Raw genomic sequence first — 131,602 nt, 5'->3', positions numbered from 1 at the left:
AGAGGAAAGTTAACAAAGGCTGATGACACAAACCATTTTCTAATGCTTTGTCAAGAAATCAGTATCATGTTTGAAACAAACCAACAAACATTTTATACCTTATTGTTTTAAAGGAAGAGGCTAAATGGAAAGAAGCAGGTGGCCAACAGAAGCAGCTGAGGTGAATATTCCCTTCTAAGTTATTAAGGTATCTTTAACATTTCCCCTAGTTTTAACTCCTGGATGGTCAAGCTGAACCTAAATGTTCTTAGGAGATCAGATGCTTTCAGGCATGCAAGATATAAATAATACTTCCATAGCATTTTCAAAAATACTTGACAAGCTCAGTAAAGTGACATTTCCAAAAGTCCTGTTAGGTTAGGAGACAGACTGTATTTTTATTTTTCACTTTTATTTATGCTAGTAATTGTGTTGACAAGGACTTGCCTTAAATCTTGATGGGTATCTCTGATAGGGTAAGAAATGTCAGTGTTGCAATAAATCACCCTCTGAAGACTTTTACTCCTCTCCCCTAAGGGAAGGCTGAAGAGACTGGCTTCATCTAAACTTTTAACTGTCTCAGTTGAGATATCAGTAGTTTGGATATCAGCTGTAGCTCGACTGCATGATGGAGGGATTGCTCCTGAATTTAGACCTATTTAAAGGAGACTAGACAACTAGACTAGATGTAGATGTCTACAGAGTTTCCAGGAGATGAGTTTTCCCAAGTTGTCTACACTGATTAACTTTCATGCGTGAAATCATGTTTTGTTACCTTGCAGTCCTCTGACACAGTGGATGTCAAGTCCTTAGTTTATCATGGCCAGGTCTACAAATTACTAATCCAGCCAAGCTACCTAAGAGTGAGTCTGATTTGTGAAACGCTACCAGATGTACCTTGGTGCATATGTTTCCACAGGGACAACTTACCGCCTACATTATCCTAGACTCTGGGTCATAAATCACCTCTGTCCAACAATTCCAGAAACACTGTTTCCAGCAGCGTAGTTTGATCTTTACCTCTTAAAAAACTCGGTGCTAACAGCAGAAATCAGCACTCCCAGAAGCCTAGAGGGGAAAGCAGTAACTTCTCCAGGAAGCAAGCAAACCAAACATTTGTATGCAGAGTTCTGTTTCATTAGAAAGTATGAACGAATTATTTTGGGTTGGATGTTAACAGAAAACAAAATGTGGGCAGCTTGTGCTTCTACAGCAGTACCAACAGTCTGCTGCTGCTGCGCTTAGCACAGATGCCGGGGTTCTCTGCGACACCTCTGCAGGGCTGACATGTGGCACATGCTGCAGAGCTGGGCTCTCTGGAGCAGCAGCTGGAGGCCAACAGATGCCCTGGAACGTGCATAGCAGCATGGATACCTCTGCATAGGTAACTGAGCCCCGCTGCAAGCTTTCACTGGACAGAACCTCCCGAAATGTAAGAGGGGGACAGAGGGAAATAAGAAAGAAAAGAGCCTGAACCAGAAGGTGGAGGCTATGGGATGTGCTATCCGTGAGAAGTCCCCTTCTGTGAAGCCTAGCTCTCCCCGTGTACTGTACAGGGCACAGAGTGTTCCATTGGGGAACTTCCTAAAAGACAAGACATTGCAGTGGTGACTGTTTTGATGTCTTGTCCTTCTCTGGTTCTAGCTTTAAATAAATGATCAAGCTTATTTTATTGTCAAACGGGGAGCACATTGATCTAACAGGTACCAGTGGTGGAGCCAAATGGGATGAGGATCATTTTCAGCTACATAGCAGCAAAGTCAGTCTACAGGAAGAACCTGAAGGAGAGAGCCCCCACGTACTGTAACAACTAAATTTTTTGTTTGATAGACATAAGTTCATACAATCTCCCTGTACAATACCAGAAGAGTATGCCAGCTCACAGTTACATAGCTCAGGATGATTCAGCAGATTTTAATATAGGACATTAACCTTGCCAGTAGATAATGTCTGCAACAGTATTAACCAGCTAGATTAGACAGGCAGGATAGTGCATGAGAGTTCATGCTGTATTGGCTCTGTGAAGTCAACAGAGTTATCAGAAGAAAGCAGTCAGGAGTACAGAGAGCAGTTTGCTTTCTGATGCCACTCTTCATTCATTGTCTCCTACAGTTGTCCTTGGCATGCATTTTCACTAGGTCAAATTTAGGGAAAAAGTTTTGGCAGAAACAGAAAAAAAGCTTCTATGTTCGTGAATGAAATTCAGCAGAAAAAATGTCCTAAAGTATTATCCCCCATCATTAAGGAAAGGAAGGAAACCTATGAAGGACTCAAACTGAATTAGTTGGTGTGACTTATGTAAAGTTTCAGTCCTTGAAAAAAAAGTAAAGTTAAAACCCATAAAATATTACAATAAAATTTTGATTGCCATCACAGCATGTTTTTAAATCATGGGAGCTTTTCAGCTGTTCAGATTATTTTTAACTGGTAGGTTGCCAAACAATGAAAATAGGAAGCATACAATTTTCTGCTGTCAGAGATGTCCCAATGATCATGACCTCTTGTGAACCTTACATTTGTACATAGTAATCATTAGTCAGGGATTTATTTTCTGTAGGTGAGAAGGGACTAAACAGACCTAACTGATTTTATTTGTTTAAGAAATAGGAGTTTCCCATCAGCAGAGGGCTGTTTGCACTCCTCTTTGTAGGAGGGACTACAGACCTATATAATCTCAAGGCACAGCTACTGTGAGCTTAGAGTGATTTACACTGTGCAGAAGGTAAGCTTTTTGCGGTTTGGACATGCATAGGGAATTAGTTACTTGAAACTAAGTGAACAGGTTTTATGGATTAAATACTTGTATGTACTTTCTTTACTAACATGGTTATGTGCGTCAAATGTTGAATTATTAATCAACGGCTTTCTAGGTGTACAAATTTAAGAAAAAGCAATGTAGATCTCAGAAATGTGGGGTGCTTCCTCTCACTCCCTTATTCCTACTGTAGAGAAGATGACATGTTATTTACAAAGGCAGTAATATAGTGGGTTTTCAGTAATTTTATTTTTGCTGCTCTTAATGCTTCAGCTTTATTGTTGACATGGTGTTAATAACTGTGAAGCTAGTAGAAACCAGGCACTGTCTACATGTTTGCCGCTGATGTCAGTGCATTGGTTCTTAATAGGGTGGTTGTCAGTCTGGCTAGAAAATATTGTTGCTTTAAATTCTGGCAGAGTTGGAACTGGACCAAGCAGGTATTGCACTTTGGCTCTGCCTGTGATAAAGGCAAATCTAATGTTACCAGAGATTAATTAAGTTCCACATCTTCAGGTGCTTCCCTAAAGATAAGAGAGAAGTGTCGTAAATGAGATTGAACGTTTACAAAGGGAAAAAAAGATCTTTCCTGTCACTTTATTATGGAGAAGCTGCTGAAGAAAGCACAGCAATTGCTGAGCTTATATTGTACATCTGATTAAATAGTAAACTGTATCCTGAGATAATGCCAAAGTAAACAGAACAGTGTGTCTCCCACAACCTTCTTTTTGGTCAGAGCAGAACACTTTGGGATGCAAATGGATTTTGATTTGCTCGTTCTCCAACATGGGCCAATTGGTCTCAGTACAGAGTTCTGTTTAACTAACCTGCACATATAAAAGACATTTTAAGGCAAAATGACACAATGTACTCAATATAGTTTAACTGTTACCTTCTCTATGAATCTGATGAGAGTCTTGGACCATAAATCATTGGTTTCAAGCAAGACAACTTTGAACAATACTTGAGAACCAGTTAGAGACTCAAAATCAGTATTCTGAATCTTAATTTTGCAAAACTTGCTTCTTTATTCCAGAGAGCAGGCACGTGGAAATATGTCTGGGAAGCCCAAGCTGCACTACTTCAATGGACGAGGCCGAATGGAATCAATACGGTGGCTACTAGCAGCAGCTGGGGTTGAGGTTTGCCTCTGTTTTTTATACTAAAAGCATGTGACAAATACATATTTTTACTGTTCCTTATAAAAAAGGTGACAGACTAGCAGCTGCAAGCTCTGCATTTAGTGCATTGCTGACCAAGCCAACAATGACCACTAGCTTACCCTAAGCAGCGGGGCAAGTTCCTGTTTCACTTCCCAGTATCATGTGCCAAGCCTACTGGTAGCACTACAAACTCCTCCCCCCCCCCCCTCCCCCCCCCGTAGCTAGTGAAAGACAAAAAATTAAACTACAGCAGCAGAAACTGGCTTCATATTTTCTGATCACAGGGGTTGAGCACTTTCAATTCTGAAGACCTTCAGTTAAATTCCAATGTCCAAAACAGCAAAAAATTATGCCTACTACAATGTAGCTTACTCCTGAAGGTACTGTATGCTACTGGCCAGCCCTGACAACAGAAGTGGCGTGGTCATTGTTTGCTCAGCGGACAGGGTTTTGTGCCTTTCAGTCACCTCAGATTACCTATGCTAAAACATGAATCACATGTGAGAGGGAGGAGGAGAGGATTCAACAGAGGCAAAATACATTTTTAAAGATGTCACTTCCGAATCTGATTTATTTTTTTAAAAATAAAGTTCTCCAAAATACAGCTTTTTGTGCTCTCATTGTCTCATGCAAAGCTAAAACATGCGGTGACAACACAACTTTTCTTCTGTATTTCCTGCAGTTTGAAGAGTGTTTTCTGGAAACAAAGGATGATCTGATAAAGTTACAGAAGGGTAAGTTTCCTTTGCTTTTTAATAATTAGTTGATAATAGTAATGATAATGATAATCATAATTAGAAGAAGAATTGTTTGTCTTAGAATACCTAAGAAGTCTTACGTCTCTTAAAAAGAAAATCTAGACTGGATTGTACATGAGGTATCACAGATGCACTCATCAGCGTGTTAGATGGTATCATCCACCCAGTTGCTTCAGTCTTCATTGAATCACGGAAGGGTTGATGTCAAAAGGGACCTCTTGAGATCATCTGCTCCACCCCCCTTCTTCAAGCAAGGCCACCTAGAGCCAGTTGCCCAGGACAGTGTCCAGCTGGGTTTTGAATATCTCCAAGGTTGGAGATTCCACAGCCTCTCTGGGCAATCCATGCCAGTGTTCAGTAATTCTCTCAGTAAAAAGCCTTTCCTTAAGTTCACATGATTTACTGTCCTTTGTTTCAGTCTGTGCCCATTGCCTCCTGCCCTATGACAATACAGGTTTTTGTCATCAGATCATCTTGAAATTCAGTAGCATTTTAGCCTACAAAGTTGTTGCTTTATAATCCATATGAAATCAGAGTTTCAGATTTCTGATGCCTTCCTGTTTCCCAAGGCAACTATTCACCTTTCTATGTTTAGCTTCCATCTTTGTGAACATGATATTCACATTTCCTACAAACCTAATTACGCATGTGCTCTTCTAGTTCACTTGGCTTTTCAAAGAACTCTGAGCTAGGGTTGGCATTTGCAGTCCTGCTCTCCTTTAGGAACAATAACTTGATCCCCCTGCCACCTTTCAAAAAGCATTTTGAGATGCGAGCGTAAACGAAAATGTGCCTTTAATAGCAGACAAGTTTCTCTGCGTGATTGCCTTACAGTGGATACAAAGGCAGACGTAGCTGATCAGTTATCTGAGTTGAGAAATATGATTCCATAAAGCAAATACTCTGACTTGTTTCTCCGATCAGTTCCTGGAGGTATTTTGACTTCTTCCTTGCTGGAATAAAACTCCTGCAGATCAGTAAGGGATTTACACGGCTACAGTCTCAGACCAAGTGGTATTTGGCTCTTGCAGGAAACTCATGAAACCCACCCATTATCTCCTGCTTCATGCCTGTAAAGATGTATGCCATTGTATAAAGTCAATATAGTAGTCACAAAGTTATTATATGCATGTATGTTCACATTATAAGTTGGCAAGCCCTTAAATAGTCTAGATTTCTGTAATACTTGCCAAAGCATGACAGAAACGGGCTGGGTCAGATCCTTCAGTCCTTCTCATCTGTACTAACCTCCATGAGAATCATCGGAGTTAGGGCCATGCAGCACAGGACTTGTCTTTTTCAGTGTATGACTGCTGAAAGTCCTGCATTTGGGTGCTTCCTCAGATCTGAAGAAAATTCAAGAAGCTAAGTGCTATAATATTATTAACAAGTCATTAAGAAATGGTTCTTGTTTTCATGGTACTTTGCCGTGAGAATGAGGAAGACTGCCACCTAAAGGGTTGTCAAGCATTGGAGCAGGCTGCCCAGGGAATTGGTTGAGTCACCACCCCTGGAAGCATGTAGACATAGTGCTCAGGGACATGGTTTAGTGGTGGACTTGGCTGTGTTTGCAGTTGGACTCGATGATCTTAATGGTCTTTTCCAACCTAAATGATTCAATGATTCTAAATAAAAAATAATATGTGTGGCTACTTTGCCAAACACCCACCAATGGTTCTCATTCAGAGACTGAATGTCTCTTTGTCTTGTCCCCTTTTCCCTAGACGGATCCCTGCTGTTTCAGCAAGTGCCAATGGTGGAGATCGATGGAATGAAGATGGCACAGAGCAGAGCCATTGGCAACTACATAGCAGCGAAGTACAACCTCTATGGGAAGGACCTGAAGGAGAGAGCCCTGTACTGTAACAGTACCATCTTTGTTTGTTAGACTGCAGTTCACACTACCTCTCTGTGTAACACAAGAATGCTCCAGCTCACAGATTCAGCGTGATACAGCAGCTTTTCATGCAGCACGTGTGGACCATGGCTGTGGGTTATATCTATAACAGGAATAACCAACTAGATTAGATAGGCATCATGGCGCAAGGGAGTTCATGAAGATCAAAGGTCAATACAGTTATCAGAAGAAAGTAGTCAGGAGCACAGAGTGCAGACTGTCTTACTGATGCTGCTTTTCATTTTCTCCTGCAGTTGTCAGCAGCAGGCATTTTCACCACATCAAAGATGGAAAGAAAATATTTCTCTCATTTAACCAAGAATTAGAATTAATAACTGGTTATTAAAGGACAGGGCTCTTAGGGCACATGTTTTGACCTGAAATATTTTTAAATTCTTCAAGTTAATTAGTACTAGTAAATACGTCAAGATATTTGTTAGGAATTGTATAGATCCACTGTTTAATTTACCACACCTGACCAGATTTTTAACACAAGTTTGGATGGTACACATGCCAATTTTGTACTCAGGTTCAGAAAAACTTAATACAAAGAAGTATCATCCCTCCTTAGTGAAAAATGGAAGGGGCACAGTCTTTTAGTTTTTGGCTAGGCACTTGGCACTTGTCTTTCACCCTGCTCCCCCCTGAAGCTGCTGCACTCTGGGGGGCACCGCTCCAAGCTATGCATGCTGGATAGAAGAGGCAGAGAGTTCCCAACATCTCAGTGGGGTTGTGCAGGTAGCTAACATGCTATTCAGACCTACTGTGTTTGACTTTTCCAGCTGTATCTGTTCTTTTCAGAATTGATATGTATGTGGAAGCAATAATAGATCTGAACGAGTTGCTCATGACCCATCCTTTCCAACCGGCAGATAAAAAGGAGCAACATTTTGCTACTATTGTGGACAAGGCCACAAACAGATACTTCCCGGTCTATGAGAAGGTATGTGGCAAAGATGCAGTAACTTAATTAATATTGTTTTCCTGAAACTCCATCCTGGCTCTACACAAAAACATTTTATTGAGCAAAATGGAGAAGAAAAGTTACGACTTCGATACAAATGTTATGGTTTTGGTGTTGCTAGGATGAGGATGGAGACAGGACATTACAGAGGGGACAGAAGACACTACAAATCTGGGAGAGATGCAGTGCTGCAAAAACCCAGGACACACCGAGCTCCCCAAATGTCCATGTTCTAGCCTATATGTTGTTTCAGACAAAAGACACTATAGCATCAGCTTTTATATAAAGTTTCCTCACAAATGCACAACCCCCTCTACCATCCATGCTATGTAAAAGCATTTCAGCTCCTTCTGGAGCAAGAGAGGATGGATTAGCTGGGTGTCAGGACTGGAGAGCTCTCAATGCACATTCCCAAAGTTGAAGAGGAAAGCCGGTGAGAAGTAAAGGAGAAAGAGTCCAAGATACTCTTAATATGCCCTGGGCTGAAGAGCCTTAAGCCTCTTGTAAATTTTGTATAGGCATTTGCAGTGGTGGCTGTATCCCGTAAAGTTCAGCCTTCAACACAACAGCACTGACTACATGAGCTAGAGAAGTGAAGGCAAGAGGAGTACAACTGAGCTGCCAGAAAGAAATGCAGAAGAGAAAGGACTGATGGATTATGCCTAGGATGACAGTGTGGTCAGATAATTTGTTTGTACTACAGATACTCTTACTGCATTTCCTTCTTTCAAGGACAACTCCATGCAGTGTATGACCTTGCTTTGAAGATATCATGTTAAGTCACGCAGAGAAAAAAAAAATCACATCTGCTTCTGGTTCTGTTTTTAGGTTTTGAAAGACCATGGACAAGACTTTCTTGTTGGCAACCGGTTTAGCAGGGCAGATGTGCAATTACTTGAAACCATTTTAATGGCAGAAGAGTGCAAGCCTGATATACTTGCCAAATTTCCTCTCTTGCAGGTAATAGAATGGACAGTTTTAATGGACAATGAATCAAAGCAGGACCCCTGATTTACACTGGCTGAGAAATACAGGAGAGTGGGAGGGTGAGGAAAGAAGTGAAAAACAAAATCAAACTCAAATGTCCTAAATAGTTTTAGCTGGCCTTGAATACTAATGGTTATTGCTGCCTTCTGTCACTATAGCCACAAAAGCATAATAGGATGGAGTATAAAGATTCTTCTGCAGGATTAACCCATAACATTACTTAAAGAGCATAGATAACATCTAAATGCCTGACAGTTACCATGGTTCTTAACAGCACAGTGCTATTTTGTTTTTGTTTTGTAGAGTTTTAAAGCAAGAATAAGCAATATCCCCACAATAAAGAAATTCCTCCAGCCTGGCAGCCAGAGGAAACCACCGCTACAAGAAAAAGACGTACCAAAACTGATGAAAATTTTCCACTGAGCAGCAACCTAAACCCACAGAAACTCTATTTCATTGTCTTGGTGTTTGCTGATAGTGACAAAGTGAAATTAATGAAAATAGTAAAAAGGTTTTTGATCTCTCTCTCCTTAGCTACAGGACTGGTTTTAGCCTATTGCAAACATCTCCAAGGTGAGCATACCAGCAAATGAAATAGTTCACTGAATTAGGGGGTACACTGGACAACACAGTATGTCTTAAATTACTTAAGAGAACATCTAAAATAAAGTCTTACTATTGACACTCAAAACCAGGGTGTTCAATGGCTTCTTGCTGCTACATACCTAAGGACTCTCTGGTTCTGTCTTTCCAGCATTCCCAAGAGTTGCTGGAAAATGAAGAGAGCTTAGCCCAAACAGCAGTCAATATATCTGTTCTGGGAAACGCCAGGAAAAGCCTGCAGGTTGTGGTTTGATGGGGGTGGTGGGTTTGGATTCAGCTTTCCTCCAAAATTAACTTGGGAGTATGCTGGGATCAGAGATCCTACCGCACCTCTGTTTTGTTGTTAAAACTCCGGTACCATGGCTTCGCCAGTATTTCCTTTAACAAAAGGTCTACTGTAGCAGTAAGAGCACTTTACAGGCTCAGCTGAGAAATGAATGTTTGTCACCAACTGTAAAGTTGAAAATTAATTGTTTGAGGAAGGAGTCATCACATTGGAGCCATGCACTAGTGGACCTTGAAACGTTGGACCTCATGTTGACTTACATTATATCAAACTTAAGTTAAATATAAGTTGTACCTAAGTTGAACAGTATAATCACTCAGGTCAAGCTCTACTACTGATGCCTAGCAAGGCAGTTGAACACGTAAATGTGTATGTTAATTAAACACCAAATCAACCAAGTATGTAAATGCAACAGCCAGTGCCCTAAAACCAACCAATGCTCTAGTGCTGGAAGTTTTAAGCTGGGCAGAGTCAGGGCACTAAAACTCTTGCTAACACAGATAGTTCCATTGTAAGAGCTGTCGTGCAGCTGGAACCAGTTTTTAGCATCAAGAAAGGAAAAAACACAATGTTTTTCCGCAGCAGAGTGTACATTTGGAGCTGTTTCAAGAGCCGCGTCCCTCCCGCCCCACGGAGGCACTCCCGCAGCCCCTGCAGCTGACGAGCGCTGTCAGAAACCTGGGCTGCAAACCCTGGCCGCGGCTGCCGACCCCCCGCCACGGGAGCCCCCCGGGCGGCTGCCGACCCCCGCCTTCAGCCACGCAGGGCCAGAGCCCCCGCACGCCGGCGGCCCGGCACCTCGCCCGGGGGCCGCGGGCCCCGCCTCTCGCCCCCTCCCGCCGCCGCCGGGCCTGAGGCGGGGCGGGGGCAGCCCGTCAGCCCGCCCCGGCCGCTGAGGGGAGGAGCGGCCCCGTCGCGGCGGGCCGGGAGGCGGGGGCAGTCGGAGCGGAGCTGGCCGGGTCGGGGCACCTGTTGGCGGTGCGGCGGGTACTGGCGGCGGCGGCCCGGGGGGCTGCGGCGGCGGTCGGCGGCCCCGCAGGCGTGCGGGGTGGGGTAGGGCGAGGGGCGGCCCGGCGCGGGGTGTGAGTTTGGCCGCGGGGCGCAGGGGCTGTCAGCGGCTCCCGGGCAGAGCTCCGGCCCGCCGGCCGCGGGGCTCTGTGCCACCCCTTGCGGCCCTCTCTGCCGCCCGGCGCCGGTCGCTCGGCGCGCTACCCGCCGCGGCTAGGTGCGGGGAGGGCAGGGCAGCCGGCCCCGGGAAGGAGCCCCCTGCGGGGCTAGGGGCGGCCAGCCGCGGCCGCTGCCGGGAGGGCGGTGGGCCAGGTGCGTGACAGCCGGTGTTGGCTCCAGGGATAGCCCGAGCGCCCGGCCGCTGCCGGGGGTGTTCGGCCGGCGTTACCCAGCCCGCTGCCTTGCGGGGGACCCGTCCGCGCCGGGTGGGAGCGCAGGGAGGGAGCGTGTGTCTGGCTCTGCGTGCGGTCAGCAGGGAACCCGAGGAGGAATTGCTGTTTGGAGTTAAAGTTTTAAAATCTCTTGGGGTAATTTGCCTTTCACCTTGTTCAAACGCTCCTCCTGGCTCGGGTGGTGGAAGAAAGGTTTATGCATCAGGACTTGGCCGGGGTCCCAGCGGCAGCCACGCCACGGGCTGGCCAGCAGTAACGGCCTTAAGGTGGCCTGGGGCCGGGCCGGGCCGTGCGGCGCAGGCCTGTGTGTAAGGGCGTTCTGCTCGGGCCGCCCTGTTGGGCTGTGTTGGAGGAACAGCGCGGTGCAGGGAACTGCTTTGGGGTCCGCATTCAGCTGAGAAGAAGGATTAAGATCTTGCATCAGGATACGAGCTTGCTGTTAAATTCACTTGCTTGTTTCTCACTGTGAGGACAGTGCTGAGGTCTGAGGAAGGTCTGATGCCCTAGAACATCAAGGAAGTTTGTGATTTATTTTCAGGTCTGTTACTGCTATTCAAGAAAGATAATTTACCAATTTTGCTACTCTTTAATGGCTCACTGCTTTACCAAGGGCTATTCATCGCAGAGCAGCAGCAGTTACCCAAGTACTTTGCAACCCTATATAAGCATTCAGCTGAAACCCCCAAGTCAGTCCTTAAGCGCAGTTCCAGGAAAATGTGAGCTTTTTCTTACTTGCGCAAAAATCCTCAACCCTTGGCCAGTCCCTGTAAGGAACTGTGATGAACAAGTACAGGTTGTGTTGGTACCTGGAATTTTTTCCACGGACGCTTGCTCTGCTCCTCAGCTTTCCCGGCTGTTTGGAGTGGGGCACTGAGCTGATGCTAGCAAGCAGGGCTCTGGCTGGGCTGGTTTTTATCAGCTCTGCCTCTCATTTGGGGAGAGGTCAGGGAGGTTTGTTCTTTCTGCTCAACGCTACCCTGTCCTTGTAGTGTGTTTCCCAGCTTTGATCCTACGTGCTAGAGGTGTGCTTGTCCATTCTGTGAGCACGGCCCAAGCACAGTTCTTTGGTGGAACTATCGTCTACTTGCTGAGTGCCAGGGAATTAAGTATTTTTGAAGTACGGAAGGTTGAGAGCTCTTTCACTTGGTATAAAGCAGCTCACGCTTATGGGAACTAGGTCGTGGAGCACAGGTCATGGCCTTCTGTGTGTAGGGCCTGGTAAGGTAGATAAGGCATTTCTCTAAATGCCTTCTTTATGCGCCCTTTTGCTATTCAGGTATTAGGAATCTAGCTCAGCATCCAGCAGCTCTGGACTAGATGCCAACTCTAAACTGTCAAGATATAATAAAGTCTTTATTATCAAGCATATATTTATGTATAATGAGAACTTTGTTGCAAAAGACTGAGGTGTCTGGGGATATAGGCATTGTCAGGCCTAGGTGGAATCTGAGCAGCGGTTTTGAAGACCTGTATATTAGACTGGGGCACCAGGTTTCTTCTGTGAGTCCAGCCCGTAGTACAGCAGTGGCTGCCTATTGAAAATACCACCCAACACAAAGGACTTCAGTGGAGAAGGCCGGGGATATAGTCTCCTCTCTCACTGTTGTACTTTCTGTTTGTGCCTCTTCATTGATGCCGTTGGGATTATGGCCAAAGTTTCCGCTTTGTGACTCAATTACATACCGTGAAGTCTGTGCAAGAATAAATAAGCCTGCCTGTAAACAGATAAAACCTTAGCTTAATGGTGAGGCACTCTTGTTAGTCTGTGACTCTGTCGTCTTATTAAATCTGCTTCGTTCTTCTGGGATCCATTAGTGATGAGGACAGTGTTAGCTTTGTTTTCAGCACCAAGCAAGCTCACATCAGCTGCTGAGTTCATACATGCTGAGTTCAAGTGCATGTGACTACACTTGTTAGTGAAATTTGAAAGGATTAAGTGTTTCATCCCAGTGCCATGATTCGATGGGCTGACTTCAGTCCCCTGCTGCTGGGGACATTGACCAGGCAGTATCTGCCCAACAGAGGTCATGGGCTCGTTTGTTTGGGTTTGATTTTAAAGTTGAATTTTCAGGGCAAATAGGATATAAAGCCCTGTTACAGTTTAACTGTTGGTTGTAAAATTGGAGTGGGTTTTAAGTCGGTCCACATTCTCTACAATGGATGTATTGCGATTTGGTTAATGGTCAAAACAGAACTAGCTAAATATGGAAGTCAGCAGGCCTGGTGAAATACATGCTGGAATATATATTGCTGTTATAAGCTTGTGTTTGTAAAGTTACAGTACCATGGGGCTCTGAAATGTCATAATGAGACAGGTGAAAATAGTGCTGCTGTCTCTGGGTTGATGTTCTTATGAAGCAATTCATTCGACATAAATGTTTTCAAGTCTGGTATGACACGGATGCTGTCACAAAACCCAATGCCAACTAAAGAGGTTGCATCACTACAGGGTTAAAAATGTATTTATTCAGGAATACCATACAGTGCTGCTTTGGATGTAAAACTCTTGTGAGCTCTTAAAGCTATGTTAATATTTTAAAAGATATGTATAGGATTTAGTAGATGCTTTTTACATTCTGTCATGATTCGTTTTTGAATTGCTGCATATGCTGGTAGTGTGTACTTCTTGGTTATTTCCACTGATCCACAGGAAACTTGGTTGCATCAAACCCAAGTATCTAGGCTTTGACTGCACTTCTGCTTTCACATTCATCTAACTGTAGTAATTTGGATGGGAACATTTTAAATGCTAAGTTAAATGATGCTTCCTATAAGATCATAATCTTGAATTTATCAGGAAACAAGAACTCTGAAATCATGGCAGGGAAACCCAAGCTGCACTACACCAATGGAAGGGGGAAGATGGAGTCAATCCGATGGCTGTTAGCAGCAGCTGGGGTTGAGGTTTGTACTTTTTTATAAAGTGATCAGATTAATCTGTGATTAAAATAGGTAATCTTTGGAAAGGTTTCCCAGTTGCGTCTATGCTTAGAGATACGCATAACATTGCATATTATGATGCAGAATGCTTAGCTTCAGCGATACACTCTCCTGTGTTGTGTTTAATGTGTGCCTTGGGCAATGGCTGCACAGTAGAAGGATTTTAACATGCAAAGAGAATTGAACATTTTTTAAACATACTTTAAGCTGAGATCAAAAATTGTTGCTACAGACCAAACCTGTGTATCTCTGACTTTTTCTGAACACTCATTACTTCCCTGTGCCTCATGATTGTTCTTTACTGCAAGACCATGGTACCACATGAAACACTTTAGAATGTTATCTCCAAACAAGGTGCTTTTCATTCTTTGGGTCAGGATCTCAGTGGTACAAATCAACAGAGCTGCCCTGAAGGCAGTAGGGGAGCTATCTAGATTCACAGGTGAAAACCATCCTGTCTTTAATCTTAATTTCTACATTCATTTTTTGTTTGATTATAGTGCTTTGAAACTATTTTCTCAAACTATTTAGACTTCATTGGAAATAAAAGGCTTTTTTAATAGTGCTTACTTGTGAATGTTGCTGACAGAGAAGCTGCAGAGCACGAGTGCTGAGGAAGCAAAGATCTTGCTGTCATTTGAATGTCCTTCTCATTAAAAAATAAAAATGCCAGAGGGGGAAAGAGGGAGATAAATGCTGTCTGACAGAGGCATTAGATATTTTAAATTTCTCAATTATTTCATGTGGCATCAGCTGCTTTTAAGTGAGTGATTTGGTGTCTGTTAATCGTTCATGCAGGCAAATAGACTGGTCTTTATAATGAGGGAAACTTACTATGGGGCTGGGGACACTGTAGTCCTGGGTTATTTGCTGTAGCAAAGAGATGAATAGGAGTAGGGGGTCAACACAATCATGAGAAGTATGGGGGATAGTGTGGAGACGTAGAGTCCAACTTCCATACTTCTTTCCACTTCTCAATTGCCTTTGGAGTGAAACAGTGTTGTTTTCTATTGTTGCCTTTCAGTTTGAGGAAGAATTCATAGAAACAAAGGAAGACCTAGAAAAATTACGCAATGGTGAGTTTGTAAACTGTACCCTAAACATAAATTCACACCAGTATAACAGAAGGACAACAGGTGATATTTTTGTAAGACCTCCAATACAATGTGACCTGTAAAGAAAAGATTTGAAACTCCCGCTTGCTTGTGGATGCTTTCATTGGAAATGTCTTGGTGTGTTACCAGGTCTCTTTCTCATATTCAGTGTGCTATTGCAGCAGTCTGAGTAGTTTGCTCCTCTTTCTTCCCAAGATGGATCCCTGCTATTCCAGCAAGTGCCCATGGTGGAGATCGATGGGATGAAGATGGTGCAGACTAGAGCCATCCTCAGCTACATAGCAGCGAAGTACAACCTCTATGGAAAAGACCTGAAGGAGAGAGCCTGGTACGGTAACAGTGCATACTATCCTTACTAATACTCTTCCATGATTTTTAATATTTATGAGAAGAATATTACTGTGAAATAGCTGCCTGTAAGGGTGCATATACATCTGCCAGTGCTTTGACTCCTCAGATCCAGGGATTAGGTGAATGGTCCTTGTGATTGATGAATGACTGTTAATTGTCAACATAGTGAGAATGTTGTAGCAGAGACCATAAGTGCATTAAGTTCCTGGGCAACTGCAGGACCTTAAAACAATAATAAAGGCTAAGTATGCCCTTTTTCCCCTCTCTCTTTAAATGGGAAAGCAGTAGGGAAAAACTACAGCTACCTGCAAAAAATATGAAGTGTCTTTAAGTGTTCTAATTTCCTTTTTTCAAAATGAAAAGAATCTTTCACAGCTGATTTAAAAAAAGACATCCAGTGGCTTAATGCTACTGAAAGATAAACCACTATTTTGCTAATATCACTTTACTGTGTAAGCTGTGGATACTTTCTGTGCTCATAATTAAAGGGCTAATGCAAAAGCAAAATCCTTATTTACTCTTTTCTTTAAAAAAAGTCACCCAAAAGTTCAGTTAAGTCCTTAACTTAACTGACTGCCACTTACTGTAAAGGGTTTATTCTGTGATAATGGAGGGAAAACTGCAGAGACTGTGGGGATTATTATGGACTGGCATGTCTGAACTGACAGTTGGTAGCTGTGGGATCCTTTCATGATTAGACCTCAAAAATATTTTTTTTCCCTCTAGCATGGTTTGCATATGGGATCTTTCCTCCCATGGCATAGATGAATAGATTATCAATGGAAAACAGTGTGAACTTTGCTTCAGATACATTAGTTGCAGACTGTTTTTTATACCTTGCCTTGTTGCAGACACTGTAAGCCTGTTTATAAAGATAGGTACTTTGAAAAAAATCAAAGTGGAAGAACAAGTTGGAAACAAACTAGTGTCTTATGTTACATTCACTTGTAAGCATTTTACTCAGTGATCACTTCAGCATTGTATTTCAGGAAAATAACCAAAATGGAATGTTCAAACGGTAAATGTAAAATAGAAGTATTTGTTTCAGGATTGATATGTATGTGGAGGGAACAACAGACCTGATGGGAATGATCATGTATCTCCCTTTTCAACCAGCTGACACAAAAGAAAAGAATCTTGCCTTAATCACTGAACGAGCTTCAAGCAGGTACTTCCCTGTTTATGAAAAGGTAAGTGGTAAATCACCAGTAGTCCACAAAGACAGTAAAGTGGGGCAACTCTGGAACTTTATGATGGAGCCAGTATGCAGCAGTGTGAAGAGGGCCACAAAGTAGTTTCTGGGTGGTTTCAGTTCTGAGTATCTTTGATTCTTTTTAAGACTCCTCAAAGAGCAGATCCTACTTTTTAAACCTAGCTTAGTGACTGATAGCTTCTAGCATTTTGCATAAATGCACCATTTAAATGCGTGTGCCAGCCTTCAGAACTTGTTGCCTGAGAATGTAATATACTCTTGTCCTGGTTTTGGCTGGGATTATTTTCGTCTTAGTAGCTGGTGCAGTGCTGTGTTTGGGGGTTGGTGTGAGAACAGTGTTGACAGCACATGGATGGTTTTGGTTGTTGCTTGGGTATGTTTATACTAAGTCAAGGACTTTTCAGTTTCTCAGGCCCTGCCAGAGAGAGGGCTGGAGGGGCATGGGGAATGGGGGGAGGGCACAGCCAGGACAGCTGATCCAAACTAGCCAGAGGGGTATGCCATGCCAGAGAAAGTCATGCTGAGTATATAAACTGGGGGGAGTTGGCTGGGACCTTCCGATCACTGCTTGGGGACTGGCTGGGCATTGGTTGGTGAGTGATGAACAACTGTATTGTGCATCCCTTGGGTTTTTTTCCCTCTTCCCATTGGATTTAATTCCTCTCCCTTTTTCTCTCCTTTTCATTACAATTGCTGCTGATGTTGTTTATTATTTTTATTTTATTTCAGTTACTAAATTATTCTTACCTCAACTCTTTGAGTTTTACTTTTTTCCTGATTCTCCTCCCCATCCTGCTGGCAGGGGCAGGGAGTGAGTGAGCAAGCGGCTGCGTGGTACTTACTTGCTGGCTGGGGTTAAACCACGACAACTCTTGCGGTTCAAAGTTAAATATAATTGCGCTTTATAATTAAGGACCTGATTCTGCGGACTTTCTAAACCCCATTGCTTACATATTTTATACTTAGACTATTACTGTCTTTTTCTGAATTGCTATTTGGACATCCTTAGGTGTGCACAAAGAGGCTCTGCAAACAGGATGTATTTAGCTTAAAAGCATAAACCATTTATTTACTGGCTAGCGTGCCTCAAAGAGTTAGCCTACAACGAGCTACGAGGTAAGGCATTGCCACCCCTGTAGAGCACATGAAGAGTCTTTCTTAGCTAGGCAGGAGTTGGTCTGGAGGGGACCAGTTCTTTTCTTCTCCCTGGAACATAAGCTGGATGTTACTGAGTTGCCATTTTCTACCAGCTTGCTGTTTGTTCTGTTGTTTTGGTTTGGTTTTCCCTTTACGATATTTTTTTTTTTTTTTTGGTGTTAACATTTTCCTGTTCAAATTGAGCCAGCTGTGATCCTTATCTCACTAGTGTACTTCTGTTTGTAACTTTATCTTTTGTACTTTGTATGCTTGTACTATACAGACTTCCTCACAGTGCTTTTTCAGAGCGTGGCAGTTGTCTCAGAAGTCTCTGCCAAGGGTACAGAGCCGTGTTGTTTGAGAGCTGAGCCAGGTTTCTAGCTTGCATCCTTAGTTCACAGGCAGCTGAAGCCCATTCAGAAAGTACAGGTCTTGATGCAATTTCATGTGCCTCTATTAGTCTTAAACTGCAGAAGCGAAACCCACAGAGGCTGCCCTGTGAAAAAAAATTTGCACATGAACAACATAAGCCAGCACTCCTGTAATATGAGTTCATACGGATCCACTGCCATAGCAATGGAAGGCTGTGCTGAGAGACATTGATTGCACACATTAATCTTCCAGAGATTTGAAGATTATATTATATGAATATAACATAAATATTTATAAATAACCAAAAAAGCAAATTTATGTACATACATACTCTCTGAACCTGTGCCTAGGCGGCAGAAATTACTGTTACGTTTCAGTGTGTATACTCACTGCAGGGAAGTCTTCAAGATAACCCTTGTTTACTTACAGTGAAGACACAACTAAACTTTTCCGTGATTTTTAGCCTAATTGATTTTGTTAGAATGATGAACAATTTTCCTCCTATACCAGCTGTTTAAGTTGACCATTGATTCGGTTTAGCAGGGTTTGTAGTCCATGTGTTACGCCAGCCTGACAGAAAATAGCACTAGCTGTGAGTGTTCACTTTAAACAGTCAGCAGCCAGGCAGAGCGGCAAAAGGGACTGTAGGGCACTGCAGGCTGTCTGGTTCTGATGCTCAGTTTGGGAGTTCCCATATGGCTTTGACAGACGAGCTGGGCTGGATGTTGTTAGAGCAGTGTAAGAAATAACTACATGTAGTTATCATCTTTGTCTGTGTCAGAGTTTACTGCCTCTGTTACAGTGAAATTGGCAGGTGGACTGGAGAAGGAATCAGCTTCCAAAGTCATAGACTGTTGTCATACTTCTAGCGCACATTTGGTCGTTGTGTCTGTGCCTAAGCTACTCTAATGCTGCACTAAAACATTTCCTTCTCTTGCTCCTGCTCTAAGTGTCACAGCCTTCAAGAAAAAGGTAGGCTGGAGCGCTGGTAACTGCTCTGAACATTCAGCACAACTTGTTTGTTACAGCTCTTAGTAGCCTTGGAAGACTGTGATTCTTGCATCAGCAGTTTGCCATGAAAGAATCCTTCCATACAGGATGAAGGATGGAAAGGCTGTGTTCCTTCATTCCTGACCTATTTCAACTATAATCAGCAATCTCAAATTTGGCTGAAACATCTGGGAATTCACTTGACTTTTTTTACAAAAATCAAAGCATGCTACAGGTAAACTGTCCTTGCTACCTCTTCCAATTACTATATCCTCTCTATCCTGTTTCTTTTGTATGATTTAAGTATTTCTTATGATAGTGGACTTGCTACAGTTACCTGGTGCAGTAGGTTAGAGTGAGTGATAGGTCTGTGCACACTGAAACATGAGCTCTGGTTTGATTTTTTGTTGTGAGAGTATCTATCACTTCCTGACTTTATAGGTTCTTGCATGGATTTGCTGTGCTGTGTGTTTTTGTAGAAATCTGTCTGTAATTAAATATCTAGATCAAATTGTTACATCCTATATGACTTCTGTTATTTGTTTGTATTTTGTAGGCCTTAAAAGACCATGGGCATGATTATCTTGTTGGCAACAAATTAAGCTGGGCAGACATACATCTGCTGGAAGCCATTTTAATGGCAGAAGAATGCAAGCCTGATATACTGTCTGCGTTCCCTCTGCTGCAGGTTGGTAATCATCTGATCTCAACATGGCATATAACATACAAATTTCACTGCCCAGTTTTAAAAGCTAGCTGATGGTTAAATCTTTTGAACCATTGTACTGTTACTGACAGTTCTCTGGTCCACTTCTGTGGGCTACAACCACCTGAAAACAGGTGCACTGCCTTGCTCCCAGAGCTGCTGGGGGCTCACCTTTCTCCAGCTCTGCTTTTCCCAGCTGTTCTCAGCTGGCAGGAATTCACTTACAGGACCAAACTGGTAGCGTTAGTAAACTGCTGCTTCTATGTCTTCAAACACACAGTGAGCATCAGGAGGGGAAGCCTGCAGCCTGCTGTGTCTGCAGTTCTTGTTATTCTCTTTTTGCTAGCAAAATTATATTTTGAAGAAATCATACACAAAACTTGTTAAATTTCTTATGTCTTGTCTTCCATTGTGCTTTGCACTGAAGTATTGCTGCTTTTGCCGCTTTTTTTGTCCAAATGTATCTTTTTTTGCTTTTTTTTTCCTTATTTCTTCCACTTTTTCTAGATGAACCTTAACTCTTCAATATTAAACTCTCCCATCCCCATCTGGGAAACCAAGCTAAACTTCATAGCACCAGCATTGCCAATCAGAATATTCACACCTGAATTTTCCAATTCAGTAGTATGTTGGGGTTTTGTGGTTTGGTTTTTTTTTTTTTTTTTTAAATGGAAAATGCTGAGGGCTGAGCTGGCTATAAGGAGCTGCTACCTTTCTCAGTTTAATAAATAGGAATGACAAGTAAATATCCAGGTCACCTGATTTTTAAGTTATAAAGGATGGAATTACAATTTCCTTACTGTCATTGGCTTTACTGCTGCCCCTTACAGGCTTTTAAAGGAAGAACAAGCAACATTCCAACAATCAAAAAATTCCTGCAGCCTGGCAGCCAGAGGAAGCCACCAGCAGATGAGAAGTTTATTGCCAATGTGAGGAAGATATTCAATATCTAATCATTTGGCTGCCGAAGATCATACAACTGTAGTTAGTATATTGCCAGAGCTGTGCCTTGTAAGTGTAAACTGCATACATGTATTCTGTAGCTTGCATGATAATTGTTGAAACATAATACACTTTTAAATTAGCGTAAAAGGCTGATTTGGACCTGTTGAGTCCAGAAAGTGATATTTCATGGAGCAGTTACATGAAATAAAATATGCTGATACTTTGTGTTTAATTACAGTACATGCCTGGTAGGGTAAAATGTTTCAGCTATAGCTTGCAGAGTACTGTAGAAAGCCCCCACCACTTCATAGAGTGCAGGAGAGAAGAGCCACTCCATAAAAATGGGGAAGTTATTTAAATTCAGGCCTAGATCTTTTTGTTTTCTCTCTAGGTGGTCTCCTCAATCAAAGTTCACTGCCCCCCTGCTGTATTTCACTGCTGTCTCTGTACTTTCAGAGCAGCAGTTTAATAAATAAATAAATAAACCCTAAAACTCACAAGCCTGGTGAGTTTATGGCAAAAGTAAGAAACTTTTTTAATCACCACATGAATCTTTTGGAAGTGGTTTTGTTCACTGAAAGATCAAAGTACTTGTGTTTAATTAGCCTGATGGTGTTTCCATCTACTGAAAGCGCTTATTCCCTTGCTCTTCTTGCTGCTTGGCTAGATGGTAACAGTGAGGAAAATAACCACTTGACTGTTTTTTTTTTTTTAATAAGGTTTTACATTCTCCAGCCCCTTCCCAAGTAGTTGTCAAGAGAACTGCACTGGCTGTTTACCTTTTCATTAAAAGGGTTAGGTTTATCTCAACAGTGATTAAAGCATTCACTACTCTTTCAGATTCTTTACCCTAATTTCATGGGAACCATCACTGTTCCCTTTAAGAACAGTGCCATAAACTATTCTTTCTTTCAGTTAGGTGTTTTTCTCAGCAGGACTTGAACTGATTGGGCAGAGAAAACGGTCAGCCAGTGTATATACAGAATTGTTGCCTAGTAAAGTTAATTCTAACTTGAGCCACAGAACACATCTGAGAGGTACAAACTGAAAACACCCCAATTGCCTAGGCACTCCCCAGATGAGGTCCTAAAAGTCTTACATTAAAATTACCAAGGTAGCAGTATTTGCTATGTCCACTATAGTACTCCGCTGTCATTGAGCTTTACCTCTGCTCCAAACAAGTGCTGATTGCTGAACCATGACAGAAACTGGCACAGGACATCACTTTACATTTTGTGAGTCTTCAGGCCCACAGGGATATGTTGGACTTGCTAACAATGCTACTTGTTTGGGCAGCTCAGGAATTTCTGCAAAAGCGTCTGGATAACAGTTGGACTGGGAAGCTAGTCCCAGCCCCCCAACCAAGGGCTAATTCAGAGAATGCCCCAAAGGCTCAGCTCTGGATGTGCTCAAAAATAACATCTTGTTGCATTTAGGATACGGGGTAGCCGCAACTGCAGGATGGCTTCTGCATTTCAGTGCTAGCTTGCCTAAACTTTTCATTGGAGCTTAATCTATAAGGCAGGATTCACCTTGTCTGCAGTACAGATATGCAAATTGGCACTGGTTACTCAAGCCTGTTAGAGTACATGGCAGTTAATTCCTCTGGTGTGCCTTGAAGTTCTGCCTCAGGATGAAATGAACCACATCTTCTGTGTCCAGCTGTCATCCCAACCAGCTCAGTCACTGGCAATACCTGTGTGTGACTGATACCAACATGGTTAGCAAAAGATTCCAGAGCTGGAGGCTGTGGTTTGGGGCTGGTGGGTTTTGGTTTGGTTTTTTTTTGGGGGGGGGGGAGGGGGGGTGCCCTTTTTCTTCGTCGGTTATACTTAGACACCTGAGTTGCTCACAACACCTTGTGACCACCTAAGCCCCTGCCAAGAATAATCTTGGTATTCTGTGGATGGATTTGCGCAGCATTAAGATCTGATACATGATAGCCTTTATAAGCAAGCTCTGTATGAAAAAAATGAAAAGAAATAAAATTTCTCTTTGTCTTCAGTAGTGCACTCACCCATATTCAGTTTCCTAATGATTAGGGCTGCACAGTCCTGTGCACCAGAAGATAGTTTTAGCCAAGCTTTGAGACCCAGGGAGTATTTCAATTATTTTCTAAGCAAACCAAAGCAACTTCAGTCCCTGAATAGTTTGTCTGAATAGTCTCTTTTGCGGATGGGGAGGACTTCAGGAAGATAATCTGTGTAAGACCACAACAGCAAACCTGTTAAAAAGAATATTAAGACTGAGAGTTCAGAACCTATTTGTGCAAGATGGTGAACCTTGCTCAGTTGTCTCATGTCAGTGGGAAATTACAGCACGGTGCACGTTTTAAACCAGTACCAAGTACAATGCAGATCACCAGACTCTTCATTGACAAACGGCTCGCTAGTCTGCATAAAATAGTGAGAAGCTTCAAACTTTTTCCATTTTATTTGATCACTGAAAACAGTTTTTACATTTAGAAGCAGCAGAACAAGAACGTATGTTTCAAAGGAAGGTGGGTTTTCTAGTGCAACCCAGTACAGGCCTGAGCCTTTGGTTAGTAATTGACACCATGATTAGAATTGATTACTTAATCTCAGAAGCTACAAAATTATGGTCCAATACAATATATCTTTTTAGCATAAACATGTATTTATATATATTCTCTCAGTGATACAGTGCAAGACTAACTCAATTTCTTGGGGTGCTCAGCACCCCTAAAAGATAGCAAACAGAAAAGATCCCTTGAGTTAACACACTGCTTAGCAGAAGTAGATCAAAATAGATCACCAACAAAACACTTGTTTTAGTTTAAAAAAAAAAGCCTGCAAAATATCAGTAAATGTCAATAATCAAATAACAGGTACAGATCTTTTACAGAAAAGATAAATGCAATGTAAGACTTGTGTTCGAACTTGTCTTTCAGGTATGGAGAGCTTGCCTGTTCGGTGGGCATGGCAGTCATGCTTTGGTTAAGTTGCTGAATTCTCCTACAGCAGCATAAAAACAAGCCTCAAAATCATCAAAAGGCTGCAAAAAAAAAAATCCAGAAAAAAACCCCATAAATATGGTTGTGCATGAATAAAACCAGTGAAAGTCATCATTAAATAACAGTGCAATCATAAATACCTGACGCTAGAGCCTCTAGTAAGCAATCTTTTTAAAATTCTAAATCTACAGCCTCAGTGTCTGTTGAAACACGCAGTCCACCGAGGCTTGAAAAGAGATCCACAATGGAAAATAACATTTTCCAGTTTAAGTCCTGCATCTTGACTACTTGCATATAATTTTTTCCTCCCTGTATGTAACTGCAGTAAAACACTTAATGGTGTTATATTAAATCTGGTAACAACGAAGCAACAGTTACTATTCCTTCAGAAGATGGAGATTATGACTTACAGTTGAAAAATGTTTTGAGTTGCAGACTCACTGGAAAAGAAGTTTTTACTTACTTCATAATTCAATTCCAAAATAATAAGTACAGAAAATAATGTTTTCCAGAATGCCAAAATAAACAGCAGCAATAAAGCAGTCAGAATGGTTAGAAACATCATAATTTGCAGTAATAATAATGAAAGTTCTTAGGTCAGGTCAAAAACATCCTAGTTTTCAAAGGTGCTGTGTTTCCAGTAGTTCTGAATGCAGCACTTCTAAACCAAAACATTGTTCTTTTTTAAGATGACTGTGTTACATGAAATTAGATGACTACTTTTACACGTATGTGTTTGAAAACACTGAGGCTTACCTCAGGTTCTTCCAAGAGCCTTATCAATATGCATTAATATTTAATTGCAGATCTTTCCTTTCTGTGCTGAGAAAGTCAGTCCATATCAGATGTATCCGCCTAGTGAGATGAAAAAGCTGTTCACTGGAAACAGGACTGTGACCTCCAAACTAATTTCATTTAAACCATACAGTTGTTGGATGATGGTAACTTCCACTGATACTGGCTTGAATCAGATGTCAAATAGCAACTATTTGAAAACCAGTGAAATCTTTAAAAGATCCTCAATATAGGTTTACCTCAGGCATGCTACTAGTCCGGCTGGCATTAATTTCTTGGACCTCTTGAACCTCATTCCCATTATAATGGTCAAAAGAAAAGCTGAAACTGTAAGAGACAATTTAATATATTTATTTTCTCACTTCTCCCAGTGGACCATTCAGGAACATGGAGAGTTATCAAAGGTCACTGCTAGTTTTGCTATGAACTGTAGTTTAATAAAACATTAGATCAGAGATAAGGTCTATAAAAACATTCTTGCTTTTCCAAAATACACTGCTATGATTTCTTTCAGCTACAAATAAGGTTTCCACATGCAGCAGAATGCTAAACCCTATTCCACAGATCCTAAATAAGTTTGTCAGACAGTGACTTCTACTCCCCTGTATCTACATTCCTGGGAATACAAATAAAGTAGGAAGACTCTTCATCATAACAGTAACATGTTTGCTGAATTACAGGAATAGTGTCTCATAAATCCCACCGCCCTAGATCACTGCAGCTGTTTTCTAACTAGTCAAGGAGCTAGAGTATCCAACTTTATCTGTTTTCTTTTTAGAATGCTAGCTCTTTATTTGCTAAGCCTTAAAAACTAGATTGGAAGGTTTGCCACTTGTTTCAACTACAGAATATGGCTATCAGCATCTCCTTCACCATGACCAGAAGTCCCTGTGTTTCCTTTTGCTACGAGGGAACCGTCCTTGTCTGTGGCACAAGGTGGGCAGCCCAAGAGGGCAACAAATGCAGCGCAAGCAGCAGAAAACAAACATCATGAAAGGAACTGCGTCTTCTTCCTGGAGCAGTTTAACCTAAAAACGGAGGTAGCAATGAACTGGTCAGGCTTGGGGATCTCATATCGAACTATGGCTGCAGAGCACTACATAAATGAGAAGACTGATGAGAATACATAAAAGTGCAAATACAGCTAGCTTCGGTAAAGAACTGTCACCTGAAATGCTTCCTAGAAGTGGGCAGAAGGCAGGACCTCTCGTGGGCAGCTAGGCTTTATCACTCTTGCAGCCAAAGTAATGGCAGTTACACAAATCTTTTCCTTTTTTATGAAGCGGTTAAACCATCTGGCTGATTATCTTCAAACTCCATTGTCTCCTCCTGTGGACAGTCCTGTGCTCACAACTGTCAAGAATTAGTCATAAACTCACTCCAGCATTAACAAGCAAGCTCTGACAGTTACCAGCATCTTACAAAACTCTACTAGCTATGCATGTGCACTCATTAAAGACACCCTGCAAAAAAACTGTTATGCTCCATTATCCATTGCTCTTATTTTTCTGGTCCCATAGCCTTGATCCTCTCGGGAATGTCTGAAGAATGGACTGTTCCACAGTATGCATCTTGCCAGAGCCCCGAGTATATTTACAATTAATTACAAGCTACAAAGCATGTTCACTCTGGAATGCCAGTTACTAGTATCTGGCTTTTTGCATGTGTCAGCAAGTTTTTAAGATGTTCAACTTTTAGACCTGATTTTCAAAAGTGCTAGATAGTCACTATTTCACCTTGAATCAAAGAAATTCAATAAATCAAGCCAAATTCAATTCAATAAACCAGGCTCAAATCAGAAATTCAATAGACAGGTGCATCAACTTGCACTCTGAACAGCACTAACTTGCATAATTGAAGTCTGAATTTCTACTCCTACTCCAAACATAAAATTGCATTAAAGTATTTAAGAAAGCGATATTTAATTTCAGGGGGAGTGCAAGAATGCCTGAAAGAAGAATTTCTACAACAACTAAGAATTTTCCTAGGGTATCTGTATGCTACATATTTTCTGTATGCAGGGAAAGTTACAAAACCCCTGCTATCAAGGTCTCGTACTAAAACACTACCTAGGTTATTGTAGGAGACTCTTGCATAGATGATAAATACTACAGATAATTATGGGTTTGGAGAGGGTTTGTTTATTTTTTAATTTAATTTCCTTTAAAAGCTTGGGTATTTGCTTCATTTTACCTTGCAATTTACTCTACTGGTTTCTAAGTTCAGAGCAGTCACTTTCTTCCATGCACTTAAGTGTCCTTCTTCCATTTGTGCTCTAGTTGCTTTTGGCACTTCAGAAGGTTAGGCATAAGTGAAAACACTATGATTTTCTACCAAAGCAATACACATTTATTACAGAAAGCCTTATTATAGATAACAGTAGCCATCAAAGGTTTTTAAGAGGTGGACCTGTAGATGTTCCTGAGTATGTCTAATTCTCCCTTCCTCTGAAGTCTTCCTACTAAGTTCTTTATTCGTTTACAGCAGGGGTCCTCAAACTACGGCCCGCGGGCCAGATACAGCCCCCAGGGTCCTCAATCCTGCCCCTGTATTTACAGACACCCCCCCCCCCCCCCGGGGGTTGGGGGGGAAACCAAGCAGCCACAGATGACTGCCTGCCACTTCATCCGCGTGCCGGCCCCCTGGTTAAAAAGTTTGAGGACCCCTGGTTTACGGTATCTATGTATATAGAAGCCAGAAAACGCCCTCTTCCAGACTGAGATACATCAGCCTGGAAGAGATTTAAAACCAGCCTGACTGGTGCTGGCAGCATACTTTGTATGAAACTTCCTAACTCACTTCAGGCAAAAATTACTACAGTTAGTTCAGACCACCTTCTCTGTTTCCTTCAGCACAGGTGGATGTTGAAGAGGCCACCCATTCATTCCCAACATTAAATACATGTTTAGGTTTTAAGCAATTAGAACATTACCTTGTAAACATTCTAAACTAAGACTGCTCTAAAAAGTCTTTGCTCCTTTTACTCTACATAACAAGAACCTTCTAAGGCAGGTATATATCTCATCTGTACTGCTATAATTTCTATTACATTGGTACACATTTCTCCAGTGCAAAGTCCTCACATGCCTACACCTACCTGAACCGCACAACACTCACAATATTTTAGTGTATCAGACGTTCATAAGCAGATTAGTAGAAATTTTGTATTAGTCCTTTCAAAACCAGGGCATTGGGAAACAGGCAACAGTTATTAAGTTTTAATTTGTCTTCTTTTCCGCAAATTCTGTATCCAAAATTAGTGATTTAGTTGACTCATAAAAGTACAGTATCATATGCTACTTAAAAGCACCTCACACTGGATGACAAAAATACACATATACCTAAGGCTGTCATCATTCCACAAAAGGGTGTTTTTTTTAACAGTGGGATAACTTAATTTGAACAAGGTCATGCTGGCAAAGTGGAATATCCAATTTTAGGCCATCTAGGGGCAGATCAGGTATGCCATTACCACCTTTATTGAAGAACTCAGTTGGTGGAACATATTTTGCTAACAATGCTATTCCAACACTTTTTTTAAATGGAAATTTTTACAGCTGTGGCTGGTGTAAAGCACAGCGCCAGCATGAACAGTATACCATAAATTCTAACTAACAGAAAAAGTGATTGTGTACTCACACAATCTGGATTAAATGTATTTTAAATGCACTTCTGCATGTGAAACCACAGCCTAAGCTATCTTTGCTAAAACCATGAGTGAGACAAGTTCCCAAGAGCTCTTACTGCAAATCAGTTGTGTGAGGATAACGTCCCTCTTAAAGATTGTAGCTCCTCGCCTCCAGGAGGGTTTCATGGCAAACTAGCTAATGTGACCATTATTGCACACTTTGTATTCTGTCTTTCTTAGCAGCAAAGAAAAAAAAACACCACCAAATCAAACTATTTGTTTCATTGAGAGCTAAGGAGACATTACATTATGCATGACTGGATCCCACACCTACTTTTCTTCTCAAAAGTACATTCCAATCTGTAGCGCTAATTATTTTATTCCAGTACTCTCCCATGTTTCTCAGCTGGATTTCACAGTATTTGCAATGTTAGGTAACCATCTAATAAAAGGAGACACTGCCAGGTGGTAACACACACCTGCAAGCTTTGTGTGAATGGTCTGCCTTACCTTGCAAATAGTTCCACAGTTAAGCTCTTGAATTTTGCAAGCGGAATTGAAGTGCCAATCTCTATTTAAAAACTATCATTTAAACCAAAGCAAAACTCAAAATTTAAAAGAGAGAATTTTCCATACAGTTAAGGAAATTGCTTTTTGGGAGCTTTTTCTGTTCATTTGTTTACTGTAGTAAAACACTTACACAACGATATCTTCACATTTCTCGGATCACGTGTTGTGCAGTAAGCTCCATAACCAGCCACAGAACCAAAGGTAAGACCAGCAGCTAAAGAGATTTTACTACCTGCAAGAAACCATTCAAGTGTTATTTCTCAATACAGTGTCTTTAAGATCAACTTTTATACAGTAGTTTTTCCTACACAGTATTATCCAAATATTTAAAAAATAGAACCAATTTTGCCACAGTGCAACTAGCTCACCCAGTGTGAATAAACAGGTGATGTTTCTGTAACTGGGTCATTCTCTTACATGACATTAGGGCCAATGTTGACTAAATTAGAGGGAGATGATCAGGATCTATTAATACTTGCTATTTGGGAAAAAAAAACCACTTTTGAAGCACAACCCCAAATTTAGTTATTTTCTCTACCAATATATACCTTTAGAAGCATTTTTGTAATTTCTCTGTCTGTTGATTTTAACCATATCTTATAGCACTTGAGAGCCTCCAAAAACGGTAGAAATGTGTCAATATATATAAAGGGTAAACTGGACAACACATGTAGTCATAGGCCTTTTGGTCTGACATCAGTCCTGGACAAAGAAATGGTATCACCAGCATTACATTTAATTAATAAAGGATTAAAACCCAAGCAGATGGCAATGAGGACAAAAATATGGCTTTAAAAAGTAACTCGATGTCTTCTTGCAGTGCTATTACAAAATTGGTTCATAAGTCCTGGAGTTTCAGTAATATTCTTAGGTTTCTGAATAGACATATGACTCAGTAACATCTGATAAAAGCATAGAATCAGAACAGCAGGCATTATCTGGATTAATCCAGATAATCCCAAAATGCTTATAAATAAAGAATCCAGAACCCCAGATGTCATTTAGCTCCCAGTCCTGTAATACTGAATATTTTTAATCAAGACTTTGCAAGAAAACAGAAATCATTACCAATAACAAAGTAATCTAGATTTGCCACAAGGACTGACCACCTATTAAAACAGTGACGAGAACAAGCAAATGTGACAGTCAGTGAGCGCAGCTAGGTGCAAACAGAAAAACCACAGCAAGTGTTTTCAGAAAGCCATGTCTCCATGAGCAAAGTATGCGCACACTATGCAAGGAAACAGCAACTCTGAATCACAAGACTCGGGATGGCTGACGGCCACAGTGTAAAAGACGGATGCGCTGCTGGGATGCGCACGTTGTGGGGGAGCCAAGAGGGACCGGCCCGGAGAGCCGCCAGCCGGTCCTCGCTGCTACTGCGACCTCTGCCGGGACGCTGTGCTCGGCTCCGCAGGGCGCTGCTACCTGGAAAGGACTGCAGAAACGGCAGACGGCCTGAAATACAGTGCAGTATGTAATAACCTAAATCCTGCCTGATTATCTTAAAGTGGAAATGCACGATTCTAACAGCATGAGATAATTAACCACCAAATCAGAATACACAAGTAAAGGTTTTTCTTTCCAGTGTGCAACTGGAAATCTCAGAATTCAAGCCTGGATGCCTCTGTAGAAATGAAGATTTAATCAAAGATTATCTGCTGTGCTTAACACAGGAATGATTAAAGGAAATGAGAACGTCCATAATACACTGAAGGTCAAAGATAACGTGACAGCCCCTTTTTGCTCTGAAAACAAACTCATCAATTAGATTAACAGAAAAAAGTGACCACTTAAATGCTTAAGGTGACCCAAGTAAATCTCATGAGACTCAGCTAATTTATAGTAGCGCAGGATGGATTTAATATGCAGTCATGTTCATTACATTAAAAGTTTAACGTCTCACATATTTTTATTTTTTTTACAAAGCATAGTGGAGAGGAAACAAATACTTCATTTCCAAATCCTGCAGTCCCAATCTTTACCTTTACGCGTATAACCCACAACACCTCCAACAGCCAGCAATGCAGCATATGCAAACCCAATCCAGTCAACAGCCATGGTCCCAACTCTGGAAAAGAAAACACACTGCAACTGAAGACAAACAAGTTCCTTCCTCCCGGTAAAAAAAAAAAATATATCATTACTTAGTGTGTTCTAAATAACACTACACTCCCCTGAGTTGTGTTTGATTACTGTGTCAAAAATTCAAAAGGTAAAGATGTGCCTATTGGCTACTGTATCATATTTTCACTAACTGCTGCCCTTCCTTACACCTCACTATAGAGATATACCAAATTTCCATCAGGGGAAACTGTTTTTTTTTGGGATGTATGTGGTGTGCATTTTTCCCAGTCAAAAATACAGGTATGCAAGCAAAAAGCTTGACATCACTCAAAGCATCAGTTTTGTTGCACTTGTGCCATATGGCTGATCCGGGCACACGCTATGGATACATACAGGACTTGTGAGTGCCCTGCTTAGTGGCCTTTCAACCAGGCTGTACCTGGTGTGCTACGAGCGGAGTGTCACAGGCTCAGAAACACCAGGAAAAGCAGGAATTTTCAGAGTGTACCCAAAACTTCGAGACAGAAACCTAGGCTGTCTTAGGAAGCTCTACATACAGTAACTTTACCTGACTGTGTCTATGCCCCTTGTGTCTCACCTTTACATTTGGTGCGTTGTCTCAAGTTAGGCATCTGTCCTCCAAAAAGCACTGAGGTTACTGCTGTGACACTGATCCCTGCCTCCCTGGCTGTGCTTTGTAAAGGCGCCAGTGGCAGCGGCTTGCAGGTGGGAGACACCTTTCCCCTCCTCCTCCTCCCAAACCAAGTGTACACTTAATTAAGCGCATCCTTCTTTCTACCTCTGCAGGTGCTTCCTTGCTCACAGCGTTAAAGCAGCAGCACGAAAGAGCACACACTCATTTCACATCAAGCCTTTAATATTAAAGGGAGTAACTCACAGTGACTCCCCCCCGCCCCAGCTGTAACCCCTCAGCAAGACAGGTGGCTTTAGAGGGCCATGGACACCCGAAAACGGGGCCTGCGGGGCTGGGAGCCAGACTCAAAGCCCGACCTTTGATCCCCCCGACTCCGCGGCCCAGGCAGGCCGGCAGGCCGAGGCCCAGCGCGGCCGGCCGCCCTCCCGCGGGGGGAACCTCCCTCTCCCGCCCCGGGGTCGCGGGGCCCGGCCCCGCTGCCCCCGCCCCTCGCCCCGCTGCCCCCGCTGCCCCCGCCCGCCGCGCCGGAGCCCCCGCCAGAAGGCCGGTGGCTGCGCAGGGGACCCCACCGCGCTCTCCGCGGCCCGCTCACCCTCAGCCGCCCCCCCCCGGCGCCTCACCCCTGCTGGAGCCAGCGCCCTCCGCCGCCCCGCCGTACCTCGGCCCGCCGCGCCCGGCCCGCCGCCCTCCGACCTCCCCCGGCCCCGCCTCCCGCGCCCGGCGGGCACCGTGAGGCTTCGCGGGGCCGGCGCCACGGCCTCGCCTCACCGCCGGCCGCGCCTCTCCGCCCCCGCCCTGGCTTCTGCCCCTCGGCGGGCCCGGGCCCGGGCGAGGAGGAGCGGAGGGCGCCTGCCGCTACCGGGGCGGCCCCGCGCCGCAGCCCGGCCGTGCTGCCGCTCGCGGAGCGCCCTGCGCGGGGGCGCGGTGTCGTGTGGCACTTGGCTGAGGGGGCGGCGGGGACATGGGCCAGTGCTGGCGGGGGCGGCGGAGCTTCGCGCCGTGCCTGGCGGGGCCCAGCCCCGGGGCTGGCGTCTCCTGCCGCATGGACTCGTCCTGCCCTCCGGCTGCTCGTCTGCCAGGGCTCCACGGGCCGCGGAGAGATCCGTGGCTCATTGTAGCCTTTTAAGCCTAAAAACCCCTGCCCGGCCACGCTGGGGATAGAAGAACTCACGAACGAGAGTGAGTCATGCCTGCAGAGCTCCTTGTCCCCAGACGGCCACCTCCCATAGAGACATGGGCAGGGGCTGGGCCGAGGGTCTCCTGCCTGCACCACCCAGACACCCTGCACCCCAGCGGCAGGTGCTCATTGCTGTGCCGGGCACCCCCTGCCCCTCACGGGGGGCAGTTCCTCTCCTCGCCTGCAGCTTTGCAGCCGTGAGGGGGGTGGCCCGTATGAAGTCGGATGCACAGACTGAGCGCTGGTGTTATCTGTGTGTTGAGGGAAACCAACAGGTGCGAACCCCAAGGCTCAGGATGCCGCACAGCATAGCTCATGTATGAAACTGCTTGGTGTGGTTGTTCTAACACCTTGACTTCTTCTCTGCTATCCCTCTTCGCTGGAGCTATACCACTAAAAGTTATTTTTGTGTGTATTTTGTCACCCACTGCAGTATTTAGCTTACTCTCAAGTGAGACGTTCTCGACCAGCCCAGGATGTGTCCTTCAGAGTAATTCAGGGGTGCCTCTCTGTGACGTTCCCCACGCTTCCCGTGTTCCTGCAAACAGGCTGAGCATAAACACGGCCACAACAGGGAGAGACGCACAATGCTGTGTGATGGGACTTGGATACCTGCCGCCTTTCAGGGGTCATTTGAAAACCCCTGCCAAAATCTTCTGTTTCCTTTAGATTTCTTTGCCTAAAGGTGTGGGAGTTTTCCGCTCTGAAGAGCTTGCTGGAAAGCGGAATCAGTATTCACATTAGGGTTAACGTATTTAATTTCCACTCCTAATGTTCCGTTTGTTTTTTCTGTTAGTGTTTAACTGCTCTGACAAAACCCCACTTCATATGAGCTGTCCAAGTCTGTCTGCTTAGTGGAAAACAACCATTCTCCTTATCTTACCCTCATCTGTGGGAAGGAAGACTGAAGGTATAGCAACTTTGGAAAACAAACATAGGACACTTGAGGGCAGGACAGCTCCAAAATGCAAATGAAAAGCAGATTCATAAGCTGAAATCCAGAAATTTTGGATTTCTTTATGAAGTATTCTGAGACTTGTGGCTCTTGTAAAGCACAGTTAAATAAACAATGGATTAAATAGAACAAAACCATGCAATTCTATTTGAGGGGGCTCCAAAGTCAAACAAATACAGTGTCTTTGGCACCTCTAGGATCATGACCAGTTGTGGTTACTGATTCAATGATACTCCTTGCTGAAGGAGACTGGATAGCCTGGGCTAAATTTGAATTCACGTAATTATATGCTTCTTGTTGTGTTCCCTTCCATTTTCAATTACAAAAAGTATTTGGTATCGTTTTCCCTAAGCTGTTACTTAAACTATTGCCTGATGTGAAATAGTTGCTGTATTTTACAGCACAGGTAGTCTCCTGTGGGAGATTTTTAATGAGAGGAGAATTCATTAAATTAGTTTGTTGGTAGCATGGTAAATCAACTCCCTCAGCCCTAACAGTGAGGTATAACAGAGCTAGTAGCAAAGCTAGTGTTAGCGCTGCTAAGCACTTTCTATTCTAGTTTTCAGTTGTTCATAACGGCCAGTCTGAACTGAAACTGCCCCTGCTGGGTATCTGCTTCCAGCTGTTTTATTTTAGCTTGTTTTGGTTGTTTTGCCTTTTATTGTGATTTGTTTGCTTTGTTTTTAGAAAGTTCCATTTACAACAATCAAGCCAACTACAAGGATGAATTTAGGGGATAATACACGGTTTTGTCCATTATAAACATAACCATTTCACTGAACAGCCTCTAGCATCTCTCTGGTTTGTAAAAACAACTTTCAGATTTGGCAAGTAAATTGCTTTTATTTCAGGGATATATTTTTCCATCTTCATGAAAATGTGACCTGAAGAGAAAAAAGCTTAAAAATGTGGAGTGGAGGCTTGTTAAAATTGTGCAGCCCAGTCCCCAGAAAGTTCCACCCATGTTGATCATGTGTGATCTTTCGTTAGGCCCATCTCCATTCACATCTGAATGTATGCCTACTCTCCAGGGAAGGGCTGAGCTTGTGCCTTGCGTTGTTAAGTATAAAACAAGGAGCCTCTAAGGGGCTTGTGTAACACAGCCCATCTCTCTCCCCTTGAACACTTTTACTCAGGCTACCTGTAGTTAGGCAGGGTGTTGGCAGCATGAATCACATAAAACACCAGTCTTCTGCTGTGAGCTGTTTGTGGGTTTTGTTGGTCTTCCTGTATTAACACTAAAGGCTACTCATAGTTGTAAACTCCAAGTAAAATTTAATGCTAAGTGCTATCGTAAACCATGATGTGATTCTAGAAGGGATCTGTAGAGTGGAGGAGTGCTTCTGAAGTACCACAGACAGAAGAAAATGTTGTGGGTGAGGGGAAAAAGGAGCAGCTGAGCACCGTGAGACAACTGTAATTCTGGAAGATTTTTGTGCAAAAGATTGTTCTCTTCATCGGGTGGGACTATGGAAAAGGAAGAGGAGCAAAATACAGGTTTTTACAATGCTGATTCAGAGGCATCAGGTTTAATAATCTGTAGTTGAATAAGGAAGTCAGTTACCATGTTCCGGTACAAAAAGGTGACTGTTAGAAATAAATAAGCTTTCATATGCATACACGTGTGTATAAGCAGTGAGAAGGACAGTGGTGTTAAAGTGATGGAAGGTTGTTTTAAAGGCTGAGGAGAGTGATCTACAGCCTCATTGGGCCGCCTTTATGGGTCGTTACCCTTCAGCCCTGACGTGCCACTTCCTTGAAAATTTAGTATGAAAGTCTAGATCCAGAATCATCCCTGACAGTTCAATCAAATGGTAAAAAGCAGAGATACTGCTCTTTATAATAACCATGAAGTTATCTGGCAGAACATACACATTAATAAACAGCTACACAAACTAAGGCCTTTTCTATGAATGAAACATATACGAACATGGAATAAAACTTGCAAAGGAAAAAGAGATGGGTTCTTGGGCAATGATTTCGTGGGAGATGGTACTCAAATTTAACAGCACACTGCTGCTGAAAGCACCTTTTCATTTCCAAATCTGCTTTTCAGTGCATTATTTTGTGCAGTAATTGTTGAATCTTGCTCCTTCTCTCCCAATCTGCAATGGCTGCATCAACTCAGTAGCCCAGCAGAAACATAACCAGGCAGAAAAATACACAGCTTTCTGCTGAATTAGTTGAGTCAGTTACTTGTTTCAGTTAGTTAGGTCAAAAGGCTCTAAAAAGCATCAGGGCATAAAGGAAGAACTGGGACTGCATCAGGGGGTGGGAGGCTGGGGAGAGCCTCTGCAGGCATCAGCGAAAAAAGAGTGAGATAACCTGAAGCTGTGCATTTCCTCTGACTTTGTGAGAAAGCATTATGGTATAGCACCAGCTGAAATTTGTGGTAAATACAGTGAAATGCAACTCAGAATTATGGTTGGTCAGTGGTATCTCAGGAATCTTCCCAGATGCTGAATCCAGCAAACTAGTATTTCTGGAAGCTAGCAAATGGTGAAATAAGGGACATGCTCACAGAAACCTACCTGTGGGCCCTGGGAGCTGGCAATATCCAGTTTTACTGTGAGCTGATAATATCCATGATTTTAATGTGAGGTCTCCAGGAAAATTAGGTTCTAGCTACAGTTAATAGTGGAAAGATTAACGGGAACAAAATGCAAGAATGTGATTGTGATATGCAGTGATTTGGGAGAGCGTACGTAAAACTGTTTCTGTCCACCAGGCATGATCAAAGGACTGTAGCAGATGTTAAGAACAAGTGATTAATCTGCCTTGGGTTCTGCTCAGTGTAGTGATTTGGTTTTCTTAACTGAGTTCTCAATAGCTGATAGACTCCATCTTCTGAAGAAATGGTGCTTTTTATCTTCACTATCATAGAAATCTTTGGTCTACATAAATCCAGATTAGGACCACTAGCTGTGCTCTGCTTCCAAGATATCCCAAATTTCCCATCTTTCTTAATAAGTATGTGGATTTTAAAGCAGTTCAAGAAGTCAGAGTGAAGCCCTGAGGGATTTCAGTGACATTTGAAGCGGCTTGTTTGTCATTGTGTGATGTTTTCAGCTGGTTGAAAACAACTCATGAAGATGAAAGTTTCTTGGGGTGGAGGGGGGATTTTTGTGTGTGTGTGTATTTTTAGACCCTTTCCCTAATATTTGTCATCCTATGATAGACGTCAGATCTCTGATACCTGTCACCCCTATGTACTCAGTACAGAGGGGTCTGTTTTCAGCTGCACACACTGAGAGACAAGAGTTTTCCAGACAACATCTCACTGAAGGACAGAGGCACAGGATCCCTTGCCCTCTCCAAATTCTAGCAGATGCACCATGGCATACTGAAAACCTGTACATGCCTCAAAGCACCTTCCTGGGTTGAAAAATAGTTTGAAGCTAGGAAAGCTGTAGGATGAAAGTTCATATATGCATGCCCTGTCCTTACTCTTTCCTAGACATCAGTTCATGCCCACTGTTCTTGCTGTTCATGTTCACGAACACTGTTCATGTTTCTGTCCTACCTGTGGCCATTGACTGAGACAGGAGCGTGAGCTGGCTGCACCTTTGTTCAGGTCCAGGATGGGCAAGCTTATGGACAGGAGTATCCAAATCATAAGCACCTTTGGATCATTCTCACACCAGAAATGAAAGGAAAGTAAAATACAACATCTGTCCCAGAAGGAAAAGGCCTGTGAGATCCTGGCTTTTATGGGGTGCACAGAGAGTGGCTAAAGCTGTGAATTTGCAATAACTTACTTCAGTTGCTGGCTTCCCCATTCTCAGTCCCTTCCTTGAACCACCTCTGGCACTCAGTGAACTCTGTGCTGAGTCATGATAATAAATCTTCAGAAAATTTAGCTTGCTGTTGATGTTTCTCTTCTGGAACTGCAGTCTTAGAGAGCTGATTCTTGCACATGTTTTGAAGAGGGGGTGAAAGGTGGAGGGACAGTCCCTTTCAGACCCACGTGCCATAGCGTCGGGGGGCAAACAGAAGGGAGTGAGGCTATCCACAGCATGAGCTTCATTTTGGAGAGAGTGGATACGATCAGGATTTATAAAATCAAGGCAGTGGGTACAGTGAATGCAGATTGTTGTTCTCCGAATCCTGCAGTACTAGAGCTAGGGGGCAGCCACTGAAACCAATAGGCGATTGGTTTAAGACAGATAAAAGGGAATACTTTTTTAAGTAGCAGGTATAGTGGACTTGGGGATTTTGCAGAGGGTTTGGAAGCAGATAGGTCAGTGGCCTGGAAAGGAGACAAAACGATTAAATGGACTACAGGTTCATGAAGAGACTCTAAAAGGAATGGGTAGGGATGTGCTCCCTAACATCCCTAATGCAATGATTGTGGATACTGGAGGAGAACAAAGGAAATGTATATGCCCGGCTTGCACGTTCTCTTTAAATATCATCTCTTACTTTTGAAGATACGATACCGGCAGTAACTGAATGTTGGTCCGACTCACCAGGGCATCCCTTGTGTTCTTTTCAGGTCCCTGGTTTTGTGTCCACAGGTATGTAAGGACAAATGTGATGTTGCTAGGAGTTTGTAATTTATTTGGGAGATTGTGTTTTATATTTTGAAGGTGATATCTCAGGGTTCTGTTACCTCAGTGAAACCTGATGCTTAGATCACTAACACTGCATTGTACCCTATTGAGGAAACATGCAGTTTTACGACGATTGACATAGAATTAGCACTTGGAAAGGGACCCTTAGACTAAACTATAGTCCTTTTCTCCTGGGATCCTTCTATTCTGTCTGCACAGAACCTGATGGATACTCATGTCTCGGGAAAGATTTTGTAAGCTATGATAGAATTTCCCCCCAGAATATTGGTGTATTTTGGATATAATATTTGAGAGTCTTCTGCTGGAAAACATTTAGTGCAGCTGAAGGAGAGGGAGTGCCAGATAAGACAGATTGCTAGGCATGAATCCCAACCCTTATTTGTATGAGTATTCCTTCTGCCTTTAGATAATCACATTACCATCAGGAGTATTGCTTATACAAGTACTACTGAGAAAAAGTGGTGAGCCGGCTTGGGCTCTCAAAGCAGTGTTCTTGTTCCAGCACTTTCCCAGTGAGATTCTGACCTTGTTTCCTCGTCAGAGCTCATTAGAGTTGGGACATCCAAGTAAGGAGGACCACCCACTACTAAGCAGCCTTCAGTAATGATTACCAACCCATCTTTTAGACCTATCAGAAGTAACATTTTTAACAGTCCAGACATCGTTTTCTTTCCCCTTCCAAAGCTCATCCCACACTTAGATACACGAGGGTATATTAGACAGTACTGTATTTCGTGCTTGGTTGATTATGGAGCCAGATCTTTGGTCTCTGCTGAGGGTTTTTTTGCTGCTCCTCCAGTGCAGATGAGCCAGAAACCTTCCACAACGATGTGGTAAAGGAGCCTCTCGTGGGTGTAAGACTGGTATCTCTTGGTGATTATCATCAGGCAGCGTGGGTTAAGATATGTCTCCTGCCAAGCCAGCCTGGAGGAGCACAGCTCAGTGAGACCTCAGGGATCTTGCCTAATAACAGTAGTGACCTAATTTGAAAAAAGAAAAAAAAAATCGTCATTTTTTTGTGGCTGATAATACTCAAAGGAGTACCACTGTGGGTGCAAAGGGAGGATTCTAAACATCAAATGATAGAAAGTGTTTACATGTCTACTTTTATGTGCAATTAATCAAGCTTGGAAATAATGAAGTAATATTTATTTGTACACCTAAAATGAGGAGCCAAGTTAAAGCACTTACAGAAATCAGCCCCAAAAAATGAAAACATGAGAAAAATAATGCCAACGACACTGCAACTTAAACGGCAGATTTCAAGCCAAACATCTATGAAGGAAGAAGTATTCCATGGAAAAATATCACATTCTTGCCATCTTCCTGACCACAGAGTTAACACTCATTATGGTAAAGCTAGAATTACAGCAATATGAATACAATGCTGCGGACAATGGCCTGTCAGTGGTTTTCCACTGTAAACTCGCATGTGAGGTTTGCAATTTTGTGAAATACAATTATCTTTGGCAGGGATATCCAACTACAATATCAGCCCAGAAACAGAGATTTTTAAATTTGTTTATTTCCTTTACCAAGTTGTTCAAAGTTCATTGTTTGGTAAGTGTTAGAGCCTTCCTGGCTGATTGCCTGCTTGTGCCCTATCTGTACTATGAGGATGTGTGGAGAGTTTGTTGTCACTGGTAGTGCATCAATGCTGGGCAATATTCAGAGCTGTGAGGCTATTACAAAGTCCACACTTCGGACCAAACTGCTTACATTTGTTATCAGTGAGGTCTGGGAAAGTCAGGACAGCAGGGTTATAGCAAATTAGCACTGACTAACATATCCAGGCATGCACAGCAAAACATGCTTTAGGGAATACTAGAGTATGTTATTACAGCTATGGAAGGAGAGAAAACTGGCCAGGACGATTAAATGGGTAAAATTGAAAAGATTTGTCTCTCTTACAGAAAAAGAAAATTCTGAGTCGATGTTACAAAAAAACCCCAAAACCCTATAGGGTCAGTGAAACTGCAACACACGAAAGCCACTTGTAGAATTACAATTTTGATTCTTTAGTAAGGTTTAGCTAAGGCTCTTCTCTATCAGATTGTGGTAATTGAAATCCAAATCCCAAGCCCAGTTTGTTCTTTTCACAGACAACTCAAAGGAAAATATGGTGCAAACAGCGAGTGCTGATCCCCAAATTGAAGTATAACAGCATGTTTAACTACAAATGCTAACCATGTAACATCTGCGTATAAACTTCTGGGAATTAGGTTTGAAATAACCATATGTGTAATGACTTACTTAAAAGTAATTATTTTGAGACAAATATTGCATGCATTTAAGGGATCTCACATATGTTTCGATGTGACTCACTAAACATGAACATATATTTTACATGGATTTATTCCGTGTCAGTGCTCTGGAAGAAAACATAAAATCCTTGTGCTACAGAGATCTCTGGTTGCTTCAGCAACTTGTTAGATGTTGCAGGGAAAAACTGCTGAGTTTACATAGTTTAAAATAAATATGCATCAAAGCAGTTTATTGCTTTATTGACAGTATATAATGAACCAGCAATCAGTGAACTCTGAATACAAGATCAGTAATACAATAGGCAAATCGTACTGGAAATTTCTGAACAGTCTCCCATAACTAATCCCAAAGTCTTCTTAGTGTACACACACACACACACACACACGCATGCACGCACAGAGTTGTATGCACCCCCTCACTTGTTGGCAGTATGGGTTACAAAAACACCCCCCTTTCCAAAGGTTGCAGGTCTCCCTATTTACATGTGCCTCCTCTGGCAGATGTGGGTCCTGTACCTTAATGCAGGCTCCCTACAAGTTGGTGACTGAACCACATGCCCTTGAGAAAGCTGTTTCCCCTCCAAGGTCTCTCCCTCCTGTTAAGTTTTCATGCATCTTTTATACTTCTTTTCAGTCTGGCTCCTGCTTAGTGTCAAGCCTCTTTGTATTGCCCCAGTAACCGTTTAATCTGGTCGATGGTCATCTTCTGTAACATGATCAGTTGTTTGGGCAAATGCTGATCAGGCGTTTGGTGTATTTGACACCCCCCACCCATCCCCACCCCCAGCAATTATCTGTGCCATTTGTCAAGGCGGGGCTGTTCGTCCTGCCAGGTCCATAGTGAGGGAGAGCCATCCTTGGGAGACACGTGGGCCGCAGGAGCAGGAAGAGCAGTGGGCACAGCGAAGTGGCTGCTTGCAGCCGTGTGGCTGACACTGCTCAGACCAGAGCGTTGCGATGTTCTGGATGCATCCCACACAGTTGAAGGTAGTAAGTGGGCAAGCAAACCTATTTCCAGACTCTCTTCAGGCTCCAAAATCCAAAAATAGTTGCTTTACTCAATGTCTTTTGAACACCTATTATGATTCTCAATAAAGGGATCATAAATGGGACGGAAGCAGCAAATTGGATCATTGGAAAAACTGCACAGAGAGGCCATCTGGGCCTGGTGCTTTACTGGATCGTGAAGAATTCACATTTCACACTCCCACGGTTTACATTTTCCGAGGTGATAAAGACATTTGGATCATTTTATTTTTTGGATGTTTTACATGAAATGAAGAGCCGTGATTGAAACTGGAACTGGAGTCAGGAAATAACCAGACTGTGTACAATGTGGTAAAGTGCTAACAAATGCCACGTGTTACATGATTAATTTAGTATAAATGCCAGTTATAGATTTGGTTTGTCAGCAGTTGGCTCAGGTTTTGTGATTACTGGCCAATAGTTTTAACTGATGATTTGATCTATAACAGAATCTTCAACTTTGGGGAATGAAAGAGAGTTGCATTGATACTTTAATGCATTAAGTGTATGCAGAGCTGTTAGCTTCTAGAAAGGGTACAGATAAGTTCTGGAGTTTTAATGTAACTGGTGAATAGCCTTTAGTTTCAATACAGTATGATTTATGGTGGTAAATCAGGGCCGGGGGGATAGAACTATGTGACTGCTATTGTTTCAATATGTCTTCAGGTGACATTTTTGAATTGCAGTAAGACATGCAAAGAAGACTCTGGGTCTGACTGTAAATACAGCTGCAAAGTATGGCACCGCTCTTGCCTCTGAGTCAATCCCTAATCGCTGTTCTTGGCGTGTCAGTGCTGGGCCGCAGGGAAGGGCCATCTGTCAGAGGAATTGAAAATGGAGGCACTGACCATCTGTAGGTATTTAAAGTCTCCTGACATTTTTTACAAGCTGAAGGATAATCCAGTGTTACAATTTATAGTGTGTCTACCTACTATCCTCTACATTTTTCAAGGGAATACAGTATTCTTTCACTTCTGTGGCCTACCTCTTTATGCCACAAACCTATTTCCCCCATCCCCGCAGTTCACTGTTGGCTGAAATGACTCCCGTAAATCTTTGTAAATTGGAGGTGTTTTCAAAAGATGTGCTATGTAAATTACAGCTCACTGTTACTGCTGGAGCTAAAATGCAAGCAGAAGCCTGCCCTAAAGCCTTGGAATTTTGAGTGGCCTAAAATGGAATTCAGATCTAGTTTCTCCTTTGAAAAAGTCAATAAACACTTTATTCCCTTTCTTTATCTTCTAAGTTTGGTGTAGATCATTTGGCAAATGCAAATGTCAGCTCTGTTCCAGAGAAGAGATGTATAGATGTGTAAAGGTACTGTGCTTGCAGACTTCCTTTATGTGCACAGCTTTAGCCGGTTAACACTAAATCATAGTATACGCTATTTGTAGAATCAAAATTTTGATTGCATTAAGAAATTAAGAAAGATTTTTAATGGTTACTTCGCACATTGAACAGTTGAATTTGACATACGCATTTCTATTTAAACATTTATTGGGCTGTGTCAGTGTGAAGGAAACCAGCTCTGTCACACGCATGAGCATGCACACACACACAAAGTTTGGCTTCTTCCAGCAACAACAACAAAAAAAGGTTATTTGAATATTTTGGTTAATTATCTTTCTAATCCAGCCATTCAAATACTGTACATGTGCCGAGCTCACATGGAGAGAAAGGAAAGATACAGAGAATTTTTAATAAAAATGCAGTCCCAGCAGGATTTGAAGCACACTGCTTTGAAATACAAAGCCAGAACTTTATTATCCAAGCTAAGCAAATTTTCTGAACATATTCAAGGTGTTGTTATGGTAAGTGAAGGAAGCCTGTGAAGTTGCTTGGAGTTGTTTGAGAATAAAAAATAAAACACATTTACATTTCAACAGATGGTTGGCAGAAATCAGAACAGAGTCCATTTTTCTGAGCAGGATCTGCATGCATGCAGACTACAGAGGGATGAGACTGATGGCTCCTTTGCTGCACAACCTTGTGCTCTTTATATGCATCACATCAGTGTTAGAGAATGGAGAGGTGAATATGGGATGCGATATGGAGCGGAGACCAGCTGAGTGGGAAAAGCTATGCACTTGTGTCACAGGGAGGAAAGGCAGGGAATATGAAAGGGTATTTCATCCTTTCCACATAGCATCCTCCTCTCCCATTTTCTCTTAATACAGTAGTACTAGGAGAAGAGTGGATATGGAGGTTTCTGAGTAGAGAAACTGGAGACTGCCTGTGGCATGCTCAGCCCCTGCAACTTAGAGTAATGGTGGTTTTGGCATTCCTGGGTGCCACAGCATGCTGGGGCTGCGATGCTCTGCACATCTGCATGAAGCAGTCTTTTGGACCAGGAGAGCTGTGACCATCTACCTGTTTATTTTCAGAGCTGGAAGCTGGCAGCTGGCTGTAGTGCTGCGAGAAAGGTGCCTTTGTCACCTCCCTGTTCCTGCCACCCCAAGAGCCTGCCTCTAAAGGCTTGAAGTGACCTGCTATAAAACATCTATGAAAGACTTACTCTTTCTTAGGGTGGAAGTGTTCTTCAAGACGATACCACCAGAGGATTTGGACCAACTGGTTTTTGCTTTCCAACAGAAAAAAAAAAAAAAAAAGGTCTGTCTGGATTCTAGTGATACCCTCCCTAAAGAGCCTTTTATGGTGGAAATGACTGTGTGTATCCTGTGTTACAATAATTAATCTGGCACCAATTAGCTATCAAACTCATCACTAGAGTATCTGAGCAAGTCTTGGGTACAATATTGCCTCATAGAAGCTACTGCTGTCTGTCACATTCCTACTACTGTTCACTGGTTCCAAGGGAAGGAGTTTGCATTTTTCTTTTTTAGGGTTGGTTCAGAGCCTTCATAGAGGGAGGAGATAAAATTCGTTCAGAGCCTTAAACCACACACTATACAAAATGCTTGTATTTCCAGCATGGACATGGCATGGTGTTCCTGATCAGATTCACACTTCTAATACTAGAGCTATGTTATCTCTAAGTCACCATTTTCTTTTGAGACTATGTCTAACCTTAGCCCAGTCTACTAAAAGGTCAGGTGATCTGAATTCCCTTTTTCTGGCTTTCCAAAGAGCAACATTTTAGCTGTTTCCGATGGCAGTGGTTTTGTGAGGGGGAGAATAAGGAAGCAAATTGTCACTCTTGTTTATGATTTCAGACTCTTTTTGAGAAAAGTTTTAGTGCACCCACATTTAAATGTAACTTAAGGTTCTTCTTCCTTCCTATTTTTGAAGCTTACTGTTCATATATTTTATGGAAGATGGATGTTACTAGCACAGAACAGTGTGGTTGTTATCTATTATACCATGATATATTTACTGAGAAAATTTTAATAAATAAACCACAGGCTTCAACCTCTGAACCCTTCTAAACCAGCCGATTCCCATGGGGGGTTCAGGAGTTTTTATGGACGGATACTGTGTTCTCATGAGAATTTTATTAGAGCTCATAGACTCGAGACTGACTAGCAAGAGAATTTATGAGGTTACATGGGAAATATCACATCTTTCATCCCAACACCCTATGAGTTTATAAAATGAACCCTTCCTTAAGCTGTGTTATTAAATAGAAGAGTTTTAATGCAACTTTAATAGAATATCTAATGTTATCAATGATTTCTCATCAGTCAGTACAGCTGGTTAATTTTGCCAGCTTTTCAGTTTTCAATTATCCTGGGTTAGGGAGTTGGGTAAAGGGTTTTTGCTAAAAATTGAAAAAAAGGCAAGGGAGTGGAGGACATAAATTACTAAATGCATCAAAGAAGCTTGTCAAGATAGATAATAAGAAGGGTGAATAGTGTCTGCTATGTATTTGCTTAGCCTCTATTCTGTTTACTCTGTTGAATACTCTCTAAAATTCCTCTTGCTGTTCTGTTTAAATTTAGAACAATGTTGAAGTTCTTTAGCTGCTCATTATCCCACTTGAAATTTAACTTAAAATGTTATTTTGCATCATGTAGTTCAGCTGGAAAGCTGCCCAAGCCAAGAATTGAGGTCTGTGGTAGTGAACTACAGAGGAAGTGGTCTAAGCAAGTCTCCCTTCTGGGGATATTCCAACATTTTATTACATTGTGTGCACTAATGAGTAGAGCAAAGGACTGAGAGCCAGGAAGGGCAGAGTTTTAATCAAATGACTTATGCTACAGCCCTCAGCAAAATACGTGACCTTGTAATTCGGCCATCTTAGCTATAACAGTGGATAAAAATAGGGACTCAGTGTAGTGTTCAGGCAGAGATAAAGATGTTCTGTTTCAGCTGCATTCATGGTCTGCAGGTTTTTTCCTCAGCTTTCAAATAGACACAATGGGAAGACAGAAGATCTCCTTTCAGCTACTCCAGAGAAGCTCAAATCAATGTTGACATGTATTCTTCCTTGAACAAGAGCTTTTACAACTGTCAGATGGAGGTCAGTCAGTCCTTTGATCAGTCTGATTCACTTGTGAATGATCAAATTTGTTGGTCGTGGTGGTGATCAGGTACCAGGGAGACCAGACACAAGGAGGATGAAGACACACGTTTGGTGGGTTCAAATTGGATATGCTCCTGGTGCAGTTTGCCCAACAAGTAGAGCTGGGAGACTGTCAGGGCTGCACAGTTTGGGACACTGAAGTCCAAAGAATGTCCTTTAATTGGTATGTGAAGCACATCAGATTTCAAAGTGGCACTGGAAACGCTGCCTTGGCCATCATGCCAACAAACGTATGGTTGTTTAAGATGTCACAGGCTTTGTTTTAAATCAAGGGTAGATCTTTGGTACTTAGCTAGCTCTGATGTAGTTAAGAGCAGCCTGCTCCTGCTGCTGTTCCCTGCAGCTCCAGCTATGTGTGTTAGTCCTTACGGCTGTCTCCGATCATGGCCCTAGAACTCCACCTGGGGAGCTTCAGGCTCTCAGCAGTGTGTGAAAGCATTCACCTGTCCCCAAGATTCCTTTGAATGGAAGGTGCCATACAGAAGTATTAAGAAGAGCTACCTACCCTACTTCTATATATTTCAGGCCCTAAAAATGAAAAGGACTGGCTCACCTTACCGAATGTGAAGCCGTCCCTTTTATTTCAGTATTACATTACACATATATTTGTCTGCCCTTCAGAAATGGAAGAAAACCCAGTGGGGTTTGACTGCTTACCTGATCAGCTTTCATACATTAAAGGCCTGTTGTGACGGTAAAGCACAGGGAATCAAAGTATCCTTGGTTCTTAGTCTACGGACTTAGCAGAACTGCATTTTTATGATGATTGATCAAGCATAGGGAAAACATAATAAAAGAAGTATTGTGTCTCTAATCTGTACTATCTCAGGACAGGAAGGAGTGGGCAAGTTAGATACTGTACTGCCTTTGGTAAATCAATTGATCTATGTATTTTCAGATTTTTTTGCAGAACAGGTTGACTAAGTCTCTTGTGCTTCAGAGAGAAAGTATCCCTAAGCTAACATTTCACTGATCCTGTGAAGGTTAAAACAGGAGGAAACAGCATACAAGCCGCACTACAAATCATTGAAGTTATTTAATAAGAGAAAAGCACTAGGCTGGCCCAGAACCAGTCTGGACAGGCTCTTTGTTGAAGTTATCAAGGTGACCACATACCCAGATATAATTTCTGGCCTCATTTTTTGTATCTTATGTATTTGTATGAATTTGTTATTCTTCTGTTTGACATTTCACATTCACCAGATTTGTTCTTTTTCTGTTGTGGTTCATGTGAGCACAGCAGTTTGGAGTTGGATCATTATTCCTCAAGTTCTGCAGCAGTTAAGATGAAAATATAGAGACAATTTCCATGTCCATGACCCTAGAAGAGAAAAAGCTTTGAAGGTACAGGGAACTTACGAACTCTACTCCTGGCACTTTTAGTGGAAGTTGCATGATTTTGAACATCTCCATAATATATAGTTACTGTATGGGTGTTTTTCCATCTCCGTAAAGATTTGCGTCATACCCTGCTTGGTTCTCTGTGCAGTGCTAGCTATTCCTATTACATAAAATTTTCTTAACATAAACAAGGACCAATCAATGTAAGTCCAAATATTTTTCCCACCAAAATATGTTCCTATAAAACAAATACAAATTTAGTCACTGATACAATGTCAGGCCTCTGAGTTAATGAAAACATTCTGGTTTTCCTTTATTCTTTAACATGAGCTTTATGTTTGTCTCTTTTTATCAGCCCATAGTATAACATGAACAAGCAAAGAGGCTCATTTTGTATCTCTGAATGACCATCAGGTTCTCATTGGAGTACATTGCAAACAATGCCATAAACTATTAGGAATGGGTGCACAACAGTTTTTATGGGGATATTTGCTGCCTCTGGCAAATAAAAAATTGTTCCCCTCATAACAGATAGTCATATCGCTCACTGGTTATCTGTAGCCTCTTCCTGCCAGCCGGTGCCCTAGCAGGGGTGGTGGCTACTGAGGCCATCTCTCTACTAGAATGCCCTACTTTGTGCTCTGAACAATTATTTCAGGCTCTTGTGAATGTGTTTCCACAAATATGTGGCCTGTGAAGTGTGCCTGCTGACACAGAGACACACTTTTATTTCCCTGTTCAGGTTATCATCCTGCCTTGCTGCATCTTTGCCAGCCCTTACTCTGCCAGCTTCTTAGGCTTCTTCAACCAGTGCTACAAAACACAAAGCTTACTAATAATTGTTTAGTATTTTAGAGTTAGTATTAAATGTAGGAAAATAGATGTTATTGCTGTGACCTGACCAGGAATTCTGAGTGCAACTTGTGCTTCCAAGTGTGCTTCACTGTTTTAGATATTTTCTAGTAAGAAATTATTTGACCTTTGTCCTGTCCGTCCATGATGAATCTCAGTCCTAATCTAAGATTCGGGTGCCCTGTTCATCCACCCTGTTTTTCTGCTAGCGGGAAAAGCACTGTTTTTGCCCTGTCCATCCACAAAGAAGAAAAACACCGAAGACCTCCTCATTAGCAAAGTTCAAGTTGGGAGAAGGGATGATCTGAGCATCCTTTCAATGTGGAACACTTCAAATGAAAGAACAAAAATTGAGGAACGCACAAAAGAATGTTTTCAAATGATGTGTTTTTCAGTTGGAGTTTGGATTAAAATAATAGGAGAAGGAACCTCCTTCTGTTGTGCTAATTGATGTTGTGGAATAGCACAGAAATGTTCTGGAAATACTAACCAGCCATTTTCCTTCACAGCCAGAGAAGGAAAACCCAAGGGAACTGTTGCCTTCCTAATTGTGGAAAAGTGCAGGAGTGCAACTCAAACATGTATTTTACATTTTGATTTTAATTATGCATTATGGTTTAAATTTACTTCCACAGTGTGCAAAACAGTCAAGAAATTTGAACTCTAGGTCATGAAAGAAATACACATGGATATTGGCAGAAAACGTCCTCATTGGGTGCTGCTTCAGACTATCATTTACATTTTTAAATCACCCATCCTTAGGACAATTACTCTGTAGAAAGTCCATTTCATCAGATGTACTTAAAGTTTATAAAATGTTCATTAGATATGTTTAAAAATATAGTGTGAGAAAAACCTGTTTCTGTTGGCACTGCCATTTTATTTGTTTGTCTTTTCAGACATGTTTTTATTGGCATTTCCATCTATGTTTGACCTCATTTTTAATGAACTTTTAACTGCTAAATAGCAGTTATCTGGGACAGAAGAATCAAAAGTAGTTAAAAGTTCCGCAAAGCTAAGAAGAATAGACAGAAGTACTGCTCAGCATTTTACACAGTAAGCTGTGGAACAATGAGCTATAATTATCTCCTGTTAAAAACAGCAAAATAAGAAATATGCCAGTTTAGATTTGAAGTTGGCAGCAGTTCAGAAGGTTGAGAGAATGAGAAATTGTGGAAATTTACTGCTTTATTTTTCCCTCCATGCCTCTTCTATGTGAGCTTTTTAGGTTGTGTGCAGACGCTCAAAGTTTATTTGCTCTGGAAGCTCCATCTTCTATACCCTCATCATTAATAGTGGTAGCATGAAGCCAACAAGAGAGGCTCCAAAATATGTCGGTTGTCATTATTCCAGACACCAGGCAAAACACCTTTCAGACTAACTTAGTAGTTACATACAGTTCAAATAGGTGTGAGGAACAAGGAAGCATTACCATCCTCATTTTACAGATAGGGAGTTAAGTGTATGATTCATCTCACTGACCTGAGACGCATGCAAGTTCGATGTTTAATACTGAAGTAGTTGCATAAGCTCCTTCCTTAGTGGAGATGGATAGCCCTCAGTGATTTACTGCATCTGTCTTAAAAATCTGTTTTAGAGTGGGTAGAATGGGTTATTCTTTCTTAAAGCTCTTGTTCTCTCTCTCCGCTGACTATAAGGGAAGCCACATATGAAAATTCCTCTAGGCAATTCTGCCACTGGTGGTAATGATCAAAATTATTATAACTGAAACCTCAGATCTTCATGAATCAATCTTGATCAGTCTGATCTTCTTGGTCACTTTCAGAAGCAGATTGGCCAACCTGTGCTTGTAAGATTTTCCTAAACCTTCAGATGGAAATTTTAAGCATTCTTCAGTCTGGAAAGAAACTGGTTGGATGCTCAGGTTCGGCAGGTAGTAGTGGATCATTTGTACTTTTCCTGGAGGTCAGTAACAAGTGGGGTACTACATTGGTCTGTCCTGGGACCTGCCCTGTTTAACATCTTCATCAATGACCTGGGGGAGGTGAGGGAGGCAGGGCATTCTTATTAGGTTTGCAGATTGACAACAAAGTGGGGTTAGGGGAATGACCACCTGGTACACCTGAGGGCAGGACTGCCATTCACAAAGACCTAGACAGCCTGGAGAAATGGACCGACAGGAACAATATGAGATTCAATAAAAACGAATGCGAAGTTGTGCACCTGGGATGGCAAACATGAGCCAGCAATGTGTCCTTGCAGCAAAGGTGGCTAATGACATCCTGGGCTGCATAAGCAGGAGTGCTACCAGCAGGTTGAGGGAAAGGATCCTTCCGCTCTGCTCAGCACTGGTAAGGCCAGACTGGAGTGCTGTGTCCATTTCTGGGCTCCTCGTTACAAAAGAGACATGGACATACTGGAGCAAGTCCAATGAAGGTCCAATGAAGGGCCACAAAGATGATTAAGAAGCATCTCTACTATAAGGAGAAGCTGGGAGAGCTGGGATTGTTCAGCCTGGACAAGCGACGGCACAGGGGCATCTCATCAATCGGCAGAAGTACTTGAAGAAAGGGTATAAAAAAGAGGGAACCAGGCTCTTTTCAGTGGTGCCCAGTGACAGAACAAGGGGCAATGGCCAAAAACTGAAACACAGGAGGTTTTAGCTGAACATCAGGAAACACTTTTCCACTGTGAGGATGGCCGATCGCTGGCACAGGTTGCCCGAGACGTTGTGGAATCTCCGTCTCTGGGGATACTCAAAAGCCATCTGGAACAATCTGGACATGTCCCTGGGCAGCCCCCTTTAGGTAATCCTGCTTGAGCAGGGCGTTTGGCCTAGAGGACTTCCAGAGGCCCGTTTGAACCTCAATAATTTTGTGATTCTGGGAAAAAAACCCTTTCAGCAATTCAGGCCAGAGCCCGAGTGTCAGGGGCACAGCTCTGCTGAAGAGGTCCTGGGGGTCCTGGTGGGCAGTGAGCTTAGCCTGAGCCAGCAGTGAGCCCTGGCAGCAGGGATGGCCAACAGCATCTGGGCTTATAATAATAGGAGCATGGTCAGCTGATTTGGGGGAATGCATATTCCCCTTTACTTTGCACCCATTAGACCTCATCTACATTAGGATGGCCAGTTTTGCCCCCAGTCCTCCCCTTGCAACACACAGATAAACTGGAGCAACTTCAGTGGAGGCTGCCAAGATGGTCGAGGCTGGAGCATATGCCCTGTGAGGAGAGGCTGAGGGAGCTGGGCTTCTTCCATCTGCAGAAGACATGGCTTCAGAAGGACCTAGCAGGAGCCCCCAGTGCCTACAGGGAGGTTGTCAAGGAGATGGAACTAAGCTCTTCACAGTGGTGCATGGTTGAAGGATGAAAGACAATGCTGTAAGTTGAAAAGAGAGAGGTCCATAGTGAGTATGAGGAGAAGCCTTTTCCCCACAACAACAGCCCAGCAGTGGAACAGATTGACTAGAGAGGTTGTGTATTCTCCATCCTTGGAGATTTTCAAGAACCGCCTGAGCAACCTGGTCTGACCCCATAGCTGACACTGCTTTAAGGACAAGGTTGGGCTAGAAGCCTCCTGGGGTCTCTTCCAACCTGAAAGGTTTGTGACTCTCAGCTGACTATGCACTTACTCTTCATGCCATTTCTTCTCGTTGAGGCCAACAATGTCAGATGCTGTGAAGAGAGGAGCTCAGAACAAAACTGACATAGCATTATGTCATTCTCCTAACCTACATTGCCCCTGGGTTACTGAATGCCCTGCTTAGTTCCACTCACCACACTACAGAATAGATGTAGGAGAGTCAGAAAAGATACAGAAAAGAGCACTGTGAGGAAAGACTAAACAGGTTAGGTTCTGCAACTTGAAGAGAGATTACTGGGTCTGGATGCACTATGGGGCTAGGAAGTGATGATTATTGAAGAGATGCTAAAAAGGGAATGATTAGTCACTGTTTCATGGAATACAAGAAGTAGAGAACACTCAACAAAAGGATCAGGCAGCAAGTTTAAAAACAAACAAGACTTGTTCATGAGTATATAACAACATTGTGCAATTTTTTGTGGAAGCCAAAAGTACAAGTAGATTCAAGAAGCTATTAGATGAGCTAATGTAAAATACATGCATTGGTACACGGGGATTTGGATGAAACTGTCACCTCAGGGGGTTCCTAAATGGCTGTTTGTTGGAGGTCAAGAGGACGTCAGGAGAAAGTTCAGGGTATGCATGGCCTTGGTCATGCCCCTGTGCGTCTGCTGCTGTAGACCATAAAGGAGAGTCCTATGCTGGATGGACATTGGCCAGTCTGACAGTTCTCATTACTACCTCACCAGCAGCAACCATAGCCTGCTCCTGCTCCCTGATAAGGGTGGATGAAACGGGAAGTTAAAGGAAGAGACAGCCCAAATTCTGAAGGAAAAGGTACCATGTGAGAGGAAGGCAGGGAATCAGGAGACCACATTTGCTATTGACCTGGGGCTGCTGCATAACTCCAGACTAGCAATTATTTTTTTCTTTTTGTGACACATTATCCCCATCTATAAAATTTATCTTTTGGAATCTTCTATAAGGGTTATTAGCATTAAAATATTAGTAAATATGAAACACAGGAGGTGCCAGCTGAACATAAGGAAATACCTTTTCACTGTGAAGGTGACTGAGTGCTGGCACAGGTTACCCAGAAAGGCTGGGGAGCCTTCATCCTTGGAGATTTTAATAAGCCAGCTGTAGTGGAATGAAGCTGGGCTAATTAGCACTGATAATATACAACTGTGGGCTGGCTTCAGGGGCCGTGGGTTGGCCGATGGAGATAAGGTGCAGCTGTGGCTGGTTAAGTGAAGTGGTTGGGAGCCAATGAAGAGGGAGCAGCTGCAGGAGAAGTAGAGAGAGGAAGAAGCAAGAGAAAAGAGAGTGTGCCCTGGATGAGGTGAGAAGGCTGCAGAGGGGCTGAATGGAGAGTGTGCTGGTATGAAGTGGTGAAAGACCTTGTTGCTGCTTGATAGTTTGGAGAGTGCTGTGACAGCCAGCTGGACATGCTTCTGGGCAACTGGCTCTAGGTCACCCTGCTTGAGCAGGCAGGTTGGACCAGAGGTCCCTTTGAACTTCAGACGCTCTCTGATTCTGTGAAATAGCAATACTAGTAAATATTAAATATAACTTAAATGTCAGGACTATTCATGTTAAACTATTGAACCTGCCTGGAGGTTCAACAATATGCCTGAGAAAGAAGGGGAGTGGCTCTCTACTTAGAGGGAGATTTTATTCATGTTTTCTGATGTGACTAATATTGCAGTGTTCTTTGTAACCTACTTTTTTATAAGGCTTGTTTTGCACTGTATTTGGATGCTTCTTGAGGTACACATGGATGAAATCATAGCTGCCATCCACTAATGTAATTTTTAAAATATCTCAGCAGGGCAGAATACTCCTAATCAAGTATCTTAGGGACTAGGTGGCCACCTTATGTTCAAAGACATAATGCTGTTTTTATACAACCATATCTTCCTGTCCAGGACACTGGGCACACAGCTACTTTCACTATCTGTATCGTCAACAGCTTCCATACTTGGAGCTCTGTCTTTGTTCAGCTTTGATGCATTTATCTGGGCAGATGCCATTAGCTGAGCTCACAAAACAGCTGTAACCAGACATGAATTTTACCCCACAGAGGAAACGGAAGTGTTCGGTGTGTCAGTAACGGGTTGCCAGCTGTGGAGTCTTCAGGTTACACCTGTCTGTGGCTGCTGCTCTGTGCTGGTGCAGAGCCAGTCCGCGCTGCAAACACTTTGACTAGCCATTGCAATGGTACCTAAGCCATGAGTGCAGTGTTGCTAACTTATCTTTCTTGTTACATGAGGTTTGGAACCTCAGTACACAGAGTTGTCACACCTGGTTGCTTCTAAAACGCAGGTTTACATGACTACCTCTTTATTACACTGCAATCCATACAGCAGGTAGCCCCAGGTGTATGTACAGCATGCCCTTACTGCTGGCCAGGGTGGGTGTTTTGCAACAGCAGTGAGACTGCTTTGCAGTTGGGAGAATATACGGCAATGCTGGCTTATGCAAAATAGACGGGAAGACAAAAGATGCTTTTTATCGCTACTCATTAACAGAATGAGTCCCTGAAACGCTGCAATTTTCCATTGTCCATTTTTTAAGATTTTCCATTGCCAGTTAACCTTTTAATTTTATTCTTCCCTAAACAAAAAGGGTCAGGAGGATGAGAGAAAAATTTGCTTATCCCAGGCTCTACCCCAAAGCAGTGTTACCATACAAAATAAATACCTTGGATACTAAGGCATAGAGATTCAGGTCCAGACAAAAAGAAGACACAGACAAGTTTTAGGTATGTCTGTGTGAAGCTACAATTCTGAAAATTTCTCTCTGCCCCTATATTTGGAGGATTCAACAGGATTGTAGCTTTATTAATTTCAAAGCATTACCTATATACAGGCAGATATACATGTATGTACCTCCAAACACACATATGTATAGAAAGAGATACATATGCAGAGACTTGACAGACTTGAGCAGCATCACGTTTGTCTCACAAAGAGTGGGAGCGGTGGTCCCTTCCACATCAGCTCCAGTGGAAAATGCTACAGCATTCCCTGGCATGGAGTGAGCTTCTTGCAGCAAAGAGAGGTAACTGCTTTTTCCTTGAGAAACTCCTTCTGTATTTGACACAAACTAATTACGGTTAGTTGGAATTTGTGTATTTTATGTGAAATGTATCCACCTTATTTCAAGGCAGAGTTTCGTCCTTATGCCATTTTCAGGTTTTAGGATGTGAAATATATCAGGCCTGTGTGAGATGGCAAGCTGGTGACAGTCTAAAAAGACAATGTGTAGACAAAGAGGGAAGGGGGAGAGTTAAAGATAAAATGCTGTTTCTCTGTGTGTTTGACCCCGTGCTGAGCTGTAAGGTTTTGTTTCTTGCTTTAACCTTTGCTTGGTATCTCACTTGTTATTGTAACTTTGCCTAATTTTTCTCACTCTTTTCTTTCTTTATGCTATTTCTTCACATAAATACAAAAAGCACAGCAGTAAGCATTAAAAACAGTGAGATCAGAATGACTTCAGTTGGCTTACTGCAGGGGTGAATCTTCCCCCTTGCCATAGGCCGAGCAAAGGAGAGAGGTGAGGGGAATGGATTTCTTTAAAGTAGTGACATGGAGACTTCCCACATTCGTGCAGCTTTTAAATCATCAAAGCCATGGTGGTTATCTGTCCATTCCTTCTCAGTGTCCATTGCTCTCATGACTGATGCTTTGGTTTTCTTGAGACGTACTTTACATCACATTGAAATGATTGAGAGGTGGTTTTCTTGGTGCAATTCAGTGATTAGGAAATTAACGCTACAGGCACGGTTCTCTATGGATTTACATGTTGCTTTGGAAAGCAGAAATGAAACTCCACAAAAACGGCCCAGTAGCATTATAAACCTATCTGGCAGCAGTAGTTTCCCAGCTTGAAGCGAACAGCAGCAGTGAATTAGGCCCTAGAGTTTAATGACCTGAGCAGGCCCGGGGAGAGCGAGCGCCCTTTGTATGCAGGCCAGGAATCAGTTGCCTGGACACTCAGTGAAAGGCAGATCAAAAGGCTGTTTGAAAACCCAGGCTTTTAGAAGCAAAGATGGGAAACAGGATCTTTCTTTTCTAGCTCTGGAGCTGGGAGATAGAGGAAACAATAGCTACTGTATAGATAGAGAGTTATTTGAATTCTCCCTGCTACCTCTGTGCACCTGATCAAACAGCTGGTGGTTGAAAGGATGGTGTACCGTCAGGCTTCCTGCCTGATACGAGTGTGATAAAAATTGTTGCAGCTGAAACATCTAAAAGCACAAAGCTTAGAAAAAAAAAACAGATCCCAGGGAGGAAAAGTGAGGCAACACAGAAAGAACCCTAAGTTAGGACCCTATTGTTCTGGCCTGCAAAGGCTGCAGACGGAAGACCAAGAGAAGAGGAGACAAAATGGCTTTTCTCTAAATACGCCTTGGATGGGCTGTACACAAGCACTAAAGACACACTTCCAACCTACCTTTTCTTTAAAACAATCTTATCCCACTACACTAGTACATCAACCCCATGTACTCCTCTCCTATTAACAACCCCCTCTTGGTCCAGGATCCTACTCTCCCTACCTGCTACTCTGGGACCCCAAACATACCCCAGCCTCCCTCTCTCACTTCAGCAGCTAGGATCCTTTATCTCACCTCTCTCTACCCCTTTTTTCCCTACATTAGTCCACATTTCCTACTTTTTCTGCCTCATACCTTCCCCTGTGGCCAGACCCAGGGCACAGCTGCAATGTTGGTGGCCTCCTGCCACAGGAGCAGGGTGGAAGACAGGGGTGTCTCTACTGCTGACCTGCATGCAGGGAATCACCAAGCAGTTCAGCAACTCAGCGCCAGAGTTGCCACCGAAGTGGTATGCTAAACCCTAGCACCCTATGAACCAGCCTTAGAGATATCAAAACCCCAGCTGTACAGGGAGGGTCCTGGGAATCCTGCTATGGGTGGCTCTGCTAGGTGACCTTGGGTTTGGACTGGATGAGCTCCTGAGGTTCTTTCCCACCTCAACCTTTCTGTGGGTATGTAAGCACTGACCTCCATGCTGAGAGAGGCAAGAGGAGAAATGAAGCTGAAACTGCCCTGTTCAGAGTCATGAAGGTTGAGTTTGAACTGCATCGTCAAGTGCCAGGCCTGTTTTTCAACCACTTGAGCACATTTGCTGCCTGAATGAAGTCTCTGTGCAAACCTTGATATAATTTTCCTCTGAGAAAAGGCAGACAGGAGAAAACATTACCTTCCCTGAAATACTTGGCCAAGGACAGCACCCAGAGACCTAGGTGGCTGGGCAGCAGGAGTGAGATGCAGAGGACTGCTGACCCGGACATAAGAAGTCATGTGAACTGATGGAGGGATGCGAAATGGTGAGGACATGCATGGGGACAGGTGAAAAGCTGGGGAAGCAAAATTCCAGTTCAGCCAGCACATACGATCCTGACAGCTCTGGACAACAAAATGTAAGTCAATACTGCATCTCCAGGGCAGAGTGGGAAAGCCATGCTACTGTCTGTGTTCATTAGGAAAATTAAACATTCCTGCTATGAAAAATACATCCATTATAAAATGCAATGGAGCAATTTATTTCATATCCCCACTATAGTCTGCTCTAGGTAAAACAGATAAAATTACTGCATTTTCACTAGGAGTGTTGTCAAGATAACTTTTAGTGCAGCTATTTTAAGAAATTTGTAATTTAAACAGACATGAGTTAACGTACTTTTACATTGTATCCACTTCCTCAAGGGCTTTAGCCAGTCACAAAGCAATTTCATTGTTGACAGCGATTCCAACTGTGTGCTAGTAGCAGTGTGAAATGCAGAGCGTGATCTCTGCTAGTTCTTGTCACCACTGAGGAGGGCTGTGCTCTGCCTTTGCAGTGCTTGGAGGTTGACAGAGATCTGTGGCAGGGCCAGCATCCATTGGGCTGAGCTATGGCACCAAAGGCCATTCAGCAGGTCGGCTTTGTAAAGTCAGCCTTACAGGGCGTACCTACCGGTTTGTTTTGGTCTTGTGCTTTTGGTTTTCTTTTGATTTTTAAATAACTGCGTTGGAGAGAGCATTTGAACACTTCAAAATTATTCTTCAACTGGAGCCAAAAAAGAACAGCCATACGCTGCAGAAACGGTGAGGGGGTATGTTTATCCCAGTGGCCCGGGGACTTTGAAAGAGCTTTGAATGATATAAGGAGTTTTGAACGTTATCTAATGGGAATTGTATAGGATGAGCATGTTTCAGATATTAAATCATTAGGACTAAATAAGGATGGACTAGGCGCAACTTTTTATGAATACATACTAATAAGCTGCTGTTTGGAAGTCTTACGCTATTTGCAGTGATGCTGCTAGCAGCATTGCCAGCCCTGCAAGCTCAGTCGTTGGGAAGGTGCCTGAAATAACTGACAGCCTGGCTTAGATACTCATTGTTATTAGGTCTGGTCCTTTAATTTTGCTCTCACAGTTTCTTTTGCACAGTCTGGCAATTAAGTTGCAGTCCTGCTGACTAAAGTACAAGCCAGGGAGTAAACTAAGGTGATGTAAGGTGCTGCTGTGCCGTATAACTGCCTCACACTAGGGACTGGACTGATAGTGCTGTTTTCATAAATAGGAATCATCTCCCTAATCCCAGTACTTCTCTGTCTTTAACAAATTGCATCAGCAGATTCTTTGAACAAATGGATAGATATTTGTTGTGTTTCATAGCCCAGAGACAGATAGTGTGGGAAAAAGAAGAGCTTTCCATCATTGATCATGGGGGGAAAAGGCAGTACGAATGCGGGTTGTATAGCACAAGTTTCCCCAGATATCTGTAGCCCCAAATTCACTCCTAGTACCTAATGCGGGACTGTGGCTAGCGGAGGAATACACTGCTGTTCTGTAAGGATGCTGGGAAGTTGTGCAGGTGACCTGACCCTTTATTTGCTTGGTTCTGGAAAGCTCAGGTGAGTTTACAGCATGCCGAGCCTGTGCATTGCAGTTGTGCTAGCAGGGCTTCTGCTGCTCCTGAGTCTCGCAAATCCATACACCTGGCAGAGTTTCCCCCTTGCAACACAGGAGCATCTAGCTTAAGGAGTATTGTAAGCCTTCTATTTGTCATTTTGCCACTTTGTACTATGTGAGTCCTGATCTCTTCCAAATTGGATTATCCTCTTACTCTTTCCAGTGCCCCTGAAATCAATTATGTCAATGTTCTGTAAGTAATGGTGAGACTATACTAGAGAAAAGACATGCAATGGGTTTTACATGCAAAAATATAGAACCAGTCCAAGTAATGTATGTAAGCCAGGACACAAAAAGCACAAGGTAAAAACAGATGGGAAAAAGGGTACCCCTAAGTGAAGAGAGGTAAAAGACAGAGGGAAGGAGCAACATTAAGAGACTTAGCAAGGATACAAGAAAACAGCACACAAAAAAAATACACAGTATATCTGACTAAGCAGTGATCTAGAAAACACAAGGAAGGGAACAAAAAGAGGGAAGACAGCGCGAAGCAAGGAGGATAGAAACCTTCAGGACAACTGAAAAACAGAGACATGAAAGCTGAAAGTGTGGGAGGCTTGTCCATAAAAATACAAGTACAGAAAAATGTAACGAAGTTGTGTGCTAAATTCATCCTGTTCAGGCTCGTTTTGTCAGCAGCATAGATGACTGCAGCAACCAGCAATGGAGGAGCTCTCAAGGTCATCTCTCTGACTGCCTGCAGAGCAGAGAGCTTCTCAGAGCCAATAGTGTCTTTTATTTGCTTCCCCAGGCTTTTAATAACCACTAAATATAAACTGAGCTGTTGGCAATGTAAGTTATGTTCTTTGTGAACAGTAAAAGCATGTGTTAGATCCTAATGATAAAGGGGTACAGTGTGGAGGTGAGAGAGATTGTAGGTTGCAGTAAGTGTATTAGCAAGGACAGAAGTTACAACGATTGCCTGTTTCTACAGAGGTGATTCTGTTTTGTCTGTCCTTCCAAAGTTCACTTGAGAAGACAGTCCCCAGGCTGTTCCGCCAATAAACCTGGTTCTGTCATAATGCCCAGTCCTCTAATGCGAGACTAGATTAATTCCTCCATTTTCTGCTCTTCAGTTTTCATTGACCATGGGCTGCACAGACAGAAATATGCACAGCTGCATATGGTATGTTGTTGAATACACACCAGGAAGCCTCGGACATTCTGGCTCCGCTGCAGGTATTCCATTATATCAGTTTGAGAAACACTATTATAATGTAATATAATACAGCCCCACTCTCATCATGCATCACTCTGCATGGAAAGTTAAACAACAGGAATGCTTCGGAGATCATTAACACCATAGAGCAAGTGATCTTGCCTGAGAGGAGAAATAAAACTTAAAACTGTCCAGTGACTCAAATGTTTAATGCAAGCTTGCTGAAAACTGGATAGGAGCAATTCACTCTGAACCCAATGGGAATGACGTGCCACAGCTCAACACCGTGCAGAGTCATGGCCCCAGCCATTCTACTGTGCCAAGCCTTCAGCTTGGGTAATGGTGGTAAGCTTTGTGGGTTTTTTCTTGGTCATCCTGTAAATGTACCACTGACTGTCCTGAAATGCATTTTAGAAGTTTCCAAAGGTAGGAAACTTTTCCTTCTAAAAGTAGGCACGTAATTGCCCTTTCTGGGCTTCCTGTTTGCTTGGGCAATAGGAATTTCTGGATTAGTACATGGCATTTAGCCATGTACTTCACCAGATGCAGTGCATCAAACATTGCCTGACAAGACTAATCTTTTGTATGGGAACACTGCTAAATATAACTCAGCTTCTGTCGTTCTTCATGGTACGACACAAGTAGCTCCATATCGGCTGGATATCAAAAAACCAAAGAGACAGAGAAAGCAGAACCTACAAGAGGGCAGATCTCTTCCCGGGCTCATCCCCAAAAGGGAGGAAGGTGGGATACCCTGTGTGAGGATGTCAAGACACATCACAGGTGCTTAAGTGTGGTGCTTTGGCAGCTCAGCTATTGTTTTCAACAGCCCCCGGGAGGGTGGCATCTCCATGTCAGCTTCTGCACCCCAGGCCAGGAGCAGAGGACAGTGGGAGGGGAGGTGACCCCTCTGCTTAGGGGTGGCTGCACTGCCTAAAGCCCTTTCTTTTGGACTGCACGTGCTGAGACATCTCCTGTGCCCCAGTGGAGGCAGAGAAGGACCAGCGTCCACCTGGCTCAATGTAGGCAACTGCCAGCACAGACATCTGTGCCTGAGCTGCTCAGGCTGTGCTCACCTTATAGCCAGCAGACATATAGTCAATATAATGGAATCACAGGAGGCTCTGCTTCATCTTGTCTTGGAATCAATGTCTAAAATCGTTCAGATGAAGGAAACACTGGACATGCATTTATCTCCCAGGTGACAGTACAGAGAAGTAAAAAGGTCTGGGCTCCTCTGTGTCCTATAAAGGAGTCCAGATCAGCTGTAGCTGCATATATTCTGGGTGTCTTAAGTTGGGACGAGTGTGATGCCAAATACTTTGCTCAGCTATAGCTCACAGGCCTGCTGATCACCACCCATAAATTTAAATCAGATGCTCTCTTTCTAGCTGGGACAGCCAAGAAGTGAGCGGAGGAATGCAGGGAGCTTGACACAGGATCCACAGGCAAAACAGTCCACACTAGGAATCCCTCAAAAACTGGAGGAGATGAACGTCAGAGCACAGGGATCTCTCCTCTTCTCCCTGGTTTTGCTGCAAAGTGCAGCAGATGGAGGGGGGAAAATAAGTTGTTTATTCCTGTAGGCCACAGGTTAGTCAATACATTGAACCTGAGGTCCAGCTGACTAGGCTCTGTGTGGGTACACCAGATGTAAAACACCCAGCTCATGAAGTGAACATTTGTTTAGATACTTCCTTTGTTTCCTGAGGGTGCTCGGTAAGCACCACTGGGTTTGCATCGCCTTATTCCTCAGCTCCCTTCCATCTGGTTCAGATTGCAGCTTGCTAAGTGCCACACCACATGAACCTGCGACCTTTTCTGATTTATTATCAGGCTGGGGAGAATCTCAAATGTAGAAATTAGTTGACGGTGCATTAAATGAGTTTCCTACATAAAGCATAGTGCATTACGGCTTATTACCGTGTCACTGTTTTCTGAAAGCACCTAAAACAAAGCTCTGAACTGCTTCACATATTTTTAGTAGGAAATCATAAATCTTCCCTGACATTTTGGCAGCCCTCTTCCTCTTCTGCCCTCCCATGAAATTCTGTTTTCTAAACTGATTTCCATAATTTCTTTCACTGTGAACCTAACTTGCTGCCATTGCTGGTTTCATGAATTTTACTATCCCACAGGAAAAAGAGTAGGGAGGATGGTGGATTTTTTTTTTTTTCCTGCCTCCAAAAGTAGAGGATTTATGCCAGTGTTGGAGGAGAAGCATCATGTCCTCTTGCACTACCCCTCAGGACTGAGGGCTCCTTGGAAGGCAGGACTCTAGTACTACAGTTTTGTGAGCCTGGTGAGTGTAGGTGAGTGCAGGTGTGCTGTACAGGCCTGGCCTGGGCTGCATACATGTTGCATGTCACCTGTGATCTCCAGGGAATGAAGCTGGTGATGCTTCTCTCATCCTTGGTCAGTCCTGTTCAGTGAGTTCCCAGCATCTCCTCTCTGCTGGGGGCGACCAGGCACAGCACTGGGTGTAAAACGTGAGGAACGATTCCCGGCTCCTTCCCACTGCTGTTAGTAAGTGGAAATGGCACAGAGCTGGTATCTCCTGGTTCACCACGAGATGGTGGTACATGCTAACGCTGGGCTGGTGCCGGAGCATCTCCTGGCGAGCACCGGCTTCGCTTTCCCTCCCTGAGCAAAACTGTACCGGAGTGACAGATTTATGCTGGGCATCTGCAAATGCTGGCAATGCACTCTATTTTCATTATAGTTTTATTTTCTCTGCTTCTGACTCCTTTAAATTTTTATGTTATCGTCCATACCCTGGGTGTTCAGACTTAGCCTCCTGATTTGGTCTACTGGAGTTAAAACTAGAGTTAGGGGTTTGCTGCAGAGGTCCCTTCCAGCCTTGTTTGAAGGGAAGAAAAGATGGCAGCTCTCACCAGTAGCTACACCTGGGATTTGCTGGGGGCAAAGCAGGATTATCTGCAAAGAGACTCCATCTCACAGCCTGGGCTCCCCACTGCTTTGGCACAGGACTCCTTGGGGAATATGTGTCTTACAGAAAGTGCCTTAATATGTATGGACTACCTTAGAGTAGCCACTTCATTACAAAAGCTGTGCAGGCAAGACAACTTGGGTTTGAAACTTCATTATAAACCGCACAGAAGGATCTGGGGTTGACTTTTTCGCCACAATGAAAACTAGTATGTTCCTTCTGCATTTGCACTTCAATGTGGAAAAACATGGAAGAAATGGAAGAAAAAACCACCAGTCCTTATGCCTAAGTATGTGTAGTCCCCCATATGTTGGTGTGCCCTGCTCTGGGCATGTGAGGCATGTGATGGCCGGAGTCCCCCGGGCAGATGCCATGAGGTGACTGCCGCAGTCTGCAGCATGCTTGGCATTGGCATGTGCTTGCTGCTGAATAATAAATACCTGTCTACAGCTCTAACTCCTAGGCTTATAACTGTAATATCTCTCCCAGTCCTTCTGTGTAGCTTGATATAGGATCTTTACCCACGTAAGTATTTGATGTGAAATGTTTTTTTAAAAAAACAGGTAGCCCAGATCACTGCAGGGGCCCAGGGGACAGGGAGTAGGATCAGATGGGGTGTCCAGGCCCAGGCACCTGCCTCCAGAGGAGGCTGAGCGTGCAGGGACAGGCTGTCACCCACTGGTGACTGTGGGTGACTTGCTGAGAGGCCAGGCGAGTTTGAGTTCGTTTGCACAGGTATCCCAGTGCTCATGCTGCAGCCTGGTCAGTGACAACTTCAGAGGTGACATGAAGTCAAGTTTCCTGTGGCAGAGGAAAGGAGAGAGGGTGCCCTGCAGGACTGTGCTAGCCGAGCACCTCAGGAGTGACTGTGCGTAAGGGGAGGCTCTTGTCAGGCAACCTGTAAGACACAACCTGTAAGCATCCACATCGCATGTGGTAGCTGGGCCCGGATTCTGGCGTTTAATCCAAGATGCTGGCTGAGCCACTGCTGTTGTGAACAAATTAGGTCCTAACAAACACTGGACAATCCTCTTGGCTTGTACTTACTCCTCCAGACTGAGACCTCTGTTTGCGTGAAGCTGCTCCTTGGCTCTGCTCCTGTGCAAACTCAACAGTCGCTTAGATGGCGGGTCGTTCAAGAGGACCTCTTTGATCCAGAAAAGAGAAGAACACGAGACTTGGCAGATCCTTGGGAGCTTACAGCCCTGCCTCTCACAACTGACTTGCACAGCATAAAGATGCAAAACTCCAGGTGCATTGGCAGGCCAGCCGCTTGTCTTAGGGGCTACATGGGATGCTGGAGCCCCATGAGCCTGAACATACAAGCCATGTGGCTGTTGCAGAACACATAGTACTGGCATACTGTATGACTGAGGAACTGTGTGCTGCAGAGTCCACTTAATGACAGAAGTCTTTTTCCTTTTCAATGAAGGGCTGAATTCTTCCACCAGCCTTAAGTCTATGTTTCTAATGCCTTTTATATTCAAGCTATCAAACTTCTTCCAGCCAGTTTGGTTATAGCAACACTGACCTCACCTGGATGGCAGGACCGATTCTGAGCACCTTAGAGAGGCATCAGTGCTGGACAATGAAGATACACTCAGGAACAGCTGTTAGAAATTAATACTCAGTGAACAAAGGACAGTATTTAATTACACGAGGAAGAAAAATACTTAGATATTCTGTACGTGACTTAGCTGCTCCCTGCTTCAGCCCTTTGGTTTGGTCAGACCTCTATAATCTCATTTGTATAGCCAAGCTATCTTGGCATATTATTGAGTTTGGCTCAAGTAGCCAAACTTCATTACACAGAAAGCAGAATCTGAGATGTGCGCAGCCATAAAATGGAGACACTGAAGACATCCAGTTAAAAACAAAGACTGAGCCAAATGCGGTTCAGACTACAACCAATCCCACATCAGTTCTTGAGTCCAAATTTTCTCAGAGTTCAAGGTGGAGGGAGGGAAAGATGCAAGTTACATGCATGGCTGGTAGTGCAGCCTATGGTTAGGACTCCCCAGTGCATCCTGCTGTCTCGATCCTGGGTTTATTTGCATATATGTTTACCTAATCAGCAAATATTTATGCCAAAGCTTTCCTTGCCAGGTGTGTGTTGAAGGCTGAGTTTTCTTCAAAGTTTTCTGCCAAAACAGTTCCACATTTCTGAGAGCATCCTTCTTCCTTAACATAATCATGGCCAGGTTTACGACAAACAAAAGCCCACATCCCCCTCCCAATGTTCTGGCAATCTTCTTCAAAAAGCTGTGGTGCTTTTTTTATTGGAAGAGGGACTTGGCATTGCACAAAAAAGTAACCTCACTGCTGAGATAGACTTTTTCTAATCTCAGTGAAAAGTCTGTCTCAATTTGGCTAATTCATAAGGCTTTGGAAAAATACCAAGCCAGCTGTAGTTCACAAATGCTCGCCAGAGGCCATCTAGAGCTTGCAGGCTTCGTTCTCTGGTGAGTTCATGAGCACGGGACATGCTCCAGGGCCCAGAGTGGGACTTCTCTAGCAATTGCAATTCCTAACTGCTTCAGGCCAGAGCAGTTCCAAATTCAGATACTCAGAGCTGAAATCATGGATTTTTAATTTTTGGTTTTTACCTGTTTGTTTCCAGGCTCCATGAAGAACATTAGCTGAACTGCATGCTGAGGAGGTGAGACATGCAAGAGGAGGAGACAGTTTGGAAAAGGAGGCTTAGAGCAGACAGAATGAACCCTGGCAGAGAGCTGGGGTACCCAAAGGGCGTAGAGACTGGGGGAAAATCAGAGGATGGAGAGAACACTGAGGCACGACAAAGTGCAGAGTGTGGCAAGGCAAGTGGGAAACGGCACGTGGGGAAAGGATGTGAGTGACCTCATTTCATCTTCTCTTTGCATGTTATTCTGAGCTCACTTAGGAACCGTTGAGCTCACTTAGAAGGCCTTCCCATAGCTTACTGACTGTACATTAAATAAACCTGGTTATGAAGACAGAATCACACATTTCCACCTGATACCATCACGGTGAATGTTATTAAAAAAGCTCCAAAAATTCCCAAAACAAAGTGCTTGCTGAACACACCCGAAATGCAAGGAAGGGCATTACCATCATATTACAAACAGAAAACCAGAGCCTGGAAGTATTTCCTGATTATTCAATCTGAGAAGTAGATTTGTTCTACCAGAAGGCTGTATAGTGCTGTGTGGGTGTACTTCATATATTCCTGTTACCCTCTACAGCAGATGCAAGTCCTAGATTTTTCTGCAAACTAGGCTTAACTAATGTCAGACATCTAAGGAATAAGGGATGCAAAACTCATAACTGCATGTGGAAGAATTTGGCCTGAGCTGAGGAAGAATGGAGGGGTCAGAATCTGCAGCCTGGCAGACCCTTAGCCAATTATTCTACAGTATCATTTGATATCAAAGTTACTCCAAGCCTGAAGGGTTCAGGAGCACTCCTTCCCTTCCAGGATGTCATAAAATTTGGAGAGAATTTTCATTCTAAAGCTTCAAATTTGTCCTACTAAAAAAAAAAAAGGGGGTGGGGGGGTGGAATTCAAAGTCCCTATGTACTTCAGCTGAGCCTGGTCTGGCCCTGGAGACACTGCCTTTGCCATCACTGCGTAACAGAGCGGTGCTGCCAGTGCCCACTACTTGCTCTGAGATACCCTGTTCAAATAGGCACTTTGTCACTCACTGTGAGGGCAGCTCCACCGTTTGGCTCACATTCCCATTCCCAGTTTCTTTAGGGCTTGCTGACAGGCCACCTAGGTTTTATCACTGTGACCTGCATTCTTGGTGATTGAACATGTTGCTTTTAGACATGCTGCACTGCCAAGAATAATTGTTAGTTTTAAACCGGCTTTGAAAGCAGCAGCCAGCTTGCCGAAGGGATGCAGAGGATGAGTTAGTGATGGCAGCCACTTGGCATTTCCAACCCTGTGGTGTGAAGGAGGATGTGTTTTAAATATTGTGACTTCTTGAATCTCCCATTATCTTGTCAGAGAAGAGGAATGCAATTGACAGTATCAGGATACGTACACATGATCTCTTATTACTGTTTAAACATAGAAAACAAACTCCTGAGCTGACAGGATCACTATTAGCTATGCAAAATTATTTGTCAGCTCTTTGGAATATGTTTACTTTTCTGGACAGTAAAAACACTGTTTCTTCAGCAACTTCTACTTTTTTGTCCTTAAACAGCAGTGTGAATTATGTTAGTCACCTATATTTATTTCTTTCTTGTTACAAAAGCAGGTGGGCCTACAACTGCAATTGAGTCCTATCTACAAGTGCATAGTTCCAGAAAGAAGTAATTCTGCATTTTAAATTATCCTCCCTGGCTATGAAAACCTGTGTGTTTTTAAAAAATCTTTTCAACATCTGCCAGTATGTCACCGTACTAATGCAATCCTTTGTGGTCATCAGGAATTTATTAAAGCACCTTCATGTCAAACCAACTTTGTTTATACCTCACGTGACAAGAAGTGAAGACTTCTTAATTTATAGAAGCCCAAAAATGCTCATAGATTCTACAGATTTAGAGGCAATTTTTAATAGTCTTTTTATCACACAAGACTTTAAAACACTCAGATGTAAAGTAACATAAAGGCAGTGCCATTTTCTGAACCTATAATGTTTCAACTAAGTGCAGTGTTAGACTATACATGTAAATGCCTGGTAAACTATAAGTGGAAACCTAAAGCAGGGGCTGTTATGCACACAGCATGAAAAGTAATTTAACTTAATAACTCCAGTTCAGGTTTCAACCTTGAGAACTCTGCATATTCTTTTATTTGTGCCTAACGATGTTGTACAGCATTTGATACTTTTGGGATCATTACAATGTTAAGTCCCCCATCTTGTCCAACTGCAAATTAAATTCTCTGTTTCCCCTGTGGGCCCAACTGCATGAAACAGTTGCACAGCTGAGTAAGGCAAGGGGCTGACTGCATCCAGAAATTCAAAACTGCTTTGGCAATTTCAGCTCTTTTGGGTGTCTCTGAAGAGGACAGGGAAGGAGGGACTTGGTGCAGAGTGTGGGATCACAACAGGCATAGGAGCGACCAGGTCTGCTAGCACCCGTGATGTGCCAGGCTCACTCCTAACACGGAAAGGCACTTCAAAAATACAGCACTTTAGAGCAGAACCTTCTGCTCTTCCTTATTTTGTAATCACAGTCTGGAGGCTACAGCTGCCTGCACACTGGTGTGAGCTGCTGGGGCCATCTCTGGTTCCACTTTGTCCCTAGTGCAGTTCAATTTTGGGTGCAGAAATGCTCCAGGGCTGAAGCTGAATGCAGTACCCAGCCAATGCCTTCAGCACCAGTCAGTCATGCTGGGCCTACAAATCTTGCCATCTTTTCTGACCTTTGCCAAAGCACCCAAGAGGTGAAAAGCAGCACTGGTACACCCTCCTGAAGACATGGGGTGGTGGGAAAAGTATGGTAGCTCTGGTCTTCCTCAGGCCAGGAGATGTTGAGACCGTTCTCCTACTTCCCATTCCAGTGACTGGGCTTTCATGCCCTGAAGTAGGCATCACCCTCCACCTTGTCGCCCGCCCATACTTCAGAGCACCAAAGAGCCCCAGCTCACCTTTCAGAAGGGCCCTCTGGAGAGCATCCAGGTCCTGGATACTTTGCAAACAAGCTACGTGGGTTTTAGGACCTACCTCTCTCTGAAACCCTTTGTACTGGCAGCCCATGGTGATGCCTCAGTCTATGGTGGTGGGACTGGAATTTGAGGGGACTGTTTACTGCAGGGGCTTTTATGGAGAGCCTGGCAGATGTCACCAGCAGCTCCATCTGCCACTGCATGGCCAAAGGACCAACAGGAACTTCTGCCCTTGAACATCTGCATCCTCTGCAGTATCTCTGGGCCAATCGGGCAAACAGGTTGAAATAGCTCTGGTTCAGATTAGTTACACAGGGAACACAAACAGAAGCATCGACATGACCTTCGAAAACTGAGTTCCCACACAAGATGAAAGGGAGGCAGAATGGCTGCGAAAGTTTGTACAAGCACAACTAATTAAGTTTTCACATTACAAATACAACTCAGGAACAAATCATTATTTTTTGGAGTAGCATCCAGTCTTTGCATTTACTTATGGCCGTGCAAGCTGTCCATCAGTGGAAGAACATGCCCCAGCAGAGGTGGGAGTGAGATCCATCTCAGATGTCCGATACAGACCAGTAACCCCTCTCTCGTCAGCAACACCTCCTTCCAGCCCCCCAGCAACAGACCCCAGCCTCTTCACTGGCATTTGCTCACCGAATGCCAGTCTTCAAACATAGCTTGAAGGAGGCAGATTATCAGTGGTCTACTTGTCAGCAGTTTGTCAGGCTGAGCACAAACAGGAAGGTTCAGGAGAAGAATGGAGGAACCCAAGATTCACATCAGTCTGAAAAGTAATGAGGGACTCCTTGTTAGGAAAATAACAGACCAGTCAGTCCAGGGTAGAGCTGCAGATCTGGGACTGAAATAGGACAGGTAGGAGAAATACTCACCACGCTGACAGAGAAATTGGCCCACACACAGAAAACAAGTCTTCCCTGGAACTAATCTGCTGTGGTCACGCCTGACTGCAGCTGATGTTTCTAATCTTTTCCTCTGTATTAGATTATCACTGCTTTTCCTTCTCTGGATTTGCTCTGTGTTTCATTTTACTTGCATGACTTTTGCCATTATACAAACTTAAAGTAACGTTGTTTTTTTTTTTGTCTTATGCTTAGCAAATTGTGAAACATGCTTCACTGGGAACACAGAGCTCCAAACTGATGAGACAGGCAAGAACATGAAAATAAGGACAAGAGAAATCCCATTGTGTTCACTTCAAGCCCTGTCATCAGAGTAACTCTGCCAAAAAGTGACCTAGAACTGCAGGTTAGGCCTGAACTGTGGTTTACATATTTATAAAGGAAAAGGCTTTACAAAGCAGGTGCCAAGATTTTGAACCTATTAACTGCTTTTCTAATGCTTTTCTGGGTCTCATTGAAATTTCTGCTATTGAAAGTGTTATTTATTTGGAGGTGGTGAGGGCAGGGTTTTTTTTTATTTTTAACACCATGCCAAAAATCCCAAACCTGCTCCTGGTCCTCTTCATCATCCAAACCTAAAATACCTTTCTTTCCCCCAAAGTAAGTCTATATGTTCTATGCATACTAAAATGCCTAAATTATTAGGGGCCAATTTTTAAGTACTAAAATGCTTTACAGGTATGCTATGTTGTACTGAAAGGAAAAAAACATGCTTCAGAGGAGTTCGCAAAAGACTGCATCAGGCTGGACCCCTCACGTGTCCTACTCAGTCATTTCTTCACAGTAGCATCATTCCGTGCTTTAGTTTTCTGTCTCACTTTCTGTGTTCTCCATTATTTAAGTTAATGCTTCCTTACTAGTCCAATTCCTTCCACAAAAGTAAACACAAGAATAATATTGTGGAAGTAGCACATAGTGGTGGTGCTGCTGACTATAAAAGCGCATAGTTCATGTACGCTAACAGAGCAGTACTTGTGTGGAGGGAAATCACTATTATCAGAGGCACCGATACAGCTGGAAAACTAAGTTGTTGAACATACAGGTCCCTCTCAGATTTAACACATCACTAAAACTTAGGTGATAATGCCTCTGGTGTTTGTTTGCAATAGCTCTTCCCATCCCCTGGCTCTGTCCACACTGTCAGAGTTGTCTGCAAGGCCTATCGCCACAGAGCCTGATTCCTGGCCAGAATTGTGGTGCTGCACATTAATGAACGTTATTAACAAGCAACAAGTGGTGCAGGTGTTCATGGGCTAAAAGCTATTGCAATCTGACCGACCTGGTGGTGTGTTGCATTGGAATAAGCACAAACTGATTCTAACACATTTTTTAGCTGCACGGAAGAAAAAGACAGTTGTTTTCATTGACTGCTTCTCAAACAAATCCTTCCATCAAGGACTTAAAACCACACTTGTAGGTTTTCTCTAAGCAGTTCCTGCTAACCAAGTTACAAACACAAAAGTGCAGAAAAAACTAAACAAGTAGACAGGACAGAAAAGTTGAATGAGCATTGGCTCTTCTTATTTTAATGAAGAAATATTTTAAGTTAATATCAGTGCATATTTAGAAATAGCATGTGATACTCCCAATGCCAAATACATCAGCAAATTACAGTTTCAAAACTTTATAAATTAATGGCAAGAAAAATAAAATAATTAAGATTAACACAGAGAATAAGGTTCAAGATAAACATCCTGTTTGTTTGTCGCACTGTGTCAATTATATTCCTGGTACTTAAACAGCAAGGTAGATCCAATATTTCATGGTAATTAGGCTCTCCAAAATAGCAGTTAAATGAATTAAGCTGTTTGCATTTATTTTTGATGTATCATTTAATGTTATTCTTAGCTGTTACAAAGAAATTTAGTCATATCAGAGTAAAATTTCATTCCATGACTGATAAATCACACTAGCACAGGAACACTGCCTTCTGGTTATACCCACTGGAAACAGTCAGCTGAGAATAGGAAGAACTACACGTGAGCACATTTGGCTGTTACATAAAATGGCTTTTTTTTTTTCTGGTTTCACAGCCTCATAACAATACTGTTTTTCAACATTGTTCCCAGTCATTGTTTTTAAAATGGTTCATCAACATATCCTGAATCAATCACTGATATAAATAACTCCAGTGACAAAATCTATTATGGAAGAACACAGAACTGCAAACTGAAAGTTGTACCAAATGATTTTAAAGTGGAACTGTACTTAATCTATAAAATCCTGTTAAAAAACCCAACCAACCAACCAAAAAACATCACACAGTAAAAGCAATGTCTTTAATTAACTGGCAACAGTGGAATCTGAAAAACTGAGTTACAATTTTTAGAGACAGTTAACTCACAATGGACTCTAATGCAAGCCAAATTGTACTGAAGCTAGAGAGATGCACATTTAAAGCTTGCAAGTGTGATACAAAAATATTCTCTAGTTCTTTCATTTTGATACAGGGAGTTCAATTCCCTAATGGAAGAAGATAAAATACATCCTCTTTCCAACTCCATCGCTGTACATATATATTCCCTTGATATCAGGAAATAGCATTTCCCTAACAAAAATATCTGCCATGGGAATTGCAGACTTTCTGGTAGTAAGGATTTGTTGATTTTGCTTTTTAAAGTATGTTTTCAAGCAGGTGAAATACTGATAGGATACGCATTTCTTTCACTACTAGTCTACTGCCTAAATCATATACATCAATCCATAACTTCAATCCAACTGCAGTCTGCATTGCCTAGAACGATTTGAGAACCTAGTGTGATACTACGGCATGGAGATGACTGCCAGATTATGAAATACCAGGCTAAATCAGATTAGTAGGAAAAGGCACATGCTTCGGATTTAGCAGGAACATCTGCAGGCTCCTCGTTACCATATCCTTACACTCCTGAAGTTACAGTAATTCTGTGCATTACCCAAACAACAGAGTTTGCTTCCAGAAAATCGTGAGGTAACAGGAAACTTCTGCTTATGGCACATACACATGAAAGTCTGTGAACTCAGCTGAAACTCTCGAGGTGCTTGGGACAACGCAGACACAAGGTAGGCTACAGTCTGGTTAGGCCAGAAACAAAAACTTAACCTATCATTATACTGCACACATTCCTTTTATGCACAAATACAGGGTGCGCAAAATAAGCTGTTTGCTCAGTAAAATTTAATGTTTTGCATATGTAAAATAATCAGTTAATACTGCAATACAATGAAAAAACATGCACTAGATAAACAGAGCTTCTTCCCCATGAACAGGAGTTCTCAGGAACATTTTATTCTGCTTCAGGTAACATCTCATGATTTGCCAGCTTACAGTCCCTTTTAAAGAACACAGTATTTAGCTAAACTGAAAAGCAAAATTAAAAAACAAAAACAAAGGAAAAAAGTTTTGATTTTAGTTGCAATACAGCTGGGATAGATGCAACTGCGCTGTTGCAATGCACCAAAGAGTAATGAAAATTCAACATGAATATCAGAAGAATAAATAGATACCCTAAATTAATCTCTGTAAATACATTCAAAGGTCCACTTAAGACACCCTTATGCGTAACTCACACTTCACTGAATCTGCAGATAGAGATGGATGTTAGTTCATGGGGAAAGCAATTTATCATGTGACTCGGTTTATCCGTCATTATTTCAGCAAAAATCAGTAGCAAATTTGAAAATCTACATTTATTTTCCCCAGACCGACCACACAGAGGCTTGTCATAAAGTCTATTATTTCCAATGTTCAATCAATAAGGCTTTATTTACACTTTTTTATTATAAAGTCAGGAAAAAGTTTGGTGCAATGTGCAAGAAAAGACTGCACATTTCACTGACTGGAGACTAACATCTGCTTATGGTTTAATGCTAACCCACAGGCAGCCAATTAAAGTCCCATATATCCATGTTTTTACATAAAGTTTCCTTCCAGATTCTGTCAGAAGCATACTAGCAGTCAGGCCACCTAAAAACAGCAAAGATGGCAAAGTTTTCTTGAGGCTTAGTTTGGAATGAACACTTTTCCCAGGGAACTTATTTCTTCTTTTGGAATCCTTTGCATCATAAAACTCTATTAGTAACCTATAAGCAGACAAAAGGACATGGTCAAAGTTACACATTAGCCTACCAGTAACTACCTCTAATCACACATTGTTTAACAATTGATTTCACAATATGCAGCAGCTCATCTGTATCAAGTTTAAATTCTCAGTATGGCTTAAGAATATGATGCATTCAAAGTAACATGGCACGTCAGAGTACTCAGCCTGAACCCTTGTAAGCAATAAAAGCAGTTTTTCCTTGAGACCAATTTTAACACTGAATATAAAAGTTGAAAAGAGTCCTTTTCATTCAGCATTTAGCAGGTACCGGGCAGTATCGTAGGACAAACCAGCACACAGTTAATCACTGAACACCAAAGGAGGGAGGAAAAAGTATCTTCGTAAAACAGGCTAATAAATAACAAGGGCTCTCAAGACACTAAATATTTTGGAAGCCATAGGTGCAAGAGTAAAATGCTATGCCACTGGTTTAGTAGTAACTTTCTTCCTCCTATTTTTGAAAACCAGTAATAAATGGATTTGAAAATTTTGGGGTTTTGTTTTAAGTATCTCTAAATTCGCCTGACAGACTGCTTTGGTCCCAGGAAAGATGTTCCAGTTAACAGGAGTCTACAACGAGACAGATGATCTGGGTTCAGTTTTGCTGGTCTTCACCAGAAGACTACTTCAGGGATACTGGACAGCCTTTTACAGTATGCATCAGTTCCTTATCTATAAAATCAAATTCAGACCTTCTTCCTCTCAAAATTGAAGAAAAATTACTTAGTGATCCTAAACTTCTAAGACACTTTAGTAACAGTGCCATTTTTACAGATAGTCATGTTAAGTTTTACATGGATTTGAAGTTCACTTGACAAATTAATCTAGTTTTACTTCCATGGACTGTGAGACTGGTGGAACAATTTTAAAGCAGAACATACTTGAAGAACCAGGGAAATTTCTGTCTCACACAATGTATTCAAAGATTTGGGAATTAAACAGATTAATCTCCCTTAAACTGGACTTCAGATGTGGCAAAGCAAACCATCATCTCTCAAACAATATCTAAATCCCACATTTAGGCATGGAGTCCTTCCAGAGCACAAGGTCACCCAGGATCTGCTGCATATGCTCACTAGTGACCTTATCAGGAGATACTGGAGGGAGCCAGTCACTTCAGTTCTGCCACGATTCAAAGACAGACAGATGAAACTTTCACTTCACCTAATTTTCCCAGCGAAGGTAGGGATCTCGTGTTTTTATGCAGTCACTATCTGATGGAAGATGCATAAACAGTTTTGGCAGATTAGATCAAGATCTGCCCCTTTCTAACTGTAACCTAACACTGATTACGAGGCTAGAATCAGCTTTTTGCTTTCTTGCCTACCATGGGCATATTACGTTCATGGCTGCATATGACTCAGCTACAAGAAGGTACATGGCGAGTATTCAGATGAATATGAGTCTTGCCTGGAACATGGACTCACACTTCTTCAGTGTAAGGAAGCTCTGAAACCCAAGAATCCCAACCTCCTGAACAAAAGGTTTAACCACAAGGTTATTATACAAAGCATGCACAGGACTACCAACACCACCTCTCTTCTGAGAGCCTTACAGCTTGCACTGCTGGTAACAGAAATCACGGGTATATCTGTTAACACGAGACAGCTTCTTGAAACAGAAAATCCTGCATATTGCTACTCACTTATCCTTTATTTCAAAACGTTCATGAAGCCACCTTCTCATATACATCTGCTCTTCTGGAATGTCCTTCAGTTCAATTCGATCAATGAAAATATGAACTCTTGGGCATTCCTTGCAAAGAAACTCTAAAAGGAGAGCAAAACAACAGAACTGAGTTAGAAAAACACCGTAGGACATTTATTTGTCTAAACTACACCAGAAATCTGACCTTGTAGCTTTAAGTGCCTTGAAAATCTAACTTCAGTTCTCAAAAGCCTCCCCTCTTCATGTTCAGACCCTGAGCACTTCACTAAACCTGGAAGCCATCTGGCCTAAATACTTTTGAGATGGTGGCCCATTATCATGTACAGCATGGAAAAGCTGTCCTAAAATGCACCCTGCTAACTATAAAATGCTGTGTTTGAAAATGTTATACTTCCACCTGAGCAGCAATTTACTCATTCTGTAGCATGGGATGCAATAACTTTGATGTCATAAAGTTACCCACCCCGCAGTTTTGATTAAAGTTAGTAATCCTCTTTGCTCATCCTTTTTGAAATCTAAATTTTGTTTGCTCCTGGATGACAAAATCAGAATTACAGTGATTTCCTGAAGTATGTCAAGAAGGAAGTGGGCTTCAGTTTAAATAATAACCTATAATTAAAAAGTATAATGTTCAAAAGACTCAGAACAAAATGCTGCCTTCCATTTTGCATCCCTTCATTTTTCCTCTGTCTTACAAAGCTCGAGACAGTCCTATTGCTATCCTCTTCTCCCATTTCCTCAATTTGTCCCTAGAAAAATTTAGCGAGCAAGCCTTAATTACAAACAAAACTCCATTACTCAAATAGCCTTGTGGAATTTCTTACAACTAACAAGTGGTAAGAATACTGCTCATGGGATGAAAATCCAACCAGTGTTTGTGTATTAGTAATAATTTGCATTTATCAGTAGCAAGGGTATTGCAATAGCCATAGCATCCCTGCGAAGAGATGTACGATGTGAGGATGGAAATGCTTAGAAATTTGGACAGTCTTCATATTTTGAAAAGGGACCACAAGTGCCTTCCTACAATACCGACAGGCAACAAATGTAACACAGACTGGGTGGTCCTTTATCTTGTTGACATTCTTTGGACAGCTGTGCAGATGTATGGAAGACTTTGACCCCTAACTGTTAGGGGTATCTTGAGGAATGACTATGTGCAACATAATTGTTGCTGCCTGTACATCTTTATTATTGTCTGCCAAAGCAGATATCCCCCTATTTGTTTTTCTGCTTTACAGGATTATTGATTGTTAAGGACTCTGCTGTAAAAGCAATCCTTATCGTATACTAGAAATTGCCTCACAGATTTTCAAAAGCCTATTCGTACAAATGTATTTGTGGGCTTGTAGAGGGGGAAGGAAGGAGACCGGCTAAAGAAATCAGCAAAGTCTTACAGCATTTTGAAGCAGAAATCTGTAAGGTGTTGTGTGCGGTTTTGTCTAGTCACCACGGGGTAAAGGGAGCAACATGGGCCACACACCACCAACTGAAGAAATGGCTGAGGGCTCTAACCAGAAACAAGTCCACCTCTTCACCACAGAGCAGCAAACACAACTGTTGCTAAAAAGTTTCTGGTACAATAATCTGCTAGCTACAGCTATTAAGGTGGCAGACAAGTTAAGTACTTGGGAGTCCAGAATGATGGTACGTATAGACATCACCTTGAGGTTTATGTGCGTGCTTTTGCTAACCACAAAGAAATCAGTGGTTCTCTCCAACCTCCCCCCTGCCCACCACCAAAGGCTAGGGGTGGGCAAGATCTTGGGAGGGGACACAGCCAGGACGGCTGACCCAAAGTGACCAAGGGGATATTCCATACCATATGATGTCTACTCAGATATAATAGCTAAGAAAAAGGGGGAGGAAGGGGGGGAGGCATTCATTGTTTATGACATTTGTCTTCCAGAACAGTGGCTACATGTACCGAAGCCCTGCTTCCCGGGAAGTGGCTGAACCTCACCTGCTGATGGGATGTACAGAATAACGTCTTTTGTTTTCCTTCACTTCCACACGCATGACTTTTGCTATTCTTTCATTAAACTGCCTTTATCTTGACCCACAAGGGTTTTTTTTTTCCCCATCTTACTTTCTTCCCTCCTTGTTCTGCTGAGGAGGGGAGTGGCAGAGTGGCTTGGTGGGCACCTGGCACCCAGTTCAAGTCAACCCACCACAACAGTATTTTCCAGATCTGGTTCTCTTAGGATACTATCCAGGCATATGAATGAAGGTCATCCACTATATGAGCACCTAAAAGCATACTATTAATATTTTAAAATGACAGATGTATCATCCCTGTCTTAAATGCTTATAATGTCCACTGATGTGCAAATCCTCTTTTTGAGTGCCATTACCTATGAAGTGGAACATTCTAACAATATGCAAAACTGTATCTAAAAAAACCTGTGCATGGAAGCCAGATGATAGTCTTTTTTGTACTAGACTCCTAAACAAACTATCTGTGCTATGCAAATTTAGCTAGGGCTGAAGATCTAGTTTTAAAAGATGTTAGACACATTCTGTGCATTACATAGTGTATGTTTCTTTTGCTTCACAGCACATAGGCTGTTCTGTATAGGAACAAACAACTCTTTCCTGATGTTATTTATAATCTCAGTTATAAATTATTAAGCATTATTAATAGCTATATGGTATTTTTAAAACTAACGTTAAGCTGCTTAAAAAAATACTGATATTTGGTCATTTAAAGACAGCAACAGAGTAAATTATCAATAATAAGCTCTAGTTAACAAAACACAAATAAGGCATTAGTATTTGAAAATTAACACCTTCCACCACCAAAGCTGAAATGTAGCAACTCTACAAATCTTCTTAGAAAGCAAAAAATCCTCCACAAAAATTGAAGTGTTGCTGCTGGGTTTCTACCTTATGCCCAAGTTCCAAAACAAGTTGACCCTTACTACTTCCCACACTAGTCATCTCCAAAGAGTCTAAACTGAGTCCCCATATGTGAAGATCCTAAGACTTTAACTTCCCACCTTTGTTAATCCCAATGCCCATCTCCACAGCCTTCCTCTCCCTTGCAGCTTGAGACTTAGTAGAGCCTTGCCAAAGACTGTGTAATTTGCAGCTGCAGGTGCTCCCCTAAAGAGGATCATGATGGATGGCTATAAGCTCTTCAGAAGGGATGGGCAAGGAAGGAGAGGCGGTAGGGTCACCCTGTATGTTGGAAAGCGTTTTGATTGTCTAGAGCTTAATGGTGATGATGACAGGGTTGAGTGTTTATGGGTAAGAATTGAGGGAAGGCCAACGAGGCAGATATCATGGTGGGAGTTTGTTACAGACCACTGAACCAGGATGAAGAGGCAGACTAAATCTTCTACAAGCAGCTCGGAGAAGTCGCACAGTTGCTAGCCCTTGTTCTCAGGGGAGACTTCAACTTACCAGGTGTCAGCTGGAAATACAATACAGCAGAGAGGAAACAGTGTAGGAGGTGCCTGCTGTGTGTGGAAGAGAGCTTCCTGACACAGCTGGTGAGGGAGCCAACTGGCGAAGGCACCCTGCTGGACCCGCTGTTGGTGAACAGAGAAGGACCTGTGGGTGATGTGGTGGTTGGAGGCCATCTTGGGCAGGGGAGCCCAAGATGTTATGGAGCAGATCATCATAGGCTCCATCACAAGGCACATACAAGACAACGAGATCAGGCCCAGTCAGCACGGGTTTATGAAAGGCAGTTCCTGCTTGACTGACCTGATCTCCTTCTTTTTCAAGGTGACCCACTTAGCGGATGAGGGAAAGGCTGTGGATGTTGTCTACCTTGACTTTAGTAAAGCCTTTGAGACAGTTTCCACAGCATTCTCCTGGAGAAACTGGCTGCTCATGGCTTGGACAAGTGTACTGTTTGCTGGGTAAAAATCTGGCTGGGTGGCTGAGCCCAAAGTGTGGTGGTGAATGGAGTTACATCCACTTGGCAGATGGTCACAAGCGGTGTTCCCCAGGGCTCAGTATTGGGGCTGGTTCAGTTTAGTATCTTTATCAGTGATCTGGATGAGAGGATTAAGTTCGCCCTCAGGAATTTCACATAAACACCAAGTTGGGTGGGAGCGTTGATCTGCCTGAGGGCAGGAAGGCTCTGCAGAGGGATCTGGACAGGCTGGATTCATGGGCCGAGGCCAGTTGTATGAGGTTCAACAAGGCTCAGTGCTGGGTCCTGCACTGGGGTCACAACAACCCCACACAGTGCTACAGGTTTGGGGAAGTGTCTGGAAAACTGCCTGGTGGAAAAAGACCTGGGGGTGGTGGTTAACAGTCGGCTGATATGAGCCAGCAGTGGCCCAGGTGGCCAAGAGGGCCAAGAGCACCCTGGCCTGTATCAGAAACAGTGTGGCCAGCAGGACAAGGGCAGTGATCGTCCCCCTGTACTCGGCACTGGTGAGGCCGCACCTCGAATCCTGTGCTCAGTTTTGGGCCCCTCACTACAGGAAAGACGTTGATGTGCTGGAGCGTGTCCAGAGAAGGGCAACAAAACTGGTGAAGGGTCTGGAGCACGAGTCTTATGAGGAGCGGCTGAGGGAACGGGGGCTGTTTAGTCTGGAGAGGAGGAGGCTCAGGGGAGACCTTATCGCTCTCTACAACTTCCTGAAAGGAGGCTGTAGTGAGGTGGGTGTCAGTCTCTTCTCCCAAATAACACGAAATAGGACAAAAGGAAATGGCCTCAAGTTGCACCAGGGGAGATTTAGATTGGATATTAGGAAGAATTTCTTCCCCAAAAGGGCTGTCAAGCATTGGAACAGGCTGCCCATGGAAGTGGTTGAGTTACCATCCCTGGAGGTATTTAAAAGACATGTAGATGTGGCACTTAGGGACATCCGTGGTTTAGTAGTGGACTTGGCAGTGCTGGGTTAATGACCGGACTCTATGATCCTAAAGGTCTTTTCCAACCTAAATGATTCTATTAGTCTATGATTTCCATCCATCGAATCAAAGCCATTTTATCAAAAGCCTGGGCACTAAGGACATCTGCAGATGAATTTGTAATGTATGCAATCAAGCTACTCAGGCAATCTGACTAGTCTTTAATTATCCAATTCATGTCAGGGTTTAATGCAACTAATCCCAATTTTTTTTCTCTAGACAGACAATGTCACTGCAATCACATAAGAACACCAGTGGGTAAGAACTATATATTGAGAGGTCGTTTTTGAGAAGAAACAGCTGGATTTTATCACCACAACCTTTAAAGGATTGTGGTGGTCCCACGACTATTAATTTCACATTAGCTTAACTCCCAGAAGACTTACGTAATTAAGCTAAGAAATAAAATCTTATTGAAGCAATTTATTATGTGCAAATTATATCCAACTTCAGGGACACTAGCCCTCAAGCCAACATCTGACAGGCTTTTCAGATCCTTAAACTTGCCAGAATTCCTTATAATTAACAGCAGGAACAAGGAGGCCTGAACTTTCCTTCAAGACAAAACTTAAGTGCAAATCACACATTATAATCAAACATTGTACCAGGGACAGCATTAGTCAATCAAGAACTGAGTACAATTTGGGTTAAATGAACACTAACAAGCTGTGTGGGAGCCAAGTGGACTGACTTTTGTGTGGGAGATAATTTCCTAATAACACTTTCTATCTGGCTAAATAACAGATGTAAGTGCAGAATGTTTATAATGCTTCTAGTGACCAACCATTGCAGAAGGAAGGAACTGAATGTAATGCAGTGGATTGAGCATTTTTTGTTCTTAAACCGTGACACTGGGGCCTTCCTTCTGTGGGACAAGATTCACACTAACACAGGACTGAAATATTCAGTGCAGAATTAGGATTAATGAACAAGGTGCAACAGCCTTCAGAAAAGGAATCTGGTCTACAGTTTTTAATTCCAAACAAATGTTTTGGGAGGGTGTTTTGCTTGCTGGGGCTTCCACAAGGTTGTACCAGTTTTCAATTTCTCACCTTCAAAAGCCAATTAATTCTGTTTTCAATTATCAGCATTACCAGGGAAAGTAAGGGAAGGAGAGAAGCTCTAAAGCACAGCCATACCTGTAACTGAGAAGGGACATACAAATGGCCTCACACCACCTTCCTCTTAACTCTACCGCAGAAGTTCATTCCACCACTCCAAATTATTTGCCTTGCCCCTTAAGAAAGTTGTGACAGGGGCGTTACACTTAAACAGATATTCCAGTTTTCAATTACTAATGAAGTCTATTTTTATATGCACTTTAAATATGACAGCAATAAAGTAGCTCAGATTTCAACCTCCTACATCAGCTCTTTTACTGCAATGTAATTATTGCCAAAGTCCTTCAAAATTAAGGAAGGACAAACTGTAGCCTGACATAGCAGTGTCTACTTAAAGAGTCCCTGGTTCTCTCCTGTTTGTGATAAACTGAAAGTGATTATCACAGGAAACTGAAATCTGAATAACCTTTATTATTCTAAATAAGTAGCATTTCAAACATATAAGAGTATGTCTCTTCAGGAATAGAACACTGCATGTTGTGGTGCTTATAGTTTCACTGGCAAAACAGTGATAGCAAAGACATTCATTCCTCTCTGAACTGTAGATGCTTTCTCCACCCTTTTAAAATGTCCATTTTTCTGGACTTAAGTGTGCAGCTACCGAAGCAGCTGGTAAACTATCCCCCCCTCAAAGAAAGAAATCCCATCTCTCCACTTTCATTTACTTGGTACACCAAAGTAACAACCCATTGGCAAAACAAACTAATTTAAGTGCTGTGTTGTTTCTCTGCCTGAGACCTTCCGTCACCTCAAGTTGAGCTGACAGGAAACTATTTCACGGCTTGCTCTAACAAAACAGAGCAGTGCTACAGCAAAGCGGAACTAGATGGGAAAGCAAACATCCAGGGTACAGCACAGGTTGTTTAGATGGATTAACCTGGGGAGCAGTGGAGGAGTGGGCAGCACTAGCACCTGCTGGTACTGCTGATGTAGGGAAGCGTGGAGGGGATGTTGTGCAGGTTACGTGGAAGCTTGCCTGGGACCTGAGGAACAGCATTTTCAGAAATACTGCTAATCCCCTGTGCAAGGCCTGAGAGGCACACTGAGACCAGAGCCTCCATGCATGCACGAGGGGCACAGCGTATGGAGTAAGCACCTCAGGAGCTGGGGGACATTCTGAGATGAGAAATGGGATGCACCTGAATCATTATTAAACCAGGGTGCTGGCAATGAAAACCTAAAAAAAGTTAGGGCGCATTTCAACTAGCAGCTGGGGAAAGCTGGAGGTCAGGAAAAGCAATCTGTTCAGAGGGACGTAACCTATGAGGTGGATGTGGCTAAAATTCAATGTGAGGGCAAAACTCAGAAGCGCCTCTGTACCAGCATAAGAAGCCTAACCATGAAGACAGAAGAAAAATAATTATTGGCACCAAGAGATTACCCCTGTAAGGCAGGTATCCCAGTGGTCTTGAAGGATCATGCAATGTCATCAGGCTACCACGTTTATAGGAATGGCAGAATAGGATGTACAGGTGAGGGAATGGCAGAGTGTGTGAAGGGTTATATAAAGTGTAATAGCCTTATATAATAATGAGACAGAAGCACAATGAAATCCTTGTGGACAGAAATCCCAGTGGATGGAAATCCCAGGCCCTAATAAAACATATCTTAGACAGATTTTTAAATTACTTCTTGATAAGTGTGATAATAGTGACCAGAAATTGTCAAGCCAGACTGAGAGCTGCAAGTTCAGGACTGACAGCAAGAGCGTGTAATTCCAGCTACCTTTTATCAAACTGCATCAATACTTCATCAGGATGAGGCATATGCAGTGGGGTGGGGTGGGGTGTGTGGGACACAGACACCAAACCAACCCAAACCAAAACCAACTAACCGAATGAAAAAACCAGAAAGAAAAAAAAAAAAGACAAAAAAAGAGGACATTGTTTCCTGGAACAACTAGCAGCAAAACCCACAAGAAAAGATACATTCCCGATGTGGTCTTCAGTGGTGCACAGTGTTAGTGAGAACTGCACTGGAACCACCGTACAATTAATTAAGCAATGTAGAGAAAGAGACCCAATGAATCCAGTGCACAAACACAGAATTAAAGAACTATGTAATAAGGGAGGGAGGGAAAGAAAAAAACCCAAAGTGCAGAAACAGTGCAAAAGGAGGCAGCCTAGAGGCTGTGAAAAAAAGACCCCCTAAATACCAAATCCCAGGAAAACTCTTATTAGAAACCCACATAAAAGATGTATAATACTGCAAAAGAAGTAGTCTGGGTGGATCTGAAACCCATCTGTATGGCTTAAAGAGAAAATTAAGGAGGCTACCACTATACTCCTACCTTCTCTTTGAGGAATGGAAATCTCGTCCAAACAAAGGAAAAGCCACAAAACCACTCATACCAAATATAAACATAAAATTAAGAGGAATAAAAAGGACTTGAAAAATGCAAAGGATGCACTTACCATTTTAACTTTTCTGAATAAATTAAAAGCAGTAAACCAGGTAAGTCACTGGTGGAACTGCTGGATGACAAAGGTGTGAAGAGCAGCACTCATGGTAAAGTATAAGCCAATGCAAGAGAAGCTCAAAAATTCATTTGTATTATTTTTTCTTGCTGAAAATGTTTGATTCCTACACCCATTGCATTCTTTGTACCAGATCCCTCAAAGGAAGTAGATCAATAAGTAAACAGACAGCAAGTATTAGACTAAATAAACAAGTTAGATGTCAGGAAGTCACCAAGTCCAGACAGCAATCATTCAAAAGCTCTCAAATGTGGAATTTAAAAACAAAGATGTGTAACCTATCATCACAAACACCCACTGTCCCATAAAAATGGAACCCTTCTACAAACGAGGGCTTTAGAGATGATGCTAGGAAATACAAACCAAAGAGTCTTACCACCCTGGGTAAGATAGCAGGGTCTATAATAACATCACTACACGCAGAGATAATCACAGTCTGTCGGCAAAAAGTTGGCATGGATTCTGTAAAGGGAAATTCTGTCTCACCCATTTGATGGATTTCTACAACAGCGTCAAGGAGCAGGTGGATAAAGGGAATTCACTGGACATGACATATTTAAATTTCCATAAAGTCTCTGAGAGGGTTCCACATTGAAGGCTATTAAAGAAATTAAGCTGCCATGGGATTAGAGGAAATGATGCTTTATAGACTGAAAGCTGCTTAAAGGAGAGGAAGCAAATGGAAGGACTTAATGGTCACTTTTCAGGATGGAAAAAACCCAGCAAATGATGTCCTCCAGGGACTGATGCGAGGACTGGTTTTATTCTGTGTCATGACCAACGAGCTGAAGAAGAGAGCAAACAGTGAAAAACAGTTTTTCACATCTTTTTCAGGACCTCAGGCTCTTCTGGGTAGTCAAATGCTGGCTGAACTCCAAAAGGACCTCAAAGCTGAACAAACTGGGTGAAAATGTGGCAGCCAAGCTTCAGCATAAACAAACACGGGGAAAAAAAACCTGAAAACCTAATCACATGACGCTTAACTTGGAACTGGTGCTTACAGTTTGGGAGTTGCGGCCCTTCTCTGAAACCATCCTCTCAACTGTGCAGCAGCAGCCCAAATCACCCCAGATAGTGGGTGGCATCAGCAAGGACACTGAGAACAGGGCAAGTGAGTCACTTTGTAGATATATAGAAAGATTGTGAACCCACATTTTAAATACCATGTGCAGTTCTGGTCCCTGTATCCGCAGGAGGCTGTACTGGACTCAGAGAAAGCCAAAGAAAAGGCCAACTAAAACATTTAAGGAGAAAAAGCACTTGCATTACAAACAAGGAGAGAGATTAAAAAGCCAGAATTCTCAGTTTGGAGAAGGGAAGCAGAGGGAATGATATGACATCTTAAAAAATAATATTAAAAAATCCTGAAGATGACAGGTAAGAATTAATCCTGCAAATTCGAGGGTAAATAATCACATTTCTGTACCTTCCAAAAGATGCCCAGATCTAAAGACTCTCTTAAAATTATTATCAGAAAATAGTACATATGGGTTTTTTATACCAGTATTACCACTGGAGAACAGCAGAGTGTCATTGTAAGATGTTGCTGAAACTAGATGGTATTTGATGAAGACCCATAGCACTTGCACTGAAACAATCTTCAAGTGGCTTTAATCTGTTATTCTAACAGATGCATTCTGGCCTTTGTACTGCTCTGTAAGAATTTGTAAATATTGTATGTGGGCCAAGTTAGCAGGAGGTTTCCTACAAAAGCATAATGGTTTTGATCAATAGGCTGCCAGCAACAGAACCTTGATCAGGTTAGGTCTGTGGATTACATCTAAAGGGTACCCCACTGCTGGTAACTGGAAAGGAGCAAATTTAGATAATCTGTGCCTGTCTTGGAACATTTTTAAAGTTTCAGAAGTGGAAAAAAGAAGTTGAACTTACAGTTAAAAAAAAAAAGGGGGGGGGCAAGAAAAGATACGAGGATTGGACTAGTTCAAAACAATGCTCCAGCAAATAAACAGGATCTGTTCGGAACTACGCCAGCACTGCTAGTATTGATGTTTTTGCCTTTCCTTCAGCCAGTCTGTTTTGATAAATACAGAACAGAGTAGAAGAAACAGACTCTGATCAACAAAAAGCACAAAAATAAACACAGGCTCTCTAAGCAGAAACGTATTTCTGGCCAAACCTGATAGTGTGAAGAAATTAAAGTTGTTATTGTTATCCTCAGGGTTTAGATACACTTTTGAGTAAAGATCAGGAGCTCCTCGAGCTGTTGTACATAAATGCTGCCTAGGGAGCTGAATGCTTCTTATGTGCATGAGGCCCAGTGTGCAGGGTAATTTTATGAATCTCCAGTGTAAATACTTCCAAAATCCTCTTTGTGTAGCAGAGGTTTTTGATGACCATGTGCTTTCTGATCACTAATTCCCAAAGGGAAGCTACAGATATCTACCTTCAGTAGGAGCTGCTTGAGAGTAACAGAGATACACAACATCCTAGTTTACAGAGGCACACACACTCTAGGCTCAAAGGGATGGTGTAGGGGGTTATTACTCCCATTGGGGGGTGTTAATAACACTCAGATGCAGCACCCACAGGTGTTTGTGATGTGGGAAAAGGAAGAATCATTTGTGCTTGCCTTATTCTTACACTGCTCCTTAGGCAGTTTTTTGACTGTTGGTGGAGGCATAAAACTGGGCTACAGAGACTCCGAATACAGTCATCTTTACGGCCTTGTTCTGAGATATGTAAAGAAACAGAGGTGCCACTCAGACTCAGACTGATACTCATTTCTCTGATTTTTTTGGAGTCCTGTGAAGAACTACAGCAAGACCCGCATACGTTCCCATAACCTGATGCTGCTCTTCAGTGAAACATCATTATTTTTGAGAAGTAAAATGTTTATTTGTTACAGTACGAAAATACTTTGTGTTTACCCAGACGGTCCTTATCTGCAGAATATTGATGCATATGTCCACATCTGTGTTCAAAGTGCCATTTCAAATAAGCCATCCACAAATTAACAGATAGGCTTTCATCTTATCCAAACTATTTTTACTAGGAAATTACAGGGGCTCTAAAATGACAGATCTAGTCCTACGGAGGACAAGTTAAAATGCATTCAGTTTAAAACGGAATGATAGTTTATTTACTTTGTGGTACTTGGTGAAATCACGTTATCAAAAAAGTTGTATTTTAATATTTTACACAAAATAAAACCAGGGTTTTCCTTTAAAGGAAAAATGAATGATAGAATATCACAGAACTATGTTGTCAACTAGTACTGTTACCAAAATTCCTCCAAGTATTTAAATGGAAATTTACATTTTGAAATATGAAAGCTGGTTACCTAAATATTGCTTGAACAGATGCGGAATTACAAGTTCTTGATATGAGATCTACTATACATGTTAAAATGCAAATTTCACCAGTGCTGACATCCAGCCTCAGTTCTAATCTACACCCTTTCTTCAGTTGCTCTAAAATAATTGCCATTTCCATATTCTTTCATGCAGTAAGAACACAACAGCTAGCAGAGATCTGAACAGATTATTAGTCATTTCATCACTGTAAATCTTACTTTGGACAGTTTTACATTCCTGTTACTGTGTATCAGTTTATTATCAACATATCTGTAACCATCTACTTCTTATCATTCTTTGGACCTTGAAAGACAATGGATGTGATCAAATCTGGGCCACGGCCCAGACAAAGACTGGTTTCTATTGCTCCAGTTTCTTTTCCATTGTCCTGTACTTCACTGTCTAACTGGGTCCTAACAAAAATGCAAGCATTTGGAAAAGTGTAATTTCCCCTAGGGAAGTTAGGCTAGTCTGACCTCCTCAAATTGTACTGATCAAAGTGATGTACAGATTTTCAGAAATGTACACAATACACACGCTTTCAAAGTGTTTGCTCTGGAAATTATATACAGCAGAGTCAATAATTCTCAGGAATTCTTCTGACTTCTTTAAGACAGAGTCTACATGTACTTGCTATTTTTATTCAGTGTTTACCATTGTCACATGCTGCTATTTCACACAGTCTTTCATCTACAACAGCCAGATGAATACCATCTGGTTATGTTAAAGCCTTCAGGCAGAATAATAAAGATGCAGATGTACATAATGCTCTTTCAGGTGCAAGAATGACAACGGTTCCCATGTCCCACGAGACCTGCCTCCTAACACCAGGCAAAGCTGGATGGAACACTTAGGACATTCATTCAGAAGGGGGAACACTAGGTTGTAATTTTTTTTTCCCCAAGCTTATTTCTACTGTTTACTTAATGACAGGGTAGTAAATATCAACAAATCCAGCACAAGAGTTCCCCCCCACCCCTTTTCCCTTCTAAATAGTTTTTTCCAGAATTCAGCACCTGAGATGCACTTCAGCTATGCCCATATGTCTATTTACAACTTTTCCTAATGACCACAAATAAATACTGTCTAGCAGGATGGTCCTCCCTAAGCAGGACCATCACGTTCTTTCATTAATGATCTGGACAAACCATCTTCAGTAGTGATAGAGGAGAAATCTGTGGGAAATCGCTGTTCTTTGGAAAGACTACCATGTGCAGGATAAGCTTTCATTGGAAATGTACCAAGATCCAAACTTCTTGGAATCAAAAGGAAAAAATAACAAATAAATGGCAGGAAAAAAAATTCATCCATTGGTCACAACTGAACGTGAAGCAATAGCAAAAAGCAACATCCCTGTCTAAAGCTAATCTTAGTAGTCCCTGTCTGAGACTAATGAAATTGACGCCTTCTAAACCAAACAACTTGCAGCTGGAAAGTGCCAACAAAACATTGAAATGCATAAATACTGACAAAAAGTTAAACACATTTGAAAGGATATACTATAGTAATTTGCCTGCTCTAAAAAGGTACTATGTTACCAGGTGTGCCTAGCATTCACCGTTCTTCTCAAAGCACTAATGCAGAAAAGATGGTGAATATCCCTTTTCCATTGGCTAGTATACTATGTTGTGATTTAATCCTGTTAAGCAAGTCAACATTGTGATATTTAAGCTTGCTGGAATGAAAAAAAATTAAAAACCTGATTTTGCTAAGAAAGTCTATTTACACTAAGAGTTTCATATTACAAAATTTAAAATGCAATTCATTTTTTCTTCAGACTTTTTACACATTTACAGTTTACTAACATAATTTCTCGGATAAAGCATGGTAGTACAATTCACAGTCACTAAAATTTCTGTTTAACCTGCTCTGTTTACTGCTGGAGACAGCAGCCAAGAGCTGACCAGATCCCTGGGTAAGTATGGTTTTTTCCAGAAGTGGTAGAGGCTCTTCTGAGGAATTGAGATTTATAGAACTGAAAGTAAGATGCATTTCAAGAAACACATTATATCTGTGTGGAATTCAGATTTCATTCACATGGGAAATGTCATACTATGGGAAATACAGTCCTCAAGTAAAGTTGTGTTTATCAGAAGTTTGTTTTCCATGCAATAAATTTCAATCAGAGTTGCTAGATTGAAAAAGACACGTCAACCTTATCTTTTAAAAATTACCAGGATCACACTGCCATTTTATTCCGATGAGAATGAAACCCAAAATTCTCATTCAGCATTGGCACAAATATGAAATGTTCATATGAAATGCACACATGAAAATGGCATTTTATAACTCATTTTAGTATGGTAAAAGAGCAATAATGCTAAAAAATGTCAGATCCAAAACAACATGTAATTCAATTCTTGTTATATTATATCCCTGGACAGACCAATTGTTGGACTTCTGCATAACAAATGGTGAAATGATCTTGATCTCTTAGAACAGAAATGTTTTTCTTCCACTTTATGACTGGAGGGCCTAAAAGAATGACAGCTATGTTCCACACTGGCATTTATAAAGTGTCCTTAATCTACATAATTTATATTATATGGAATACACGTGACTGCCACACTAGCATAGATATCCTACATGGATATTTCATCTACCTATTCTGTAATGGGTAACAACTGGTTGGCTGCACTTCATTCTATGTTACTGAACTTATTTTTACCCAAGGCTGAAACAGTGATTACCCCAGCCCTAATAGTAAGGGTGGCTGAAAGATACGCCTGGGCTGCCCCGCCGTGAGTCTCCAAAGGCTGGATGTGGGGTAGCCACCCCAAACCGCCTGATTAACACTTGACACTGGATGCAAGAAATAGCCAACAAGGAAATGAAATTTGTTAGTTCCCTTTCTGTAATGATATCATGCTTCATGCAAACTGGAAGGTTCAAGAGGTGAAGAGGTCTTATAAGGAATTTGAACATTTGCCATCTTATCATTAGGTAATGACATTTTAATAGTTTAATTAACCATCAGGCAGTGAAAATTCCAGCATGAAAATGGTTGAAACTGCCTAGTAATTAAGTCAGGAAACAAGATATGCTGCAGGGAAGGGGAAATGGTCCTATTTGTTTTGAAGGGGGTCTTCAGAAGGGTTGAGTAACAGGACAAGAAGGAGGCTGCCCAGTCTTCAAGTAAGTCTGTAAGAGGGTCATAAGGTATTTTAAAAAAATAAAATTAAAGATTTAAATAATAAAATCTGTAAAATCAGGTTAAAAAGAAAATTATAAATAAAAAATGTTAAATCATGAAAAGCACTTTTGAAATTTAGCCATAAAAAAAATTCCTGTTGGGAACAAAACGTACATAAAATAAAACCATCCTAAGACCTTACGGTACAACACAAATGTTAAGTCAATACACAGTGTTGTTGCTCACCTATCCAAAAGAATTTTAAACAGGGTGAAAATATAAACCCACACAATTCCAGAACTTCTAAACAAGTAGCAGCTGGAAGGAGTTCATGTGAACTTTACACCATCTCAAAGAGTTACATCTGCTAACGAAGTGACATGGAAACAGCCACTCTACAAACTATTTCTAGCAGCAGAAGGAACAAGTCCCACTGACACCAGGACAGAAAAGGAGCGGTAAGATAGCTAAGAAATTCCCTGCAGGTCCCTCAGCCAACACTGATCCCAAAAGTTTGAACAGCTCTGCGGAACTACGGTGGCATTTTTTCCCCGCTCTGTATCAGTAATGCAAAAGACTCAAAAGTGCCACTTTGAGCCAACTAGCAACAGACAGTTGTGCACAGATATGGCTGAATAACACATCAACTACAACCGGAAAAAAGATGTCTGGCTCTCCAGTGACAATGCAGGTAAATGAATTACTATAAATAAATAAATAAGTAACTCCACCACCGAGCGTAATCAAAAACCAGCAAACCCTGAAGCTCTCTGTCCCAGAGTTTTCCCCAACAGAACCCCCCCGAACTTATTTTCTGGTTAGATTACTTGGGGAACATACCACTGACTGACCCCATTCTCTTAAGGTGCTATAGGTGTTTTAAAATACTACACCAAGTGAAGCCCACTTGCACAAAATGCTGTTAAGCATTTGTAAGGTTACTGGGTATGTGTAGTAATTTTGAAAATTGCCAATAAAAAACTATTACTACGTATTTTCCTTTTAAAATACATGCATTTCATCAATTAGATCACATGTACACATATGTAGCACAGAAGAGGAAAAGAGACAGAGGGAGAATTTACAAGGATGCCAAATCCCAGTGCTAGAAAAAAACATGAAAGTAAATGGCACCTGCTGCCTATGGCCCCAAGTTCTTTTTAACTGCAAAGAGCACCTGTATGCAGAATTTGAGTATAGAATATTCTCTGCAAGGAACAGGGAAGGGAAGGAGATGGCAGGAATGTCATAGGTAACTATTGTAAAGCCTAGACACTGGTGAACAATGCCCTTCCAAGGTATCACAAGATGACTGAAGCACTGTGGAGATTATCTCCAGGGCATTACAAAGCAACTGAAGTTGGTTCTGTATATTAACAAGCATATGGCTGTAGCATATCTCACATACATCAACTCACCTGTCATAGATGGTGCCAGTTTTCTTTGCCCTTTGTGGTCCACAGTACCTTCATAAGCTACAGTCACATCATACACTGCATCCAGATAGTCTTTCATTGTGTCAATGGCTACATGAGTAGCCTTCACGCGTGGTGTTAGCACATGCTTTAATATAGCAAGTCCTAGAGGGGAGGGGAAAAAAAAATAAATTACAGTGCTTGAAAGTAAACCAGACCACATTCACAAAAGGAATATCATGGCAAGGAACTTTAGCACACCTGTTCAAAATCACAAAGGGTTTATTTTTAATCTCAGTTCTCGTTGAGAGGGAGCATGTGTACGTATGCACATTGCATATGCTCTACTGAGCACATGTAGAGGATGAAACAGAAATACTAAACAGTATTAATGACAAAAAAGCTGCTCAACAAGAGCCCTTTTTATAGCTCCTGCTCTAGAAGCAGTGATGATTTTAATGTGGCTCAGAAGCCTGGCATTTTACTTCCAAAGGACAAACTAATTTTGTCTGAATACTGAATCCTAATACTGCCCCACGGTAACAAAAAACTGGTTGTCTTAAACTACACATACTTAAATAGGATGCTGTATTTCTCCAAAGCTACCATGCTGTTAGAAGTTCCAGTATTTTATTATTTCCTACCACTGATTCTAGCTTTCTCTGCTTTTGCTTCCTTCTAATGGCACATTCTGGGATGTTAGATATGGTAACTCTCACGGTCCTCACTTCAGGGAAGGATGGGGGAAAGCAGTTAGACTCAAGACAGCTTCAGCTCACTGCAATGACTTGCTGCTACAGAAAACAGGACATTCCACTTTATCCTCACAGTTGTTTCCCCTTACTGCTTTCTTCTGTAGGCTTTTTCCTGCTAACTTTGTAGCGCCCTGGCACCCCTCCCCCGTCAGCTGATTCATCTCACCATCCCAGCAGAAAACTAAGCAAGGAGGGGGAAAATACAGCACCAAGCTCTGGCAGCAAGGAGGAAGTCCCCATTGCCCTGCAAACAAGCTTTTACAACTGACTCGGCTACTAAAAAATCCATAGTCACAGAAATTAACCGTTGTCTTTAACCATCCAGGCCAAGACACAGAGACTGATATGTCAAGGACAGAAGTATGTCAGGTTGAACAGCACTCCGCAACTCCTAACAACTGCGTTTCATATCCATGTGTGCTTCTGCTGACCACTTCCACCTTCCACAAATACACTGGGTTCAAGGGTATAAACTTTATTCTGTAATTCTAGAATATATTCTAGAATTCTAATACACAATGACTTTCAATATGAAAACAAATAAACAAAAAAAACCCCTAAACTTTTTCACGATCTGAACAGAGCTCTTCCACACTTACTTGAAAGTGCTTCTAGGAAAAAAAAAACATATTAAATATTTTTTTTTTTGCCTTAAGATGTGTGACTTTCTCAAAGAGAAGTATCAGAATAAAACTGCAATTCCTTTCTAGCCTTATTTTTCGTTGGCTTATGCTTCAGTCCATTTTTAAAGAACCATCCATTGGTGCTACTGGTTCCTGATATATGAAGCAGAATTTTTTCTAAACCAATGTATTGTGTATTGCTTTTGATATCTTTCTGCTTGCCAAATCAATTCAAAAGATATTGTATTATGTCACAATTTTGTGCTGAACTTCTCTCCCTCATTGGGCAAAGGATACTTTGATCTGAAGTTATGAAATTATCTACTGAACACTGAGAGATAATGCTAGTTTCTAAACTGCTCTAACAGTCTTAGAGTTGAAAATTTCAGTATAAATAATTATCTTGATTTCTTAACATTTGCTAAGTATCTCCTTGTCTGAACACAGAGATAAAAGGTTATTTCCTAGCACTCCTTCTGAAGCCACTGTTCTAAGCCTTACCAGCAAAAGCGGTAACTGTCTATGTGAAACGTTATATGGATCGTGTAAATATTTTGAAGCATAACATGGTGGTAGTGTTTTCTTAGCTTGTGAACTATTACATCAAACAGATAATTATGTTATGTTTCCAAATGTTTACTCTGTAAATGAAGCACTGAATATTCTAGTGTTGTGTTAGCAACAACATTAGTGTGGACATTACGCTCAACACAACTCTTGTTGAGCCGAATTTCCAAGCATATTCTGAAAACACTATCATTCCTTTCCTGCCCAACTTGTCTTCACCCTAACCAAACTATCACTGTGGGGAAGAAAAAGGGGAAAACAGGTTTCATCAGGGAAAAATGAATCCTCCAGACAAATTAATTTAGTTATCTAAGACTATTCAGTGCTGAGTTTTGTGAATGCGTGGCCAATTTTGGTGATGAAGATGGTCAGTGACAACCTGTGAAGTGCAAATGTAGAATAAACCCCTCTTACTCCACATGCTATCAGTGAACTCTTGAAGGTTTCAGTACAAAATGAGTATGCATCTAATTAAATAAATTTAAAAGTCCATAATCCATTATTCAGAAACGCTCCAGTGCATGACAAACAAGCAGCAACACCAGGAGTTCAGCACATCCTTTTAAAGAATCTGTTTTATAAAAACATTAACCACACATTCTTGCAATTACTTGATGATCTCTGCTAAAATCAACAGAACAGAATTTAAACCCAAGTAGTTACAGTATAGTTACCTTGGCAAGCTGCCTGCATCCAATTCACAAAACACACTGCTTAAACTGTTTTTAATGTTGTGCAATACTAGGTTAGGACTCTCTGTCAAAGTATTTAAGGTCATGAGATTTTATTTTAAATGCCAAAGAAAATGAACTAGATGTCTAATAATGTAATAGTCTACCTTAAAATGCTATAGCTTTTCTCTTCTACGTTAGCTAACTTTTAAATGATAAACAGACATTAAAAAAAATATGAAAATAATGTGAAAATCTTAAATACAGTGAGCAATGACACTTCAAATATCGTCAATTTACTAGACTACTGTAAGATGATGAATTACTTCAGAAAGTCTGCAAGAAAACTAAACTGAATGAAGGTTTTAGCTTAAGAGTGCAAAGGCCTCAGTCATTAACGTCTATAAGAATTTAATTTTTTATCTAAACACAAAAGAACAAAAAACACCGAACAAAACATCATTTATCTAACCTCTCAGGGTGAAGTTACATATATAATAGCTGAGTACAACCCTATGGAGAAGACTGCCTTTCCTCTTCCCTTCATCCAGGCCAAAAGCCCGCAGAGCTGTTCAGTGCAGGCAGGCCATCCACATTTTCAGACTTGGTCTGCATTAGTTATATTTTCACCCCTGACATGCACACACCACATTTTTAAATGAAAACAATGAAAAAAAACAGCTCTGAATTAAGAATACCCTCTGCGTATTACATTAGCATTACCACATTTCATCAACAAAAGTTATGTGCTCACTGAAAGTGAATGTCAGAATTAGTTTGAGTTTTTCCCCACCTATAAAAACACGCAACTTGACAGTAATACAAAAACTGAAAGCAGGGTGAAAACAATTAATTTATTTTGATAACAATTAGATCTTTCTTTCCTTCCTTTTCCTTTTGTGTGTGTGTATGTTCATTAGTGATATTAGACTGAAAGCTTTGCAGCTATCTGGTGTGTCCCAAGCACTCGCCCAACACTGAGGTCCCACCAGCCTTCTGGAATGCCCCCAGTGATTGAAGCCTTACTTATTGAAACAGAGTCCAGACTTAAAAAAATTACATACGGTGGGCGAGCTCATCCATTTGTGTGCTAGTATCCATTGACTTACATATGAAGGACTCAGCTGATGACAGTATTAAAAAATCGCATGCTCTTGTAAAAAAGTGTTTTCTGTTAGTGTGAACTGAAGCACAAGAATTACAGGTAATCCTCTCAAAAAGAGTATGACCATTCCATAGCAAAACACGTGAAACACCACACTTTGGTACACTTACTGCTGTGACAGGTATCTACAGAAACACAAGGTAGCTTCTTGCTTTCCTCAACTTAATTTCCTAAGGATGACTTTTAACAACAGAAATCCTTTCTTCATCCTAATGGATGGTACACCCCTCCAACGTTACTTAAGGTCCATATCCCACCCTTTTTAAAGATTATATTCTCCTTTCCACATCTCACTGTGCACTTTTACATCAAGCTTGCTTACGTGAAAGTGTGTGGAAAAAATATCACCAAAAGCTATTTTCTTTAGAGACAGTCCCAAATAACATCTATGGATACTGAATACTTCAGATTGCTTTAAAATACAATCTAAAACCAATGCCAAGATCTAGAAGGGAAACATTTTCAATTAGCTCAGTTGAAATACCTCTTTTTTACATAACCTGTAAAAGCAATTTTGAGATAAGCATATCCTGCATGTACAAACATCTTAGCAGAAAGCACAATACTAGTCAAGATAAACTTCGCATTAAAAACCATTTACATTTGCAACTTTTCTGCATAAAAACAAGGGAGATAATAAATGAATACCCAAAATGTTTGCTTGATTAAGTGACCTCAGTTAGAAATCAAGCATCTCCATAAATACCTTTCATCAGGAAAACTGTTTTGTCTTTATTCAGCAAAAGCAAGCCAAGTTATATTTAACAAGCTTCTTACCCCTTTCTCTTTGACTTTTCAGATTTAGTTACATTAGGAGGAGGACGACTTTGGATTACTCCTGTTTATTTTTTCAGATATTTAAAATGCCATTTCTTAACATTTGGATAAAATACCTGATCTATAAACCTAAGAAATTTGGGTTGTTTGGAACTTTATAGAGGTCTAACTACTAGAAAATAGTCAGGAATCTATACATGCATATGTTGGGAACATATAAATGGAACAAATTTTATACCAGAAGCTGGTACAAAAAAAAAAAAAAAATCATGTATTTTGTGGGTTTTATAGAAATGTTGTTCTATAGTCCAGTACCATTAAAAAGGCCCAGTCTTGCAAGACTTTAACAGTTTGAAATAAATATCTAAAATAAAAAATGCCACTTCTAACATGAAAAGATTAGAGTTAAATCCCTATGAAAATATTAGTGCCACCTACGTAATATAATTCCCTGGACTCATCAACTCAAGCCCACTAACTAGCTGGAAAGAATTGCTGCACTTTTAAGATGCCTAAACTCATAGACTGGAGCTGAAAAAGGGCCACCAATACGTAAATCACCTGAATGACTGCATCAGATTTTGAAGATGGGAATCACATTGGCTGACTACTCTTATACAATGGGAAACTAAAGCAAACCCTGAGCTAAGAGTTACTGACATAAATATTGGAATTTGGAAGGCAAAAGCGCAGGAGACAAGGAGCAAAACACATGCTGCGACATTCTTAGTTCTTCAACAGAGCAGAGGAAGAAATATTTGATTATGAGGATCTTACAAAATGTCCCATTAGAAATACCAGTCACCAACCATACTGAAACACGGAGAGAGCGCCCGTCCTGGTAACAATTGCTGGAATCATCTCACACACCAGCTATTTCCCATCAGGTGAGGACCACTGGGTGTATCAGGTTCAAATCCAGATGGCACATATCCCCATCAGCTTGGAAGTGGGGGCTTTCATTTGCCTCCGGGAGAAAAGAGAAAACCTGGAGGCACATCTTCATTTGATATTCTGGCAACACTGCTTACATGGCTTACTGTGACTGTGAAAACCCTGCAAATATTGCTATTTTGGCCAACAAAGATAAATACCGGATTAATTTTCTCAACCCCACAGGATTTAACTTCTATGAATAACTCCTGCATTAATCCTACCACAAATAATCAAACAACTTAGTTTCAGAGACGTAATTTTTGCTTTTGGTTTTAAACTTTAGGAAGTGCATTTTTCCTTCCCCAAGGCAATCAAACAAATGTTTTTTGAGTTTAAAATGCTCCCTCTTCTATCCTGGGTTAGAAGCTGATCTGACTGGAATTTTCTGCCACTTGTAAAATGTGTAGAATAAGTAATCTTCAGTTTCTGAGGGTACTAGCATTACCCTTAGATGACAACATTCTCAATTCATCACCATAAAACTAGTATTCCTGAAAGTAAGCAACTTTCTGCATCTCATTGAATGAAACTTTGGACAGAACTCACAACAGAGTTCAAATTGATTAGAATAGAGTGTCAAATCTATCAGTGCTGAAGGCTGATCCGCGTGTCTCAGTCTCCAGCATGAAAACCACGAATATTAATGCCCTAATTTTATCAGTTTTACCTCTAGATGTTTTTGGCATTCTTTGGTTTTAATGAACAAAAAGCTGGCAGCACATTAAACTTAAACTTGATAAGGTAGTTAATGACAACTTTGAAAGATCAGTCTATGGACTTAATTTTTAAACTGCATAATATCCTCTATTTCTTTCTAAAAATAGTAAGAAAGTACACAGTCCTACTCCCTCCCTAGAAATTTCTCTGTGCTTTATAGCCTTCAGTCTCAACATACTCATGTCCAGATCTACCCAGATCTATCGGATTTACCCCGTGTGTCTGATTTGCCCATGTTTCAGAAAAAGGAAAAACTTGCTCTTGCTAGGAGTCAAGATTTTGGTAGAACCAAAGTTCTGTGGCAGAACATACCATAACATGAAGTATTGTCAGTATTTTAAAAAGTTCTCTTTCAAGGGTGACCTCTACCACCTTTAAATTTTTTCGCTGTTTGACATCCTTCCATCCTATTCATAGTCAGGTAAGATTTACTTATATATTCATATCAATGAGGAAAGACGTAACAGTTGAAACCAGCAATGTCAGAATATTCCTTTGGATGTCAACCTAAGCTTTTTTGTTGGGTTATTTTTATTGAACTGGTCCTAGAACCAACTGTAAAGAGGGAGTTAACAGTGTCCAAAACCGGCATTTACTTAAAAAGAACATCAAGATATGAGATACAGCTCATCAGCTGGTCACATGAAGGCCAGGTAATTAAGTTCTGCTCAAATCAATGAACCTTCTCTAGAAGAGAATCAAGCCCATGGAGAGTAAAAGTAAACACAAACCCCACAAAACCTTTTCATAGTTCCTCTCTGCAGAACCACTAGAACATACACACATACATATCAAAAACAGTACTTCAGACATCATGATAAGCATGAGTTATGCTTGTGCTCTAGGAGTAGCTTTGTTATCTTTAGACATAATATCTCTGGTCCTAACATCAACGTGAAGTTTAAATCTTATTAATTAAACCGCTTTTTCCAATATTACCACTTGCACTATTTTCTCAACAAAAAACTTTCTGTGCAAAAATGTAGGGAAAAAATCATTATAAAACTTACCTTTCAAGGTATAAAACAAACTAAGACATTTCCCTGTATGTCTGTGAATCATTGTGCTCTGCAACAAATATACTAAGATGACAAGATGAAATTATCACGCTTCTTTACAACCCCATGAGGAATGAAATGCAAATTTTAAACTGGAAGTCACAGTACATCCTTAATCCTCTGCGTGGCAGAACTACTGGGCATTATTTACTACCTTTCCTAAAATTGTAGGAAATAGGAAACCTCCGGAATCTTTTAGACAAGCATGCACTTGTGACTTTTCAGTTCAGCTCAGCAGCGCCACGTAAGAGCCCCTGCATGCTTACAAGGAGCACAACCAGCACTCAATCTACACGCACCCAGCTGGTGAGGCATTTGGTCACGGCTTCCATGGTGCAGCTCCAGCACGCAGCCAGCAGCCAGGACTGTGGTGGCACTGGGGCTGCTCAGAGGAAGCCATGAGCCAGGGCCAGCAGTGCTGCACAGCAGCGTGGTGGGACCCTGGGGAGTTGTTGTCATCTCCTGCTGGAGGCCACACAGAGCTCCCCGTCCTCACAGTTCCCCGATGTACTGGTATGTGCCTCGTACCTCTTAGCCATCAGAATAGTTTGGTATGCAGTTTCCAGTGTCAGCCATCCCTGCTTCTCAGTAAACTTGTGTGAGGGATGCTCTAATCCAAGTAAGTATCAATTTTTGCATGAACATGCAGGGGAGCAGGGTCCCATGCAGACTTCTTCCCATTCTCTCCATATAAAACGTTGAGGAGACACCATCAACAAAACAATTTAGCAGTGGGGAAAAGCCAATCAAGAGAATTCTTGCACTAAAATTGGAGATGCTTCTTGTTTAATAAATACTTGTCTTGACCATTTTTAAAAGGAGTAACCCTTACAAAACAAAAGCAGACCAACACTGGAGAGAAAAGCACTAGAAGAAACAAACAGGTGCTCTGAAAGCACAAAAGCAGTGTTTCACTGTTTTGCAGATTGTGCAGTTATAATTAAGAGGTTTACTAAAATAATAATAAGAATGATAAGAAGAGCCCCTTCTTTTCCATGAAAGAGGAGGAGGGAGGGGGAAAAAACCTATCAAACACCCCCTCTGAACTCTCAAAGAACCACCAACCTAAATGAAACATTTGACTTTCATTTCCGACAGGAAATTGAAGCAATGAATAAATACATTATGACTTAAGCACTCCTGCTCATACACGCAAACAAATTCCATTCTTCCCAAGGAGGAAAAGAAAAGCATGTATCCTTTTGGACATGAGCTAACAATACTTAATAGCTTGATGATATCAACAGGCTGATTCACAGACTTGTGAATTCATTTCAGTATGTCACAGAAATGAATTTACCAGACCTATTTGTTATTCTTTGTTTATCTTCAGAGTGAATTATTTCACTTTTGGTCAACAGGAAAAAAACAAAACCAGGAAACATGTTCACTGAACTGCTGGACTTAAAAGTTTACGTGTATCGTGCATATAACGTGAGAAAAAAATGAAAAAGCATGGGACCCTTAGATTTTTTGCAAGCCTTTCTAAAGATGAAGTAATTCCACCTGTGGTTATAGAGACAACACCAACAATCAAAGCGACTACAGAATAAAGTTCAACCAAGGAAGGGCGAGACTGTAAGTTAAGAGAGGAACAAACCCAAAAAGTCATGGTAGTACAAACACTAATTAAAAATTAAGTGATGGAAGATTGTTAAGGCATAATCTCTATGCAAAATATTTTTTATATCGAGTAACAACTGTAATTGGAGTTATAATGTCAACTTAGAACAGTGCCCTGGATCCAGTGTAAGTAATTCTAATGCCCCTGAAGGAGCAAGAAAAGAAGTATCGATAAATATATAGAGACAGAAACGAAAGAGCTTTTTTGAGAATTGATACTCTTGCACAACATGAAATGCATGAAATGTCTGTACATAAGCAACTCTCATCTTACTTTGTGGTAAGAGAAACTGGTTTATGCTATTCTAAACCTTAAGTATCAATCAGGCAGGGGCTTAACAGTCTAGTTAAGGCGAGATCATCTTCATATTATATAACATTTTATATAACAGGTTAACACCATACCAAAATAATTATTTCAGAACTTTTTTTTGCTTACCTTCCTTTTCAGCAAATGATTGACTATCTGCAATGACTTTTGGTATTTCTGGATTGTAACGAGTTCCCTCTGGAAAAATCACTAAATACATCTGTGGGATTAAAAAGAAACAAAACAGACAAGTTCTCATAATGAATGTAAGCTGATGTCTTTTATAGAAATTGTCATCACTTGATAGGTCCATATTATATTTAGTTCACATCATCAATTACTGTTAAGGATCCAAAGAAAATCAGAATACTTGAGCTAAAATTTCTTAGCTCTAAGAAACTTACTGTTTGAGGTTCAAAATAATGTTTTTTGAATATGCACCACAGAAAGCTGCCCAGGTGATTTAGGAAAGGAGATAGCATGCGTGAGCAAGTCAGGTGCAGCTGATACTAACTAGAGTATCAGTTTTGTTAAGCGGAATAAGAGGAGATTTTGAAAGGACAGTCAAGTATGACTAGGCCACAGATGACCTATATTATAATTTTTTCTTTAATACTGATCTTGCATCTAGTCTTTCCTTATATTGAAATACACATTTAATTCCATTCATAATGAGGAATACTATTAATTGTAATTATGATAGATGAGCTACCTTAAGCGCCTTTATGCATCTCACTATATGAGATATTAAATATATTATGAACTTAAACTCACATTTCAGCATAACTTGAACTTTAAAGTCACATTCCTTTAAGCATTCATGTCTGCAAGGTTAGATTTTCCCCAAGTAAATTAGTTTGCTTGCCTATTCAGCAACAACTGTCTGTGGCTTCTCAAATCACTACACAGGTAAAGGTTGCCTAAGTATCTGCGTATCTGACTGTAAAATTAGAAGGAGTCACATTTGATGGATTTTCCATTTGTTTTTGAAACAGAACAGAGGTTTCCATCTCCCTCTCTTTTTTTCGGTGTGTCTTACATAATCTCCTACATAAAAGTTGATGCAAAACATCACTTAAGCAAGGAAAATTTCATTTTGGGGGTTCATGTGCAGAAGAAAAGGCTACGGCCACAAACAGTAACCAATGTGGAGTTGAACATGACACATTTGCAGTAAAATCATGCCTACTGTGCCGAGACTAACTACTTAATGTTACCTTTGCAGAAATGAGTCTCAAGAAATATTTGAAAGAAGAAGTAGTAGTGGATTTACAAAACAGTCCAAAGAGGATTATCAGTGAGTACAGGAAGACATGACAAGTGGGAATGCACCTCATGAAAAGATGCAAAATTGAATAAAAACTCAGAAAAAGACACACAGGAATGTAACTTTGTGCTTCTGGCCCACAAAACATCACTGTGTGCTGGTATTTGCGCTTAATGATTGCAGAACAGCTAGAGTGCAGAAAGACAGGACCCAGCAAATGAACTCTCCAGAATCACCCCACAGTGTGGAAGGTTGAAAAATGTGCTAAAATGCAGAGGAGGGAAGAAATCTAGGAACTGTGCCAACCAGTGAAGCCAGCAGGAGATCAAGAAAGAGGAAAACTGAGTACATAGCCTAGAATCTGGCAGGGGAAAAAGAAAAGAAAATATTAAGCATGGCAGAACCAGTAGCAGTAGAATAAAAAGAGCTAGAGGAAAGGCTGTACTTCTCATGGCATGTTTGGGGATGAGGAGAACTGGCAGATTGCAGAGGCAGGTGAAGTCCAAGAATATTCAAGGGCTGGCAGAAACCCAAGATGTATCCTGATTTGGTGGGAAAAAAACAAAAGAAAATGGGTTTAAGAGTCAAGGTGCTTACTGTTTATAACATGACAGTAGCAAAAGCACAGGGACGAGTACAGGAATCCTTAGACCCAGCTGCAGTCCACACCTCCCCCGGTCACGTACACATTTCATCTATGAAGTACACTGCTGAAATATTTCAGTGAATGAGTAAAACTTTTCAGAGTTAGCTGGAAAGGCCGTAATATTCAAATCCAGGTGCATTTTTTTTCTTTTCATAAATGTGCTTGTATTAAAATCATGTAATTTGGATCTTTAAAATGGTACTTCAAGATGAGGTTACTTCCCCCCTCCTCATTAAAGACTGAATGTTCAGCTAATACAGTGGCTGTAACAGGTATTGACAGAGCAAAGAAAGTGAAGCACACAGGACAGGAATGCCATTCTTGGGACACAGGTCAGCACTTAAAAGCATGCGATGCCATTACGGGTTTTCAAAGCAGATAATCAGCCACTGAAAGCTGATTACACAGAGGATAGTATCTACTTACTCCAGTCCTACGTGTGTAATACCAAGCAGGAGTTGAAATTATATCTTAATTATTCCTGTAAACCTCTAAAATGCAAGCAGCCCAACAGGTTTGTTGACCAAAAATCTGAATCTCTCTGAACTGAAAGCATACCAACAAGGCAGAGAACTGGCCTTTACATCAAATTCAGCATATATAAACCTAGTATGTAGCTCATTAGGAGTACTTTACCAAGTAAAATTAATGAATGTAAACTGATGTCCTACTTACACTCATGTACAGTCCTGCACAAGACAAAGATACTCTACCACTGCAATTCAGCCTACCACATCTTCTTGCATGACTGGCTTCTCTCTTCTCCAACCATGGGCAGCAGAAGCTAAATCCTTAAGTACTATTTCCAATCTAAGATTTCAAATAAGCTCCCCTGAGTTTGGCTTAAGAATTGTTGAATTACAGAAGCATTTTAATTACCTAGAAACACCAGCTGCTGCTAAGGCAATTTTTTATACAGACTTTTTTCATTTAAGGCAATTAGCTACATAAAAGTTACACACTTTATTGTGGTGACTGCAAAATACACTGCTCATGTTCAAAATGGCACAGAAAATTATGCATTACCATAGTACCCAATTCATTGAAACAGCAGTTTTAATCCAAGCAGAGTAGGTCCCCTATGTTCAGTTACATAGTATTTTCACACCTGTTTCTGTGTCATGGGTGGGTGTCAATACACTCGCTATCTCTCATCAATTTGAAAGCTTCAAGGAGTGGATCAAGATTCATTTAGCAGAACCCTACTGATTCTTGTTGGAGACAGAAAACCAGAAAAGAGGCAGGTGTTACCCAGAGTCCCCAGCGTAATGTCCGTGAACTTGCCACAGTCCACAGATGAAATGAATGGATGATGGTAATCGCTTTCACCCAAGTAACAACGCTATTCATTTCCCCAGTGTTGTGAAGGTCTCCCAGGAAAAAAGAAATAGCAACAGCACCAAGAGGGGCTGTGCTTCCAAAGGGGGGAGTGGGGCAGCCAAGGAAGTCCTTGAGATAGATCAGAGTGCCACAAAAGGATTTGGTATAGGTGGAGCAGGGGAAAGGGTCATGAATCACCACAAGTTCCTGGAGTACAGAACAAAGTTTGCCCAGATACCATCAGCATACAGCAAGAAGAGGTGATAAAGATAAAACCTGGCCAAGGACAGGGCTTTGCAGGGTGTCCTGGAGACAGTAGCTGCCACTCTGTAGAAGAACATAGGGTGTCAAGAAGTGGTAGCTACTGACTAAAGGTCTCTTGCATTTACTGTGCTGCTCCCAGATGGGTGACAAGGAGAAAACAATTAAATATTTTTATTTACTACGTTCAAAATTATATTAAACAATGCATTTGCTTAGTTTAAATATTATTATTATTATTGCATCTTGACAACTAGACCGATTCATATCTGAATCCATTTAGACCACTGCCTAGAACACATGCTTCTGGTGAACTGGATGACAAACATTAACAGTCAGATCAATTACTGAAAAAGATATGGTATGAGAAAGCCTATCTGGTATAATTGGAATGAAATACAAAAGGTGATGTGAGGAAAGCAGCAAGGACATTCAGGATTTACAAAGAAGTTGTTGGGGATTTGCAAATTAGTAACTATATAACAAAATTATTACATTAAGCCTTATAGCAGTTGTATTAATATATCTACCCTCTCCAGGTTTTCAGTGTTTGACTGGTACTGTTTCACACGACAAAGATTTATTTTGTGACTGAATGGATGACAAAACCAAAACACACAGTAACCAGTTAAATATTGGCTGTACTGGGTTAAATCCCACATCTCAGAATGCAGGTTTCCTCTCTCTATGCATGATAAAAAGAAATATAAGCTACATTTTCAGTTATCAAACTGAGTAGTTGGTGTTCACGAGAGTGAACTTTCTTTATAATACAAGCAGATTGAGCATATCAAGTGTCAGCTGTATATATTGTTATATTTAGAAATGCAGTTTATCTTGTTATGGCTTACATTTAAACAACATTGGCTCAAAAGTGTCTTTCAAACCATGTGATAGTCTCTGCTCCCACAAGACATAAGATTGGAATTTGTTACCAAGATTTTATGGAATTTAAAACAAAATCACATCATTTCAAGTGAGTTTTGCCAACAAAAGGCCCAATATTGAACCACTTGAGTGTATACTTCACTGAGTTTGAGAAGCAAAGTAATTTCCAGAAGTAGATAAGACAATTTATTAGTTCAGGATCCCCACTAAGAAAACAAAGGTGCAACAGTCTTTCAGTCTAGCATCACAGTGCTTTTTTTGCGTGTCTAATATTGCTGCGATGCGGAAAGAAGGTGTGAACAGCAGGGCAGGCAAAGGGGCTGTTTAAGGCAGCAGGTCAGTAGAAGTTGTAAGAAAAGGCAAGCAAGGAGCATCATGCAGTCCACTGTCCCTACATAAAATGAGGCATACCAGATCACTAATCCAGTTCTTCTGTCAATGTAAGAGGTCAAGAGGCAGCCTTATCTTTTCCTGTCTGCATTCCACCTGCAATTTACTTCTCATTACAAAAAAATAAAAGACCACAGTAAAACAGTAAAGGGCTTGCTACACTGACAAGAACAGAAAACCGCTTCTGCCTTTCTACACATCTTCAGTTTCATAATGGGAACAGGGATGGCTCCAGACAGACTGAACATTAATCATTTGGATTCTTTTGTTTAAACTGTATGTGGATAGAAACTGTAAATAACAAAGTGACCCTTAACACAGACTCCCATCTATCTCCTCCCTATTGGCATATAATTCTTTCCTTAGCAGATGACAGGCAAGCTTTTTTCTAACGTTACATTAAAGAACTCCACCATGTATGCACAGAATGACTAAGCAACAACAGCTGCTCACTAAACTGAAGAAAAGCCCACCCTAAGCTGTAGCATCCAGTGCATAACTTTGAATAAAAATCCCAGAATAGTAAATTAATTATTTTCACATGAAGCTGATGAGTTCAGGGCAACTTCCTTTACTGATTAAAATGTCTTCATTTTAAAAGCAACATGATTGGTCATGACTGTCACGCAAAGTTGCAGAACTTCAAAGTTTCTTCATGAATAATGCACTAAGGACACAGGTTATCATGTTCTTCTCCCAGTAGTAACTGTAGGTTGAAGGGCATTTACAACATCTACATTTAAATTCTCAGATAAAGGGGATTGTAGGAAGTTTAGTCTTCCCTCAAATGACTACTCAGTGGTCTGTGTCTTTTACTCCAATAGATATAGACATCTGTCTCAAAAAACAGGCTTTTGACAACTTTGGTTTTGTAAAACTTAAAATTGTCACTCCCTATGTGATTTGGCTGAAAGCGATTTAAAACAGAATGTATTTCTGCAGCTTTTACACTTATTTCTCTTCTATACTGCTACTCTAGATAATATGAGAAACACGGGAACAACTGCCGGGGAAGCACATCTAAGTTCTGTGCCCATTTCCCACACCACCAAACTTGCAGATAGCCAAATTACATCAAAAATAAACGTACCCAAGTGGTGCCAAATTCATTTGGCATTAGTTTAGATAGGTTAGGTATAGGCTTTTGATCCACACGCAACTGAGAAGGGAGAAGAAAGATTATTCCAGAAAAAAACCCAAACCTTCTGGATTTATTTCATGAATCATGTGTAGACGTCCACCATGGAAAGCAGAACCCACAGTGGATGTAGCTTTAAAGAAAAGCTTTATGTTTAAACCACCCCTTGCATGCCAGCTGGGCTAAAAATCACACACTAGCCTGTCCAGTCAATTTATAGCATTGCAGGACCACTGAACATCATTTGCAGGTTTCCAAAGAAATGCAGAATTAGATTAATTTCTAGGCACATCTTCCTAAGATTGTATTAAAAAAAAAATCCACGTTTCTATAAAGGAGACTAATTTAATGCAAAGTTCAAATCAACTCTTACCACAAACCCTTATTATTACAACAAACCACTGCATCTTAAGGCATGCAGAGGAAGCCAGAAAGCCAGACTCAACTACAAGCTCCTCTGAGTAGGAAGAAATCCATGGGCCTATGCAGGAAAACACCCTGCTAGGGTATTTCATCTGGACTAACTGAAGCAAACTTCACCAGCATTCTGCAGGGGGAGGAATTGCTTAGACTGATGACTCCAAGTATGTTTCACACATCCTGCAATTTGTCTTTGCTTATTCCATTACACCACAAGTTGTACAGAAAGTAGAATCTTTGCCACTGACATACAGAAAATAAGCTGACGCAATGCAACCTTTTAATATCCCAGGACCTTCCCTGGTAATGTGGGCACAAGCTACCACTATTGAGTATGACCATCTTCTCCATGTGGACATCATTATATTAGACACTGGAGAGCAAACATTTAATTGTCGTAATGTATTTCTGGCCTTTGTAACTTACATGCTAAAATCTAGAAACAGATCCACTTTCTTATCTTAATTAAAAACAGAAAAAAACCTGTTCATGTTACATCTTAGACCAGGACAAATGAGTTTGAGCACAGTCTTAAACTGAGATGCTTTAGTCATTTAAGCCTCTCAGTAAATGTGAGGCCAGTTTACTTTTTCAACACAGACACATGAGCAAACATAAACACAGTAGCCTCCCCCCACACCCCCAAAAAACCCCACCAACTATTATGAAGATCAAACCAAACAATGCACCACGCACCACCTCTACCCAAGCCTCTGCTTATAAAAGGTTTGACGCTTGTATTTGGAGTGGCAAATTCTAATCACATCATTTTAAATAAGATGGAAGTGTAACTGTTCTATGTCAAGGCCTGCTGAGTTGGTTTTCTTAAGTCTAGCCAAAAAGGCTGAATACATTTTAATACACAGCAAGCAGTGGAAGCGAAGCACAGTCATTCTAACCACTGAGCCACAAACCATACAGGGAGTCATGAGAAAAGTCACTTGGCACTAACAATCATTCTTCAAATAGAAAATTATCAAGAGTTTGGTTTTTTTTTGTGGGGGTTTTTTTTTTTTTTTCTCCTCCAGGCGTAGCACACAAAATTCTAAGATGTCACTGCCACTAAAAAGGATGGATCATTGGGATGACTAATTAAGATTTGGTAGGAATGGTTCTTCACTTTCAGAAGTCAGGAATACCAGTCTCTGACAACCACACAGTAGTCAAAATATCATCTTTTGAAACATAGGGAACAGGAACAGTGGTTTCTCAAGGAAGGTGCTATAGACCATGTTCTCAGGTTTAGTTTAGATCTCCCCTGCCCCCTAAAGACAGAATCACAAAGTTCGTATCATTCGTATCATAACAAGGACTAGTTAAATCTTCCCAAGTTTAATTAGAGGTATCCTAATCACAGAAAGTAACTGTAAAAATACAGAAAGAAAACAATTCCATGATTACCATCTTGTAGTTTGTAGGTATCAGACACAGCTCATTTCTTTAATAAGCCTTTGCCATTAAAAACACAAAGAAATAAGAAAGGTATAATCTTACCGGAGTCTCAGCTTTCACCTGGGCCCGCAACTTCTCCCTCATTTCTTTTTCATTGAATTTGGCACTTCTTCTTACATAGACTCCTCCATGCTATGAGAGGAAAAGAAAGAAGTATTAAATATTTAAATAGTTTAATGTAGAAGAGTTGATATAACAAACAAGAGACAATGACAAGTTGCCTTTGTGACTCATGCTGCAAATTGCCCACAAGACATTTTCTCCTAGGATGAAAGCACCTGAAACTAATTGTGCATTTGCATGTACTTAGTTCACAAAATCTGTTTAAATAAAGATCAGATGGGAAAAAAAAAAAAGGCATAAGACACTTGAAGTGTCTTGTTTAAAGGTGTTAAATAATTAATTGGAAGGTGGCACTGAAACTGACCCCAGGGATCTATCTATTCACGACAACATTGACAAGCAGCACAGCTTGTACATCAAGGGAAAAATCACACAACTGAAGTTACTCACATACAAGTACTTATAGATCAATGTTTTCAATTTGGTGTGCCCACTCCTAAATACTGATTAATGCAAACACTGGAACTACAAATATCATACCTCTACATACAAAATTTATGAATAGCACAAAAGTAACTAGCATCAGTCTTGAAAACTTCTATGCATTTTATTAGAGAATCAAACTTAACAAAGAAGTTATACCAAGATAATAATTGAATAAGTAACACAAAATCTTTATAAGGCAAAAGATTTTATAAAAGTATTTTTACTGAAAACCATTAAAACTTGGATCATTTCCTGGAAAAGATTAGTTTTATAACTTGTTCCACAGAGTTTATGACAAAAACTTAAGTAAAAGGACTATGGCAATGTACACACAAAGAAAGAAGGTTATAAAGAAATAAAATTTGCCTCATCATTTCCCTCTTACATCACTTTATCTACCGCACAGCTACACAAGAGGATGTAAATGAACATGCTCCAAAATGAACTACTGAACTACTGATACAATGAATTCAGGGTGGGTGGGTGAAATAAATAAATAAATAGCTTCCAAAGAACAAAATTTTGTTTTTCTAACTGATTCCCTAGCTTGGTAATACTCTTTTCTGCCCACCCTGAATCGTGGCATTAGGATTTGTCAGATTATTTCTGTCCATTTATGGTTTTACACGCTCTTAACAGAAAGGTGACAGCAAGATTAAAACTACTAAAAGCTGAACCTCATTCAAATGTCTTATCTCAGGAAGATACAGTACATTTTAGAAACAGGGGTAGGGGTGTGTGGGGAGCTGTTCTTTTATTTGCATGGCATAGACAGGTAAAAAGTTTGAGGGGTCAGGAGGAGGCAGGCAGATGAGGCAGTTATGCAAAGTGCTTTCAGGGTTTGCTTTTCATGGCATGGCAACGGCCATGCAGCTGCTTAGCTAGTGGTATTTGATGTGACTTTTACGTTGCTCTCCAAAAGCTGCAATGAAAAGGAACAGAAAGTCAATGATGCATTAACTCCTGATTAAATATTCTGTTTTAACATTATGGTCTGTGGTTCCCTTCCAAGTTGTGCTGCTGTGGCTGGCAGGGGACCAAAACCAAGAACAGAATCCTCCAGTCCACCGAGCTTGGCCTTCAGCAGGATGGAGCATCGTATCAGCATCCCACAAGCAGTTTACCAGTCCTGGATAGATAACGGTATAAAACCAAAAAATGTTTCATGAGCTGTGCAGCAGAGCGCCACATGTTATCTACACACTCCATATGTAAGACCATTTTTAAGATGTGACACCATTAAAGGGAAGTAGAAGTCTTATTCTGTACAGTAATACTCACCACCACAACTGCTTTCAGGAAGGGCAAACTCAGTTTGGTATGAGAAATAACACATCTGCTATACAAAACTTCCACATCATTGGTAAGTCATCCTTCTGTGTGAGCTCAGTTAGGTCAAGCTTTGATAAACGAGAGAAGGCTGGAATCAAAGTCTTCCCTTATTTATCAAACTACAAACCAGCTTCAGTAAACTGGAAGAACACTGAACCACCTTTTCCTTGTTTAATTTGTGAACTTGGAGAAATCAAATTACTACTGTACAGTTTGCTTAGGACACAATATCAAAGACAGGTTTGGTGTCCCCACCTAGACTTCTTAATGGTCAGAAACAGATTTTTACTTCTCAAGTAAGTATAGTCATGTAACATAAGAACAAATTACATAATGTAAGATCACCATTTGCTGCATAAAACCCAACTACACAAAAATGTCAGCTGCCCTATGGCACAAAGCTAAAGAGAGGCAAGGTGCCATACCAGCTAAATATTTGACTAAAATTGAGTAACAACCAGAAGGGTACACAAGCTGACGCTGAATAACAGAAGACATACTTCCTATGTTAAAAAGTCAAGCAAACTCTAGCGTATCGAAAATATTTATGGATATTACATCCCAGCCTCACCAGGTGCTGTAAGATGAATAGGAGCTAGCTGCATTTTGGTGGAGAAAGATAGGGCAAAAAAAATTTCAGATCCACCCAAAAATAATAAAGCCTCATTTTTATGAAAAGAAATAGTTCTACCTAATAAATCAAACCTGAAACATAACAGGTTAATTTAAGTGGTTCTTTTCTTTTCTTGCTATTAGATAGCTGCCTCCCAAGAAGAATGCTATTTATGCAGTTGTATATAACTCAAATTCCCCAATTTGTATTGCATTTCCTTTTCAGTAAGAGATCAAATATATGAATGCTTTTCAAAACAGATTTCTGGAAGTACTGTTTTTAAAGTTGTACTTTTTTTCCGCTGTACTTTAAAAGCCCCCTTCTTAGTCAACAATGGATTATGTTTACAAATATACTTCCTTTGTGCCTGAATTTCGCTCTCCTGGACATCCAGACCACGTTTATTTCCAAACAGGATGTTTACGTGAGGTAGGGAATATGAATTCCACAAACATGGCGTAATTACGTGGCTCTGGAAACTTTTAGTGGAGTGTAAGTGACATCACTGACAGAACATCAACAGGAAGGGCAGGAAGTGTTTTATGTTTTTGCACTGTTTGGTGTGATAAAAACAATAAAAATACCTATTAGCTTGCACTGCAGGCCTGCTGCATCCCGTCTCAGTCATTTAAACACACACGCATCACCTCCGTAAGCTGCCTTTCATTTGTGTCACTGAATATATATAGATAACTAAATGTAATTATCCCCTACTACGTTTTGTAAAGTTCAATGTTTTGAGGAATCAAAAAAAAAAACCAAACCCAAAGATTTTATTTAATATATATGTTTTGATTAAAAAACGTAGGCTACATTCAGATTAATTTCCACAGGAACCTTCTTTTAACAGTCAATATAGCAGTCAGGAAACTGAGAGCCGGATATTCCGGACAGCAATAGTCATTTTCCAAAATCTTGAAAAAAATCATTTCTGGACAGCTAGTGATAGCGGATGGAATATATATCCTGCCTGTATTTTAATTAAAGCAGACTTAACACACCATCAATATAATGACTACAGGCAAGGACAAAGAGCAAAATATTTCCATGCAGCAGACTGGCCACTTTAGTGGAAGAAAAATGTAAAGAACCAGATTCTTTAGTAGGGACAAACACTAGACAACAGAGAAGTCCATTTTTCTCCCAGTGGATAGCCCCAGTGAGGTAGGACAGTCTATACTTATTTAGCGGACTGGGACAGCAAATCCACCAATAAAAAGAAACTGTGAACAGTTTTCTTATTTTGTCTGCACATATTCTTTTCTTAACATAGTGATTTTAGAAGAAAGGATGGCAACCACCCATGCTCCAGCCTAGATTTATGTGACATGATCCAAGACCCTGAACCTCTGTTCAAGTTCTGTACCCACACCCAAGCCAGAAGGCAACATCTGATGGCTGGGAAAGGCTACTGCTTAAGGCAGTCCCTATTCTTCAGCATATTCATTAGGCAGTTCATGGATCTGTACCTCCCCTTGCTCAATGCTCTCTCAACCCAATCTAACATTAGCTTCTTGGAGGCAAAGTTTCAGTGTCAACGGCCACACAAGGGCTATCCTGCCTCCTCCCCTCTTCCCACCCACGGCTGTATACTCAAAACTTGCCCCCTTTTGTTGTTTCTAGCAATCAATTGATCTGACTACGGATGCAAGAGTGCAAGCAGTGAGAGAGAGAGGAATGTGCAGCCAAGGATGAGGGAGAGAGTAAAGCCTCCTGTTCAGACACACGTCTGTGGTTGCCCAATCTTCATATATTCCTTTACAAACTAGCATATAGTTCACATCATACCCAGCATAGTATTTCTCTCAGTATCCCCCATCCTCTCGGGAAGGGCTGACAGTCAGTTCAAGGAAACTGCCTAATTGTATTAGAAGTATTTTTCTAAGTGTTTTTTGCCTTTTTTTTTTTTTTTTTTTGGCCTAGGCAGTGTGAGGGAGTGGGGGGTAGAAAGTAGATTAACGTTCAGGGAACAGGTAAAGATCAAAGACAGAAGCCAAGGAGAAAAATCTTGCTGAACTGGCACTTTAGAACAGTTACCCAAACTTAATCCATTTCTATTCTAATAGCTAAATGCTATTCTAATTCTAAATGCTGAAATAAATACTGTGAAGCCATTTCTGATCACCTAGCAGAACATACCATACTTCCAAAAACATGCCCCTCTATGTTTTATTTCACTTGTATATATAAAGTCCTGCTTTCAGAAAAAGGAAAGAACAGACGTGACAAATTCAGAAAGGATTTTAGAGAGGTAAAGCCATCTCCACCATTTCAGACTAAAGATCACATCCACTCAGTATGTTGGCTGTACAGTGACCATGGCCCACTGTACTTCAGGAATTGTGTAATTTTGAGTCACGTCAGGTTGAGCTCTCAAACGAAAAGGAACAAGAGCAGCATTACGCCGGAAGAGGAGAAAGTAAAAGGCCATAATAAGAATACTGCTAGACTAAGGTTTTTGTGTAACTAAAGTCCAAAGCAAAACCATCAACACTTTCAGAGGCTGGGATCTGCTTTTCCTCCACGCTAAGTTACTAAGGTCCAATTTTCCTCTTTCATATTGTGCTAAAATAAAACAACTGAAAAGTAAGTAAGTAAGTACACCACAGGAGTGTCAATTTACTCACAATTTGTAGCATGATAAAAAAAACCCATACATAAAAAAATAAGGCTGTGTACACCTGTTGCTAACTGGGGTTTTGGACTGTAAAAAGAACAAAGTTATGGAAATATTCTGATATGCTTCTAACAGACTCAACAGTTTTGATTCTAGTAATAAACACCATCGATAAGAAGTATTCACTTAGAAAAGTAAACTGCTTCTTTAATAACTGTCCCTCCACTAAGCTACACACCTAACTACGCAGAGTGCAACCTGCTCTTTTCATGTTCAAATAAACAAGTGCCAGCTCAGAACTACATCTTTCCAGCATGGATGATAAAGAGAGGGAAGGTACCTCTTACATATTTGACCCACAAACAGCAAGGAAAAAGTGAATGGGCTTACCTGTGAAAAATACCACCCGTACAACGGCAGCCATTTTAACCCATCTTTCAAGACATACCGGACATGCCCGAGAGCATTCTGCCTGATTGCCAGCATGTCTGCAATAATCCAATCAACTGCAAAGACAAAAGCCCAAAATGTTTAGTTAAATTAGTTTCTAACTGCCACTGATGAAACAAAAAGCGCATGTCGTACATATAAATATCATTAAAGGTTTCTGAACTAGAAGTTCTTGCTTATTAGGGCAAGGCTGGAAAGATAGTACACAGACAAGCAGATTTTTAAAATCAAGAAAAGTGCTAAAACAACAATAAAAGAATACAAACCTGTACACTGATGATTCGATAAATATATTACATTTTCTTTATTTTTTGGCAAATCCCCATAGATTATTACCTAAAAAAAAATAAATATGTATTACTTCATTATTTATTTTCATTGCATTTGGTAGTGATGAGATCCAATGCAGTAATTAGCTATTTACTGGGAAAACTGCCAGCAAGTTAGCACCATTAACAGAAAAACACTCCATCACTGCATCAGTACCCACCACGCATATAAGTGACTTATCACCAAAGCAGTGAATACTAATTAATAAGGGCTTAAAAAAGCTATTCTGTTCTTGCGCCTCAGCCCCAGACCTGGATCCACAGAAGCTGACCTACATCCACAAGATCACTGCATAAATATAATTAAAGGTAAAGATAAATTGTAGACACGTACAAACCCACCATTTAACTTTATACATCTAATAGATAAGACATGCTTCAGCCAGACACTCATCATCATTCAACCTAAAATGGTGAATTCTCCTGGATTAGATCAAGAATAATATCTCAACCATCTGCCATGATTTTAACCATCAAGAACAAACAAAAAAACATGAGGCTGAGGCGTATCTTACATTAGTCTTCAGCTTCCAGCCAGAAGGTTTTGTTTTTTCCCTCTGTTACATTAAAGATACCATTTAAACTTGTAGTTTCCTGCTCCTGAAAGTGAGTGAAATAACCTTCTGAGAGCATGACTACAAAGCAAGGTGCTGAAGCAGTAATCCAAGTCACCTTTTAGGCACCTTTTAAAACAGATTAATTACTTTTATTTCAAATATAAAATGAGAAATTAATTAAACCATTTCAATTCTGAATTGAAGAATCCATGCATCCGTTTAATCATTTTTAATAAATATTTTCATTATCTAATGAAGCTTAGTTTTTCTAACCTGTACATGCTAGGTAGCACTCCCCCCGCCCTCTGCTAATACCAATGGCTGTACTCTTTGTTTCTTCTTCTTCAAAGTGACTCCATTCACCAAAACCTGAAGTGCTATTTGGAAGGTTTACACGCTTACTATCACCACTTCCCTAGTCTGGACCATCTGGGAGTTTTATTAGGAAGATCTAACTAATATTCAGAACTTGATTAATATAATTTAGTATGCCAAGTCTTGTATTGATCCTTACAAAAGGTCTCTACAAGCATCTCTGGAAAATCTACCCACACCTCTGTTCACCTGTGATACTGGATGGGTAATGCCTTGTATTGTAATGCTACGCAAAACCCACACATAAAGCTGTATGTTTTACACTCATTCTCTTCCTCTCCTTTTGAAAATGCAACTGCAGCGCTGATCATATTTTGTTTACAAGGCGAGAAACCTGATATTGGCAAACTGAGATAGTCAGTAAATTTGGGAACAAGACCACAATAAATTTTAACTGAATATTCTTTGCAACAAGTCAGTTGACAAGTTTATTCTGAACAGTATCCAAGTAATTAAAACAAGATTTTGCTGCAGGAGTAGTTTTCTCATTAAAGTTCCAGGAGAATTTATAACCTTACTGCTGACACTCCAGGTCCCACACACCAGTGCAAAGTAGCAGTCAGAGCATCTGATCTTACAGTTCTGGTGCAAAAATTCCACTGAAATAAAAAATTATCTTCCTAATCTCACTTACGGAATTAAAGCTTCATTTTTCAAGTGTATATTTTCTTGGCAGTGTTATGCACTAGGCGCAGAAGCACTGTTATCTTTAATTTCAAGTTAAGACTCCACTATGCAGTTTCTGGCAAAGACTGTTTTAGAGGAAGGGAAAAGGCCCAATACAACAAATCACTAAACCAGAAGGTCCTGAATGCTGCCTGTGCTTTTTTAAAATACAACAAGAACAAGAGGAAAACAAAACCTGCCCTTGACACTGTAAGAGCTACCACACACAAGAAACAGGGTTTGAAATACAGTTTATAACTTCAATTTGTAAAAATTTCCACTTTAGTGTACAAAGTCAAAACCTCAGTGTAATCAGACCCACAATTCAAAGCATTCACTTGTGATTATTTTATTAAGTTAGAACAAATATTAAGGATCATTCCCTTAAAAAAAAAAAGTAGGATTGTGCCTGCCAAATGTAACAGTTAATCTGTTTAATTTTTTATTTCAGTAAAACTGGATCTAGTTCACTTTTTAATCCCAGAGGAACACTCACTCATCGTTACTGTAAGCAATGTCAATGTACAACATTATGTCTTACCGTAACAGTTACATGTTACATGTAACAGACCAAAATCTTTTTACTCATGATAAAACAGTCATACCGTTGTACAGAACTAAAAAAAAATTAAAATAAAATATTATTTCCCCCATTTATAATTAGTTCTCATTAAACACAACAAATGGATATCCTATTTCAAAGCAAAGGATGGAATGAGAAAATCTGGAAATTCTATGTTGATCGCTCAGATGGCTCAGCCTAAGAGGATGCAACAGCTTTAACTGCAGCATCATCCACTTCAGCACTGCCCATTTCATTATCTCAAGAAACGGCTTATTACAATTCATGATAGGCCAGCAAACAGCTACTCAGATATTAGACATTCACAGGTAAGATCTGAGAGCTACAAATTTACGATACAACTGTTACTATAACCAGGTAAGAATGGCAACTTCTGACCTACATTCTCTAGAGGCTTCCTTAGGTTTCACAGAAGACACCTACTCTGTGGGCAGCCACACAGCTCTCCTCCTGAGAACAAAGCACTTTCACTTTGGTTTTTTTTCTGGAAATTTTCATAGACTTTACACAATATAGAGGGCTAACAGTTAAGAGCTTTGAATCCTGCAGAAACACTGCCCTTTTCCCTTCCAGATGATGTCTGAAGAATTCACCTGCTTGTGGATAAATTGGGAAAGAGTCCCATCATGGCAAGCCTTCAATTTCTGGCAGTCCGATGCTTTTGGTAAACCAGAGCACCTATGTATATTATAGCTGCAGAAGGAAATTACACAGTACTCTCCTTCGTGGTCTCCAGAAAACCTCTGATTCCCTGCTGCTTTTTGTAGCTAACTTCGCAGAATCCCCTGCTGCAGGCACTGTGCAGTCTCTGGCTCCTTCTCAGTCTGCTGGTGCAGAAGAGATCCGGGGACCACAGTGAAGGCAAGCACTTGAGTGATTTACCAGGGACAGCAATGCAGAAGAAGCAACTGCCCACAGTGCCAGCTTGCGTGCACGTCCCTTCTGAAGCAACCCGAAGAGATCACGGTAGCCAAGACACTCCTAGTCCTCCTCAGAACAGTGCTGTTCCTGGGGTCTGCTGAGCACCAGGGGGGATGATCTTCCCCTCTGCAGGGCACTCACCAGCCAGCACCAGGGAAGCAGTGCAGGACATGCTTGGGAGGCAATTTTCAGTTTCAGAAGCTAATGTACCTAGTGTTTCAGATATTTTATGCTGCTTTCCAAATGCCACAGCATACATACATCCTACCTATGTATCAGCTTTGAGAGACTCTGAGAATTTAAGTGTCCTGCCTGCACAATGAAGCACAGGAGGAACATATTCAGTTGAATAGGTGCTGCTTTGTGGTTTGTTTTTTTTTTTAAAGGCACAATTAAGTCAAGAAAAGAAAACAAAAAGAAGAGCAACACAGCAAGCCAAAGTAAGCAGAGATTTGAGGGAAAATATTTAAAATACAGATTTACAGTCTAACATTACAAATGTTACTTGGGTACAGAACATTAAAATGTGTGCTTTTAACCATGTTTTGGTTGCTTCACAGCCCAGTTCACAGTAACGGGTAATACAGTTACTGTTAGTTTGGGTCTTTCATAGCTGTTTACATAGCAGTGCTGTCAAACTCAATTCAGTGAGGTCTCAAAGAAAACTCGATGCTATTAGACTCCCTTCTGTGGGAAAGCCAGTACCCAGCTTCCCTGGATGCCATATACCAAACCGTTCACATGCTCAGGAGGTACAAGACACACCTCAGAGTGCTGTGGCCAGAGTAAGCCCTGATTCACTGGCAGGAGGTTACAACTTCTGATGAAAGAATTTACTAATTCAGTGATCGGCTGATCTAGGCATGAAAATAGCAGCTCCTGGGTAAGCTGGTATTTCAGCTTCCCTAGCAGTTTCTTCCAGTGCAACACATTAAACTATGGCCCTACTAACATGGTAGGTCAAGTAGCAACATAAAACAGTCCTGCATGGCAGCCACACCTGAGTTAACTTGTAGTTTGCATAGATTTTCATTGCAACAAGGTTGATACTCCCAATTTAGAGGTTGAGTTTTACTTCCTGCTTATGAAATCTGTACATACCAAAGAAAATTAAACAGAACATTTAATCGTATCCTAACTACATCAGCTCAGTAAATAGGGCCATGACAAAAATAACTCAAGAGATACACTATCAGAAGACTGCTGGCAGGTCAACTGGCAAGCACATCAAACCCTAAGCATAGAGATTACCTTTATATGATAATCGGATGTGGCTGATAACGGGAGCAGTTCAGGAACTGACCTGCAAGCAGATCTGGCACTTCTGCTTTAGTGGCCAAAAGGCAACACAGCTAGATACTGGTGGTAAAAACTAGGGCCATCTCATCTGATGTCCTATCACATGCCTACCAGGCACACTCATTCTTGGTTCCTTACAGGACTTAACCCTCCTCTCTTCTCTGTTCAAAGAAACTAGGTGTGAATTGCAGAATGCTCCCATCCTTGCTGTTACTTCAACAAACCCGATATGCACAGGGACACTGTGCAGAGAGCATTCTGATCAGGAAAAAGTCAGCTTTAGGCACAGGCAATAGCAACTGGAAAGAAGCATAAAAGCAGTAGGATAGCAGCAGGAGAACATTCCTTCCCACTCCTGGAGGAAGAGAGAAGTAGAACATACAAGACATCAACACTTCAGTTAAAAAACACCATACAAACTTCGTATACTCAGCTATCCCCACAACATGCTCTTCTCTCCATTTTGCTATTTCTTCATGCCTAGTTTTATAACTGGGACCGCATGATCTTTGGGACAACAGCGTCATTTTTAGCTGGGCACTACTACAATATGAGTGCTTATTAAAATCAGTAGTATCCCAGGATGTATTCCTCATATGTTTGTTAAAAAGTCTGGATATAATTTTGTGGTGAAAGGGTGGAACTTGCATCAACAAACCACCAGAAGCAACTACCAGATACGGCTTGTGAAGTCAATGTGTAACCCTGTGCAAGCTGACTTCTGCAGCACTGCTGCAGGCATCTTATGAGAAGTTGTTTAAATTCTGTCTTCGTCTAAAAACCTGCCTGTTGACACAACCAGTCCTTTGAGCTTCTAGAGAAAGTACCTCAGATCACAGAATCTATTTACCCTGTTTGACAAGAAGCAGGCTCAAGACAGGATACAAATGGGTAAATTGTACATGGTGCTGACAAATCTCTCAGGTTTTCAGATGTCCTACTATAATAAGAATTTCAAATGTTTCTTTTTCTTTACAGAAGACAGAAGCACTTTTATTCACATTTAACAGATACGGGTTTCACTTGCTTACAGCATAAGGAATATAAATAGAACAGGAGACTTCTATGGTTTAGGTTTTAGTTGCTTTTTCTCTAGATCTAAAAAATGTTTACCATTCATTATCATTTTTCTCAAAATACCTTTAGAGTCACATACAGTTTTTAGGTAGTGGTTGTATTATTGGTCATACCTCGTAACCTCTTTAGTTAAAGCGACTATCTGCTCAATACGTAACTGCACAAATCTGAAGTCTGCTGCTCAGGCTGAGCATCAAACCATAAAATCACAATGCAATCCATTTTACTGAAGCAGAGAGTTCAAATATTCTGCAGCTATGTGTTTCACTGGGGTTTAGTGAAGAAAGCCACTGCCAAGAGACTGAGCTCTGAAGAATGTCGAGAAGATTCCTATATGTAATTACATTTTATTATTTTTAAAAATCATTCAACTGATTGAGCCAGAAAGCAGAGAACTTCAAGAAGCAGTTACTCCATTTTATTTCCTTTTTGTTAAGAAGACTATATTAGCAACCTATATGGATTATGCAGGACTGAACCATACCATTTGATGTTAAGTATCAAGTGTGTACATTTTTGCTTTCATACTAACTTTTAGTCTTATGGTCTAAATTGACAAACTTACAAACATGAGTGGTTCTCCTTCATTCAGTGGCACTAGCTGCATGTATAGAAGTGTAGTTCTAATGATGACTGTAAAGGCTTTACAGTTTCTAGCTCAATTAAACATAACTGACCCCTGAATGAAGGGAAAGGTCCTTCTGGAAGAATCAGAATCACTAAAATCTTAAAAGAAATGTGGTTACCTTGGAAACTAATGAAAACATTAATATTTATAATAAAATTCATAATATCTATGTCAGTAAAAATACAGCTTTAGTCTTTTATTCTGTGCATATTTGACTACTTTCTGTATTTAAGCATAAAAAAGACTTGCAAATATTTAGGCTATAACACATTAGTTGCCTTATTTTCTAGAATTTTACAACAAATTAAATAATTTTCACTGCAGGCAGGCTGTCTGAAGGAAAATCCTGATAGTTTCAGTGCCGGCAGCTTATTGAAGGAAATCAAATAGACAGCAATAACTACCACACTTACATTTTAGAGCAAAAGCTCAAAGAGTTTCACATAGAGAGGTTAACTAAAAAGTACGTACTCAGAATGCCTAGTTACTGCAGCAGGCTAAATGACGCCAACATTCCCTGTTACTCTGAATACTCTAACAGGATTACTGTAATTCTAAAAAAAAACCCCAAATCCAAAAAAACCCACAATCCTGTAAAAGGAAGGAGACCTTTATCAACAGATGCACAATATTACGTGTTTAACCAGGCTAGTTCTGTTTTCAGTGCCTGCCCGCCTGCAACTTTCACAGATGCTGCTGAGAGGACTTAGATGTGAAGGACTGAATCCTACAGCAGTGTTACGCACTTTTCCTTACAGCCCTGCCCACAGCCTCAGGTGGCGATTTTGAGCAGACCATTACTAACCATTTTATTCACACCAGTCTACCATTACCTCAAGAGTGATGTGTATAGTTTCGTAAGTTCTATTTAGAGGGTGATTCAGGTGGTGATTATTGTTTAGAGAAGGGGCATGTGGTAGAGTAAAGAGGTTCTGGGAAGTATCTGTAATAACTGGAATATCCAATATGAGCAAAAGGCTAATTTCAGGAATAAGTTTTCACAATACCAAGTATGTCGGGGCAATTTAAGTTAGTTTACGCTTATTTAAACAGTCTTAGACTAGATTCAACAAAACCTCTGGTAGATACCCATGGCACATCAACCAGAAGCAGGAGCTCTTGGCTTTGAGGGGAGCTCAGTGCTGCAGAAGGGGATTTACAGAATCTCTGATTCTGAGCCTGCCAGCTTTGAGTTGCCACAATTTAGCTCACTGAAAGCAGATGCAGATTTTAAATTGTATCCCACCCTAACACACTGCTCACTGCTGTCAGAAGGTGCATCTATGGAGTGGGGATTCTCTCTTCTGAAAACAAACTGCCAAATCACCTTTTTCAAAGCAGCAGTGGAGACGTGTATGAAGAAAGAACTGATGCATCCTGTAGGTTGAGTTTGTGCTCCAACTCATTAAGTTAAAGAGAGGCACCATAATTTATTCCTTTTTGGGTTTGGTTTGTTTGTTTAAATAGAAAAAAAAAAAAAAAAAAAAAGAGCTAAACCTTTTATTGAGGTCCCCAGTCCTGCCAGCACATGTTCAATACCATTTGACAGTACTACACACATCTGTATTACTTAACTCTTTCAGTCCTGGTGACAAAACATGAACATAATGTTAAGATTCTCGCATCTAAATTCTGAATAAAACCTATTTCCAGTGTCTAAATAATTTACTGGATCTTTCTGCAAATGACTTGCTTTTGTTAACAAAGCAGTTCTACAGCATGGACCATGGAGCAGCCCACAATTACAACCAGTGACCACTTGCGAAAGTCAAAGTTAGAGCATCTAAATACCTTCTATTATAAATCACCAGTAATTATATATTTTTTACAAGTACTGCACGTATTTCCAATATATATAGCACATGTGAAAGGAGATTATTTATAAGATGAGATTTCAACAGCAGGGCTTTTCAGAACATCTGGCATCTTGCTATTACACAAAACCTGAACATGCCTTCTAGCACAAGAGTGGAAGGAAGTATTCCACCTGTTTCATCAGGAAAGAAATTGTTCCCCCTCATAAGCTTTTGGCACCTCTGAAGATCTCTTCTCACAGATTTCTGCAATTTCCTTAAAAGAAAGGAAAAAGCGACCCACATTTAATGTAGCTATTGTTTACTTTATTACTCTTCTGTAGTGGAAAATACATAATGTTCATGTCCCATCTCATCCACCCCCCAAAAATAACAGCTACAGTGCCTTGGTACATTAAGCACATTCTGGAAATGCTATCCCTTTGTACACCCCAGGCCAGCCAGAAGCAGGAAACCGCATGGCAGTTTGCAGTGTTCTTCTAGTTAGTGCTCTTTATAATAGGCCCTTTGCTTCTAAATGCCAAGGACTCCAAGGAGTTGATTGTATCTCTGTAATACTCTTAGAAGCATTTGTATCAAGTACAGGCAGAACTGGTGTGAAGTTATCAGCGAGTCAACACGCAAGGGAAAGGGATGATTAGGAAACCTCTGTGTCCTGTGATTGTGGAATAAGGTTTTTGAAAGCTCCTACACACATAATTTTCAGTAAGTATTTAGAATTTAAGCACTATGGACTTTCAAGGTGAGGCAAAGGAATCATTACACAGCAAAAGAGAACATGCAGGGAGGTATGTGAGCTAGCTGTAACTAATCTACCACCAGACCTGAACACAGTGAACTTGAATCAGCTTTGAAAAACAGCCACTGTTAAAATCACTCTAATATCTGCGCACAACCACAGCCTGTGAACGAGCCAGTTCACCTGCAGTTTGCTTGTGACCATGCACTACATTCCCTTATGCAAAAACGAAGCAAGTGTGCCCTCATATTTCCAAGTAGCATTAGAAAATGGGATGGCTTAACTCTTCAAGTCTGAAGTTCCAGAGGAAAAATTACTGCAACTACCACAATACTGTTCAAAGTCACCCAAAATAATTATTTTTCTTCACATCTATTATATGCCCAAATATAGATTCAACCAAGTAACACAGGTAGCTAATTTTACATTTAAAAAAATCAAACTAGGATAAACTCTGATTTCCTAGTCACACACTGAGGAGCTAGTTATAACAGGGAAGACGACAAGTAGTATGTGACAGAAATGAAATGAACAAAAGAAGAAAATAATTTCCCTGGGTTTTTTATCACAAATCTCTTCACAGCATAAATTCAAATTGACAGAACAAAGATTAAGGAGTATTTTTCCCCTGAGAAAATTATACTTCCTCATAATTGTAATGTCAAAATCCCTGACATCTGAGCCTACTTCATCTAACACAACTAAAACTTAAGAAAAAAAGGATACCCTGTAAGCCTGAGGTAAATAGTTTGAAGCAACTGGAGTCAAACGTTTAGCTACGACTAGAATCTTCTCTTAGCAAGAACAGTGTCTGATGGTAGAGTACCAGGAGAAAAAACTTCTCAATTAACCATCATCCTTACATAAAGTACCTGGACATATTATGTAAGCAGAAGGAAAGGGCATGGAAGAGCACTGTAAAACTCCATGGCCCAGTATCTACCAAAACACAATTAAATGCAAAAAGGGAAAAGTATATAAAACTCGTGCAGGTTAAAAAAAATAAATACAAAGAAGTGGTTTTAGAAAAAGTGATAAATACTATTTGTACCTTCAAATGTAAGAAATTATTCAAAATCAGGACAATTATATTAAGAATGGAATATACTAAAAATCATAAGATATTAAAATTAAAATATATTTAAAAGACAATTCAGGAGATTGTAAAACTTACTGACCAAATACATGGAATCTGCATTTTTAAGTGCATTCAAACTTGCCCTTTGACTCCTTAGCTTTTCCTACCTGACAAATGCTCGACTATTTAGGACTTTCATAAAATATATGTAGCCAACTTCAAAACGTGAACATACATACTACTTCTAAACTGCAGACTGCATTAGATAAGGCTGACATAAAATTCAGATTGTTGTGACTTGCCAATTAAATAACACATGCTAGGCAAATCTCTACACAAAGCTTCTAATTTATGAACCCAAACAGCAGTTTCGGTTTATGTAGCTGATACTCAATTTTTAAAAATGCTAACAGACCTCGGTTTCAGTTTATTGGTTTTATTTTTCATATATTGGGCAAGAGGTTGGGGATGATCAGGACCAGCACCAAATGCAGACCCTCACCATACTAAATTTCCTCCAGAAATTTGGCCCCAGAGCCAAATCTGCAGCACAGCAGAACTACAGCTGATACCCCAGATAAACTGGAGTCATGAAGGACTTCATTTTCACCTTCCGAATGACAGCCAAAGGCAGACATAACAAAAATGAAGATTACGCAAATATATATTTTGCAATAACTGAAAAAGTAAGAGCACAAAGCTTACACACCTAATGTAGCTATTTTTGCTGCCTCACACCACAGTTGAACGTAAGAGTCCAAAATTAGGCATCCATCCCAATTTGAAAGTGGCATCCCTCAGGCTTAGCAGGCATCACTTAATTTCTGCCACAATAACACACAGGACTTTGTAGTATACTATACAAGACATATGCCTGGAGACAGCTGTGCACTGAAATCTCTAATTTGATGAGCCAGGGTAAACCACCTTCATGGAGCCAGTATAACTGCAGAAAAATTTCACCGGACTTCTTTCAAAAGTTTACTACACAAAAGTGATTCACTTCACTATGTTCTCCAGTTTCTTTTCAATCTTTGCACTGCAGCAATCCCCAAATTTCTATCACTCCCCCAAGACCTTTATTTCATTATTTCTACCATTGCAAATACATGGCAAGTTATGATTATCTTAACCTCTCTGCATGCCCCACAGCAGCTAACAGTTTCACAAAGCACCAACATGAGCGGGGTACTGACAAGAGTTGCTGCTGCAAGCTGCACTTTCCGAGTTCATTCCATGCAAGCCCTTGGAGGCTGCTCAGCTACCATCTGAGCTTGGAGGTTTGCCTCACATGCAGCTCTGCACATTCCCACTCAGCTCCCATACCATCCAGTACTCTCCCACTCCTGAGCTACCAGACTGGGAGGAGAGCTCAGGAAACTCAAGCACAGGTTCATAAAATCAGGCTCATGCCAAAATGCAACTGCCAGCACTTTCTTTCCAAACACAGCTAGAGAAGGGTGAAAAGTGACTTCTTTTGACCTTCTGGTTATGGCATTTGCCAGGGAAATGGGTCCTCACCTTGGGGGACTCAGACCCCGTCCCTCACATCTACCGACAGAAAGCACCTGGAAGACCTTCATCCTGCCTTGCTGAAGTCTGGTTATGATGCCTCCTTCACTGTGGAGAGGGGAGAACCAGGTTCCTAAGAGATGATAACCTGCCTCATCAACAGCAACGAGAAGTATCTCCCTGTGAGTATGCTGCAGCTTGGCCATTATTGACTTGGACTGCCTCTTGTGCTTCCCACCTCCACCTTGGGCCCTCCTGAATTACCTGTTGGATGGCTGAACGGCTTCAAAAGGGAAAGCAGGGAGCAAAGGTAACCTTGCCTGGGAAAGCTTCTGTCCTAGGAATAGAAATGGGCAGCAACCCTCACCTCCACTGCAGATTGGCCAGTAGCTAGAAGACTATCTATCCCAAGCTCAGACACAGAGCTCTCCTCACAGATTTCCTAGGAAGCCAAGACATGAAGCACAGCCCAGGCTCTACTCCACTGAAAAGCACTGTCAAGAGTTCAGCAGCATTGTCTCCTCAAAGTTCTGATATGCTCGAACCCCAAGTAGTTTTCAACCTAGTGGAGACACAGCAATTCCAAGCCTCAATATCAATCCAGAAAGCACACTGCATTGTTCAACAGGGATCTCTTGTCCTTCCTAAAATTAAGAAATACTACAGCTCTGCTAAACAACACCGAGGTAGCTTCTGATTCTCACAGCCCTTCCACAGTTCCGTAATGACAATGAAAACCAGAATTTCGTAACGTCTTTAATGAAAGCACCACTTCCAAAACCTGCTATTCAGCAGGAAGTGGGGGTAGGGAGGACAGCTGACACAAGCAGTGAGCAAAATCCATGCACATTAATTCACTCATGGATTTTAATTGTCAAAACCTTTCAGATGGAAAATGATCCTTTAGGAAGAAGTCCGAGTGATGATTTCTTTATTATTTCTTCACTGCCACTCAATACAAAATATCAAACACAACTACAAAAAAAAAAAAAAAGTTAAAGAACACTTAGTCCTCATCTGATCTGAAATGTGCACAAACCCAATAGGCATTAATTTCATCACCCTGACAGCAACTGGGATAAAATTCTAAGGGTCACAGAAGGAAGACAGCATTCATCATACTGAATTACTAGTCCTTTCAGCCCTTCAAACATCCTAATCACAGGCATATTTGCAGTCATTTTGGTTTTTGCATCCTATTAAGATGCAACTGTTTATTATCTGTATGAAATGTAAGCGATCAGACTTCCCTAACACAGTAAAGACAAAAGCAGTAACACAACCACAGCTCACAGCCTACTTGAAGATTTAGAAACCTGGGGCCAAATGAACTATTAGTACAAGCAAACGCAAGTCTCTGAAGTGCTTGAATTGCACCTGTTTCTGTCAGTGACTGCTTTGGCTCATCGCTGATGAAATTAACATCCCCTCCATAAGACTTTCTACTTACTTTACACAGAGTTCAAGCATCTTGTATACATTCTTCCTAGAAAACAGCACTGTAGCACTTCTGCAGCTTGTAGCAGGACAGGTGGGAAGCAACACAACAGCATTTGCATTAAAAGCAACACAGGGCCAAAGCAGGGACATTTTCTCTATGCCAATTCCCAACAGACTACATTTACAGAATTTCATTACTAAGAGTTTATAACCCTGGAGATTGTCAAAGAGCACTGTGACAATGCCACATGTGGATTACTTCTATGTATTTATAGCTCCTTAATAAAATTCATGGATATCTGCTAACCTGCAATTGCACTAATGAACTTACAGAGCATTATAGGACTTCACTTTATAGTCATACTGGCTTTGTCCAGTTTACCTCACTGACAGTACTGGCTATGAGCTGCTTTTTGTACTCTACATACTTGATCTTTGATCTTCTACAACCAGCTCTTGCACGACAGTCAGCAAAAGGGCTATTTTTGGCAATTCATTAACAGAATTCTAATATTATTGGAAAACCTAAACTGATTCTATCTTAGCTGAAGTTCTCTTAGGCTTTGTAAAACAAATTATCTTGGTGGAAAAAAACAGGTCTGACCCAAAATTTTAACAGGGGAAGTATGAGCCACTCTCTAGAACATAAATACTCAGCAAGGGTTCACAGCAATTATAGTTCTGTAATTATTTTAGATCTCAAGTCAAATACTTAAGAGAAAGGGAATTATTAGTCTTTCAAGATTTTCTGTCATGCAGATGAGGTTATCACCTTATTTAGTTACATTTCACAACTGAAAAGAATTTGCTAAAGATAAAATGCCTTCCCAGCATGAACCAGAGCTTTTGTTTTCATAAGCTTGGTTAAAAATGCTCAAGTCAAGAAGAACAAAAAAAAGAAGAAAAATACAATTGTGCATATGGTCACGAGCAGGAGACAGATTTACATATTTGATGGCCTAACAGCAGATGACTTACAGATATACATCACTTCCTGACAGCTAAATACAACATAAATATAGATACATTAGTATTTCATTCAGTCAAAAAATAATCTACATTTATGACCAAACCCAACTTTATTCTATGAAGGCCCCACTCACATTACTGGGAATTTCAGCAAAATTATTATTTTAAGATCAGACTTCTCAAAGTCACGACTGCCATCATATTGAAAAAACACAAATATTCTAAGCGTAACAAACCAAAGAACGCCAACTACCTAACACTGAAGACTTTTTATGTATGGTAAGATGGTGGCAGTCACTTAAGGCTTTGGTTCGTAAGTCAGTTAAGCAACTGTATAATCCCAATGACTTCAGTGAGACTCCGCAAGAAGTTCCAGTATTCTGATGTCTGAGGTTGTTGGCCTCCATTTATCCAGTTATAAAAAAAATCCCAATATACTTCAGTCAACTGAACAAATTAACAGACCTGGAGGAGATGCTGAATGCCTCCCTCCCATGGCTACTACGATGCCTTAATGCTGGTAAAGCCCTACAGCTGCCTTTATGAAACCACACAAGTTACTATTCTCGCACTATTTTGTGGGATTAAGTTATAAATTTAATGCTACTACACTTCTGTATCTAATTACATGCCTTAAAACAGCAAATTCACAGTAGCTCTCAGGTTACCATCCCAGTCTCAAAGTTGGACACGTGCTTAACTTTCCATTGAGTTTCAAGTTTTAAGTGCTCAGTGTTTGCAAGAGTAGGTCTGAAAGGATACCCTGTTTCTTCTCCTTAAACAAGTGGGGGATATCTTCTAATTAAACAACACATGAATTTTAAGGATCCTGCCTCTTACCTCTCTACACATGTATCATATTTTCCAAGTTTTTATTTACTTTTCAGTCTCAGTTACTACTTTACTTATCCTGTGACAATATGCCACATTGATTTTGAGGACTCTTTTTGTTAGTTATCCTTTATTTCAGCTTTGCATGTATCATCTCCTCTTAACATAATTTGTTGCTTACTGTGACAAAGCATCTCTATTTTAATACTGTCCTAAAAGACCACCTGTACCATTTCCTACCATTTTTTTTTGGTGTGTGGATGACGTTCTGTCAATGCAATAAAAGAAAACAGAGGTCAACAGATGATGGCTGCCTTTTTGTTTCTTTTTGTTAGCATTTTCCCTTCTGTACCTTTATGTACATTTTTTGATAAAACTTCTCATCAGAAGTTCAAAGTGGTTGCTACTCTGTGTACACTATGGGAAATTAGAGAAATTTTTCTATTAGAACTTACATCTCGAGTTTTGGCTCTCCTCCTTAGAGTGGGTTGAATCAAACTACTATACTGCTGCTTTCAGCAGCTAATGACCAAGACGTGATATTACACATCAAGATACCTGCACTAACGATGGTACATAAAAAAGAAGGCAGATAAAACATCAAGCACTTACTCTCTGAACTACTGCTCTTTCCTACCTTTTTTATCTTTTTTCTTTTTTTAATTAAAAGAACAGATATGTACATTGCAACACCCATTAACTAATTTGGAAAAGAACAAGGGTGAAGTTACACGAGTTACAAGCTGGATCAAACACTAAATACCACTAAAAGAAGATCTCACTTCCATTTTGCATTTTTTTTATTTACCCTGATGTCAAACGGTGAAATTCTTCTATCTTTAGCTGGCTTTGGGGGTTTGTATGAGAGTTGGTATGAAGTGAGGCCTACAACCGCAGCTCAAGAACGGAAATTAAAGGAAACCCAGCCTGACCTTGTAATAAACACTTTATAAGACTGGATGAATGCTTTAGTGTGAATATGAAGAAGGGCATATTTGTACCTGCTCTGACACCTGCCAGTCAACATGCAAGCACTTGTTATTCTTTACTCTCAAGCACCTTCACCTGATACTAACTTCAAATACACTGCTGTATATTCAGACGACTTCTGAAAGTCAGGTTTAGTCGCAGTAAGCGCCTGTCATTTACGTAATTATTTTTCCATGTAGAATTAAAAGCCTCCTTCTTTACTTTTAAAATTACCGACCGATATGTTACCTTTCAAACATTTAATGCTTTGTGAGACAAGTGAAGCATTACTATTCGAACGCAAATACCCCTCTGGTCACAGAAGAGAGGCCTCCAATTCCAACTGAGTAGCCTGCAACCTCGCACTTCAGCGTCTGAGCCACTGCATAATCACAATCCATGGCTGGCCCAAGAACAAGGGCCAAGGAGTGACAGGGGACGGAGTGCGTGAAAACTGAGAAGTTGTAATAATTTAGAGGTTAAGTAATCTATTTATTGATAGCTTGTACGTGGATTAAGTACAATTATAGTTGGTTAGAGCTTTCTCATCTGCTGCCAATTTAATACTACGGACGCACAAGCCAGGCCACAGGGTTCAAGTGTGCAAGGGAGGCTGCCATTCAATGCTGACAGAGCACGACCGCTGTCGCATCCTTTCCGTTTCCCCGACCTGCGAAATGAACACAACACCAGAACTCCATGAGAAGCATCACCAGAGGCGCAACAGCGGCTGCGAAGCGAGACCGTCCTCTGCGGCGGCGGCGCCCCCCGGGACGGGGCCAGGCCCGGTCCGTACCTGCCGCCGGCGGCTGCTTCCTCGCCGCCGACCTCGCATGGCGGCGGGCGGGCCCTGCGCGGCGCGCTGCCTCCGCCGGCCAGGGCGGCCCGAGGGGAGGGGAGGGAGGCGAGCCGGCAGCCCGGGGCCGACACCACCGACGGCCGCTGCCCAGCGGCTGCTGGCTCCCGGGGGGCACGCCAGGCCAGAGATCACCCCCCCCCTCCCGGCTCACCTGCACACCCGTGTAGTTCTCGAAGAAGAAGAGCACCATGCTCTGGTAGATGGTGTACAGGCGGTCGTCCACCTCGCGGTAGAAGCGGGCGGGCAGCACGGCGGAGAGCAGGCGCCAGGCGCCCCAGGCCAGCACGTAGGTGGGCGCCGTGCCCATCATGACGGCGGCGGGCAGGACATAGCGCATGGAGTAGGTGTGCAGCACCAGCGACAGCAGCATCTTCCCGCTGCGGCCCCGGCCTCACCGGGACACCCACATGGGCAGCACACTCACACGCAGCCCGGCGGCCCCGCCGACCGCATCGCCCGCCGCGCCGGGCTGCCCCGCCAGGCGGGCGGGCGGGAAAGCAGCAGCGGCGACGGCCGCCGCCGGCAGGGAGACGGGGAGGGAGACGGGCACGGGAGCGGGCACCGGCTCCAGCTTACGGCTCCCCCCGCGCCGCCTCCACCACCATATTGCCCGGCCGGAGGAGGAGCCGCGCCGGCAGGAAGGCGGCCCCTCGGCGGCCGCGGGGGGACTTCCGGGGCGGGCGGGGCGGCTGCGGCTCCGCCTCGACCGCGACCGGAGGGGCCGGGCCCCGCCGCCGAGGCCGCCCGCCGCCGAGGCCGCCCGCCGCCGAGGCCGCCCGCCGCCGAGGCCGCCCGCCGCCGAGGCCGCCCGCCGCCGAGGCCGCCCGCTGCCCGTCACCCGCAGGGCCGGCCGCCGGCGGGGCTCCCCCGGGCAGACACGGGGCTGCGTCCCCGTCCCGCTGAACCGGCTACTGCAGCTCCCCGGGGCGGGGGGATGCGGGCTGCGCCCTCGTGCTCTGGTGGAGCTCGGGAGCATGCAAAATGGTAACTGATGAGCTGCAATTAGCGTTAATTTTAACCCAGCATCGGTTAGGAAAAAAATTAGATCCCCCTCCACATCCCCCGCCTTCTGCCGTGAGTCCGAAGTGGAGCGCTAAGAAAACTGCGCTCCCTTTTGCCAGCTACCGCCACAGCGCTGGGCAGGCCCCGCTCCGCGCCCCAGCTGTGACACTGCGCTGTGACCCCCCGCTTCCCAAAGGCAGGTACTCGCCTGCCCCGCGCCGCTCCCAGTGCCCCAGCTGT

At 41.5% G+C, this 131,602-nt stretch overlaps 4 protein-coding genes across 8 annotated transcripts; 2 read left to right on the top strand and 2 right to left on the bottom strand.

The window, feature by feature from the left end:
- The first annotated feature begins 2,552 nt into the window (after positions 1-2,552).
- Positions 2,553-9,194, top strand: LOC101910995 (glutathione S-transferase-like). 3 transcript variants are annotated; one of them, XM_005238128.3, is made up of 7 exons: positions 2,558-2,701; positions 3,771-3,876; positions 4,580-4,631; positions 6,380-6,512; positions 7,354-7,495; positions 8,345-8,476; positions 8,807-9,194. In XM_005238128.3, exons 2-7 carry the CDS (start codon positions 3,790-3,792, stop codon positions 8,924-8,926), a joined length of 666 nt encoding a protein of 221 aa, XP_005238185.2. In that variant the 5' UTR covers positions 2,558-2,701; positions 3,771-3,789; the 3' UTR covers positions 8,927-9,194. The 3 variants fall into 3 exon arrangements, with proteins under 3 accessions (XP_027643682.1, XP_005238185.2, XP_055665985.1); XM_027787881.2 differs by lacking the exon at positions 8,345-8,476 and having other exon boundaries at positions 2,553-2,701; XM_055810010.1 differs by lacking the exons at positions 2,558-2,701; positions 3,771-3,876 and adding an exon at positions 4,253-4,277.
- Positions 9,195-10,229: 1,035 nt separating this feature from the next.
- LOC101911165 (glutathione S-transferase) lies at positions 10,230-20,798 on the top strand. Of its 2 annotated transcripts, none has more exons than XM_055810008.1 (7): positions 10,230-10,370; positions 13,590-13,696; positions 14,757-14,808; positions 15,043-15,175; positions 16,247-16,388; positions 19,467-19,598; positions 20,447-20,798. In XM_055810008.1, the coding sequence occupies exons 2-7, from the start codon at positions 13,610-13,612 to the stop codon at positions 20,567-20,569; spliced, it is 669 nt and encodes a 222-aa protein (XP_055665983.1). In that variant the 5' UTR covers positions 10,230-10,370; positions 13,590-13,609; the 3' UTR covers positions 20,570-20,798. The 2 variants fall into 2 exon arrangements, with proteins under 2 accessions (XP_055665983.1, XP_055665982.1); XM_055810007.1 differs by having other exon boundaries at positions 10,246-10,379.
- A 2,177-nt stretch (positions 20,799-22,975) lies between these two features.
- TMEM14A (transmembrane protein 14A) lies at positions 22,976-32,064 on the bottom strand. Its single transcript, XM_055810011.1, has 5 exons — positions 31,909-32,064; positions 30,514-30,599; positions 28,659-28,760; positions 24,570-24,657; positions 22,976-23,576 (listed from the first exon to the last, which is right to left on the bottom strand). The coding sequence occupies exons 2-5, from the start codon at positions 30,587-30,589 to the stop codon at positions 23,537-23,539; spliced, it is 306 nt and encodes a 101-aa protein (XP_055665986.1). The 5' UTR covers positions 30,590-30,599; positions 31,909-32,064; the 3' UTR covers positions 22,976-23,536.
- Positions 32,065-70,577: 38,513 nt separating this feature from the next.
- On the bottom strand, positions 70,578-131,007 carry AGPAT5 (1-acylglycerol-3-phosphate O-acyltransferase 5). 2 transcript variants are annotated; one of them, XM_055810024.1, is made up of 8 exons: positions 130,512-131,003; positions 113,981-114,050; positions 113,655-113,770; positions 108,196-108,285; positions 100,501-100,591; positions 91,173-91,334; positions 74,812-74,935; positions 70,578-73,146 (listed from the first exon to the last, which is right to left on the bottom strand). In XM_055810024.1, exons 1-8 carry the CDS (start codon positions 130,728-130,730, stop codon positions 72,921-72,923), a joined length of 1,098 nt encoding a protein of 365 aa, XP_055665999.1. In that variant the 5' UTR covers positions 130,731-131,003; the 3' UTR covers positions 70,578-72,920. The 2 variants fall into 2 exon arrangements, with proteins under 2 accessions (XP_055665999.1, XP_055666000.1); XM_055810025.1 differs by lacking the exons at positions 70,578-73,146; positions 74,812-74,935 and adding an exon at positions 89,555-89,762 and having other exon boundaries at positions 130,512-131,007.
- Positions 131,008-131,602: the final 595 nt, after the last annotated feature.

This window comes from Falco peregrinus, chromosome 7, assembly GCF_023634155.1.
Source record: "Falco peregrinus isolate bFalPer1 chromosome 7, bFalPer1.pri, whole genome shotgun sequence".
Classification (NCBI taxonomy): domain Eukaryota; kingdom Metazoa; phylum Chordata; class Aves; order Falconiformes; family Falconidae; genus Falco; species Falco peregrinus.
This window is presented reverse-complemented; position numbering and strand designations above follow the sequence as displayed.

Excerpts from the sequence above, each read along its gene's own strand:
- LOC101910995 (XM_005238128.3), top strand. The coding sequence starts at position 3,790 with ATGTCTGGGAAGCCCAAGCTGCACTACTTCAATGGACGAGGCCGAATG. Across the intron at positions 6,513-7,353 it reads GACCTGAAGGAGAGAGCCCT|AATTGATATGTATGTGGAAG; the intron begins GTACTGTAACAG and ends TGTTCTTTTCAG. Across the intron at positions 8,477-8,806 it reads CCAAATTTCCTCTCTTGCAG|AGTTTTAAAGCAAGAATAAG; the intron begins GTAATAGAATGG and ends TTTGTTTTGTAG.
- LOC101911165 (XM_055810008.1), top strand. The coding sequence starts at position 13,610 with ATGGCAGGGAAACCCAAGCTGCACTACACCAATGGAAGGGGGAAGATG. Across the intron at positions 13,697-14,756 it reads TAGCAGCAGCTGGGGTTGAG|TTTGAGGAAGAATTCATAGA; the intron begins GTTTGTACTTTT and ends GTTGCCTTTCAG. Across the intron at positions 16,389-19,466 it reads ACTTCCCTGTTTATGAAAAG|GCCTTAAAAGACCATGGGCA; the intron begins GTAAGTGGTAAA and ends TGTATTTTGTAG.
- TMEM14A (XM_055810011.1), bottom strand. The coding sequence starts at position 30,589 with ATGGCTGTTGACTGGATTGGGTTTGCATATGCTGCATTGCTGGCTGTT. Across the intron at positions 24,658-28,658 it reads AAATGTGAAGATATCGTTGT|TTTCAGCTTTTCTTTTGACC; the intron begins GTAAGTGTTTTA and ends TGTCTCTTACAG. Across the intron at positions 23,577-24,569 it reads GGACTAGTAGCATGCCTGAG|CCTTTTGATGATTTTGAGGC; the intron begins GTAAACCTATAT and ends TTTTTTTTGCAG.
- AGPAT5 (XM_055810024.1), bottom strand. The coding sequence starts at position 130,730 with ATGCTGCTGTCGCTGGTGCTGCACACCTACTCCATGCGCTATGTCCTG. Across the intron at positions 100,592-108,195 it reads AGGTGAAAGCTGAGACTCCG|ATGTATTTAGTGATTTTTCC; the intron begins GTAAGATTATAC and ends TTAATCCCACAG. Across the intron at positions 91,335-100,500 it reads ATCATTTGCTGAAAAGGAAG|GACTTGCTATATTAAAGCAT; the intron begins GTAAGCAAAAAA and ends CCTCCCCTCTAG.